Genomic DNA, 144,179 nt, shown 5'->3' with positions numbered 1-144,179 from the left:
TTCAATGACGATAAATGTAAGGTCATGCACATGGGAAAGAAAAACAGCAGTCACCCATACATATTAAATGGGAAACCGTTGGGGAAATCTGACATGGAGAAGGACCTGGGCGTCTTGGTTAACAGCAAATTAAATTGGAGTGCCCAGTGTCAGGCAGCAGCTGCGGAGGCAAATAGAGTCATGGCATGCATCAGAAGAGGAATAGGGGCATATGATGAGAACATTGTTCTTCCTCTGTATAAAGCGCTGGTAAGGCCGCACTTAGAATATTGTGCACAGTTCTGTGCTCAGGAAAGACATATTGGAGCTAGAGAGGGTACAAAGGAGGGCGACTAAGGTAATAAAGGGAATGGAGGGACTAGAATACCCAGAGAGGTTGTCAAAATTAGGCCTATTTACGTTGGAAAAGAGAAGGCTTAGGGGAGACCTCATAAACATGTATAAATACATCAGGGGGCAGTACAGAGATCTCTCCCATGACCTGTTTATACCAAGGATGGTGACAAAGACGAGGGGGCACACTATGCGTCTGGAGGAAAGGAGGTTCCTGCACCAGCATAGAAGGGGATTCTTTACGGTCAGAGCCGTGAGACTCTGGAACTCTCTGGGAGAGGAAGTAGTGATGTCCAACTCACTTAATGAGTTCAAGAGAGGCCTGGACGCCTTTCTTGAGAACAATAAAATTACATCTTATGCTTAGTGATAGTTAACTAATCCAGATTGGAGTCGGGAAGTGAATTTTCCTCAGTGATGTAAATTGGCCTATACCGCATGGGTTTTTTTTGCCTTCCCCTTGATCAACGCTGCGGAATAGCTGCAGTGCACAAGAAATAGGCTGAACTGGATGGACGCTTGTCTTTTTTCGGCCTTATAAACTATGGAACTATGTATCTTCAATGTAAAGAACAAGGAGTCCTGGAAATGATCTGGTCCCACCCAGTGGAGTAACTAGAGTCTGATAGGCCCCCACCTGCATGATGGTCAGATGTATGGGCCCTTGTAGCGTTCTGGATCCTATAAAGATACAGTATATGTGTTCTCTCCCTATGTAGCAATGTCCCCCATCCTGGCTCCTTCTTGTAATAATCTCCCACATGCTGGGCCTTATGTTATAACATTTTCCCCCACCTGTGCCCCTGTCTTGTAATGTCCCCATTCTGGCATCATTTCCTTCATTCTTGTTTAATGTCCCCATCCTGGTATAGTGTCCCCATTCTGATATAATGTCCCCATTTTGGTATAATGTCTCTAACCTGGTATAATATCCCCCATGCTGGTGTAATGCTCCCAATTCTGCTATAATGTCCCCAAAGCTGGTATAATGCCCCACATCCTGGTATAGTATCTCCAGTTCTGGCATAATGTCCCCCATGCTTCTATAATATCCCCCATACTGATATAATATCATCATTGTGATATAATGTCCCCCATCCTGGTATAACATCATCATTGTGATATAATGTCCCCATTCTGATATAGTGTCACCCATCCCGGGTATGGTGTACCCCATTCTGGTATAGTGTCCCTTATTCTGGTATAATATCCCCAATTCTGGTATAATTTCCCTATTCTGATATAATGTCCCCATTCTGATTTAATGTCCCCCTTCCTGGTATATTGTCCCCATTCTGATATATTGTCCCCATTCTGATATAGTGTCCTTCATCTTGGTAAAATGTCCCCATACTAGTATAGTGTCCCCATTCTGGTATATTGTCCCCATCCTGGTATAATGCCCCCCATCCTGGTTTAATAACCATCATACTGGTTTAATGTCCCTCGCCCTGGTTTAATGTCCCCCATCCTGGTACAATGCACTCCATTCTGTTACCATGTCTCACATTCTGGCATAATGACCTAATTCTGATATAATGTCCCCATTCTGGTATAATGTACCCATTCTGGCATAATGTCTCCCATCCTGGTATGGTATCTACTGAGCTGCCATCCTGGGGATAGGTTATAAATATCAGATCGGTGGGCTCCGACACGCGGCACTGGCTCTACCCATCAGTTGTTTGCAACGCTCAGATGTAAATAGTTTGAAGATCTGAACATCACTGCTCCATTCACTGTACTGTGTGTCCTGCAAGTCAGCTAATATTCATGTAATAGGAGCTGATCTGCAGCACCAGGTAGCAGCCACTACACAGTGACCAGAGCTGTGATGTTCAGCTCCTCAACAATGTTTATGACTCGCCCCCTGGGCCATGTGGCACCCGGAACTGGGCTTTAGTGCGATGATGGGGGTAGTAGTGGCAACCCGATCCCGTGGCTCAGGGTGGTCAGACCAAATGCTGTGGCAGTCTATTTATAGATTTGAATGTCCGACTACGCCACCCGTGGATTGCGGTCAGGGATAACCGCCGCTGCAAGGCAGACCGCTGAGGCTGGTGTTGGTGTGCAGCAGAGGGATAGGACAACTCCCCACGGGAAGAGTATAGCCTCAGGGCAGTGTAAGAGGATGCTGGGGGTGATGGTGCAGGCGCAGCATAAATAACACAGAGTCCAATGATGCAGTCCAGGGTTTTACTCACAGTTGTTATCCATGCCATTTATGTCAGCAGTGACTGCCCAAGCCGTGCTGCGTCTACCAGGTGAGGGGCTCGGTCAACCCCCAGACAATTCAGGAGTATGGCACAGGACCCCCTTCTGTCTTTTCTCTGGCCTCTCGTGCCCCACCAGTGACCAAACTTCTGTCCAGCTGCCGCGGATCTTTGCGGGCAAACGTTGGCCCCCGTTTCCCGCTATCCTATATGGCGCCTTCCTAGCAGGTTTGGTGGAGGGTCGCACCAATAGATGATCACGACCCCTGTCTGAGGGATAATTTACCTCCACCAACTTGGGAATCCGGTACCCTTCCACGACCTGACCCTTCACCCGATATAACGCGGGTTTGCAACGGTTGCTGTCCGTTCTGCTCTATCTTAGGGTCCCTTCTGCCTCCTTGTTTCTGGAGCCTTTCTACTCCTCTGTCTCTCCTCTTTCCTTCCTTCTCCTTCTTCTCTTCTCCTCTCTGGCTCCGGCCTTCACCCCAGGCCTGCCTTCTGAGCAGAGCTCCTACAGAGCCTCTGCTCCCTGTCACCTCTCCACTGTACTGAACTGACCCGACTCCTCAACTAAGATGGCTCCCACCTTTTATCTGCCTCTGTGTATGAGCTCAGGTGACCAGCACCCAATGAGCTCCTTCCTATGCTCCAGAAACCGTCCCCTTCTGCTCCTACATCACGGGGTTCTCTCCCCCCTCCCCACTCCAGCCAGGGACATGGTCAGTTGTATGCAGCTACTGAGCCCTGGTCCGCACTCCATCCTTACCTGGGAGTGGAATATCAGACCTCTGGTTGAGGTGCAATACCCCTGTAGCAACCGAACCCTCGGGGCGCTACATTCCCCCCTGGTAAACCACAGCACGTCCTCGGGCTGGAAAAGAGCAAAAACATTTTATTTACAAGACATGCAAAACTTTTTCAAAACTTTTTACATTAGAAAACGGCCGGCATTATTCAACTTCCCTTCATGGGAAACACTTTCTTTTTACCAGACATTTTACTGCATTTTTAATATTACCCGAACTCTTTTGTCATATATCATATAAAACATTTTCAATACTATGTGACTCTTTTAGCAGCATATAAAACTTTTCATATAAGTAAACTCTCTTCTTCACTGGCCACTTTGCAACTTGTGACCAGGTGTCCATTTTTCTATTAAGTGCAAAACTTCAGCAACTTTCAAACATGAGGGACGCTTTGTCCAGAGGTAGACGTTGCCGTACTTTTATAAAAACAATAGGGGGCGCTTTAAGAAGCGCAACTATTTACAGGGATTGGCCGCTCCCAGTCCTCGGCCGGATGGGGAAGGGAAATGGCTGCTCTCAGTCCTCAGCCAGGTGGGGAAGAGGGATGGCTGCTCTCAGTCCTCAGCCAGGTGACTTGAGGGTTCATTTTGAACGGGCTACAGTCCCAAAGGGGGAAACAAAAACAGTTCCTTGTACACATTTGCTCATCAGTAACGGTATCCTCCTGATGCTCCTCCTTCTTCCTCGTACTGATCTTCAGACCCATCCGGGTCATCTTGATATTCGGGTTCTGGTTCAGGGTGCTGCTCCTCTCTTACCCTCTGGACATGAAGGGCATACCATCCCTTTAGGCCTCGGTGTCGAGTGTAGGACACCAAGTCTCCTGGAAACAGATCCCGTTCCGGGTGGCCTTCTGGCAGGTGGCTCTCCACATCTCTCCGGGTAAAGAAACACATCCGTGTCCGTGGTTGAGTCTCGGATGAAACCCCATCCCTGCTCCTGCTGGAACTTTACTACGGTCCCGATGATTCTGGGACCTCACGCAGCCTGGGGGTCCCGCCGGACGCGCATCTTCTGCTCCGCGCTTCGGGCCTGCAGCTGTTCCTGTCTCTGTCGTCGTGTACGCCTCTCCTGCTCGAACTGCGCCACCTGGCGGCGACAGAACTCCCGTCTGCGGGCTGCGGCCGCCCGCATCTCCTGCAAGAACCCCATGAGGTCTTCTCCTGTCGGGTCCCACTCATATTGGACCACCTCGACCGGGAGCTGGGGAACTTCAACAGGCCGTGGGTCAGGCGGGAGTGAAAGCAGAGGAGCTCCGGCCTCCGCGGGCAGGCTTTCCCAAAGACTAGGGTGGATCCACCCAGGTGGTGGAGGGACTGGCTCTCCATCCGGACCGGACAGTTGGGCATACAGGTCCGCGCCCAGGGGTGGTGGTTTCGAGACCGGGGGTGTACGCGGTTGGTAGGCGCCTAGGGTGGTCAGGCCTTGCGACCGGGCCTGGAGCGGGCCGCTTCCTACCACGTCCGGGGTCAGAGGGCACGACGGGGGGCGTGGTTCAGCGGCGGTCCTCGCGGCTTGCGGTCCAGGTGTTTGCGGCGGGAGCGTGGAAGCTGCAGCAGCTCCCGGGACTTCTGGCTCTGCGGCGGGATCCAGAGGTAAGGCTACGGTGTCATGACCCGGGGCCGGGGCGTCCGCTTTACTTGCCTCCTCTGCAGCATCGGCCTCCAGTCTCCTCTCTCCGTCCTCGGGGGCAGGCGCGCTGCCGAGTGCTGACAGTGCCTCTTGCTGCCGGGCCGCTACTCGCCAGGCCACTTCCTCTCTCCACCCAGCGACGACGTCCCTCTGCGCTCGGACCATCCTCCGGTCTAGCTCCTCCAGTGCAGTCCGCAGGAACTCAGGGTCTTCTGCAGGGAGCTGAGCCATCAGCTCCATGAGGCTGTAAGGGGACGCCTCGGCCTGCAGCAGGCCGCTTGCCAGGGTTCTGGAGTTGACGCTCCTCTCCATCTCCGGTTGTGGTCTGGCGAGACTGATCCAAACCACACCCTGCCCCTCGGTTTTCTTCTCTTTCTGCCCCTGTTGGGGGTGGTCCTGGGGCAATCTGCTGACAATCACTCTCAGGGGCAGCCCCCCCACCTTGATGGACATCTCTACAGCCGCACTCATGGCTGTTGGGGGTGGGCTTCTTCTTTGGCGCTATTCTGGGACCTGGTCCACGATGGGAGGTGACTTCCTGTTGTCTTTTGGCGCGCACATTATGGCGTCCGTTCTTCTGGGGCGGGCGCCATTTTTAATACAGTGAAACAGTCTCTTTTCAGGCACGCAATACCCGCTGGTGGCGGGTTGGTCACGATCCTGCTGACTACGCCAAAAGCTCACTCGCCCCCTGGGCCGTGGGGCACCCGGAACCGGGCTTTAGTGCGATGATGGGGGTAGTAGTGGCAACCCGATCCCGTGGCTCAGGGTGGTCAGACCAAATGCTGTGGCAGTCTATTTATAGATTTGAATGTCCGACTACGCCACCCGTGGATTGCGGTCAGGGATAACCGCCGCTGCAAGGCAGACCACTGAGGCTGGTGTTGGTGTGCAGCAGAGGGATAGGACAACTCCCCACGGGAAGAGTATAGCCTCAGGGCAGTGTAAGAGGATGCTGGGGGTGATGGTGCAGGCGCAGCATAAATAACACAAAGTCCAATAATGCAGTCCAGGGTTTTACTCGCAGTTGTTATCCATGTCATTTCTGTCAGCAGTGACTGCCCAAGCCGTGCTGCGTCCACCAGGTGAGGGGCTCGGTCAACCCCCAGACAATTCAGGAGTATGGCACAGGACCCCCTTCTGTCCTTTCTCTGGCCTCTCGTGCCCCACCAGTGACCAAACTTTTGTCCAGCTGCTGCGGATCTTTGCGGGCAAACGTTGGCCCCCGTTTCCCGCTATCCTATATGGTGCCTTCCTAGCAGGTTTGGCGGGGGGTCGCACCAATAGATGATCACGACCCCCGGTTTTTGTCTGAGGGATAATTTACCTCCACCAACTTGGGAATCCGGTACCCTTCCACGACCTGACCCTTCACCCGATATAACGCGTGTTTGCAACGGTTGCTGTCCGTTCTGCTCTCTCTAAGGGTCCCTTCTGCCTCCTTGTTTCTGGAGCCTTTCTACTCCTCTGTCTCTCCTCTTTCCTTCCTTCTCCTTCTTCTCTTCTCCTCTCTGGCTCCGGCCTTCACCCCAGGCCTGCCTTCTGAGCAGAGCTCCTACAGAGCCTCTGCTCCCTGTCACCTCTCCACTGTACTGAACTGATTCGACTCCTCAACTATGATGGCTCCCACCTTTTATCTGCCTCTGTGTATGAGCTCAGGTGACCATCACCCAATGAGCTTCTTCCTATGCTCCAGAAACCGTCCCCTTCTGCTCCTACATCACTGGGTTCTCTCCCCCCTCCCCACTCCTGCCAGGGACATGGTCAGTTGTGCCTGCAATTATATGGGAGCACCGTCGAACTGTCCCCCGGAATTGGGGTGAGTGTGTGTATGCAGATACTGGGCCCTGGTCCATACTCCATCCTTACCTGGGAGTGGAATATCACACCTCTGGTTGAGGTGCAATACCCCTGTAGCAACCGAACCCTCGGGGCGCTACATTTACATCTGACCTCTGCCAGAGTTTCAAACAACTGAGTAGTGGAGGTGCCACATGCCGGACCCCCACAAATCAGATATTAATGAGCTAACCAGGGGATAGGCCATCAATATGTTTGTCCTGGAAATTCCCTTTAAGGCCCACCTGCACATACTATGTATATAATATATATATATGGCAAAGAGTGGGAAGGGGTTAATCACAGGCTCATAAAACGGACAAACAACACAAATATTGGTTCTATCTTTTACACATTTGGGGTAGCCCTTAAGAGGGCGGTTGGGTCAAAGAGAGAGAGAGAGAAGAGAGAGGGGAGGGAGAGATACCAAGAGAGAGAAAAAAAGAGAGACCCATCAAGTGCAAGGCTAAGCCTGGCAGGCGGCAGCGGCTATTTATACCCACTGCTGATCTCTTATTGGTGGAAAATCTGGGCGTGGCTGCTCTCTGATTGGTGGAAAATCTGGGTGTGGCTGCTCTGTGATTGGTCAGCATTATGACCTCACAGTGGCGATGACTCATACCTCCTGGGTGGTTCTTCTGGGCGGTTCTGTTTTCTGACTGGTGGAAATTCTAATCAGCATTATGACCTCACAGTGGCCGTGACTCATGTTTCATGGACTGTTCTATCTGGGTGACCTGAAACATGCTGATCTCTGATTGGTGGAAATTCAAGTCATCTTCATGACATCACAATCAGCATGTTATTACTGCTGAGATGTTCAGTTTTTTCCTAAATTTCCTATGTTTTGTCCTAATTTATTAGCACATATATACCACTCATTCCTACAATCAAAGGATCAGGAAACCCCTCTGAAATCAATATCCTACAATTTACCCCAACAGCAAAAAAACAACTATACACAAAATACCAAAAGATATATCAGATTATTAATGAGCAAATAAAAGACACAATAACATAAAAATAATTTTTAGAAAGGTGTAGAAAAAATGCTGTAAAGTAAGAACACTTCAAAAATAGAAATGTTAATGATTTATTTAATCAATTAACAAAATACAAGTGAATGAACAAACGAAAAATCTAGATCCAATCAATATTTGGTGTGACCAACTGTTCACTTTAAAACAGCATCAAGTCTTCTAGGTGCACCTGCGCAAAGTCAGGGATTTTGTAATAATACAGTCAGGTGTCTGGTCATACACCATGGTAAGACTGAGCAAGAATACACAAGGAAGTTATACTACATCAGCAAGGTCTCTAAGGCACAAATTTCAAAGCAGATTGAGGGTTCAAGATGTGTCATTCAAGCACTTATGAAGAAGCACAAGAAAATGTGCAACGTTGAGGTTAGTAGATGCAGTGGTCGGCCAAGGAAACTTAGTGCAGCAGATGTATGACACATTATGGTTACTTTCCTTCAAAAGCAGAAGATGTCCAGCAGTGCCATCAGCTCCGAACTGGCAGCAACCTGTGGCACTCAGCTTCACTCATCTACTGTTCAGAGAAGACTGGCCAGAAGTTCTCTTCATAGCAGAATTGTGGCGAGAAAGCCATATCTTCCACATCAAAACAAGGCCAAGTGACTCAACTATGCATTAAAACAGAGGAACCAGGGTGTAGAAAATTGGCAGGATGTGCTCTGGACGGTTGAGTCAAAATATGAAAAATGTTGTTATTACAGAAGAGATTTTGTTCACTGAAGGGCTGGAGAGCAGTACAATAATGAGTGTCTGTGGGCAATAGTGATGCATAAGCACGGTGGAGGGTCCTGTAAGATTGGGGCTGCATTTCAGCAAATGGAGGTGGAAATTGGGTCAGAATTATTGGTTCCCTCAATGCTGAGATATAGAGGCAGATACTTATCCATCATGCAATATCATCAGGGAGGTGTCTGATTGGATCCAAATGTTTTCTTCAGCAGAACAACAACCCAAAACGTACAGCCAATGTCATTAAGAATTATCTTCAATGTAAAGAACAAGGAGTCCTGGAAATGATCTGGTCCCACCCAGTGGAGTAACTAGAGTCTGATAGGCCCCCACCTGCATGTTGGTCAGATGTACAGTACAGACCAAAAGTTTGGACACACCTTCTCATTTAAAGATTGTTCTGTATTTTCATGACTTTGAAAATTGTACATTCACACTGAAGGCATCAAAACTATGAATTAACACATGTGGAATTATATACTTAACAAAAAAGTGTGAAACAACTGAAAATATGTCTTATATTCTAGGTTCTTCAATGTAGCCAACTTTTGCTTTGATGACTGCTTTGCACACTCTTGGCATTCTCTTGATGAGCTTCAAGAGGTAGTCACTGAAATGGTTTTCACTTCACAGGTGTGCCCTGTCAGGTTTAATAAGTGGGATTTCTTGCCTTATAAATGGGGTTGGGACCATCAGTTGTGTTGTGCAGAAGTCGGGCGGATACACAGCTGATAGTCCTACTGAATAGACTGTTAGAATTTGTATTATGGCAAGAAAAAAGCAGCTAAGTAAAGAAAAACGAGTGGCCATCATTACTTTAAGAAATGAAGGTCAGTCAGTCCGAAAAATTGGGCAAACTTTGAAAGTGTCCCCAAGTGCAGTTGCAAAAACCATCAAGCGCTAAAAAGAAACTGGCTCACATGAGGACCGCCCCAGGAAAGGAAGAACAAGAGTCACCTCTGCTTCTGAGGATAAGTTTATCCGAGTCACCAGCCTCAGAAATCGCAGGTTAACAGCAGCTCAGATTAGAGACCAGGTCAATGCCACACAGAGTTCTAGCAGCTGACACATCTCTACAACAACTGTTAAGAGAAGACTTTGTGCAGCAGGCCTTCATGGTAAAATAGCTGCTGGGAAACCACTGCTAAGGACAGGCAACAAGCAGAAGAGACTTATTTGGGCTAAAGAACACAAGAAATGGACATTAGACCAGTGGAAATCTGTGCTTTGGTCTGATGAGTCCAAATTTGAGATCGTTGGTTCCAACCAAGCAGTCATCAAAGCAAAAGTTGGCTACTTTGAAGAACCTAGAATATAAGACATATTTTCAGTGGTTTCACACTTTTTTGTTTTCCACATGTGTTAATTCATAGTTTTGATGCCTTCAGTGTGAATGTACAATTTTCATAGTCCTGAAAATACAGAAAAATCTTTAAATGAGAAGTTGTGTCCAAACTTTTGGTCTGTACTGTATATGCAAGCTTTCAGAGCACAGAGGCTCCTTCTTCAGGCAATATTACAAATGAATTGATAACATTTGTAATCCTGCCTGAAGAAGGAGCCTGTGTGCTCTGTAAGTTTGCATATATATATATATTTTCTGGTTAGCCAATAGAGGTATCACTCCAAGAATACTTTTGCCATTTTTGGGCATAAAAGTATTTACATCAATTTGTACTGTACATCACAATTAGGGGATAATAATTGCGTATGGACATAATGGCCAACGATAGATAAGTTCCTGTCAGGGTGAGGGGCAGCATCCTATCACAACATATAGTTGCCCTGAGACATCTGAATGCATCGGCTTTCCTTTATGCCATTCATCAAACATGTCGTATATTTTGTGTATAGCGAGTCACAAGCCTCGCACTGCTCTGCGTCTTATCATTTGGTTCTATGAGCTGCAGTAAAACGTGACGTATATCAGGGGCGGACACAGACTGTAGTGGGCCCCTGTGCAAGAAATTTTGGGGGGCCCCCCCTGCCCTTCATAAGGCAACAAAGTTATGTAAACATAACCCCCCATGTGCATCTCTCACCCCCCCATGTGCAGCTCTCATCTCACCCATGTGCAGCTCTCATCCCACCCATGTGCATCTCTCATCCCCCCCATGTGCATCTCTCATCCCCCCTATGTGCATCTCCCATCCCCCCCATGTGCATCTCCCATCCCCCCCATGTGCATCTCTCATCTCCCCCATGTGCATCTCTCATCCCCCCCATGTGCATCTCTCATCCCCCCCATGTGCATCTCTCATCCCCCCCCATGTGCATCTCTCATCCCCCCCATGTGCATCTCTCATCCCCCCCATGTGCATCTCTCATCCCCCCCATGTGCATCTCTCACCCCCCCATGTGCATCTCTCACCCCCACCATGTGCATCTCTCATCCCCCCCGTGCATCTCTGATTCCCCCCACTCCTAGTTAATTAATTGTATTTAAAAAAAATAAAACTTGTTATACTTACCCCCATGCAATCCCTGCAGAATCCTGGCGCTCGTCCACATCGCTGCCACCAGGTTCTCCTGACGTTCGGCCATGTGACGGCGCCACATACATAGCCATCAGCTTTTGTTTTGGCCAAAAGATTTTTAAAGCCGCCACCACGATAAGGTAGACTCTTCTGGGCGGGCCCTACTCTAACCTATTAAAATTTTCTTAAAATATCCAATACTCTTTTTAGATATATTTTTATTTAGTTTTCTTTAAGGGAATGTGTCATATACATTTTTTTTTAAATGACCAATAATACCACATACAGGGAATACCGCCACACCATGACCAGACCACATATTACCACAACATAGTGACCGAATAATACCACACAGAAGGGAGAAAAACTGCCACACCATGGCCAGACCACATATTACCACTACATTACTAATATTACCACCACATTACTAATATTACCATAAGTGTCATTATACACGGGAGCTCTATACATGGTATGTATAACGTAAGTGTCCAGGTAATCTAGTGATCACCAGTGAAATTATACACAGGAGCTCTGTATATAGTGTCAGTGTACAGGTAATACAGTGATCACCAGTGACATTATACACAGGAGCTCTGTATATAGTGTACAGGTAATACAGTGATCATCAGTGACATTATACACAGGAGCTCTGTATATAGTGTCAGTGTACAGGTAATACAGGGATCACCAGTGACATTATACACAGGAGCTCTGTATATAGTGTCAGTGTACAGGTAATACAGTGATCACCAGTGAAATTATACACAGGAGCTCTGTATATAGTGTCAGTGTACAGGTAATACAGTGATCACCAGTGACATTATACACAGTGTATATGTAATAGACTGACTCACCGGTGACGTCTCTAGGTGAAGTCCTTCATCTTCGCTTTTCTCCTTCATCCAGCACAGACCGCCATCACGTCTTCCAGCCAGGACTCGTCTCTGCATAAAATAACACAGTTATCTAGAGCACATTCCCCAACTTCTACATTACGCAGCTGAATACAGACGTGCATCCACCATCAATATATGGTTAGTTATTATGCAACCTACCATTCCAAATATAAATTGTAATCCACCACTGTGCCCCCATTAACTGTAAATAGGCACTTAATATATAATTTAATTAGAACCTCTACTCTTTCCGCCAATTTGTTACCAGTCACACTCCTGCATCCGCAACGCCCCCTACTCTATACTTCCTGCTCCCCGCATTCAATATTTACATGCACCCCCTGCCCCAATTCATTATATCATGTCCGTGCTCTCCCCACCCCATCATCATTTATCATTTACTCTCCCCCACCCCACATTCGTTATGTGCAGCTCATTATCCCCCTACTCCCAATTCCCCCATGTGCAGCTCTCAAACCCCCCCATGTGCAGCTCTCATCCCCCCCATGTGCACATCTCTCACCCCCTCCCCCACATGTGCCCCTCTCTCATCCCCTCCCCCACATGTGCCCCTCTCTCATCCCCCTCCCCCACATGTGCCCCTCTCGTCCCCCTCCCCCACATGTGCCCCTCTCTCATCCCCCTCCCCCACATGTGCCCCTCTCTCATCCCCCTCCACCACATGTGCACCTCTCTCATCCCCCTCCACCACATGTGCACCTCTCTCACCCCCCCCCACATGTGCATCTCCCATCTCCCCCCCCACACATGTGCATCTCCCATCTCCCCCCCACCACATGTGCATCTCCCACCCCCCCCCACACACATGTGCATCTCCCACCCCCCCCCACACACATGTGCATCTCCCATCTCCCCCCACACACATGTGCATCTCCCATCTCCCCCCCCACACACACACACATACACACACACACACACACACACACACATGTTCATCTCCCATCTCTCCACTCCTAGTTAATTGTATTTTAAAAAAAATAAAACTTGTTATACTTACCCCCATGCGATCCCTGCAGAATCCTGGCGCTCGTCCAAATCGCTGACAGCAGGTTCTCCTGACTTCCGGCCATGTGACGGCGCCGTCACATGACCGGAAGTCAGGGGAATCATGAAGGTGCTGCCGCAGCAGCGCAGCGCTGAAATGTCCCGGACCCGGCGCATAGCATGGGGCCGGGGGCCCCAGGAGGAGAGAGACGCACAAGAGGGGGGCCCCCGAGGGGGCCCCTACCGGCCGGGCCCCATACTGGAGTCAGGGCAGTCATGCCCTGATGGCGGCCCTGCTGGAGGCTGGAGGGGCCCCCTCTCCCTCGGGGCCCCCGTTCAATGAACCGGCTGCACGGGCGGTAGTTCCGCCCCTGACGTATATTCCAGGTGCTGACGATAACAATGCCGGTGCAGCCAGCATAGTGGTGGGCTCAGAAGATCAGCTTTGGAAAATGTTCCTCTTTACTCTGTCGCCTCATTGGGGGACACAGGACCATGGGTGTTATGCTGCTGTCCACTAGGAGGCGACACTAGGTTTAATCTGAAAAAGATTAACGGTGGCTCCTCCTCTGCAGTATACACCCCTGGACAGCGTCAGTCATCTTCAGTTTTTGCTTAGTGTCGCAAGGAGGCACACCTAAAGATTTTTACTCCATTTTTTTCCGATTTTTTTTCTTTTTTCAACGGAATTACAGATGGAGATAAGTGGGTCTCCGGAGAGACTCCCGGCATGGCTCCTTCCTCTGCCCCCTTCTAGGGGTGCACAGTTGAAGTCGAGACGTCTCCCTACCATGTCGCTCCTTCCCAATCCCTCAGGTGTTGGTTCGAAGTCGAGAACCCCCTCCTTCCCCAGTTCCTTTTGGTCTCTAGGTTGAGGTCGAGGCGAGAATTACAGCCCCCTGACGGTGACGACAGCCCCCTGACGGTGACGGCAGCACCCTCCTGTAACATACCTGGCGGCGTCCTTGCATGGTGGTCCATCTCCCACTGTGCAAGAGGGCGCACTTGATCTCCTGTCCAGAATGTCTCTCTGGCTTCCCTCCATGCTGTCTGTTTGTGTCTGTTTCTGCTGCTTAAGGGCGGCGCCCGATCACTTCCTGCCTTTTGTACCTGCTGTGGGTCACACCCCTTGTGCGTCCTCAGCCTATTGCTGTCTGTCACTTGGTATATAGCTCAGCAGCTCCCTTCTATCCCTGCCTGAGCATATTGTTTCCTTCAGTGTGTGCTTGCACTCTGAAGGTGCCAGGTCCCGTCTCTTGTCTCCTGCTTTTTGTATCAGTTCCCGTGTCTGTACTGAGTCCTGTATGTCTCCTGCTTTGCGGTATCAGCTCCCGTGTCTGAACTGAGTCCTTTCTGTGTTCTCTTGTCTATCCTGTCTGAACACGCTCCTAGCCTGTTCCTCCTGCCTTCTAGGGGCCGTTTACCTAGACCCGTTCCTGTATCTTGTCTGCCCTGTCTGAACTCGCTCCTAGCCTGTTCCTCTCGCCTTCTAGTGGCCGATTTCCTAGACCCGCTCCTGTGTCTGGTCTGTCCTGTCTGAACACGCTCCTTGCCTGTTCGTTCCGCCTTTTAGTGGCCGATTTCCTAGACCCGCTCCTGTGTCTGGTCTGTCCTGTCTGAACACGCTCCTTGCCTGTTCGTTCCGCCTCTCTGGGGGCCGTATTCCCAGACCCGCTCCTGTATCCCTCTGCAGTGTCGGTCTCCTCCGTACACTCAGTTCCAGTCTGAACTCTCTCCTGTCTTTTACCTGTTTTGCCTCTATGTCCGTTCCCTTCCTTTTTCTGCAGAGTCTGAACTCGTACCTAACTCCTGCTTGTTGTCTCTGCAAGTACTGTGTGAGTATCTGGCTCTGTCTTTCCCTTCCTGTCTGTTCTGTGTGAACAGAGCCCTGTCCTCCCTGCTCAGCCTTGTCTGCACTCTAGCTGTGCTTGCCTGTAACCCTCTGCCTGTATTGTTCCTGAGTCCCGGTGTGTACTGGGTCCTATCCCGCCTGTGTTCCTACCTGCTAGTGCCTCCCTGTCTGCACTCTAGCTGTGCTTGCCTTTACCCCCCTGCCTGCATACCCGCCTGCCTGCATACCAGTCGTGCCTGCCTATACCCTCCAGTCTGTGTGCCAGCCTACCAGCCTGTTCCTGTATTTCCCTGTGTGGGTCAACAGCCGTGTCCGGGGTCTGTCCTGGAGTAGCACCTGGTCCCTCTGCTCGGTTCCTCCTTGGTGCACTGGCGTCGTATGCCGTCGTGCGACCCTGGTCGGATCGGGTGAATACTTAGTCACGCCCCTCCAGGCATTCACTCTCCGGCACGGTCCAGTGGAATCACTACCAATCACACGCACACGCCGCTTAGCCCGGGCGTGTGCATAACACCTCCCTAATCCCCCTCTGGGGTTATTAGGTTGAGACACCGCTGGTAGGGTCTGTGCAGGCAGCAATATACAGCTCCCAGTAGCTGATGCTCTGCAACACCTTCCTGGAATCACAGCTCTGCTGCAGACTCCTGCTGGGGCCGGGGGACAGTGCAGGCAGATAGGCATCAGAGACACAGGCTACTCTTAGCTCTGTCTCTCTGCTGGCACCAGCACTCTGGTGCCTCAGGGGGACCCTTTAAGGGCCCCCCTTAAGCTAATACCCCCACCGCCTTCACTGCCATTAAAACCGGGTTCAGATCCGGCACCCCCCCAGACTACTGCGCCGGCCTGGAGCCCTTTTGGGCATAGATTATAAATTTAGACCGCGGCTCCGGCCTAGCCGAAGCTGCCGCCCCCCGGGCCGGAGGACCAATATGACACTACACAGTGTCATAGAAGGGGCGGAGATGAACTGAAAGGGCGTGCTTTCCAGCATACTGCCGCCCCTTTCAGCGCTCCACCCACCTTCTTCTCCGCACTCTGGCGGCCATTATCTACTGAAGGAGCGTTAACCCTTCAGTTACCGGTCGGCAGCTAGTCTCCGGGGGGCACAGGATCGCGGATGTAAGCGGCGCTGGACTTCAAGAGGCACACTGGTGGGGTAAGATCACAGCTGGAGTCTCTCACTCGGCTGTGAATTCTATAAGCTTCTCTGCATTGCTGGCCCCCTCTGCATAGCCACCCCTGTATACTATACCGGGCTCAAAGTCCAAGAGAACCAGGCAGGATTGCTATTATGCACTCTGTACAGCATGCAGTAATACTCTCCCTAGTGGCAGCACGTATCCACATTGCCAGGACTGCAGGCAGACTGCTGCGCCAGAGCCCCATGAAGCACTTGCCAATACTTCGGTGCCTAATACCACACCGGAATGGGTCACTCAGATGTCGCAATCTATGATGCAGTCTATAGATAACCTCACATCCACATTGCTTCAGGCTTTGCAGACTCATGCCTCGGCTATGAACATTACTCAGCAAAGGGAGAGTTCCAATCGGGGACTTGATGGCACGGTCACATCCACGTCTAGATCAGGACACAAGCGAACTCACAGGTTACGTTCATTTGCTTCATCCCATACCCACACGATCGTCCCCTTCCAGTGAGAGACACCGTACTCCCAGCTCATCTAGACTGTCCCCTGACAGGGACAGGCAACGTAGATCCAAACAGCCATCCCTGACCAGAGAAGGCCTCTGCTCAGGTTCTCCCAGCAGGAGACCCCTTAGTGATACTCAGGATTCGGAAGATATCTGTGATTCCGACTCAGACAAGGAAACCGAAGGGTCCCTAATTCCTATTCCCCCTGGCAATACAGTGCTAGTTGATGATTTAATCTCATCCATGCATCGGGTGCTGGACAACTCCGATCCACCCCTGGAGACACCAGGACATAAGATTTCCTTTGAAGGAGTCCTGAAACCGCCTAAGGTCTTCTTTGACCACCCAGAGTTTAATACGATCCTTAAAAAGCAGTTCTCACAACCTGAGAAAAAGTTTACTAATCGCAAATATCTGGAGGCGCGGTACCCCTTTCCACAGGAGGTCACCAAACAGTGGACAGCTCCACCTGAAGTGGATCCCCCAGTCTCCAGACTAGCAGCACAGACACTCCTTTCACTGCCAGATAGCTCAACCCTCAGGGATACAGCCGACCGGCAGGTGGAACGCATGGCTCGTTCAATTTTCGAGGCCGCAGGGGCCTCCCTGGCTCCCGCGTTCGCCTCAGTTTGGGCTGCCAAGGCAATCTTGGCCTGGGCCTCCAAAATGTACAAACTGGCCTACAAGCATCTACCCCTGAACTGTCGGACCAAGCGGCTCAAATAGCAGTTGTGGAAGATTGCATGCTCCATGCAGCTCTGGATTCTGCAAGGGGTGCAGCCGGGATAGCATCAAACGCCATCACGATTCGGCGTATCCTCTGGCTGCAGGAATGGAAAGCTGATGCAGCTTCAAAGAAGTCCCTCACACACCTCCCATACCTCAGTGGTCGGCTTTTCGGTGAACAGTTGAACACAATGATATCCAACGCCACCGGGGGTAAGAGTACCTCTCTCCCCCAACTAAAGCCCAAACATACACTTACAAAAAGCGCAATCAAGCACGATACCGATCCTTTCGGAACTCTTCCGGCTGGTCCGTCTCGCGACCAGCACAGAATAACAACCGTGCTCCACGCAGGGACAACTCGAGGTCGACGCAAAAGTCGGACAAGACCTGGCAATCAAGGGCAAGCCAGTCAATATTTAAAGGAGGAAAATCTCTTATTTCCTCCTCATCATGACTCACGAACTCTGGAAGACACCCCACCTGTAGGCGGCCGTCTTTTGCTCTTTCACCAAGTCTGGCTGCCTATTACAGAGTACAGGTGGGTCAAGGAACTAGTGTCTTCAGGATACAAAATAGAGTTCACTTCCAACCCGCCAAACAGATTCTTTCTGTCTGTTCCCCCAACACCCCCAGCCAAGGCTCGTGCCTTCCACCATGCGGTTTCCTCGCTTCTTCAAGCAGGTGTCATAGTATCGGTCCCCACGGCCGAACGCTTCCAAGGGTTCTACTCAAATTTATTCGTAATCCCCAAAAAAGGAGGCAGCGTACGGCCCATATTGGACCTAAAACAGCTCAACAAATATGTACGGGTACATCATTTTCGCATGGAGTCCCTTCGGTCCATCATTGCGTCCATGGAGAAGGGAGAATTTCTAGCCTCCAAGATGCATACCTACATATACCAATTACGCTCGCTCATCAGAGATTTCTGAGGTTCGCAATCAACCAGGAACACTAGCAGTTCGTGGCTCTCCAGTTCGGACTCGCCACGGCTCCCAGAGTGTTTACCAAGGTCATGGCAGTCACCATGGACATCCTGCACTCCAGAGGCATAATAGTCGTTCCATCTCTGGACGATCTCCTCATCAAGGCTCCCACCTTCAAGGACTGCGAAATCAGCGTCTCAATCACAATCGACATTCTGAGTCGTTTGGGCTGGTTAGTCAACTTAAAAAAGTCATCACCAACCCCGAGTCAATCTCTGACCTTCTTGGGAATGTTATTCAACACCCTCAAGGGTCTGGTACCCCTACCCAAGGAAAAAGCACTGCCTCTCCGTATAGGAGTCCGCACCCTACTTCGCAAACCCCCTTGGTCTCTCCGGTTTGCCATGAGAGTCCTTGGCAGGATGGTGGCGGCAATAGAAGCGGTCCCATTTGCCCAGCTTCACCTCAGGCCTCTCCAACTAGCCATCCTCAAGTCATGGGACAGGAATCCTTTTTCTCTCGACAGGGAGTTTCAGTTGACATCGTCAACCAGGAGATCCCTGCACTGGTGGCTCAAGCCAACCTCACTAACAAAAGGAAAATCCTTTCTCACGGGTCAATGGAAAGTTCTGACCACCGACACGAGCCTGATGGGTTGGGGTACGGTACACCTACACCACAGAGCACAGGGCAAGTGGTCCCCAACAGAAGCGACCATGCCCATCAACATCTTGGAAATTCGTGCCATTCTCCTGGAGTTGAGAGCCTTCTATCATTTATTGGCAGCCTCTCACATCAGAGTACTGTCGGACAATGCCATAGCTGTGGCATATGTAAATCACCAAGGGGGGACCCGCAGTGCCCAGGTGATGCGAGAAGTGACACACATTCTCCACTGGGCGGAAGACACAGGTTCTGTTCTCTCTGCGGTCCACATTCCGGGTGTGGACAACTGGGAAGCAGACTTCCTCAGCCGGCAAGGAATGGACTCGGGAGAGTGGTCTCTCCATCCAGAAGTTTTTCACCAGATCTGCCATCGCTGGGGGACTCCGGACGTGGACCTAATGGCATCCCACTTCAATGCCAAAGTCTCCAACTTCATGACCAGAACACACGACCCGCGGTCGCTGGGAGCGGACGCCCTGGTTCAGGACTGGATTCAGTTCCAGCTCCTGTACATCTTTCCACCTCTTCCCCTGATATCCAGAATGGTGAGGAAGATCAACCAAGAAGGAGTTCCAACCATTCTCATCGCACCAGACTGGCCCAGACGTACGTGGTACGCTGACATCGTGCAGCTTACAGCAGACGTCCCCTGGCGTCTCCCCAACTGCCCGGATCTTCTGTCACAAGGCCCGTTCTACCACCAGAACTCAGGGGCCCTCAATTTGACGGTATGGCCATTGAGACCTGGGTTTTAACCCAGTCAGGGTTCTCGCCTGACGTCATCAAAACCATGATCAGAGCACGAAAGCCAAACTCTGCAAAGATTTATTACCGTACCTGGAAAGCTTTCTTTACCTGGTGCGATTCTCGTGACCAGACCCCATTCCCTTATTCCCTCCCCAGGGTACTTGGGCTTCTCCAATCGGGTCTGGAGGCCAATCTGTCTCTGGGCTCTCTTAAGAGCCAGGTGTCAGCTCTCTCTGTGCTCTTTCAGACGCGCATTGCTAACAAGCCGCAAGTAAATAAATTTCTTCAGGGGGTTTCCCGATTGGTTCCTCCCTACAGACGGCCACTATAAACGTTGGATCTCAACCTGGTGCTGACAGCATTGCAGGAAACACCTTTTGAACCCCTTAGGGAAGTCTCATTCCGCCTTCTATCCCAGAAAGTGGTTTTCCTAGTGGCAATCACCTCGCTACGTAGGGTGTCTGAACTCACAGCACTCTCCTGCAGACAACCCTTCCTGGCTTTTTACCAGGACAAGGTAGTTCTCCATACGGTTCCATCCTTCCTTCCGAAGGTTGTGTCCAACTTCCACCTCAATGAGTAAATTTCACTGCCATCCCTCTGTCTGGCCCCGGTTCATAGAGTGGAAAAGGCTCTGCATACACTTGACCTTGTCAGGGCATTACGTATCTATGTGTCTAGGACTGCTCTGATTCTCTTTTCCTTCTTCTGGAAGGCGGCCGCAAGGGTCTACCAGCTTCCACAGCTACCCTTGCCAGGTGGATCAAATCCACCATACAAGAGGCGTACCGCCTCAAAAATTCTCCTCTTCCAGCAGGTATTACGGCACACTCTACTCGTGCGGTAGGGGCCTCCTGGGCCATTCGGCACCAGGCTTCGGCGCAACAAGTGTGTAAGGCAGCCACCTGGACTAGTCTACACACGTTTACCAAGCACTACAGGGTTCATACCCAATCCTCGGCAGACGCGAGCCTGGGTAGACCTATCCTGCAGGCGGCAGTGCCCCAATTATAGGGGCCTGTCTACACAATATTCGTCCATTGCTTCCCACCCAGGGACTGCTTTGGGACGTCCCATGGTCCTGTGTCCCCCAATGAGGCGACAGAGTAAAGGAGATTTTTGTGTACTCACCGTAAAATCTCTTTCTCTTAGCCTCTAATTGGGGAACACAGCTCCCACCCTGTTGCCCGTCTCGGGCCGTTGTTACGTTGAGTTCTCATATTGGTGTTTTTCTTGAGCTCGTTCATAGTTGCCTTCTTATAGGCATGGTTATGTTATCCATGTTACGTTCCTCCTACTGCTTTTGCACAAAACTGAAGATGGCTGACGCCGTCCAGGGGTGTATACTGCAAAGGAAGAGCCACCATTAATCTTTTTCAGATTAAGCATAGTGTCGCCTCCTAGTGGACAGCAGCATAACACCCATGGTCCTGTGTCCCCCAATTAGAGGCTAATAGAAAGAGATTTTACGGTGAGTACACAAAAATCTCCTTATATAGATCCAGTGGATCCTACTTACATTCGCTGCTGTTTACATTGTATGGTTACAAGTCTATTTACACTTCAATATGACTCCAGAATAAATTTTTGTCTTTCTTATACTTGCCGTATATTTTTCCCAAGGAGGGGGTTTAGGTATTGTGCTTTTTTTTTTTCTTTTTTATTTCTACTGTAATATTTCATAATATCTGTGAATAAGTCTTGAAAATAATTTGCATTGAAAAGGTTGAGATCCTCTGAATCTACAGGGATTTTTAGGAATTAAAAATCTACAGCAGTAAATCTGCAGCAGAATTTACATTTTGCACCATGTCTGGATTTAGTAGCAGCTGCCCCTTTAAATGGAATATGTCAGCAGGTTTTTGCTACCCCATTTGAGAGCAGCATAATCCGAGGCCCTGATTCCAACGATGTATCACTTACTGGGCTGCTTGGTGTTATTTTGATAAAATTGCAGGTTTTTTTTCTCATGCAGATCTCTGAATGCTGAGCTCTGTATAATAACCCCACCCACACCACTGATTGGTCGCTTTCTGTGTACACTGTATATAAACTGCCAATCAGTGGTGGGGGGCGTGGTTGGACTACCTGGCTGCAGGTTTACTAGTCCTCTAGTGATAATCTTCTGCTAATAAAAGTGTGATTGTTATCAAAACTACAACCAGCAGCCCTGTAAGTGAGACGTCCCTAGAATCAGGGTCTTTGTCTCTACATCATGCTGCTCTCAACAACAACCAATATATAGTACATCCGACAAGGGGTCAATGTGTTAAAAAAGACCTTTATTATAACAATTTGGGTACATGGCGGCAAAGAAAAGAGCGCACACACATATATATAGTAATACCATATAATAGTGAGGAGGTATAATGTAAATATTTGAATTGCAGAGACACCAGGGCTAAATAGTAGTAGCTCCAATTGTGCTAATGCATACTGATAGTATATCCTAGGTCACATAGTAAAAGGATATAATCCTAAATAATAAAAGCCAATATAGGCATTCCCAAGATAATGACCTTTTGGTATATATATATCAAGGGATGTATTATATCCAAGTAGGTTAATTCCCAAGTAACAATAATGTTGTATTGGATTCATTCATACCTGGTATATATTGTCTGCACGTCTTGCAATAGCTCTGGGCTCGGTGGTCCTACTCCTAGTGTGGCGCTCACCCCATCATGCTGCTCTCAGAATAGCCAAGAAAAACCTGCTGACAGATTCCCTTTACAAATAGCTGAAATGGCTCCTAGATACCAGAGAAGGAAAACGTTATTAAAACGGTTTTGTTTCCTAAATAGAAAAGCAAATTAAACACCACTGGATAATGTGGTGTGTGAAACCGTCCATTGGATTGCTGTTTCGGGTGGGCTCAGGAGCAGAGCCCCCATCCTACACAGCTGACATCTTGCTGTAACAGCAGCGGCCAGAGCGGAGCGTCAATCACTGCTGTTTAACCATTTATATGCCGTCAATCACTGATGGCAAGTTAAATAGCGCAATCACCGGTACGCTATGCAATGTTACTAGAATTTTTTTTTTTACTTTTCCATTTCCTTGAATTACTTGTTGTGATTTGCGGATCCATTGACTGGCCAAGTGGAAGGGCTGCAGCCGATCATTCATGACCGTAGCAGATACACATTTACATGTGTAAATAGGCCCTTATGGAAATCAATCAATAGAACGTATACCTGGATATCCAGGTTTATCCTTTGCATACATTTAAAGAGGTATAAGTCATGGCATATTACTAGGATGTCATTCTTGGGGGTCTGACAGCCTAATTTAGAAAGAAGTGGATGCATTATTTTTTTCACGCTCCCAATTTAACAATTTGTGTACAGTTGGATCTATTGTTTTTTTTATTTTTTTGCACTATGGGTGGGTGGTTGGGAGCACAGCTGTGCAGGAAAAAAAAAGCTTACAGGTTCTCAGTTCCTTCATTCTTGGGATCGGTGGCGGAACCACAGGTCGGACCATCGCCAATCAAGATATTATATCCCTTCACACTCATCATTGCTCCCAATTAACAATTTGAGTACGTGCATTTTTTAGGGTATTTTTTTTAGGGTATTTTTGCGCAATGGGTGGGAGCACAACTGTGCAGGAAAAAAAGCTAATAGGTTCCCCATTTCTTCATTCTCAGAATCAGTGGATGGAACATCGCCAATCACAATATTATATCCTTCACACTAATCGTTGCTCCCAATTATCAATTTGAGTACGGTTATACCTATTGTTTTTTTAGGGGTTTTTTTTGCACTGTGGGCGGTTGGGAGCACAGCTGTGCAGGAAAAAAAAAGCTGATAGGTTCCCCATTCCTTCATTCTCAGGATCAGTGGTGGAACCAGAGGGTGGATCATCTCCAATCAAAATATTATATTATTCACAATAATCATTGCTCCTAGTTAACAATTTGAGTACGGTTGAACCCATTGTGTTTTTTTAGGGTTTTTTTTTTTTTTTGCACTATGGGTGCAAGTTATAGTAATATGTGTCACCTTAAAAAAAAAACTAATAGTGTCTCCTGATTGTTCAGACACAAATATATCTGTTGAAAATAGTCTGGTATTCACCAGTAAATTATAACTGTGGTTTTGCTGTTCCACAGTAGAAAATCTCTATTATCCTGCTTTTGGCATTTTTTGCCGCAAAGAAAAACAGTAGTAGTGTCTCCTGATTGTTCAGACACAAATATATCTGTTGAAAATAGTCTGGTATACACCACTAAATTATAACTGTGGTTTTGCTGTTCCACGGTAAAAATCTCTATTATCCTGATCTTGGCATTTTTTGCCGTAAAAAAAAACTAATAGTGTCTCCCTGATTTTTCAGACACAAATATATCTGTTGAAAATAGTCTGGTGTGGGCCCGAGAAATACAAGTGTGGTTTTGCAGTTCCACGGGTCAAATCTTTGTATTATCCACTTTTGGGCCATTTTTACCTAAAAATAAACAGTTTGAGTGTGTCGCTCAGTGTTCAGCCGCAAATATATCTATTCAAAATTTTCTGGTATACCCCAGTAAACAATAACTGTGGTTTTGCCATTCCACGGTAAAAATCTCTATTATTCACCTTTTGGTATTTTTTCCGTAAAGAAAAACAGTAATAGTTTCTCCCTGATTGTTCAGATTGTTTAAAAGAGTCGGGTGTAGGCCAGAGAAATAGAACTGTGATTTTCCTCTTCCACGGTTCTAATCTACTTTATTACCCTTTTTCCATTGATAGTGCGAGTGTAAGCTATTTTACTTACTTTACAATGGGCAAGGCGCGTGGCAAAGGACATGGAAGTGGACGTTCTGGTGATGGTACATGCAGAGGACGGGGCCGTGGCCAAGGTGAAAATGTGCCACAACCAACAGCCATATCTTCTCGCTCCCACTTCTTGACCGAATTACTAGGGAAGCACAGAACAACACCAGTATTGCGAACTGATCAGTGTGAACAGGTTATTAATTGGATAGCAGACCACCACTTCCGGTCTGTCTTCCACACGGTCAACTCTTAGTAGCCGTGAGTCTCGACCGCATACTCCTCCTCACCCTGATGCTCCTTCCTCCCACCATGCCGAGTATCGTCAGACAGCAACTGATCCCACACTTGGACACTCTGAAGAGCTGTTCACTGGTCCATTTCCAGATTTGTGCCCCTCGCCTGCTCCGCTTGAAGTGGTGGAAGAGGAGATCCCATGTAGAGATGCCCAAATATTTGAACAGCCACGGCCACAGGAAGTCAACGCTGGCAATTTGTCACAAGAGGTTGACGATGACGAAACACAATTGCCAAGAAGTGAGGAGGAGGATCGTGGTGCGCAAGTGGAAGAGGAGGAGGTGGTGGATGATCTAGTAACTGACCCAACGTGGCAGGAGGACATGCAGAGCAAGGCCAGCAGCAGACCGGGTGAGGGAGACAGAGTACCCCAACAGGCAGGAAGAAGCAGTGTGGTGGCCGCACACAGAAGGCCGGCAACAGTTCCCCGTAACACCAACACGAGGGACGTTGCCAGTACAACCTGTGGGTCTTCCAGAGTCTGGAATTTTTTTAAAGACTCTGCTGATAACCCCAAAAAGGCCATTTGTACCACCTGCCATGCCAGCATCAGCAGGGGTGACAAAACTACCAGCCTGACCACCACCAGCATGATCAGGCACATGGCAGTAAAGCACCCGACTTTGTGGGGCGAACCCCAGGGTCCACGACCAGTGTCAGCAGGTGTCACCTGTTGTGTGTGCATGGCAATCCCCTGTCCATACTGCATGCAAAGATGCCCCCTCCTCTCAGTCTTTATGGCAGACTCTCAAGTGTGTGCAAAGCAGTCATCAAAGCAAAAGGTGGCTACTTTGAAGAATCTAGAATATAAGACATATTTTCAGTTGTTTCACACTTTTTTGTTAAGTATATAATTCCACATGTGTTAATTCATAGTTTTGATGCCTTCAGTGTGAATGTACAATTTTCATAGTCATGAAAATACAGAAAAATCTTTAAATGAGAAGGTGTGTCCAAACTTTTGGTCTGTACTGTATGTACCATCTTGACCAACTTTGAGGAGTCCACCAAGATGGTGAGTGGCGATGACTCCATCATTAGCGTCAGCATTCCACTTGTCTGTCTTTTGCAATGCTCTCTGCAGAGAATTAAAGAGGAGGCATTGCAGCCAGAGTATGATGAGATGGATCAAGAAGCCGTAGCGGTCTATTACACACAGCCCAGCCTCATCTCATCCCAACGTGCATTGGGGGACAATGAGGGAGAGGAGGAGGAGGAAGAACAGGAGCTTGTATCATGCGCTGTAGGCGGTAGTACCTGTACAACTGTCATACCGTCGGTTCAGCGTGGGTGGCCTGAGGACAGGGGGGAGGAGGAGGAGGAGAGCATGGTCATTCGTCATCTTGGTGTGGACACGGAAGTCTTGCCCGTTACCAGTCTCGCGCGCATGGCTGACTTTGTTACTCTGCCTTAACCGTGACCCTCGCGTTGTCAAAATGTTGGGTGACAGTCATTACTGGTTGGTGACACTTTTAGACCCCCGCTACAAGGAGAACGTTCACTCTCTTATTCCTGAGGTGGAGAGGTCTACAAAAATGGGGCAGTACCAGAAGGCCCTTGCTGCAGAACTGTTAAAAAAAAATTCCATCTGAAGACACTAGCGGCAGAGGTCACAGTTCGTTGACCAACCAAGGCGTACAAGCGAGAGAGAGGCAACTCCAATCCAGCAGAGGCAGGGGAACACTGTCAACATTCTGGGACAGTTTTCTGAGACCTGCCCAGCTTACAGGCCCTGAGGCGCGGGGTACTCTCACAAGGAGTGGAAAGTTTCAAAAGATGGTGAGGGAGTACCTTGCCGACCGTACCAGCGTCCTCCGTGATTCCTCTGTGCCTTTTAATTATTGGGTATCCAAGCTGGACACTTGGAATGAAATCGCTCTGTACACCTTGGAGGTCCTGGCCTGCCCTGCCGCTAGCGTGTTATCGGAGCGTGTTTTTAGTGCTGCTGGGGTAATTATAACTGATAAGCGCACTCGCCTGTCAACTGACAATGCTGACAAGCTGACCCTTATCAAAATGAACAAGAGCTGGATTGGGCCAGACTTCTCATCACCACCAAATGACAGCAGAGTAACATAAAGTCAAATCCACTGTGTTATTTCGGGAGGTGTATTCAAATGCACCACTTCACACCCACACATGGGTATACGCTTCCTCATTTCGGCTGTTTTATGTTCTTCTCCTTATCCTCAGCCTCCACCACCACTATACCACCAGGGTGACCGTGGTCCGTGTTGCCATTATTGAAAGTTCCTCAGTCCTTATTTTTGTCAGCTTTTGCTTGGAAGGCATAAGCAAAGACTGTGGGAGACCCACTCCCCAATAATGGGAATAATATATTTAAAATGCTGTACTGTATGGCTCTTGTAAGGGGCATTAAAAGCGTCTTGTTAAGCTACTGCGACCTCCACCACTATTCCGAGGAGCATGAAAAGCGTCTTGTTAAGCTACTGTGACCTCCACCACTTTTCCGAGGGCCATTAAAAGCGTCTTGTTAAGCTACTGGGACGTCCACCACTTTTCCGAGGAGCATTAAAACCGTCTTGTTAATCTACTGGGACTTCCACGTCTCTTCCAAGGGGCATTCAAACCGTCTTGTTAAGCTACTGCGATCTCCACCACTTTTCCGAGGGGCATTAAAAACGTCTTGTTAAGCTAGTTGGACCTCCACGTCTCTTCCAAGGGGAATTCAAACTGTCTTGTTAAGCTACTGGGACATCCACGTCTCTTCCAAGGGGCATTCAAACCGTCTTGGTAAGCTACTGCGACCTCCACCTCTTTTTCGAGGGGCATTAAAAGCGTCTTATTAAGCTACTGGGACCTCCACCACTTTTCCGAGAAGCATTAAAACCGTCTTTCTAAGCTACTGGGACCTCCACGTCTCTTCCAAGGGGCATTAAAAGCGTCTTGTTAAGCTACTGGGACCTCCACCACTTTTCCGAGGGGCATTAAAACCGTCTTTTTAAGGTACTGGTACCTCCACGTCTCTTCCAAGGGGCATTCAAACCGTCTTGTTAAGCTACTGGGACCTTCACCACTTTTCCAAGGGGCATTCAAACAGTCTTGTTAAGCTACTGCGAACTCCACCACTTTTCCAAGGGGCATTAAAACCGTCTTGTTAAGCTACTGGGACCTCCACCACTTTTCCGAGGGGCATTAAAAGCATCTTGTTAAGCTATTGGGACCTCCACCACTTTTCTGAGGAGCATTAAAACCGTCTTGTTAAGCTACTGGGACCTCCACGTCTCTTCCAAGGGGCATTCAAACAGTCTTGTTAAGCTACTTAGACCTCCACGTCTCTTCTGAGGACATTAATAGCGTCTTGTTAAGCTACTGTGACCTCCACCACTTTTCCGAGGGGCATTCAAACTGTCTTGTTAAGCTACTGGGACCTACACGTCTCTTCCAAGGGGCATTCAAACAGTCTTGTTAAGCTACTGGGACCTCCACGTCTCTTCCAAGGGGCATTCAAAGCGTCATGTTAAGCTACTGGGACCTCCACCACTTTTCCGAGGGGCATTAAAAGCATCTTGTTAAGCTACTGGGACCTCCACCACTTTTCCGAGGAGCATTAAAACCATCTTGTTAAGCTACTGGGACCTCCACCACTTTTTCGAGGAGCATTAAAACCATCTTGTTAAGCTACTGTGACCTCCACGTCTCTTCCAAGGAGCATTCTGACCGTCTTGCTAAGCTACTGCGACCTCCACCACTTTGGCGAGGGGCATTAAAACCGTCTTGTTAAGCTACTGGGACCTCCACCACTTTTCCGAGGGACATTAAAACAGTCTTGTTAAGCTACTGGGACCCCCACGTCTCTTCCAAGGGGCATTCAAACCGTCTTGTTAAGCTACTGGGACCTCCACTTCTCTTCTGAGGGGCATTAAAAGCGACGTGTTAAGCAACTGTGACCTCCACCACTTTTCCGAGGGGCATTAAAACAGTCTTGTTAAGCTACTGGGACCTCAACGTCTCTTCCAAGGGGCATTCAAACCGTCTTGTTCTACTGGGACCTCCATGTCTCTACCAAGGGGCATTCAAACCGTCTTGTTAAGCTACTGCGACCTCCACCACTTTTTCGAGGGGCAGTAAAAGCGTCTTATTAAGCTACTGGGTCCTCCACCACTTTTCCGAGAAGCATTAAAACCGTCTTGTTAATCTACTGGGACCTCCACGTCTCTTCCAAGGGGCATTCAAACCGTCTTGTTAAGCTCCTGGGACCTCCACGTCTCTTCCAAGGGGCATTCAAACAGTCTTGTTAAGCTACTTAGACCTCCACAACTCTTCTGAGGACATTAATAGCGTCTTGTTAAGCTACTGTGACCTCCACCACTTTTCCGAGGGGCATTCAAACCGTCTTGTTAAGCTACTGGGACCTCCACGTCTCTTCCAAGGGGCATTCAAACAGTCTTGTTAAGCTACTGGGACCTCCACGTCTCTTCCAAGGGGCATTCAAAGCGTCATGTTAAGCTACTGGGACCTCCACCACTTTTCCGAGGGGCATTAAAAGCATCTTGTTAAGCTACTGGGACCTCCACCACTTTTCCGAGGAGCATTAAAACCATCTTGTTAAGCTACTGGGACCTCCACCACTTTTCCGAGGAGCATTAAAACCATCTTGTTAAGCTACTGTGACCTCCACGTCTCTTCCAAGGGGCATTCTGACCGTCTTGCTAAGCTACTGCGACCTCCACCACTTTGGCGAGGGGCATTAAAACCGACTTGTTAAGCTACTGGGACCTCCACGTCTCTTCAAAGGGGCATTCAAACCGTCTTGTTAAGCTACTGGGACCTAAACGTCTCTTCCAAGGGGCATTCAAACTGTCTTGTTAAGCTACTGCGACCTCCACCACTTTTCAAAGGGGCATTAAAACCGTCTTCTTAAGCTACTGGGACCTCCACCACTTTTCCGAGGGGCATTAAAACAGTCTTGTTAAGCTACTGGGACCTCCACGTCTCTTCCAAGGGGCATTCAAACCGTCTTGTTAAGCTACTGGGACCTCCACTTCTCTTCTGAGGGGCATTAAAAGCGACGTGTTAAGCTACTGTGACCTCCACCACTTTTGCGAGGGGCATTAAAACCGTCTTTTTAAGCTACTGGGACCTCAACGTCTCTTCCAAGGGGCATTCAAACCGTCTTGTTAAGCTACTGGGACCTCCACGTCTCTACCAAGGGGCATTCAAACCGTCTTGTTAAGCTACTGCGACCTCCACCACTTTTTCAAGGGGCAGTAAAAGCATCTTATTAAGCTACTGGGTCCTCCACCACTTTTCCGAGAAGCATTAAAACCGTCTTGTTAAGCTACTGGGACCTCCACGTCTCTTCCAAGGGGCATTCAAGCCGTCTTGTTAAGCTCCTGGGACCTCCACGTCTCTTCCAAGGGGCATTCAAACCATCTTGTTAAGCTACTGGGACCTCCACGTCTCTTCTGAGAGGCATTAAAAGCGTCTTTTTAAGCTACTGTGACCTCCACCACTTTTCCGAGGGGCATTAAAACCGTCTTGTTAAGCTACTGGGACCTCCATGTCTCTTCCAAGGGGCATTGAAACCGTCTTGTTAAGCTACTGGGACCTCCACCACTTATCTGCGGGGCATTAAAAGCGTCTTGTTAAGCTACTGTGACCTCCACCACTTTTTCGAGGGGCATTAAAACCGTCTTGTTAAGCTACTGGGACCTCCACGTCTCTTCCGAGGGGCATTCAAACCGTCTTGTTAAGCTACTGGGACCTCCACGTCTCTTCCAAGGGGCATTCAAACCATCTTGTTAAGCTACTGCAACCTCCACCACTTTTCCAAGGGGCATTAAAACCGTCTTGTTAAGCTACTGGGACCTCCACCACTTTTCCGAGGGGCATTGAAAGCATCTTGTTAAGCTACTGGGACCTCCACCACTTTTCTGAGGAGCATTTAAACCATCTTGTTAAGCTACTGGGACCTCCACGTCTCTTCCAAGGGGCATTCAAACCGTCTTGTTAAGCTACTGGGACCTCCACGTCTCTTCTGAGGGGCATTAAAAGCGTCTTGTTAAGCTACTGTGACCTCCACCACTTTTCCGAGGGGCATTAAAACCGTCTTGTTAAGATACTGGGACCTCCACGTCTCTTCCGAGGGGCATTCAAACCGTCTTGTTAAGCTACTTGGACCTCCACGTCTCTTCCGAGGGGCATTAAAAGCGTCTTGTTAAGCTACTGTGACCTCCACCACTTTTCCGAGGGGCATTAAAACCGTCTTGTTAAGCTACTGGGACCTCCACCACTTTTCTGAGGAGCATTAAAACCGTCTTGTTAAGCTACTGGGACCTCCACGTCTCTTCCAAGGGGCATTCAAACCGTCTTGTTAAGCTACTGGGACCTCCACGTCTCTTCTGAGGGGCATTAATAGCGTCTTGTTGAGATACTGTGACCGCCACCACTTTTCCAAGGGGCATTAAAACCGTCTTGTTAAGCTACTGGGATCTCCACTTTTCTTCTGAGGGGCATTAAAAGCTTTTTCTTAAGCTACTGTGACCTCCACCACTTTTCCGAGGGGCATTAAAACCGTCTTGTTAAGCTACTGGGACCTCCACCACTTTACCAAGGGGTATTAACACCGTCTTGTTAAGCTACTGGGACCTCCACATCTCTTTTGAGGGGCATTAAAAGTGTCTTGTTAAACCACTCTGAACTCCACAGCTCTTCCAAGGGGCATTGATATGTTGTTTTTAATTAACTCTAACCTCCATGACTCTTCGAACGGGCATTGCATTTCCTCTTAATATAATGTTTGTAATATGCTGTACTGCATGGCTCTTGTAAGGGGCACTGCAAGTTCCTCCGTCCTAATTTTTGGCATCTTTTGCTTGGAAGGCATAAGCAAAGACTATGGGAGACCCACTCCCCAATAATGGGAATAATGTTTGTAATATGCTGTACTGCATGGCTCTTGTAAGGGGCATTGCAAGTTCCTCCGTCCTAATTTTTGGCAGCTTTTGCTTGGAAGGCATAAGGAAAGACTATGGGAGACACATTCCCAATAATGGGAATAATGTTTGTAATATGCTGTACTGCATGGCTCGTGTAATGGGCATTGCTAGTTCCTCCGTCCTAATTTTTGGCAGCTTTTGCTTGGAAGGCATAAGCAAATACTATGGGAGACCCACTCCCCAATAATGGGAATAATGTTTGTACTATGCTGTACTGTATGGCTCTTGGAAGGGGCATTCAAATCGTCTGGTTAAGCTACTGGGACCTCCACGTCTTTTCCGAGGGGCATTAAAACCATCTTGTTAAGCTACTATGACCTCCACGTCTGTTCAAAGGGACATCAAAAGTCTTCTTAAGCCACTCTGAACTCCACAGCTCTTCCTAGGGGCATTGAAATGTTGTTTTTAATTACCTCTAACCTCCACGACTCTTCCCACGGACATTGCATTTTCTCCTAATTTTAGTCAGCTTTTGCTTTTCAATGCAAAGGCGAAAACTAAGGGAGACCCACTCCCCAATAGTGGGTAGAAGGTTTTTAGTACGCTGTAATCCATGTCTGTTTCAAGGGGCATTGCAGTTCCTCATAATTTTTGGAAAGCCTTCCATTCACTGCTTAGGCCAACAGTGTACAGGAGACCCAGTTGCTATAAATGGAAAAAAACGGTTTAGTTAAGGCCCTCTGACCTCCATGTCATTTCCAAGGTACATTGGAGTGCCTCGAAATTTTTGGTAGGCATTGCACTCACTGTATGCCCTATAACTGTGTAGCCAAACTGCTCCTTTTGTTACAGAAACATATACTACAAGACATATGTGGTTGACTGGCCTGATATTGATGTGAATGGTCCCTGTTCCTCCTGCTCTTTCTCCTTTGCCACCACCTCATCCATCATTCATCACCTGAAGCTTTGTTTTAACGGGAGTCATAGAACTGGGATAGTAGCAGGAAAACATCCAGCAATCCTCGGAGGAGGTAGGATATGCGCGAAAACGCTGACCACCTCAGGCCTAGCCGCTACTACATACATGCGCTTGCATTCCAACAAAACAAAGCAGATGCTAACTTGTATCATTATCATCATGGTCCTCACCTTGTCACTCTCAACTCCCCTGATGGAGAAGCCAGGGCCCACCGGAGGAGTCTGGTTCTCTGGTGGGCTCGTCCAATGCTGCCCTAAAGCAGGCCAGGCTAAGAAAAGTGTGTGGGGGGATGTTCCAAGGAGAAATAGGGGCGACTGGGGACCGTTTATGGACACCCGGCTGCCCCCACGCGGCTGGGGACCGTGTGTGAACACCCGGCCGCGGGGCGGCTGGGGACCGAGTATGGACTCCCGGCCGCCCCCTGGCGGCTAGGGACCGAGTGTGGACACCTGGCAGCCGGGCGGCTGGGGACTGAGTATGGATTACAGGCCGCCAATGCTGCCTTGACGCGGTGGTCAGATTCCGCCTCCACGTGCCTAAAAAGGTCCAATTTCAAGTGCAAGCAAGCAAGCAGTATGGTATTGCAGCCTGGCGGTGGGTGGGTGGATGGCAGGCTGCACACTTTGCTTGCATTCCAAGAAAACAAAGCAGATGCTAACTTGTATCATCATCATCATGGTCCTCACCTTGTCACTCTCAACTCCCCTGATGGAGAAGCCAGGGCCCACCGGAGGAGTCTGGTTCTCTGGTGGGCTCGTCCAATGCTGCCCTAAAGCAGGCCGGGCTAAGAAAAGTGTGTGGGGGGATGTTTCAAGGAGAAATAGGGGCGGCTGGGGGCCGTTTATGGACACCCGGCTGCCCCCAGGCGGCTGGGGACCGAGTATGGACACCCGGCCGCCCCCTGGCGGTTGGGGACCGAGTGTGGACACCCCGCCGCCGGGCGGCTGGGGACTGAGTATGGATACCAGGCCGCCAACGCTGCCATGACATGGTGGCCAGATTCCGCCTCCACATGCCTAAAAGGCCCAATTTCAAGTGCAAGCAAGCAGTATGGTATTGCAGCCTGGGGGTGGGTGGGTGGTTGGCTGCATATTTGCGCTTGCATTGCAAGGAATGGGAGAGGTACAATTGAACCCTGCCCTGGGACAAGAACTTGCACGGGGATAATTGCAAGTCTGCATCTTCTGATGCTTCAAGGATGACTTCTGATGGGCACACTTTTAGGCAGTGACCGGGGAGTCAGAGATGCTTCCAGGGGTCTTCCCCATGCTGTCCCCATGTCTTTTCAGCACTGTATGCATGTGTCACACAGCACATGGCCAGATAAGGTTGTAAAATCTTAAAATGACATTTCCCGGTGAATGCATTTGTCACGGTTGAAGCAATACAAAAGTGCAAAAACGCATAAAAAATGCAACTTGTGAACATAGCCCAAGGTGTGGAGGAGTATTTTTTTTTTTGTTATTTATTTTACCTTATACACAAGTCTTTACCCTGGAAAGGAACTTCCTTAACTGAAAGCAGTTTCAGTTTCGTTTTTGAACGTTTTATTGTGAGCCCTTAAAAGTGGCTTAATACCTCTGACCACGTTGTTGACAGCAGTGACCTGGGGTTCAGAAATGCTTCCTGGGACGATCCCCATGCTGTCCCCATGTCATTTTAGCACTGTCACTATCGTTTTGGGCACTTGTTAGGCTTTTAACAGACAGCCGGGGATGCCGCCGCGAAAATTCTCGGGTCTCCCATTGACTAACATTGGGCTCGTGGCTCAGGTCGAGCAACCGAGTATCATGGCGAGCTCGGCCCGAGCTTCGAGCCCCCGAGCATTTTAGTGCTCGCTCTTCACTACTAAATACCCTTCATTATTTATTATTTTTGCACTTTGCGATTTACCCATTCACTTCCGGTTACTTGGGTATTTTGCTTGTCTTTGGTTTTTCTTTGTCTAGTGGCCTTGTGTGAACATACATTTACATTTTGCATGCACATCAATTTATGTTTCAGTTCAGACTTCTAGGTTTTTTCTTTGTAGTTCAGTGTGCTTTAGTACATATAAGGGTGTGGCCGCCCTTTGTCTGAGCTGAAATGTTTATTCTGCCTCAGGTCTATGCTTCTACTAGGGGGTAAGTCTCTCTGCCCTTATCCATATGTACGTCACTTGACAAATGGTAAGGTTTTAATATTAGAGTTAGGACTGTCCCATAAGGGTTGCCGTGATGTGGCGGTATAGCTTTTGCATTATTTTTATCAAAATTATGTTAACTAAATACCCTTCATTATTTATTATTTTTGCACTTTGCGATTTACCCATTCACTTCCGGTTACTTGGGTATTTTGCTTGTCTTTGGTTTTTCTTTGTCTAGTGGCCTTGTGTGAACATGCATTTACATTTTGCATGCACATCAATTTATGTTTCAGTTCAGACTTCTAGGTTTTTTCTTTATATGCTATATATGCTGTATGTGCGGGAAGGGAGCTTGTATGTACACTGCTTGCTATGTATGGGGGAGGGAAGCTGTCGGACAAAGAGGGGTCCTGCAAACATCCAACTAATGGCCCCCCATATATATTACAGGAAGGTAGGTCAAACCCAAGGATTTTTGCTGGAGCAGCCGACCATGTGCTGTGTATGGGGCCATCTCCCCCACACATATAACCACATTCATGTATATGGAGGAGTCGGGATGTGTTGTGTGGACAAGCGTCCGGTCTAAAGCTAACTAGTGTATGGGCACCTGAGACTAAGGCAAGTTATCATCCAGAAAGTCTTTCTCCAGCCTGCTGAAAAAATGCTGGATAGAGAAAGGCTTTTATCACCTAAGCCAGATCTCACTGGAGGGGAAGCAAGAAGAAAAAAGGAGAAATGTAAAATAAGACACAAGTCCAGACAGTTGTCATCCAAAACTTTATCTGGTATCGACCAAGAAAATTACAATCAGTAAAAGTATAATCCACATTTAGGAAAAACACAGATGAGCTGCGGGACCATCGCTTCTTCTTCTGGGACTTTTTGGCGGACAAGTTGCTCTGCTGTCGGAGGCCTTTCTTGTGCTTGGACTTCTCCTTCATGTGGATTCTGAAGACTAGGAGGCTCCTGAGGGTCCATCTCTCCTGCCGGCAGCTTAGAGTGATTTGGAGATATGTTTCCTTCAGTCCAGGAAAGCAAGAGAGGAAAAAGATGAATGTGATGTAATAACAAGACAAAGCTAAAAAAAAACATGTATAAAAAATCATGTAACTGCAAACTGCACAAAAATGACCCCAATAACGTAAGTGCTGTAGTATTAAAGAACCTGCAAAACGAGTGGTGTGAAAAGACCTGGGACTTGTCAGGAATATGTAATGTTTTGTCTAAAATGACAAAAAAAAAAGAAAAGATTCAAGGGATCAGCAGCATTTTATAACAGGTAAAAAATATACAAATTTGTGACAAGTGATCGGTATTAAGTATTGTGGATGATAACCAGATGTTTATTTCAAATGAAGAGTTTAATGAACGTCTTGTATTCGGCCAATTGGAACCTTCCCGGAAATGTCTGCGCCGGTGATAAAATCTACTTACTAATAGAGCTCCCGACTGGACACAAAGAACTGCAGCTCATGGAGGAATGAAGCTTCTTTCCTTCTCAGCCAAGAACTTCTTATACCAGTCCCGTACGGCCTCTATCATGTCCTGATATCTAGCAGAAAGAGAAAAAATCAATTATAAACTAAATAAAATTTATTAAAGAAAAAAAAACCTCCTGCAAACATGAAGCATTTGTAGCAAAGCACAGCCATTATTTACAGAGCACAATTGTTTTACTTTATTCTATATTAGTGGCCGCTCTGTGCAAAAACTTGTGGGAAATTACTGCAGCACTAATATTGTCCGTCCAGAGAGCACCCAAGTATTCCCCAATTTCTGACTCCACCGCCCGATTGCCCCCACAAGCACAATGCTGCACCGCTGTCACCTGCCTGGTACAGGCTCCTTTATAGGGTCCTTTCAGCTGTTGTTCACCAAGATGTGAAGTAATCCGAGTACAGGGTTTCCCATGTCTAAGTGCAGGGGTGGAGAGCAGAGAGGATCAGACAGGGACAGGCCCATACACAGACTGCTGGTATATAGAGGACAAATCTCACTGAACAGCAGCTACAAGAAGCTTCTGGATGGGGGCAGTGGGGGTGAGACAGCACTTCAGCAACGTGTATGGGAGAGAAGGAAGAAAATAAGCAAATGAAGAATATTTATAAAGTTCACAAGTCTGCAATGTGAGGAGGATAATTACATGAAGAAAACCCTCTAGGTGCAGCGTCGGCAACCGGAAAACCGCCCCAAGGGCCACCTGTGTCATCAGCGCCCCCCTGCTGGACCCCTAATCAGTTGTACTGCAGACTCTGATGATTGATAGTGACACTAGGTCAGCTCTTTCCCTATGGCGGCACTAGCTGACCATCCTGTGGATAGGACAGGTGCCGGATCATTCAGTCCTATCCCTCTTCCCCAACGTGAAGCAAACATCCCTCTGACCAGACAAACATCCCCCTGACCAGACAAACATCCCCCTGACCAGACAAACATCCCCCTGACCAGGCAAACATCCCCCTGACCAGGCAAACATCCCCCTGACCAGACAAACATCCCCCTGACCAGACAAACATCCCCCTGACCAGACAAACATCCCTCTGACCAGGCAAACATCCCCCTGACCAGGCAAACATCCCCCTGACCAGACAAACATCCCCCTGACCAGACAAACATCCCCCTGACCAGGCAAACATCCTGTTAGAACCTTGCTGTTAGGTTTTTTTTCCTTTGCTGGTCACATGACCTTGTTGGCCTATTTAATCCTGCTCCGCCCTTCTGGCTTTGCTGGACTTCATTGTATATCTACTTTCTAGCTAGCCTGTGCTCTGTGTCTTGCTCTGTTAGTTTGCTTGGTCTACGGACCTCTATGTTCTTTATATTTTGTTTGTTCGTCTGTCTGCTACTATTTCTGTTAGGAGGTTTCCCATATTCCTCCCAGTCCTTAGTACTTGTAGGGATTCCTCCCCCACATCTATAGGTCTTCGTACAGACTAGCTTAGGACTTTAGCAGGTCTGATCGCAGGATCAGGTTCCCTGTTACATCGTAGGGATTCAGCTGAGTCTTATAGTAGGGACAGATCTCCTCTCTTTCCTTAGCTTTGGTAGCAGAACATAACAGTAAGTCCAGCCAGCAAATTCTCTAAGGAAAGATTTTTTTTTGTTCCATCATGGTGTCGGTTCAGGATTTGGCTAAACACCTGCAGGGACTCTCTCTGGAAGTGGCCGAGCTCCGTCAGCACGTGAGTAACTGTTCTGGAGCACATTTCTTGGAGCCTAAGGTATGTTTGCCGGATTTATTTTTTGGTGAACATCGAGAATTTTTTTCATTTAAGAATGCTTGCTTATTGTATTTTCGTTTGAGACCCAAGTCCTCTGGGGATGAATCCCAGCGCGTAGGGTTCATAATGTCACTTTTGCGCAAAGAGCCTCAGGAGTGGGCCTTTTCTTTGCAACCTAGTGATACATGCTTCAGATCAGTGGATAGTTTTTTTTCTGCTTTAGGACTATTATATGATGATCCTGACCGTGTCGCATCAGCTGAGACTGAGTTGAGACGTTTAAAACAAGGATCAGGTAATGTCGAAAAATATTGTACACATTTTCGTCGTTGGTCCACTCAAACAGGGTGGAACGATTCTGCTCTGAAAAGTCTATTTCTTGCTGGGCTCAGTGAAAGGGTTAAAGACCTGCTAATTGCTTATCCTACACCTGAGGATTTGCAACAGGCTATGCAATTAGCTATACGGGTGGATAGAAGACTGCGTGCTAGGGTTAATGAGAGCAAATCCTCTGCTATGTCAGTTTCTGGTTATGAGAATGTGTGTACTAACAGTGGTGAACCGATGGAGATTGGATCGGTGGCACCTCGCTCTCAAGAAAAAGACCGTCGTTTTTCGAAAGGCTTGTGTTTCTATTGCGGAAAATCTGGTCATTTGATTAAAGGCTGTGAGCTTCGTATGAAGAAAGAAAAAAAAATGGTCAGTCACGCCCGTATTGCCTGTTTAAATTCCAAGGGTATATTTTTAGCTGCTTCCACGATTGCTCAGGAAAAATTAATGGAATTTCGGGTGTTTGTTGATTGCGGGTCTACACTGAATGTAATTGATGGGGGATTCGTGGAAAAACTCAATTTAAAACCTGAACCTTTATCATCCCCCATTGCTGTGGTTTCTGTGGATGGTTCCCCTTTGAAGAATATTACTCTCAAGGTCTGTGAATTTCCTCTCACTATTAATGGTGTTCACCATGAGAAATTGGATTTGGTAGTGTTGAATAACTTGCCTTCTCCAGTAATATTGGGTTTGCCCTGGTTAAAATTTCACAATCCTGTACTGGATTGGTCTACCAGTGAAATTAAATCCTGGAGCCATAAATGTTATGACAAGTGTTGTAACGGGCGTATTGCAGCTTTGGATAGGGGAGAATTACCTGTTCCTATTCAGGATTTTTGGAGAGTTTTTTCTGAGAAAGATTCGCAGGTTTTGCCTCCCCATAGAGACTATGATTGTTCTATTGAATTTGTCCCTGGAGCGACTCTTCCTAAAAGTCGTTTATTTAACCTTACTATTCCTGAGAGGAAGGCTTTGGAGGAATACATACAGACAAGTTTGGCCGCCGGTCACATTAGGCCCTCTAAGTCTCCTGTGGCGGTTGGATTTTTTTTTGTAAAAAAAAAGGACGGCGGTTTACGTCCTTGTCTGGATTTTCGTGAGATTAACAAAATTACGGTACGCAATCCTTACCCACTGCCATTGATTCCTGATCTGTTTAACCAGTTATTGGGGGCCAAGTGGTTCTCTAAAATTGACCTTAAGGGGGCATACAATCTGTTGCGCATGAAGGAGGGTGATGAATGGAAGACTGCTTTTAACACTCCTGTGGGTCATTTTGAGAATCTGGTGATGCCTTTTGGTCTTACTAATGCTCCTGCATTTTTTCAGAATCTGATTAATGACATCCTTAGACCTTTGATCGGTAAAAATGTGGTTGTGTATTTGGATGACATTTTGATTTATTCGCCAGATCTGGAGTCTCATTGGCGGAGCGTGCGTGAGGTATTACAGTTATTAATGGACAATTCGCTTTTTGCTAAGCTGGAGAAATGTGAGTTCGCTGTACAGAGAATTAGTTTTTTGGGCTACATTATCTCCAGCAAAGGTTTTGAGATGGATCCGGTTAAGGTTCAGGCTGTGCAGGAATGGCCTAGGCCTATTGGTTTGAAATCGATACAGAGGTTTTTGGGTTTCGCCAATTACTATAGAAAATTCATAAAAATTTTTTCTAGTATTGTCAAACCTCTGACTGATCTCACCAGGAAAGGTGCTGATGCGGTTCAGTGGTCTTCTGAGGCCATTGAAGCTTTTGTGTATCTCAAGGAGAGGTTCACCTCTGCTCCCATCCTTATGCAGCCTGATGTTACTAGGCCGTTTTTGGTTGAGGTTGATGCTTCCTCTGTGGGGGTTGGCGCAGTATTGTCTCAGGATAACGGGGATGGATTACATCCCTGTGCCTTTTTTTCAAAAAATTTTTCGGAGACTGAATTGAATTACGATATTGGTAATCGGGAATTATTGGCTATTAAACTCGCATTTGAACACTGGCGCCACTTCTTGGAAGGTGCGGAATTTCCCGTTCAGGTTCTTACGGATCATAAAAATCTGATATATCTTGACGCTGCCAAGCGCCTGAATGCCCGTCAGGCTAGGTGGGCACTGTTTTTCTCGCGGTTTAATTTCTCCGTTACTTACATCCCTGGTACTAAGAATGTTAAGGCGGATGCCTTGTCTCGCAGTTTTTCTCCCATAGTCGGTGCTGAGAAAGAGGAAAACATTTTACAAGAAGGTGTTGTGATAGCTGCTTTAGACTCCGTTTTGGAAGATGAGATTCTTAAAGCTCAGGAGAATGCCCCATCTAACACTCCTCATGGGATGTTGTTTGTGCCTGGGACCTTTAGGAGAGATTTGTTTGCTGAGTGTCACGAATCTCGGTTGGCAGGTCATCCCGGAATCTCTGAGACCAAGAGACTGGTGGGTCGCAGTTTTTGGTGGCCTGGATGGCAGAAGGAAGTCATTAAGTGGGTACGCCAATGTACTGTATGTGCTAGATCTAAGTCCTCACATACTCCTGCTGCGGGGTTGCTTTGTCCTTTGGAGGTCCCCAGTGCTCCTTGGACACATTTGGCTATGGACTTTATAACTGACCTTCCCCCCTCTGAGGGTTTTACTGTCATCTGGGTGGTCGTGGACCGTTTTAGCAAGATGTGTCACTTGGTTCCCTTCATCAAACTGCCCTGCGCTAAAACTCTCGCTAAGGCCTTTGTCAAGGAAATTGTCAGACTTCATGGCGTTCCTACTGACATTGTTTCTGATAGGGGTCCTCAGTTCGTGGCTCGTTTTTGGCGTGCCTTTTGTGACAGGTTGGGAATTCATTTGTCGTTTTCGTCCGGATATCATCCTGAATCTAATGGCCAGACAGAAAGGAAAAACCAGGATGTTGAGCAGTTCTTGCGTTGTTTTGTGGCAGACAATCAAGAGGGGTGGTCTGAGTTTCTGCCACTTGCCGAATTTGCTCTGAACAATCATACATCTTCTTCTGCTGGTTGTTCGCCTTTTTTTGTGTTGTTCTGGGAGACATCCGTCGTTTGGGTCGTTCTCCAAGTTGGGATCTGCCGTGCCTGAGGAGGAGAATTTTTCCGGTGATTTGGAAAGAGTTTGGACGGATGTGCGTGGTAATCTTCAGGAGGCCAACAGAAAATCTAAAGACTACTTTGATAGGAAACGACAGGAGGTTTTGTTCGCTGTTGGTGACATGGTTTGGTTGTCCTCTAGGAATCTGCGGTTGAGGATTCCTTCTAAGAAATTGGGTCCCAAGTTTGTAGGGCCCTTTAAGGTGCTTCAGGTTGTCAACCAATCTGCTGTTAGGTTGGAGGTTCCTACCTCCTGGAGAATTAATCCGGTCTTTCATGTCTCTCTGTTAAAAAAAGCTGTTGTGTCGGATGGTGACGCCTCTGCCTCTGTTCCTCCGGTGGTGGAGGACGGGGAATATGAAATTTCTCGCATCCTTGACTCTAGACGGTATAGAGGTAGTTTGCAGTATCTTGTGGCCTGGAAAGGTTTCGGACCCGAGGATAACTCTTGGGTGAGGTCAGATGATGTTTCCGCGTCCAGACTTATCAGAGCGTTTCACAGGAGATTTCCTGATAAGCCTGGTCCTAGAGGATCCGGAGGATCCTCTTAGAAGGGGGGGTACTGTTAGAACCTTGCTGTTAGGTTTTTTTTCCTTTGCTGGTCACATGACCTTGTTGGCCTATTTAATCCTGCTCCGCCCTTCTGGCTTTGCTGGACTTCATTGTATATCTACTTTCTAGCTAGCCTGTGCTCTGTGTCTTGCTCTGTTAGTTTGCTTGGTCTACGGACCTCTATGTTCTTTATATTTTGTTTGTTCGTCTGTCTGCTACTATTTCTGTTAGGAGGTGTCCCATATTCCTCCCAGTCCTTAGTACTTGTAGGGATTCCTCCCCCACATCTATAGGTCTTCGTACAGACTAGCTTAGGACTTTAGCAGGTCTGATCGCAGGATCAGGTTCCCTGTTACATCGTAGGGATTCAGCTGAGTCTTATAGTAGGGACAGATCTCCTCTCTTTCCTTAGCTTTGGTAGCAGAACATAACACATCCCCCTGACCAGGCAAACATCCCTCTGACCAGGCAAACATCCCTCTGACCAGGCAAACATACAACCCCTTATTTTCTTTCCCATTTTACTTCCTTTATTAATTTCTCCTCCAACATTACTGACAACTCCAAGTTCAATAGTTTGATAGTCTCATCTCCTGCCTTTGTATGTGGAGGAGACAATAAACAGCCGTATACATCCTAAACCTGTCACAAGGACTTTCTCTGCAACTCCCTACTCTCAGCTTTCCCCCTGTAACAATCCACCTTTTTCTCTTTCTCGCTCATACATTTCAGACACTTTATTAACATGTTAATCATATTTCTAAACTTACTGCATTCCACTTCATCTGATCATACATCACCGTTTAAAAGAATCACACTCACTTACTTGTCTGCTGCTGTAATTCTTGGATTGTTTTCTTGCTGTTACTTGGTCTTATTTTGCTGTTTGCTGTCCTTAAACCACCATCTGCCGCACAGTGTCCACATCTTGTTCCACCGGGTCGCTCTTTTGATCCCTGCAACAACAGACACTATGCGAGTATGACTTCACATGTGACATTTCCAAGTCCCTTTACCATTGTGGTGCCAATGGAGTACCCCTTTTCTCATTATCATGCCCCCGAAGCACACTATTTCCCGCTAGCATGCCACCGTAGCACACCTTTTCCCGTTAGTATGCCACCGGGCACACCTATTCCCGTTAGCATGACATCGCAGCACACCTATTCCCGTTAGCATGCCACCGGAGCACACCTTTACCATTAGCATGTCACGTCTCCACGTCTCTTCCAAGGGGCATTCAAACCGTCTTGTTAAGCTACTGGGACCTCCACCACTTAACTGAGGGGCATTAAAAGCTTCTTGTTAAGCTGCTGTGACCTCCACCACTTTTTCGAGGGGCAATAAAACCGTCTTGTTAAGCTACTGGGACCTCCACGTCTCTTCCGAGGGGCATTCAAACTGTCTTGTTAAGCTACTGGGACCTCCACGTCTCTTCCAAGGGGCATTCAAACCGTTTTGTTAAGCTACTGCGACCTCCACGTCTCTACCAAGGGGCATTCAAACCGTCTTGTTAAGCTACTGCGACCTCCGCCACTTTTTCGAGGGGCAGTAAAAGCGTCTTATTAAGCTACTGGGACCTCCACCACTTTTCTGAGAAGCATTAAAACCGTCTTGTTAAGCTACTGGGACCTCCACGTCTCTTCCAAGGGGCATTCAAACCGTCTTGTTAAGCTACTGGGACCCCCACGTCTCCACCAAGGGGCATTCAAACCGTCTTGTTAAGCTACTGCGACCACCACTTTTTCGAGGGGCAGTAAAAGCGTCTTATTAAGCTACTGGGACCTCCACCACTTTTCCGAGAAGCATTAAAACCATCTTGTTAAGCTACTGGGACCTCCACGTCTCTTCCAAGGGGCATTCAAACCGTCTTGTTAAGCTACTGGGACCTCCACGTCTCTTCCAAGGGGCATTCAAACCATCTTGTTAAGCTACTGGGACCTCCACGTCTCTTCTGATAGGCATTAAAAGCATCTTGTTAAGCTACTGTGACCTCCACAACTTTTCCGAGGGGCATTAAAACCATCTTGTTAAGCTATTGGGACCTCCACGTCTCTTCCAAGGGGCATTCAAACCGTCTTGTTAAGCTACTGGGACCTCCACCACTTATCTGAGGGGCACTAAAAGTGTCTTGTTATGCTGCTGTGACCTCCACCACTTTTTCAAGGGGCAATAAAACCGTCTTGTTAAGCTACTGGGACCTCCACGTCTCTTCCGAGGGGCATTCAAACCGTCTTGTTAAGCTACTGGGACCTCCACGTCTCTTCCAAGGGGCATTCAAACCGTCTTGTTAAGCTACTGCGACCTCCACCACTTTTCCAAGGGGCATTAAAACCGTCTTGTTAAGCTTCTGGGACCTCCACCACTTTTCCGATGGGCATTAAAAGCATCTTGTTAAGCTACTGGGACCTCCACCACTTTTCTGAGGAGCATGAAAACCTTCTTGTTAAGCTACTGGGACCTCCACGTCTCTTCCAAGGGGCATTCAAACCGTCTTGTTAAGCTACTGGGACCTCCACGTCTCTTCTGAGGGACATTAAAAGCGTCTTGTTAAGCTACTGTGACCTCCACCACTTTTTCGAGGGGCATTAAAACCACCTTGCTAAGATACTGGGACCTCCACGTCTCTTCCAAGGGGCATTCAAACCGTCTTGTTAAGCAACTGGGACCTCCACGTCTCTTCCAAGGGGCATTCAAACCGTCTTGTTAAGCTACTTGGACCTCCACGTCTCTTCCGAGGGGCATTAAAAGCGTCTTGTTAAGCTACTGTGACCTCCACCACTTTTCCGAGGAGCATTAAAACCGTCTTGTTAAGCTACTGGGACCTCCTCGTCTCTTCCAAGGGGCATTCAAACTGTCTTGTTAAGCTACTGGGACCTCCACTTCTCTTCTGAGGGGCATTAATAGTGTCTTGTTAAGCTACTGTGACCTCCACCACTTTTCCGAGGGGCATTTAAACCGGCCAGTTAAGCTACTGGGACCTCCACGTCTCTTCCAAGGAGCATTCAAACAGTCTTGTTAAGCTACTGGGACCTCTACCACGTTTCTGAGGGGCATTAAAATCATCTTGTTAAGCTACTGGGACCTCCACCACTTTTCTGAGGAGCATTAAAACCGTCTTGTTAAGCTGCTGGGACCTCCACGTCTCTTCTGAGGGGCATTAATAGCGTCTTGTTAAGCTACTGCGACCTCCACGTCTCTTCCAAGGGGCATTCAAACCGTCTTGTTAAGGTACTGTGACCTCCACGTCTCTTCCAAGGATCATTCAAACCGTCTTGTTAAGCTACTGCGACCTCCACCACTTTTCCAAGGGGCATTAAAACCATCTTGTTAAGCTACTAGGATCTCCACGTTTCTTCTGAGGGGCATTAAAAGAGTCTTCTTAAGCTACTGTGACCTCCACCACTTTTCTGAGGGGCATTAAAACCGTCTTGTTAAGCTACTGGGACCTCCACATCTCTTTTGAGGGGCATTAAAAGTGTCTTGTTAAACCACTCTGAACTCCACAACTCTTCCAAGGGGCATTGATATGTTGTTTTTAATTAACTCTAACCTCCACGACTCTTCGAACGGGCATTTCATTTCCTCTTAATTTTTGGCTGCTTTTTCTTGGAAGGCATAAGCAAATACTATGGGAGACCCACTCCCCATTAATGGGAATAATGTTTGTAATATGCTGTACTGCATGGCTCTTGTAAGGGGCACTGCAAGTTCCTCCGTCCTAATTTTTGGCAGCTTTTGCTTGGAAGGCATAAGCAAAGACTATGGGAGACCAACTCCCCAATAATGGGAATAATGTTTGTAATATGCTGTACTGCATAGCTCTTGTAAGGGGCATTGCAAGCTCCTTCGTCCTAATTTTTGGCAGCTTTTGCTTGGAAGGCATAAGCAAAGACTATGGGAGACCCACTCCCCAATAATGGGAATAATGTTTGGAATATGCTGTACTGCATGGCTCTTGTAAGGGGCACTGCAAGTTTCTCCATCCTAATTTTTGGCAGCTTTTGCTTGGAAGGCATAAGCTATGACTATGGGATACACACTCCCCAATAATGGGAATAATGTTTGTACTATGCTGTACTGTATGGCTCTTGGAAGGGGCATTAAAAGCCCCTTTTCCGAGGGGCATTCAAAACGTCTGGTTAAGCTACTGGGACCTCCACGTCTTTTCCGAGGGGCATTAAAACCATCTTGTTAAGCTACTGTGACCTCCACGTCTGTTCAAAGGGACATCAAAAGTCTTCTTAAGCCACTCTGAACTCCACAGCTCTTCCTAGGGGCATTGAAATGTTGTTCTTAATTACCTCTAACCTCCACGACTCTTCCAACGGACATTGCATTTCCTCCTAATTTTAGTCAGCTTTTGCTTTTCAATGCAAAGGCGAAAACTAAGGGAGACCCACTCCCCAATAGTGGGTAGAAGGTTTTTAGTACGCTGTAATCCACGTCTGTTTCAAGGGGCATTGCAGTTCCTCATAATTTTTGGAAAGCCTTCCATTCACTGTTTAGGCCAACAGTGTACAGGAGACCCAGTTGATATAAATGGAAAAAACGGTTTAGTTAAGGCCCTCTGACCTCCATGTCATTTCCAAGGTACATTCGAGTGCCTCAAAATTTTTGGTAGGCATTGCACTCACTGTATGCCCTATAACTGTGTAGCCAAACCGCTCCTTTTGTTACAGAAACATATCCTACAAGACATATGTGGTTGACTGGCCTGATATTGATGTGAATGGTCCCTGTTCCTCCTGCTCTTTCTCCTTTGCCACCACCTCATCCATCATTCATCACCTGAAGCTTTGTTTTAATGGGAGTCATAGAACTGGGATAGTAGCAGGAAAACATCCAGCAATCCTCGGAGGAGGTAGGATATGCGCCAAAACGCTGACCACCTCAGGCCTAGTCGCTACTACATACATGCGCTTGCATTCCAAGAAAACAAAGCAGATGCTAACTTGTATCATCATCATCATGGTCCTCACCTTGGCACTCTCAACTCCCCTGATGGAGAAGCCAGGGCCCACCGGAGGAGTCTGGTTCTCTGGTGGGCTCGTCCAATGCTGCCCTAAAGCAGGCCAGGCTAAGAAAAGTGTGTGGGGGGATGTTCCAAGGAGAAATAGGGGCCCCTGGGGACCGTTTATGGACACCCGGCTGCCCCCAGGGGGCTGGGGACCGTGTGTGAAAACCCGGCCGCGGGGCGGCTGGGGACCGAGTACGGACACCCGGCCGCCCCCTGGCGGCTGGGGACCGAGTGTGAACACCTGGCAGCCGGGCGGCTGGGGACTGAGTATGGATTCCAGGCCGCCAATGCTGCCATGACTCGGTGGTCAGATTCCGCCTCCACGTGCCTAAAAAGGCCCAATTTCAAGTGCAAGCAAGCAAGCAGTATGGTAATGCAGCCTGGCGGTGGGTGGGTGGGTGGCAGGGTGCACACTTACGCTTGCATTCCAAGAAAACAAAGCAGATGCTAACTTGTATCATCATCATCATGGTCCTCACCTTGTCACTCTCAACTCCCCTGATGGAGAAGCCAGGGCCCACCGGAGGAGTCTGGTTCTCTGGTGGGCTCGTCCAATGCTGCCTTAAAGCAGGCCGGGCTAAGAAAAGTGTGTGAGGGGATGTTCCAAGGAGAAATAGGGGCGACTGGGGACCGTTTATGGACACCCGGCTGCCCCCAGGCGGCTGGGGACTGAGTATGGACACCCGGCCGCCACCTGGCGGTTGGGGACCGAGTGTGGACACCCCGCCGCCGGGCGGCTGGGGACTGAGTATGGATACCAGGCTGCCAACGCTGCCATGACATGGTGGCCAGATTCCGCCTCCACATGCCTAAAAGGCCCAAGTTCAAGTGCAAGCAAGCAGTATGGTATTGCAGCCTGGGGGTGGGTGGGTGGTTGGCTGCATATTTGCGCTTGCATTGCAAGGAATGGGAGAGGTACAATTGAACCCTGCCCTGGGACAAGAACTTGCACGGGGATAGTTGCAAGTCTGCATCTTCTGATGCGGCAAGGATGACTTCTGATGGGCACACTTTTAGGCAGTGACTGGGGAGTCAGAGATGCTTCCAGGGGTCTTTCCCATGCTGTCCCCATGTCTTTTCAGCACTGTATGCATGTGTCATACAGCACATGGCCAGATAAGGTTGTAAAATGTTAAAATTACATTTCCCAGTGAATGCATTTGTCACGATTGAAGCAATACAAAAGTGCAAAAACGCATTAAAAATGCTACTTGTGAACATAGCCCAAGGTGTGGAGGAGTATTTTTTTTTTTGGTTATTTATTTTACCTTATACACAAGTCTTTACCCTGGAAAGGAACTTCCTTAACATATTTCACAGGAAAGCAGTTTCAGTTTAGTTTTTGAACGTTTTATTGTGAGCCCTTAAAAGTGGCTTAATACCTCTGACCACATTGTTGACAGCAGTGACCTGGGGGTCAGAAATGCTTCCTGGGGCGATCCCCATGCTGTCCCCATGTCATTTGAGCACTGTCACTATCGTTTTGGGCACTTGTTAGGCTTTTAAAAGACATCCGGGGATGCCGCCGCGAGAATGCTGGGGTCTCCCATAGACTAACATTGGGCTCGTGGCTCAGGTCGAGCACCCGAGTATCATGGCGAGCTCGGCCCGAACTTCGAGCACCCGAGCATTTTAGTGCTCGCTCTTCACTACTAAATACCCTTCATTATTTATTATTTTTGCACTTTGCGATTTACCCATTTACTTCCGGTTACTTGGGTATTTTGCTTGCCTATGGTTTTTCTTTGTCTAGTGGCCTTATGTGAACATGCATTTACATTTTGCCTGCAATTTATGTTTCAGTTCAGACTTCTAGGTTTTTTCTTTGTAGTTCAGTGTGCTTTAGTGCATATTAGGGTGTGGCCACCCTTTGTCTGAGCTGAAATGTTTATTCTGCCTCAGGTCTATGCTTCTACTAGGGGGTCAGTCTCTCTGCCCTTATCCATATGTACGTCACTTGACAAATGGTAAGGTTTTAATATTAGAGTTAGGACTGTCCCATAAGGGTTGCCGTGATGTGGCGGGATAGCTTTTGCATTATTTTTATCAAAATTATGTTAACTAAATACCCTTCATTATTTATTATTTTTGCACTTTGCGATTTACCCATTCACTTCCGGTTACTTGGGTATTTTGCTTGTCTTTGGTTTTTCTTTGTCTAGTGGCCTTGTGTGAACATGCATTTACATTTTGCATGCACATCAATTTATGTTTCAGTTCAGACTTCTAGGTTTTTTCTTTATATGCTATATATACTGTATGTGCGGGAAGGGAGCTTGTATGTACACTGCTTGCTATGTGTGGGGGAGGGAAGCTGTCGGACAAAGAGGGGTCCTGCAAACATCCAACTAATGGCCCCCCATATATATTACAGGAAGGTAGGTCAAACCCAAGGATTTTTGCTGGAGCAGCCGACCATGTGCTGTGTATGGGGCCATCTCCCCCACACATATAACCACATTCATGTATATGGGGGAGTCGGGATGTGTTGTGTGGACAAGCGTCCGGTGTAAAGCTAACTAGTGTATGGGCACCTGAGACTAAGGCAAGTTATCATCCAGAAAGTAATTCTCCAGCCTGCTGCAAAAATGCTGGATAGAGAAAGGCTTTTATCACCTAAGCCAGATCTCACTGGAGGGGAAGCAAGAAGAAAAAAGGAGAAATGTAAAATAAGACACAAGTCCAGACAGTTGTCATCCAAAACTTTATCTGGTATCGACCAAGAAAATTACAATCAGTAAAAGTATAAACCACATTTAGGAAAAACACAGATGAGCTGCGGGACCATCGCTTCTTCTTCTGGGACTTTTTGGCGGACAGGTTGCTCTGCTGTCGGAGGCCTTTCTTGTTCTTGGACTTCTCCTTCATGTGGATTCTGAAGACTAGGAGGCTCCTGAGGGTCCATCTCTCCTGCCGGCAGCTCAGAGTGACTTGGAGATATGTTTCCTTCAGTCCAGGAAAGCAAGAGAGGAAAAAGATGAATGTGATGTAATAACAAGACAAAGCTAAAAAAAAACATGTATAAAAAATCATGTAACTGCAAACTGCGCAAAAATGACCCCAATAACGTAAGTGCTGTAGTATTAAAGAACCTGCAAAACGAGTGGTGTGAAAAGACCTGGGACTTGTCAGGAATATGTAATGTTTTGTCTAAAATGACAAAAAAAAAAGAAAAGATTCAAGGGATCAGCAGCATTTTATAACAGGTAAAAAATATACAAATTTGTGACAAGTGATCGGTATTAAGTATTGTGGATGATAACCAGACGTTTATTTGTAATGAAGAGTTTAATGAACGTCTTGTATTTGGCCAATTGGAACCTTCCCGGAAATGTCTGCGCCGGTGATAAAATCTACTTACTAATAGAGCTCCCGACTGGACACAAAGAACTGCAGCTCATGGAGGAATGAAGCTTCTTTCCTTCTCAGCCAAGAACTTCTTATACCAGTCCCGTACGGCCTCTATCATGTGCTGATATCTAGCAGAAAGAGAAAAAATCAATTATAAACTAAATAAAATTTATTAAAGAAAAAAAAACCTCCTGCAAACATGAAGCATTTGTAGCAAAGCACAGCCATTATTTACAGAGCACAATTGTTTTACTTTATTCTATATTAGTGGCCGCTCTGTGCAAAAACTTGTGGGAAATTACTGCAGCACTAATATTGTCCACCCAGAGAGCACCCAAGTATTCCCCAATTTCTGACTCCACCGCCCGATTGCCCCCACAAGCACAATGCTGCACCGCTGTCACCTGCCTGGTACAGGCTCCTTTATAGGGTCCTTTCAGCTGTTGTTCACCAAGATGTGAAGTAATCCGAGTACAGGGTTTCCCATGTCTGAGTGCAGGGGTGGAGAGCAGAGAGGATCAGACAGGGACAGGCCCATACACAGACTGCTGGTATATAGAGGACAAATCTCACTGAACAGCAGCCACAAGAAGCTTCTGGATGGGGGCAGTGGGGGTGAGACAGCACTTCAGCAACGTGTTTGGGAGAGAAGGAAGAAAATAAGCAAATGAAGAAAATTTATAAAGTTCACAAGTCTGCAATGTGAGGAGGATAATTACATGAAGAAAACCCTCTAGGTGCAGCGTCCGCAACCGGAAAACCGCCCCAAGGTCCACCTGTGTCATCAGCGCCCCCCTGCTGGACCCCTAATCAGTTGTACTGCAGACTCTGATGATTGATAGTGACACTAGGTCAGCTCTTTCCCTATGGCGGCACTAGCTGACCATCCTGTGGATAGTACAGGTGCCGGATCATTCAGTCTTTTCCCTCTTCCCCAACGTGAAGCAAACATCCCTCTGACCAGACAAACATCACTCTGACCAGACAAACATCCCTCTGACCAGACAAACATCCACCTGACCAGACAAACATCCTCCTGACCAGGCAACCATCCCCCTGACCAGGCAAACATCCCCCTGACCAGGCAAACATCCCTCTGACCAGGCAAACATCCCCCTGACCAGACAAACATCCCCATGACCAGGCAAACATCCTCCTGACCAGGCAACCATCCCCCTGACCAGGCAAACATCCCCCTGACCAGGCAAACATCCCCCTGACCAGGCAAACATCCCCCTGACCAGACAAACATCCCCCTGACCAGGCAAAAATCCCTCTGACCAGGCAAACATACAACCCCTTTTTTTCTTTCCCATTTTACTTGCTTTATTAATTTCACCTCCAACATTACTGACAACTCCAAGTTCAATAGTTTGATAGTCTCATCTCCTGCCTTTGTATGTGGAGGAGGCAATAAACCGCCGTATACATCCTAAACCTGTCACAAGGACTTTCTCTGCAACTCCCTACTCTCAGCTGTCCCCCTGTAACAATCCACCTTTTTCTCTTTCTCGCTCATACATTTCAGACACTTTATTAACATGTTAATCATATTTCCAAACTTACTGCATTCCACTTCATCTGATCATACATCACCGTTTAAAAGAATCACAATCACTTACTTGTCTGCTGCGGTAATTCTTGGATTGTTTTCTTGCTGTTGCTTGGTCTTATTTTGCTGTTTGCTGTCCTTAAACCACCATCTGTCGCACAGTGTCCACATCTTGTTCCACCGGGTCGCTCTTTTGATCCCTGCAACAACAGACACTATGCGAGTATGACTTCACATGTGACATTTCCAAGTCCCTTGACCATTGTGGTGCCAATGGAGTACCCCATTTCTCGTTATCATGCCACCGAAGCACACCATTTCCCGCTAGCATGCCACCGTAGCACACCTTTTCCTGTTAGTATGCCACCAGGCACACCTATTCCCGTTAGCATGCCATCGGAGCACACCTATTCCCGTTAGCATGCCACCGGAGCACACCTTTACCATTAGCATGTGACCGCAGCACACCTTTACCGTTAGAATGCCACTGGAGCACACCTTTACCATTAGCATGCCACCGGAGCACACCTTTTCCCGTTGGCTTGCCACCGGAGCACGCCACTTTCCCGTTGGCTTGCCACCGGAGCACGCAACTTTCCCGTTGGCTTGCCACCGGAGCACGCCACTTTCCCGTTGGCTTGCCATCGGAGCACGCCACTTTCCCGTTGGCTTGCCACCGAAGCACGCCACTTTCCCGTTGGCTTGCCACCGGAGCACGCCACTTTCCCGTTGGCTTGCCACCGGAGCACGCCACTTTCCCGTTGGCTTGCCACCGGAGCACGCCACTTTCCCGTTGGCTTGCCACCGGAGCACGCCACTTTTCCGTTGGCTTGCCACCGGAGCACGCCACTTTCCCGTTGGCTTGCCACCGGAGCACGCCACTTTCCCGTTGGCTTGCCACCGGAGCACGCCACTTTCCCGTTGGCTTGCCACCGGAGCACGCCACTTTCCCGTTAGCTTGCCACCGGAGCACGCCACTTTCCCGTTGGCTTGCCACCGGAGCACGCCACTTTCCCGTTGGCTTGCCACCGGAGCACGCCACTTTCCCGTTGGCTTGCCACCGGAGCACGCCACTTTCCCGTTGGCTTGCCACCGGAGCACGCCACTGTCCCGTTGGCTTGCCACCGGAGCACGCCACAGTCCCGTTGGCTTGCCACCGGAGCACGCCACAGTCCCGTTGGCTTGCCACCGGAGCACGCCACAGTCCCGTTGGCTTGCCACCGGAGCACGCCACTTTCCCGTTGGCTTGCCACCGGAGCACGCCACTTTTCCGTTGGCTTGCCACCGGAGCACGCCACTTTCCCGTTGGCTTGCCACCGGAGCACGCCACTGTCCCGTTGGCTTGCCACCGGAGCACGCCACTGTCCCGTTGGCTTGCCACCGGAGCACGCCACTGTCCCGTTGGCTTGCCACCGGAGCACGCCACTGTCCCGTTGGCATGCCACCGGAGCACGCCACTGTCCCGTTGGCTTGCCACCGGAGCACGCCACTTTCCCGTTGGCTTGCCACCAGATCACGCCACTTTCCCGTTGGCTTGCCACCGGAGCACTCCACTTTCCCGTTGGCTTGTCACCGGAGCACGCCACTTTCCCGTTGGCTTGCCACCGGAGCACGCCACTTTCCCGTTGGCTTGCCACCGGAGCACGCCACTTTCCCGTTGGCTTGCCACCGGAGCACGCCACAGTCCCGTTGGCTTGCCACCGGAGCACGCCACTTTCCCGTTGGCTTGCCACCGGAGCACGCCACTTTCCATTTGGCTTGCCACAGGAGCACGCCACTTTCCCGTTGGCTTGCCACCGGAGCACGCCACTTTCCCCTTGGCTTGCCACCGGAGCACGCCACTTTCCCGTTGGCTTGCCACCGGAGCACGCCACTTTCCCGTTGGCTTGCCACCGGAGCACGCCACTTTTCCGTTGGCTTGCCACCGGAGCACGCCACTTTCCCGTTGGCTTGCCACCGGAGCACGCCACTTTCCCGTTGGCTTGCCACCGGAGCACGCCACTGTCCCGTTGGCTTGCCACCGGAGCACGCCACTGTCCCGTTGGCTTGCCACCGGAGCACGCCACTTTCCCGTTGGCTTGCCACCGGAGCACGCCACTTTCCCGTTGGCTTGCCACCGGAGCACGCCACTTTCCCGTTGGCTTGCCACCGGAGCACGCCACTTTCCCGTTGGCTTGCCACCGGAGCACGCCACTTTCCCGTTGGCTTGCCACCGGAGCACGCCACTTTCCCGTTGGCTTGCCACCGGAGCACGCCACAGTCCCGTTGGCTTGCCACCGGAGCACGCCACTTTCCCGTTGGCTTGCCACCGGAGCACGCCACTTTCCCGTTGGCTTGCCACCGGAGCACGCCACTTTACCGTTGGCTTGCCACCGGAGCACGCCACTTTGCCGTTGGCTTGCCACCGGAGCACGCCACTTTCCCGTTGGCTTGCCACCGGAGCACGCCACTTTCCCGTTGGCTTGCCACCGGAGCACGCCACTTTCCCGTTGGCTTGCCACCGGAGCACGCCACTTTCCCGTTGGCTTGCCACCGGAGCACGCCACAGTCCCGTTGGCTTGCCACCGGAGCACGCCACTTTCCCATTGGCTTGCCACCGGAGCACGCCACTTTGCCGTTGGCTTGCCACCGGAGCACGCCACTTTCCCGTTGGCTTGCCACCGGAGCACGCCACTTTCCCGTTGGCTTGCCACCGGAGCACGCCACTTTCCCGTTGGCTTGCCACCGGAGCACGCCACTTTCCCGTTGGCTTGCCACCGGAGCACGCCACAGTCCCGTTGGCTTGCCACCGGAGCACGCCACTTTCCCGTTGGCTTGCCACCGGAGCACGCCACTTTCCCGTTGGCTTGCCACCGGAGCACGCCACTTTCCCGTTGGCTTGCCACCGGAGCACGCCACTTTCCCGTTGGCTTGCCACCGGAGCACGCCACTTTCCCGTTGGCTTGCCACCGGAGCACGCCACTTTCCCATTGGCTTGCCACCGGAGCACGCCACTGTCCCGTTGGCTTGCCACCGGAGCACGCCACTGTCCCGTTGGCTTGCCACCGGAGCACGCCACTTTCCCGTTGGCTTGCCGCCGGAGCACGCCACTTTCCCGTTGGCTTGCCGCCGGAGCACGCCACTTTCCCGTTGGCTTGCCGCCGGAGCACGTCACTTTCCCGTTGGCTTGCCACCGGAGCACGCCACTTTCCCGTTGGCTTGCCACCGGAGCACGCCACAGTCCCGTTGGCTTGCCACCGGAGCACGCCACTTTCCCGTTGGCTTGCCACCGGAGCACGCCACTTTCCCGTTGGCTTGCCACCGGAGCACGCCACTTTCCCGTTGGCTTGCCACCGGAGCACGCCACTTTCCCGTTGGCTTGCCACCGGAGCAAGCCACTTTCCCGCTGACTTGCCACCGGAGCACGCCACTGTCCCGTTGGCTTGCCACCGGAGCACGCCACTGTCCCGCTGGCTTACCACCGGAGCACGCCACTTTCCCGCTGGCTTGCCACCGGAGCACGCCACTTTCCCGCTGGCTTGCCACCGGAGCACGCCACTTTCCCGCTGGCTTGCCACCGGAGCACGCCACTTTCCCGCTGGCTTGCCACCGCAGCACGCCACTTTCCCGCTGGCTTGCCACCGGAGCACGCCACTTTCCCGCTGGCTTGCCACCGGAGCACGCCACTTTCCCGCTGGCTTGCCACCGGAGCACGCCACTGTCCCGCTGGCTTGCCACCGGAAGCACGCCACTTTCCCGCTGGCTTGCCAAGGGAGCACGCCATCATCCATTTAATAAAATGGGCCACACTTAGCTTTTTCTTTTATATAATGGGCCCATATAGTTTTTCATTGAATATATTGGGCCCTACATAACCTTACATTTAATATATATAATCGTCTTATCATGTCTGTCTGTCTGTCCTTCTGTCCAGGAAGTCCTGCGTCGCTGATTGGTCCGACCGTGGTCAATCAGCGACGTGGGATTTCAGAAAAAGATGGCGGCCATTAGCAGCTCATCTGCTGCACGGAGGTCAGCGGCGATGTAACCGGGAGATGACCGGCGCTAGCCGGTCAACTCCCGGTTGCTCGCAGCAGAAGTACCCCGACCAGCGGCGCCGCTGACCTCCATGCGGCTACCGTCGGGAGATCAGCGGTTAGGGCCGCTAATCTTCCGACGGAAAGTGTGAAGGGAGGACCGGGGAGCGGCGCCACCGGTCCGGATACTTCTGCTGCGAGCAGCCGGTCATTTCCCGGCTGCTCGCATTGGAAGTACCCGCACAGGCAGCGCCGCTCCCCTGTCCTCACTAATACGATTCGGCGGCCACGACCAATCAGCGATATTGGCTCCAAATTTAAACACCGCTCTGCACAGAGGTCAGTGGCGATGCAGCCGGTCATCTCCCGGCTGCTTGCAGCAGAAGTACCCTGACCTGCGGCGCCGCTGACCTCCATGCGGCTACCGTCGCTAGATCAGCGGCTAGGGCCGCTGATCTCCCGACGGCAAGTGTGAAGGGAGGACCGGGGAGCGGCGCCGCCGGTTGGGATACTTCTGCTGCGAGCAGCCGGTCATCTCCCGGCTGCTCACAGTGGAAGTACCCGCTCCCCGGTTCTCACTAATACGATTCGCTGATTGGTCGCGGCCGCCAGCCGTGACCAATCACCGGTTTTGGCGCCAAATTTAAACATGCTCTCCGGTCCTCACTAACACGGTTCGCTGATTGGTCGCGGCCGGCCGCATACATATTCTAGAATACCCGATGAGTTAGAATCGGGCCACCATCTAGTTTAATATAATGGGCCACAAATTGCCTTCTAGTTATTACAAGAGGTCCTGCATAGTCTTCCATTTATTTTAATAGGCCCCATATAACCTTTCAGCATCTGAAACAACGGATACTGAAAGCCTGTGCTAGCATTTCTTCTGCGGTGTTGGTATCAGTGTGTCAAGAGTGGGAGAAGAGGGTTGCATTGACAATCCAACACAATGGGCAGCACTTTAAACACATTTTATAAGTGGTCATAAACTTGTAAAAAATTCATGAAAGAATAAAGTTATGTTAAAACCAAGCACACCATTGTATTTTCTTATGAAATTCTCAATGAGTTTGATGTGTCACATCACCCTCTTACCATTGAAAAAAATAAAGTTAGATCCAAAATGGCCGACTTCAAAATGGCCGCCATAGTCACCACCCATCTGGAAAAGTTTCCCCCTCCCATATACTAATGTGCCATAAACAGGAAGTTGACATCACCAACCATTCCCATTTAATTTAGGTGTATCCATATAAATAGCCCACCCTGTATTATTACCATTTTTATTATTGCTGTACATACTGTAGCTTTTCATTTAATTTATTGGGCCCCATATAGGCTTCCATTTAATATAATGGGCCCCACATAGCCTTCCATTTAATTTAATGGGGTCCACATAGCCTTCCATTTAATTTAATGGGGTCCACATAGCCTTCCATTTTATTTAATGGGACCCACATATGTTTTTATTTAATATAAAGAGCCCCACATAAGCCCCTAATTAATATAATGGGCCCCACCTTGCTTTCCATATAAAATAATGGGTCCCACATAGCCCTCCCTTTTGTTATGATGAGCCTTACATATCACACCATTTCCCGATGATCTGCCACCGAAGTACACCATTGGCTGCTGGGGTGCCACTGGAACACACTCTTTACAGTTGGGGTGCTAACAGAGCACACCTTTCACCATTAGCATGCCACCGGAGTACACTTTTTGCCACTGGCATGCCACTGAAGCACACCCTTTACCATTGGAGTACCATCGGGCACACCCTTTACCGTTGGTGTGCCATCGGAGAACTCTATTTCCCGTAGGCCTACCAGAGGGGCCCAATATGTGACCTTTTTTGCTTACCACCGGGGCACCCATCTTGGGCTTTTTAGCTTCCACCGGGGTGCACTCTTTGGCCTTTTAGCTTACCACCGGGGCACCCAACTTGGGCTTTTTAACTGCGACCGGGGTACACTCTGACCATTTTGCTTACCACCGGGGCACTCATTTTAGGCTTTTTTAGCCTGCCACCGGGGTGCACTTTTTGGCCTTATTGCTTACCACTGGGGCGCACTCTAGGGCTTTTTAGACTACCACCAGGGTACATTCTTTGGCCTTATTGCTTATCACTGGGGCGCACTCTAGGGCTGCTCAGTCTGCCACCAGAGTCTACTCTTTGGCCTTTTTGCCATTGGTGTGCCACCAGAGCACACCCTATGACGTTGGAGTGCCACCGGAGCACACCCTTTACCTTTGGAGTGCCACCGGAACACACAATTTGCCATTGGCAAAAGTATAATGGACCCCCACATAGAATTCTATAAAGTATAATGGCCCCCACATAGCCCTCTATATAGTATAATGAGCCGCACATTGCCTTCCATGTACTATAATTTAATTTATTGGGCTCCACATAGCTTTTCATTTAATTTATTGAACCCCACATAACCGTCAATTTAATATAATAGGCCGCACTGGACTCCATTTAATATATTGGACCTGACATAGCCTTCCATTTAATAAAATGGGGCCAAAATATCCCTCTATTTAATATAATGGGCACCAAAAAGCCTTCCATGTTTTATATTGGGCACCACATAGCCCTCTATTTAATACAATTGGCCCCACTTAACCTTCCATTTAAAATATTGGGCCCCACATAGCTTTACATTTAATTTACTGGGCTCCATATAGGCTTCCATTTAATATAATGGGCCCCACATAACCCTCCATTTAATATAATGGTCCCCACATTGCCTTCCATTTATTATAATGGAGCCAAGATACATCTCTATTTAATATAATGGACAAAACACAGGCTTCCATTTAATATAATTGGCGCTACATGGCCCTTTATTTGATAAATGCGCCTCACATAGCCCTCCATATAATATTATGGGCCCCGCAACGCTTTCCATTTAATTTAATAGGCCTCACATAGCCCTCAATTTAATACAGAGGGCCCCACAAAACCTTCCAGATAACATAGTGGGCCCCAATATAGCTTTCTTTTTAATGTATTGGTCCCCACATAGCTCTCTATTTAATATAATGGGCCTCACATAGCCTTCCATTAAATATCATGGGCCCCATATAGAATTTATCATATACGTAGATGTCCCTTTAAGATAACGGGCCCCACATAGCTTTCCCTTTAATATAATGGGCCCCACATAGATTTTATTATTATATAATGGGCCCCACATAGCTTTCCCTTTAATATAATGGGCCCCACATAGCTTTCTCTTTAATATAATGGGCCCCACATAGCTTTCCCTTTAATATAATGGGCCCCACATAGCTTTCGCTTTAATATAATGGGCCCCACATAGCTTTCTCTTTAATATAATGGGCCCCACATAGCTTTCTCTTTAATATAATGGGCCCCACATAGCCATCCATTTAATATAATGGGCCCTACGTAGATGTCCCTTTAAGATAACGGGCCCCACATAGCTTTCCCTTTAATATAATGGGCCCCACATAGCTTTCCCTTTAATTTAATGGGCCCCACATAGCTTTCTCTTTAATATAATGGGCCCCACATAGCTTTCCCTTTAATATAATGGGCCCCACATAGCTTTCCCTTTAATATAATGGGCCCCACATAGCTTTCCCTTTAATATAATGGGCCCCACATAGCTTTTTCTTTAATATAATGGGCCCCACATAGCTTTTTCTTTAATATAATGGGCCCCACATAGCTTTCCCTTTAATATAATGGGCCCCACATAGCTTTCTCTTTAATATAATGGGCCCCACATAGCTTTCTCTTTAATAAAATGGGCCCCACATAGCTTTCTCTTTAATATAATGGGCCGCACATAGCTTTCCCTTTAATATAATGGGCCCCACATAGCTTTCCCTTTAATGTAATGGGCCCCACATAGCTTTCCCTTTAATATAATGGGCCCCACATAGCTTTTTCTTTAATATAATGGGCCCCACATAGCTTTTTCTTTAATATAATGGGCCCCACATAGCTTTCTCTTTAATATAATGGGCTCCACATAGCTTTCTCTTTAATATAATGGGCCGCACATAGCTTTCTCTTTAATATAATGGGCCCCACATAGCTTTCTCTTTAATATAATGGGCCCCACATAGCTTTCTCTTTAATATAATGGGCCCCACATAGCTTTCTCTTTAACATAATGGGCCCCACATAGCTTTCTCTTTAATATAATGGGCCCCACATAGCTTTCCCTTTAATATAATGGGCCCCACATAGCTTTCTCTTTAATATAATGGGCCCCACATAGCTTTCCCTTTAATATAACGGGCCCCACATAGCTTTCCCCTTAATATAATTGGCCCCCCATAGCTTTCCCTTTAATATAATTGGCCCCACATAGCTTTCCCTTTAATATAATTGGCCCCACATAGCTTTCCCTTTAATATAATGGGCACCACATAGATTTATTATAATATAATGGGCCCCACATATCCGTCCCTTTAATATTATGGACCCCACATAGATTTATTATAATATAATGGGCCCCACATAGATTTATTATAATATAATGGGCCCCACCTAACCCTCCAGTTTATACACTGCAGTCGCTCTCTTTCTTTTCTTTACCTAGTCCAGTCTTTCGTGACGACTTCCCGCCATGATTTCGTCTTTGCAGTTTGCTGTCCAGGTTTCGGCTGTTCTGCACTTTTCAGCAGATCACCGCACTCCTGAAAAACAAAAATGTTACAAATATAAGCGACTTAAATAAATAATGCCACCCACTGTGCCACCAAATGCAAATATGTGCCACACTGTGCCCATGAGTATATCATTCACCGCAATGAAGTCTGCTCCACTGAGAATATAAATCAGTCACTAGCTTGTGCCCCCGTTATAAATAGTGTTGAGCGAGCACTAAAATGCTCGGGTGCTCGAAGCTCGGCCCGAGCTCGCCGTGATACTCGGGTGCTCGACCTGAGCAACGAGCCCATGTTAGTCTATGGGAGACCCGAGTATTTTTGCGGAGGCACCCCCGGCAGTCTGTAGAAAGCCTAAAAAGTGCCCAAAATGATAGTGACAGTGCTCAGATGACATGGGGACAGCATGGGGATCGCCCCAGGAAGCATTTCTGACCCCCAGGTCACTGTTGTCAACAACGTGGTCAGAGGTATTAAGCCACTTTTACAGGCTCATAAGAAAATGTTTAAAAACGAAAGTGAAACTTTTTTCCTGTGAAATATGTTAAGGAATTTCTTTTCCAGGGTAAAGACTTGTGTATAAGGTAAAATAAATAACCAAAAACAAAAATACTCCTCCACACCTTGGGCTATGTTCACAAGTAGCATTTTTTATGCGTTTTTGCACTTTTGTATTGATTTCAACTGTGACAAATGCATTCACCGGGAAATGTCATTTTAACATTTTACAACCTTATCTGGCCATGTGCTGTGTGACACATGCATACAGTGCTGAAAAGACATGGGAACAGCATGGGGAAGACCCCTGGAAGGATCTCTGACTCCCAGGTCACTGCCTAAAAGTGTGCCCATCAGAAGTGATCCTTGCCGCATCAGAAGATGCGACTTGCAACTATCCCCGTGCAAGTCCTTGTCCCAGGGCAGTGTTCAATTGTACCTCCCCCATTCCTTGCAATGCAAGCGCAAATATGCAGCCAACCACCCACCCACCCCCAGGCTGCAATACCATACTGCTAGCTTGCACTTGAAATTGGGCCTTTTAGTTTTGAGGAGGCCGAAGCTGGCCACTACCTCATGGCTGCTTCGGCAGCGAGGCATCCATACTCAGTCCCCAGCCGCCCGGCGGCCGGGTGTCCACACCTGGTCCCCAGCCGCCTGGGGGCGGCGGGGTGTCCATAGACGGTCCCCAGCCACCCCGATTTCTCCGCGGAACATCCCCACACACTTTTCTTAGACTGGCCTGCTTTAGGGCAGCATTGGACGAGCCCACTAGAGAACCCGACTCCATCAGGGGAGGTGAGAATGCCAAGGTGAGGAGCATGATGATGATAGAAGTTAGCATCTGCTTTGTTTTGTTGGAATGCAAGCATAAGTGTGCAACCTGCCACCAACCCACCCCGAGGCTGCAATACCATACTGCTAGCATGCGTGCACTTGAAATTGGGCCTTTTAGGCATGTGGAGGCCAGAGCTGGCCACTACCTCATGGCTGCTTCGGCAGCGAGGTATCGATACTCAGTCCCCAGCCGCCCGGCGGCCGGGTGTCCATGCTCGGTCCCCAGCCGCCAGGGGGCGACCGGGTGTCCACACTCGGTCCCCAGCCGCCCCGCGGCCAGGTGTCCATAAACGGTTCCAAGCCGCCCCGATTTCTCCGCGGAACATCCCCACACACTTTTCTTAGACTGGCCTGCTTTAGGGCAGCATTGGACGAGCCCACCAAAGAACCCGACTTCTCCGGTGGGCCCTGGCTTCTCTATCAGGGGAGTTGAGAGTGCCAAGGTGAGGAGCATGATGAGGATGATAGAAGTTAGCATCTGCTTTGTTTTCAAGGAATGCAAGCGCATGTATGTAGTAGTGGCTAGGCCTGAGGTGGTCAGCGTTTTGGCGCATATCCTACCTCCTCCGAGGATTGCTGGATGTTTTCCTGCTACTATCCAAGTTCTATGACTCTCGTTAAAACAAAGCTTCAAGTGATAAATGATGGATGAGGTAGTGGCAAAGGAGAAAGAGCAGGAGGAACAGGGACCATTCACATCAATATCAGGCCAGTCAACCACATATGTCTTGTAGGATATGTTTCTGTAACAAAAGGAGCGGTTTGGCTACACAGTTATAGGGCATACAGTGAGTGCAATGCCTACCAAAACTTTTGAGGCACTCCAATGCCCCTTGGAAATGACATGGAGGTCAGAGGGCCTTAACTAAACCTTTTTTTCCATTTATGGCAACTGGGTCTCCTGTGCACTGTTGGCCTAAGCAGTGAATGGAAGGCTTTCCAAAAATTATAAGGAACTGCAATGCCCCTGGAAACAGACGTGGATTACAGCGTACTAAAAACCTTCTACCCATTATTGGCGAGTGTGTCTCCCTTAGTTTTCACCTTTGCATTGAAAAGCAAAAGCTGACTAAAATTAGGAGGAAATGCAATGCACGTTGGAAGAGTCGTGGAGATTAGAGGTAAGGTAATTAAAAACAACATTTCAATGCCCCTTGGAAGAGCTGTGGAGTTCAGAGTGGCTTAAGAAGACGCTTTTAATGCCCCTTTGAAGAGACGTGGAGGTCACAGTAGCTTAACAAGACGGTTTTAATGCCCCTTACAAGAGCCATACAGTACAGCATCTTAAAAACATTATTCCCATTATTGGGGAGTGGGTCTCCCATAGTATTTGCTTATGCCTTCCAAGCAAAAGCTTCCAAAAATTATGAGGAAATGCAATGCCCGTTCGAAGAGTCGTGGAGGTCCCAGTAGCTTAACAAGACGCTTTTAATGCCCCTCAGAAGAGACGTGGAGGTCAGAGTGGCATAACAAGACGGTTTTAATGCCCCTTACAAGACACGTGGAGGTCAGAGTGGTATAACAAGACGGTTTTAATGCCCCTCAGAAGAGACGTGGAGGTCAGAGTGGTATAACAAGACGGTTTTAATGCCCCTTACAAGAGACGTGGAGGTCAGAGTGGTATAACAAGATGGTTTTAATGCCCCTCAGAAGAGACGTGGAGGTCAGAGTGGTATAACAAGACGGTTTTAATGCCCCTCTGAAGAGACGTGGAGGTCAGAGTGGTATAACAAGACGGTTTTAATGCCCCTTACAAGACACGTGGAGGTCAGAGTGGTATAACAAGACAGTTTTAATGCCCCTTACAAGACACGTGGAGGTCAGAGTGGTATAACAAGACTCTTTTAATGCCCCTTACAAGAGACGCTCATTATTCTGGCATTCGGCAAATATTAAAAATGATGGTAATCCTAATTGACCTAAAATGGGAAAGGTTTATTCTGATTTCATGTCAGATATTGAGAAAAACATGCAGATGTGTCTATTTATACAGTGTATGGAAACTTCTGATTTCAACTGTGTATGTATATATATATATATATATATATATATATATGTGTATAATATATACACGGCGAAGCTCACACAACACAACACCCACAGCAGAGGAACTGGCTGCACACACACCTGCTCCTGTCAGTGCTGTGAGCGCTCCTCATATAGCTGCTGGCTCCGCCCCTCATATCGCTGCTGGCTCCGCCCCTCACATCGCTGCTGGCTCCGCCTCTCATATCGCTGCTGGCTCTGCCCCTCACATCGCTGCTGGCTCCGCCCATCAGCCGCTCACAGTCCTCAGCAATATGGAGACATCCGCACTGATCAGAATCCTCGGGGGCGTGGCCTGTCACTGTAGTCACACAAGGGTTGTCATGGAGATCTCAAGGGAAGGCAGGAGGGCGGGGCTTAGAGCAGGAAGTAGAAGCCGTGCAGTGTGATTGGCTCCTTACCTTCTGCCAGTAATGGAGCAGATATATGGCTCCTATATAATGGAGGGGGCTCAGGAGGGGTTCCCCACCCTAAAGGTCAGGGGATAAATAATACTGGACATGAGCGAGGGCAGGAGGACATTATTCTATATTGTAAGAAATCTGATTTCTTCTTTCCTCACAGTTTTTCCTGTGCAAGGCCACATGTATTGTGCGATAATCTGTGAATATGGGGGGATCTGCTCCTCACATCCACATCAATCCCCCCACGTCTGAGCTCTCCCTTACAGGGGTCTTCTGCTCTGCACATTGATGCCGTATCCATGGAGATGACATCATGGCCGGTACATGCGGATCTCCCCGATGGGACCCTCATGTATCTGGAGGACGAGGCGCTGCTGCTCCTCGGGGAGAGGGGGCACAATTCCTGTACACATGATACAGGGGCTTCTGCCATCTCTGGGCTGAGAATAATGCTGGCAGCGCGCAGTCTACATGATGTGAGGATTACAAGTCTGCAGTCACAGAGAGTCACACAGATGACTGCAGCCTTCAGCTTCACACCGGACAATCCCTTTAAATACATGTATATTGCTCTAAAAATACTTATTACTATTTTGCTTCATGTAACATTTGCTCTGTTCGGCCTTTACCAGCTTTTTGTTTCCCAGCAGCACATTGTGGCTGCAGAATGAGTTAACTTGAGATTCAGTCAGTGAGCTCCTTATGATGTGGAGTTTCCAGCGCTTTTATTTCTGCGATGATTTATGACTGCATCAGAGATCAGCCCAACTTTCATGCTGGTCTGTGAACATAATCAGCACAGAGAAGGTCAGAATGAGCTCACTGATAAATTCTCAGTGAGCTCATTCTGCAACTAGCAATGCAAAGGCAATAAAAAAGCCAAATTGTTTATGAAACGTTATTGAAAAAAATATTTGTATGTATATATTTAGCCCAAAATGTCTGAGTGTCCATATCCTTAGTACCAGCACAGCTGAGGATTTGGTATAATCAGGGGCGTACATAGGACGCAGAAGTTCTAATTGGGCCCCCCCCCCAGCAACAAAAATGTAAATAATTGTCGGGGTCGCAGAAGATCAGATCTCACAACCTTCCAGCCTTTACATAGTAATTTTCCTCCTGCTGAAGTCCTAGATCCCTTTTTCATTGCCCATAAAGTGTGGTGCCAACAAAAGTGCCCCCCAAACACGGTATGATACCCTCATGGTGAATTCCTCCATATGCGCAGTATAATGACCCTACTGTACCCGACCTCAACTCCCAGGGTAAAGTATGATCCCCCAACTGCCCCACACCTCTCCACACTCCAAAGAGTATAATGCACTCAGTATAAGACTCTCGCCATGGTTCTCCACACAGTACAAGGCACTCGCCATGGTCCTCCACGCAGTAAAATGCACTCCCTCGTGGTCCTCCACGCAGTATAATGCACTCCCACGTGGTCCTCCACACAGTACAATGCACTCCCCGTGGTCCTCCACACAGTATAATGCACTCCCCCATGGTCCTCTACACAGTACAATGCACTCCCCCATGGTCCTCCACACAGTACAATGCACTCCCCCATGGTCCTCCACACTGTACAATGTACTCCCCCATGGTCCTCCACACAGTATAAAGCCCCCGTCTCACATAGCGAGATCGCTGCTGTGTCACGGTTTTGGTGACTCACCAGCGACCTCACCAGCGATGTCGCTATGTGTGACACTTTGTAGCGATCAGGCCCCTGCTGTGAGGTCGCTGATCGCTGCAAAGTGTCCTGGACCATTTTTTGGTCGTTGGCCTCCCGCTGGCCAGCATACATCGCTGTGTGTGACCAGCAGGACCAACGATCTGGCTGGTAACCATGGTAAACATCGGGTTACTAGGGGCACGCGCGCACTTAGTAACCCACTGTTTACCATGGATACCACTCTGCTACGGTGCGCGGAGGCTACCGTTCACCTTAGCAGAGTGGTATCCATGATAAACAGCGGGTTACTAGGGGCACACGTGCACTTAGTAACCCGATGTTTACCATAGTTACCAGCCTGCTCCTGCTTAAGCAGCAGGCTGGTAACAGGAGCAGGACATCGTGGAACGATTCTTTCCACGATGTCGCTGCTCCCCTGATCGCTGGTGAGCCTGCCTGTTTGACAGCTCACCAGCGATGTATTAGCGATGCAGCAACGATCCCTGACAGGTCGTATCGTTGTCGGGATCGCTGCTGCATCGCTTAGTGTGACTGGGCCTTAAGACACTCGCCATGGTTCTCCACTCAGTATAATGCATTCCCCCATGGTCCTGTACGCAGTATAATGCAGCCCCCCATAGGGTAAAATGCAGCCCCCCCCACCCGTAGGGTAAAATGCAGCCCTAGTCCTCCAGTATTATCAGTACACACTGATTTATAAATAAATACATACTTACCGCTCCTCGTTCCCTGCTGCTTCAGTCTCTGCAGCTGATCACCTCAGCAGCTGCCAGCTCCACTGTCTGACACAGCGTGGCGCGTCATCATGCCGCTGCGTCAGACGCAGAGGAGGAATGATGGGAGAGGGAGTGTCACATGATGCTCCCTCCTCCAGGTTTTCGTGGGCCCCGGGCGAAAGAGTCTCAGTGGCCCCTTTAACACATCCAACCATTCATGATGCACAGATACAGCAGAGAAATTATAGATATAGATATAGTACAATGCCAAACATTTCACTGACTTCTTACATTTCATGAGTGATATCTATTGTAAATTCTACAATAGCTCAGAAACCGGTGAATCCTCACAGCGCACAGTGCAGACCGGACAGTATAGTCCTCCATACAGTGTTATGGCACCACTAAGTCCTCCATACAATATTATGGGCACCACATAGTCCTCCATACAGTATTATGAGCCCTATATAATGCTCCATACAAAATACTGGATCCCATATAATTCACCATAGAGAATACTGCCTGGTCCCCATGTAATGCCATATGCAGGCTGGACCCCATACAGAGGCCCCACAAGCCCGCTGCATCCTCCCCGGGGCCCCCACAAGCCGACTGCATCCCCCCAGGGCCCCCCTTAAGCCTGCATCACCCCCCCCAGAGCCCCCACATGCCTGCAGCATCCCCCCATAGACCCCACAAGCCTGCAGCATCCCCCCCAGAGCACCCACAAGCCCACAGCATCCCCTCCAGGGCCCCACAAGCCCGCAGAATCCCCCCCAGGGCCCCACAAGCCCGCAGCATCCCCTTAGGGCCCCCACAAGCCCGCAGCATCCCCCCGGGGCCCCCACAAGCCCTGGACCGTACCTGCATCACCACCAGTAAAGGTATTGAAGTTTACCCTTGTGTGTGTGCCTGTACTTCCTCTGGGACCGTCCTGCCGTCTCCCTCCTGCTTCCACCATCTTTCTACACCTCTACACTGCCCTGAGGCCTGCTCTACCTGTGGGGAGCCGTCCCATCATAGCTGCCCCTAACATCAGCCTCAGTGGACTGTCGCAGCGCTGGTAACCTCTTACCAGAATCCACAGGTGGCGTCACGACAATTTCCCCTATAAGCATCCCCCCCCCCTTTGAGTGACCGCCCTGGGCCACGGACTGGGCCAGCCACCGTGATATCCCCCGGCAACCAGAGGCCCGGCTGCCGAGTGCCCCACGGCCCTGGGGGCGAGTCACTATGCACAGTGGTTCATGAATTAATATTCACAGTGACCCTCCATCCTGTGATTAAAAGGGTCCGTACATTTGACACCTCCGTCTGACTCCCACAGTCTCCTCCGCACAGATCGATATTAAGATGGCCACCGCAATGGCATGGGGAGTGCAGCGGTGAGTCCAGAGCGCAGCTCCTCGCTCTAAAATGCCCATCAGAAAGAAGAGGTCAGACATTTATTTTCTATGAGCGCTCTATTATCCTATTTATCAAACATCAGCACTACAAGAATCCGTCCTGAGCCGTGCTGGGATCTTTGAACGTGGGCCCCCGGGAGGATCGGGCCCCTCATGGTGGAGCAGATCACACTCATTATAATCCATCACTGATAGAAGATACATAAACAACAACACGGGATGATTGTAAAACAGTGAGGTAATATTTTATTGAGCCACCAAACACACAATAAACATATCGAACAGTCCCAGCAAATACCTAATATGGTGCAAATTACAGAGTCTCACCCTTCCGCTGACTCGCTGGGATTAAAGCAGCTGCCAATCCGAGGGGCTTCTGGGGCTGACTACCCCCACCAATGGCACCCCCACCAAAGAGCACCCACAAAGAGGAGGTAACAACAAGCTTAGAAAGCTGACAGTCCATTGAGGTACGTGGCCAGGAGACCAGAAAGTTCCAACCTGGCTTTTCCAAACATATCCATGGAACTAGGTGACTGGAAGGTCCCGACTTGGCTTTTTCCGAGCATATTCACGAGTTCCAGGTGGCCGGAGTGTCCCAACCTGGCTACTCCAAACATCTCCATGGGACCAGGTGACTGGTGGGTCCCAACCTGGTTTTCCCAGATGTATCCATGGGTTCTATAGTAGTCAATGGAGCAGATCTGTATTCCTCCAGCCAGGGCTGTGGTCCCTTAAGCTGGCATCCTGTAGAAACCAAATCTGTGTCCCTCTTAATGGATTCATGGTGTTCTGTAGAGCTGTCCCATAGAGTGTTCCTGGCAGTGGTTTTGTAAAAAGACTCCTTTATGTAGCTCACAACTGTCCTTCTTCATGACTTCATCCACAGGTCAAGAGAAAGGGGTGGTGTTACTAATTCCCATTACTGGAGCATCCACAGTTCATCCCCCAATGTTGACTTGCAAACATTGCAAACATTGAAGGATAAACTATAAATTCAGAAACAATGCAAGTCAACAAATTGCATGGACTTATAAAATGGTAATCAACATATTTAGCAAACATCCATTGTTCAAAGAGCCTGCGTCCCTGTATTGCAAATATAACAGTACAATAAACCAGAAGAGTTGATATAAGAGGTAAATAACCATTTATCAATGAACAAATATCACCTCAACCTACAAGATGAGTCAACATTCAGACTCATGACAAAAGATCATGTGCGTTGACCAACCGAAGAAAGAAACACATAAATTCAATAGTTAATAATTCAGGCAATAGTCTATCATTCTGGGCCTATGGAATTTACATCTGGATAATTACGATTAAATGCTGTGTCGTCACAGGCCCCTTTAGTTTTAGGGACTGGCAGGGGTCCTTTACAGTTGCTCTCCCACTAGTTCATCCTTCTTTCCTTTACTCCGTTTCAATAAAATATTTGGAAATATACAAAGTAAAAACTCAAATATAATTTTTTTTCTTACATTAAAACTTGATTTTATTAAAATAAACCCCCAAAAAACAAGAACAAAAAAACTAAACCTGATTAACATCGCAAAGAACAACAACCCAAACTGTACAACGATCACATGATTTATCCGGCACGAAAAACAGCATCAAGAATAAAATAGTAATAATTAATGGCAAAATTGTAGCTTTTGTTCATTTTGTCTCTATACTGCACGATAAACGCTGGAAAGAAAAAATATCAGAACCATTCCTGGGGTTTTGCCATTGAATGCTGGAAAAAATAAAAAAGCATCAGCAGAATTGTTTTTTATTAATCTCACGCAAAAGAAAAATGGAATAAAAATTATAAAAACTTTGTCTGTTCCCCAAAATGTTACCAGTGAATCCTATAGCTGCTCCGCATGGACCCAAACTGGTAAACTAAAAACTCCTGCATGCCCCGTGTGTGTGTGTATGTGTGTGTATGTATATATATATATACATACACATATATATATATATATACTCCTCTGTACTATATACACGGCAGAGCTCACACACCACAACACGCTCCGCTGCGGCGCCACAAAAAGAGCGGACCTGGCTGCACACACACCTGCTCCTGTCACCTGTATACACAGTTGAAACCAGAAATTTACATACACTATATAAATGTTAGAACCCTCCTGTTTGTTTTTTCCATCTTGTGCTTTGCGGTCATGTGACCATCTGCCTTTATATTCCAGCTCCGCCCTTTTGGCTGTGTTGAACTTCGGTGTTGTTTGACTGCTTTGCTAGCCAGGTGCTTCTGTGCCTTTCTCTGTCAGTTCGCTTGGTCCTTCTGGGACCTCTAGTACCTTTTTGTCAGTTTATCTTTTTGTGTTCTGTAACAACTTCTCTGTTTAGGAGATTTCCCATTTTTGTTCCAGTCCTTAGTTCTTTTAAGGCCCCGTCACACTTAGCGACGCTGCAACGATCCCGACAACGATACGACCTGCCAGGGATCGTTGCTGCGTCGCTATGTGGTCGCTGGTGAGCTGTCAAACAGGCAGGCTCATCAATGATCAGGGGAGCAGCGACATCGTGGAAAGAATCTTTCCACGATGTTCTGCTCCTGGTTATCAGCCTGCTGAAGCAGGAGCAGGCTGGTAACCATGATAAACATCGGGTTACTAGGGGCACACGCGCACCTAGTAACCCGTTGTTTATCATGGTTACGAGCCTGCTAAAGTGAGCGGTAACCTCCCGCTCACTGTAGCAGAGTGGTGGAGGAGCGGGGTATATGCTGTAGCCTCTGCTGCAGCTACCACCTGTGCCCGCTGCTAAAGGGACATGAATATTCCCTCTGAGGCCTCTCCCATGGGCGTGGAGAAGACGGAATATTCATTCTCTTTAGTAGCGGGCACGGAGGAGCGCTGACCCCGGCTCCTGCTGTCAGTGCCCGCTGCTAAAGAGAAAGCATATTCACGCTTCTCCACGCCCATAGTCCCGGCGTGGAGAGGAGTGAATGTGCCGGCAGCAGCTCACCTGGGCTTCTGAGAGCGCGCGCAGCTCAGATGCCGACATGAGCTGCTGCAGACAGGACGCAGCGCTGGAGCAGAGGTGAGGAAGGAAGGTGAGTATTAGTGTTTATTGTTTTAAGTGTGCAGTGATTGGGGGGATGAGGAAGCCACACATACCAGGATACTTGGATTGAGTAAGCCACACATACCAGGAATGGGGGATTGAGGAGGCCCCACATACCAGGAATGGGGGATTGAGGAGGCCACACAAACCAGGAATGGGGGATTGAGGAGGCCACACTTACCAGGATTTGGGGATTGAGGAGGCCACACATAGCAGGGATTAGGGGATTGAGGAGGCCACACATACCAGGATACTTGGATTGAGGAGGCCACACATACCAGGAATGGGGGATTGAGGAGGCCACACATACCAGGAATGGGGGATTGAGGAGGCCACACATACCAGGATTTGGGGATTGAGGAGGCCACACATACCAGGATTTGGGGATTGAGGAGGCCACACATACCAGGAATGGGGGATTGAGGAGGCCACACATACCAGGAATGGGGGATTGAGGAGGCCACACATACCAGGATTGGGGGGTTGAGGAGGCCACACATACCAGGAATGGGGGATTGAGGAGGCCACACATACCAGGATTGGGGGGTTGAGGAGGCCACACATACCAGGATTGGGGGATTGAGGCCACACATACCAGGATTGAGGGGTTGAGGAGGCCACACATACCAGGATTGGGGGATTGAGGAGGCCACACATACCAGGATTGGGGGATTGAGGAGGCCACACATACCAGGATTTGGGGATTGAGTAGGCCACACATACCAGGATTTGGGGATTGAAAAGGCCACACATACCAGGATTGGGGGGTTGAGGAGGCCACACATACCAGGATTGGGGGATTGAGGGGGCCACACATACCAGGATTGAGAGGTTGAGGAGGCCACACAGACCAGGATTGAGGGGTTGAGGAGGCCACACATACCAGGATTGGGGGATTGAGGAGGCCACACATACCCGGATTGGGGGATTGAGGAGGCCACACATACCAGGATTGGGGGATTGAGGAGGCCACACATACCAGGATTTGGGGATTGAGGAGGCCACACATACCAGGATTGAGGGGTTGAGGAGGCCACACATACCAGGATTGGGGGATTGAGGAGGCCACACATACCAGAATTGGGGGATTAAGGAGGCCACACATACCAGGATTGGAGGATTGAGGAGGCCATACATATCAGGATTGGGGGATTGAGGAGGCCACACATACCAGGATTGAGGGGTTGAGGAGGCCACACATACCAGGATTGGGGGATTGAGGAGGCCACACATACCAGGATTGGGGGATTGAGGAGGCCACACATACCAGGATTTGGGGATTGAGGAGGCCACACATACCAGGATTGGGGGATTGAGGGGGCCACACATACCAGGATTGAGAGGTTGAGGAGGCCACACAGACCAGGATTGAGGGGTTGAGGAGGCCACACATACCAGGATTGGGGGATTGAGGAGGCCACACATACCCAGATTGGGGGATTGAGGAGGCCACACATACCAGGATTGGGGGATTGAGGAGGCCACACATACCAGGATTTGGGGATTGAGGAGGCCACACATACCAGGATTGAGGGGTTGAGGAGGCCACACATACCAGGATTGGGGGATTGAGGAGGCCACACATACCAGGATTGGGGGATTAAGGAGGCCACACATACCAGGATTGGAGGATTGAGGAGGCCATACATACCAGGATTGGGGGATTGAGGAGGTCACACTTACCAGGATTGGGGGATTTAGGAGGCCACACTTACCAGGATTGGGGGATTGAGGAGGCCTCACATACCAGGGATTGTGGGATTGAGGGGGCCACACATACCAGGGATTGTGGGATTGAGGGGGCCACGCATACCAGGGATTGTGGGATTTGAGGGGGCCACACATACCAGGGATTGTGGGATTGAGGGGGCCACACATACCAGGGATTGGGGGATTGAGGAGGCTACACATACCAGGGATTGTGGGGGCCGCACATACCAGGGATTGTGGGATTGAGGGGGCCACGCATACGAGGATGGGGAAATTTACCAGTAGCTGCTGCATTTCCCACCCTAGGCTTATACTCAAGTTAATAGGTTTTCCCATTTTTATGTGGTAAAATTAGGGGCCTCGGCTTATATTTGGGTCGGCTTATTTAAAATATACGGTATTTTAAAATCAGTGAGTACGTGGTGCCCATAATACTGCAGGACTGTGGCGTGCATTATACTATATGGGGGCTGCATTTTACCCTATTGGGTGTGTAATATACTGTATGGAGGACTATGGGGAGTGCATTATATTCTATGGAGGACCATGGGAAGTTCATTATACTAGTTGGAGGATTATGGGGGGCGCATTATACTATATGGAGGTTTATGGGGGGAGCATTATACTATATGGAGGATTATGGGGGCGCATTATACTATATGGAAGATTATTGGTGGTGCATTATACTATATGGAAGGCTATGTGGGGCCATTATAATATTTTGAGAGCTATGTGAGGGGCCATTATACTGTATGAAAGCAATTATACAGTGTGAATGTTTGTGTGGGGTCATTATACTGTTTGGAGGGCTGTGTGGGGGCCATTATACTGTTTGGAGGGCTGTGTGGGGCCATGAGAGTGTATGGAGGGCTCTGTGGGGTTCACAGTTGGGGGATTATACTGTGTTAGGGTCACCATACTTTGCCGTGGGAGTTGAAGTGGGGTACAATAGGGTCATTATACTGTGCATGTGGAGGAATGCACCATAGGGGTATCATACTGTTTGGGGGGCACTTTTGTTGGCATCATACTTTATGGGGGCAATGAAGGAGGAATCTACGACTTCAGAAGGAGGTAAATTTCTATGTAAAGGCTGGAAAGTTATGAGATCTGCTCTTCTGTGACACAGTCAAATATTTATTTTTTGTAGGGGGGGGCCCAATTAGAGCTTCTGCTATGGGGCCCCATGACTTCTATGTACGCCCTTGGGTAAGAGGAGGTGTATGGCGTCGGAGATCGCGGTATGCGTAGGCACTGAACGCACTCTGCGATCTCCGGCGCCATGCTTACATATTTACCTGACCGGGAAGAGCGTTGCCGCGGCACCTCTCTTCAGCGGAGACCGGGGTGGAGTGAGACGTCGGATCGGCGCGTGCGCATAGAGCTATCCGGTGCCATTTTACTGAAGACACATTTACAGTGTGTCTTCAGCAAAATGGCGCCGGACAGCGCGGTGCTCTGGCGCCAGACAGCGCGGTGCTCTGTCGCCGCACTCCTCCTCCGGCCTCCGGCAGAAAAGGACGCTGCAGCGCTGGAGTACAGAGAAGAAAGGTGAGTATAACTGTTTATTTTTTGGGGATGTGTGTATAGTGGGGGGGTGAGGGGTGCCACACATACCGGGATTAGGGGAGCCATGCATACCAGAATAGGGATGAGGGGAGCCATGCATACCAGAATAGGGATGAGGGGTGACACGCATACCAGGATTGGGGATGAGGGGTGCCATGCATACCAGGATTGGGGATGAGGGGTGCGATGCATACCAGAATAGGGATGAGGGGTGCCACACATACCGGGATTGGGGATGAGGGGTGCCATGCATACCAGGATTGGGGATGAGGGGTGCGATGCATACCAGAATAGGGATGAGGGGTGCCACGCATACCAAAATAGGGATGAGGGGTGACACGCATACCGGGATTGGGGATGAGGGGTGACACGCATACCGGGATTGGGGATGAGGGGTGACACGCATACCGGGATTGGGGATGAGGGGTGACACGCATACCGGGATTGGGGATGAGGGGTGCCACGCATACCGGGATTGGGGATGAGGGGTGCCACGCATAATGGGATTGGGGATGAGGGGAGCCACGCATATCGGGATTGGGGATGAGGGGAGCCACGCATATCATGATTGGGGATGAGGGGTTCCACGCATAGCAGAATAGGTATGAGGGGTGCCACGCATACCAGAATAGGGATGAGGGGTGCCACGCATACCAGGATTGGGGATGAGGGGTGCCACGCATACCAGGATTGGGGATGAGGGGTGACACGCATACCAGGATTGGGGATGAGGGGTGACACGCATACCAGGATTGGGGATGAGGGGTGACACGCATACCATGATTGGGGATGAGGGGTGCCAAGCATAATGGCATTGGGGATGAGGGGAGCCACGCATACCGGGATTGGGGATGAGGGGTGCCACGCATAATGGCATTTGGGATGAGGGGAGCCACGCATACCAGGATTGGGGATGAAAGGTGCCACACATACCAGAATAGGGATGAGGGGTGCCACGCATACCAGGATTGGGGGTGAGGGGTACCACGCATACCAGAATTGGGGGGTGAGGGGTGCCACGCATACCGGGATTGGGGGTGAGGGGGGCCAGGCATACTGGGATTAGGGATGAGGGGTGCCACGCATACCGGGATTGGGGATGAGGGGTGCCACGCATACCAGGATTGGGGATGAAAGGTGCCACGCATACCAGAATAGGGATGAGGGGTGCCACGCATACCGGGATTGGGGATGAGGGGTGCCAAGCATACCAGGATTGAGGATGAGGGGTGCCACGCATACCAGGATTGGGGATGAAAGGTGCCACACATACCAGAATAGGGATGAGGGGTGCCACGCATACCGGGATTGGGGATGAGGGGTGCCACGGATATCGGGATTGGGGATGAGGGGTGCCACGCATACCGGGATTGGGGGGTGAGGGGTGCCACGCATGCCAGGATTTGGGGGGTGAGGGGTGCCACGCATACCGGGATTGGGGGTGAGGGGTACCACGTATACCGGGATTGGGAGTGAGGGATAGGGTGCCATGCATACTAGGATGAGGGATACCATACACACCAGGATAGGGATGAGGGGTGCCATGTATACCAGGATTGGGGATGAGGGGAGCCACGCATACCGGGATTGGGGATGAGGGGAGCCACGCATACCGAAAATGGGGATGAGGGGAGCCACGCATACCGGAAATGGGGATGAGGGGAGCCACGCATACCGGAAATGGGGATTAGGGGTGCCACGCATACCGGGATTGGGGATGAGGGGTGCCACACATACCAGGATTGGGGATGAGGGGTGCCACGCATACCGGGATTGGGGATGAGGGGTGCCACGCATACCAGGATTGGGGGGTGAGGGGTACCACGCATATCAGGATTGGATGGTGGGGACAGGATGGGGGCAGCACATACCAGCATGGGAGACCATATACCAATAAAAATGCTCACCACCCGGGCATAGAACGGGTTCAATAGCTAGTATATATATATATATATGTGTGTATTATATACACGGCGAAGCTCACACACCACAACACCCACAGCAGAGGAACTGGCTGCACACACACCTGCTCCTGTCAGTGCTGTGAGCGCCCCTCATATCGCTGCTGGCTCCGCCCCTCATGTCGCTGCTGGCTCCGCCCCTCATATCACTGCTGGCTCCGCCCCTCACATCGCTGCTGGCTCCGCCCCTCATGTCGCTGCTGGCTCCGCCCCTCATATCGCTGCTGGCTCCGCCCCTCATGTCGCTGCTGGCTCCGCCCCTCATATCGCTGCTGGCTCCGCCCCTCACATCGCTGCTGGCTCCGCCCATCAGCCGCTCACAGTCCTCAGCAATATGGAGACATCCGCACTGATCAGAATCCTCGGGGGCGTGGCCTGTCACTGTAGTCACACAAGGGTTGTCATGGAGATCTCAAGGGAAGGCAGGTGGGCGGGGCTTAGAGCAGGAAGTAGAAGCCGTGCAGTGTGATTGGCTCCTTACCTTCTGCCAGTAATGGAGCAGATATATGGCTGCTATATAATGGAGGGGGCTCAGGAGGGGTTCCCCACCCAAAAGGTCAGGGGATAAATAATACTGGACATGAGCGAGGGCAGGAGGACATTATTCTATATTGTAAGAAATCTGATTTCTTCCTTCCTCACAGTTTTTCCTGTGCAAGGCCACATGTATTGTGCGATAATCTGTGAATATGGGGGGATCTGCTCCTCACATCCACATCAATCCCCCCACGTCTGAGCTCTCCCTTACAGGGGTCTTCTGCTCTGCACATTGATGCCGTATCCATGGAGATGACATCATGGCCGGTACATGCGGATCTCCCCGATGGGACCCTCATGTATCTGGAGGACGAGGCGCTGCTGCTCCTCGGGGAGAGGGGGCACAATTCCTGTACACATGATACAGGGGCTTCTGCCATCTCTGGGCTGAGAATAATGCTGGCAGCGCGCAGTCTACATGATGTGAGGATTACAAGTCTGCAGTCACAGAGAGTCACACAGATGACTGCAGCCTTCAGCTTCACACCGGACAATCCCTTTAAATACATGTATATTGCTCTAAAAATACTTATTACTATTTTGCTTCATGTAACATTTGCTCTGTTCGGCCTTTACCAGCTTTTTATTTCCCAGCTGCACATTGATGGCTGCAGAATGAGTTAACTTGAGATTCAGTCAGTGAGCTCCTTATGATGTGGAGTTTCCAGCTCTTTTATTTCTGCGATGATTTATGACTGCATCAGAGATCAGCCCAACTTTCATGCTGGTCTGTGAACATAATCAGCACAGAGAAGGTCAGAATGAGCTCACTGATAAATTCTCAGTGAGCTCATTCTGCAACTAGCAATGCAAAGGAAATAAAAAAGCCAAATTGTTTATGAAACGTTATTGAAAAAATATTTGTATGTATATATTTAGTGTCCATATCCTTAGTACCAGCACAGCTGAGGGTTTGGTACAATCAGGGACGTACATAGGAATCATGGGGCCCCATAGCAGAAGTTCTAATTGGGCCCTCCCCAACAAAAAAATGTAAATAATTGTCGGGGTCACAGAAGAGCAGATCTCACAACCTTCCAGTCTTTACATAGTAATTTTCCTCCTGCTGAAGTCCTAGATCCCTTTTTCATTGCCCATAAAGTGTGGTGCCAACAAAAGTGCCCCCCAAACACGGTATGATACCCCCATGGTGAATTCCTCCATATGCGCAGTATAATGACCCTACTGTACCCCACCTCAACTCCCAGGGTAAAGTATGATCCCCCAACTGCCCCACACCTCTCCACACTCCATAGAGTATAATGCACTCGCCATGGTCCTCCACACAGTATAAGACTTTCGCCATGGTCCTCCACACAGTATAAGGCACTCGCCATGGTCCTCCACGCAGTATAATACACTCCCCATGGTCCTCCATGCAGTATAATGCACTCCCTCGTGGTCCTCCACGCAGTATAATGCACTCCCTCGTGGTCCTCCACGCAGTATAATGCACTCCCACGTGGTCCTCCACACAGTATAATGCACTCCCACGTGGTCCTCCACACAGTACAATGCACTCTCCGTGGTCCTCCACACAGTATAATGCACTCCCCCATGGTCCTCCACACAGTACAATGCACTCCCCCATGGTCCTCCACACAGTACAATGTACTCCCCCATGGTCCTCCACACAGTATAAGACACTCGCCATGGTCCTCCACACAGTATAATGCACTCCCCCATGGTCCTCCACACAGCACAATGCACTCCCCCATGGTCCTCCACACAGTACAATGCACTCCCCCATGGTCCTCCACACAGTACAATGTACTCCCCCATGGTCCTCCACACAGTACAATGTACTCCCCCATGGTCCTCCACACAGTATAAGACACTCGCCATGGTTCTCCACTCAGTATAATGCACTCCCCCATGGTCCTCCACACAGTATAATGCACTCCCCCATGGTCCTCCACACAGTACAATGCACTTCCCCATGGTCCTCCACACAGTACAATGTACTCCCCCATGGTCCTCCACACAGTATAAGACACTCGCCATGGTCCTCCACACAGTATAATGCACTCCCCCATGGTCCTCCACACAGCACAATGCACTCCCCCATGGTCCTCCACACAGTACAATGCACTCCCCCATGGTCCTCCACACAGTACATTACACTCCCCCATGGTCCTCCACACAGTATAAGACACTCGCCATGGTTCTCCACTCAGTATAATGCACTCCCCCATGGTCCTCCACACAGTATAATGCACTCCCCCATGGTCCTCCACACAGTACAATGCACTTCCCCATGGTCCTCCACACAGTACAATGTACTCCCCCATGGTCCTCCACACAGTATAAGACACTCGCCATGGTCCTCCACACAGTATAATGCACTCCCCCATGGTCCTCCACACAGCACAATGCACTCCCCCATGGTCCTCCACACAGTACAATGCACTCCCCCATGGTCCTCCACACAGTACATTACACTCCCCCATGGTCCTCCACACAGTACAATGTACTCCCCCATGGTCCTCCACACAGTATAAGACACTCGCCATGGTTCTCCACTCAGTATAATGCATTCCCCCATGGTCCTGTACGCAGTATAATGCAGCCCCCCATAGGGTAAAATGCAGCCCCCCCCCCACCCGTAGGGTAAAATGCAGCCCCAGTCCTCCAGTATTATCAGTACACACTGATTTATAAATAAATACATACTTACCGCTCCTCGTTCCCCGCTGCTTCAGTCTCTGCAGCTGATCACCTCAGCAGCTGCCAGCTCCACTGTCTGACACAGCGTGGCGCGTCATCATGCCGCTGCATCAGACGCAGAGGAGGAATGATGGGAGAGGGAGTGTCACATGATGCTCCCTCCTCCAGGTTTTCGTGGGCCCTGGGCGAAAGAGTCTCAGTGGCCCCTTTAACACATCCAACCATTCATGATGCACAGATACAGCAGAGAAATTATAGATATAGATATAGTACAATGCCAAACATTTCACTGACTTCTTACATTTCATGAGTGATATCTATTGTAAATTCTACAATAGCTCAGAAACCGGTGAATCCTCACAGCGCACAGTGCAGACCGGACAGTATAGTCCTCCATACAGTGTTATGGCACCACTAAGTCCTCCATACAATATTATGGGCACCACATAGTCCTCCATACAGTATTATGAGCCCCATATAATGCTCCATACAAAATACTGGATCCCATATAATTCACCATAGAGAATACTGCCTGGTCCCCATGTAATGCCATATGCAGGCTGGACCCCATACAGAGGCCCCACAAGCCCCCCACAAGCCTGCAGCATCCCCCCCAGAGCCCCCACAAGCCCGCAGCATCCCACCCCAGAGCACCCACAAGCCGGCAGCATCCCCCCCAGAGCACCCACAAGCCCGCTGCATCCCCCCAGGGCCCCCACAAGCCTGCTGCATCCCCCCGGGGCCCCCACAAGCCTGCAGCACACCCTCCAGAGCCCCCACAAGCCTGCAGTATCCCCTCAAGGGCCCCCACAAGCCCACAGCATCCCCCCAGGGCCCCCAAAAGCCCACAGCATCCCCCCCCAGAGCCCCCAGAAGCTCACAGCATCCCCCCAGTGCCCCCACAAGCTCACAGCATCCCCCCCAGAGCCTCCACAAGCCCGCAGCATCCCCCCAGAGCACCCACAAGCCCGCAGCATCCCCCCCCAGAGCACCCACAAGCCCACAGCATCCCCCCAGGGACCCACAAGCCCGCAGCATCCCCCCCAGAGCACCCACAAGCCCACAGCATCCCCCCAGGGCCCCACAAGCCCACAGCATCCCCCCAGGGCCCCACAAGCCCGCAGCATCCCCCCCAGGGCCCCACAAGCCCACAGCATTCCCGCCCCAGAGCCCCCACAAGCCCACAGCATCCCCCACAGGGCCCCACAAGCCTGCAGCATCCCCCCAGAGCACCCACAAGCCCACAGCAACCCCCCAGGGCCCCACAAGCCCGCAGCATCCCCCCCAGGGCCCCACAAACCCACAGCATTCCCCCCCCCAGAGCCCCCACAAGCTCGCAGCATCCCCCCCCAGAGCCCCCACAAGACCGCAGAATCCCCCTTAGGGCCCCCCTAAGCCCGCAGCATCCCCCCCCAGAGCCCTCACAACCCCGTAGCATCCCCTTAGGGCCCCCACAAGCACGCATTATCCCTGCATTATTCCCCACAGCCCCCTAAGATCTCCACAAGCATTAATTAACCCCACCAGACTGCCCTCCAGCATTAACCCCCCCAAATCCCTCACTCACAAGTATTAAGCCCCCTCACCCGAAAAAAAACAAGAAGAAAAGACATCAGACCAGCAATTAATAGAACAATCTCCTGTTTCTCAGCTTAGGATACTGACCTCCTCCTGCAGCTTCACCGGCAGCTCTGTCTCTGCATGAGACTCTGGCTTCTGGTGCTGAACTAGAACACGCCCCCGGAAATGACATCATACCTGGAAAGATCCCATACATTCTAGCGTCTAGGGCACGGGAAGAGGTAAGTATTGTGCCGGCTGGGGCCCTGAGCAGGCGGGGGGGCCCATAGTGCGCCGGGATGCCCGATGGTGAGTAAGCCCCCCGCCTGCTCAGGGCCCCGCCGCTTGTCTGGGTGCAGGAGGGGGACTCGATGCAGGGGTACACAGTGCAGGCGACTGCTATGGGGCCCCCCCAGCTAACGGGCCCCATAGCAGTCGCGTGGCCTGCCGCCATTGGCGGGACGCCACTGGGTACAATGGTGTGTGGCCTGGACAATCCTCTGTAAGGGAAACCAAGTCCAAACTGATAGATTTTCCCTGCATTGATACATTGTAGAAAACGGTCAGGACAGGAGGGGGATCGTCTAGACTGAATACCATTGTAATAAATGCTCCGCTGCTGTCAGGATTAGATTTTTTTCAGGTTCTGGTTATTAACAAGAATGTTTTTATTCTCAGACAACAAGCAGAGATCTTACAAATGGCAGAAAAGTTGAATAATCCTTCATTGCAGAGAGGAGAACTTTCCTCCTGTATCCGGCGGATCGTCCTGTGGCTGAGAACAGTCTTTGCGGAGCGATTCCTCCCTATGAGGGGAACGTCGGCGCGGTGGAGCTGCTGTATCAGCCACGGAGGGGAATGAAGAGCAAGAAAGATTTATCCCTCATCCTGGAGGATCCGGAGCTGAAGACTGCGGAGATCAAAGCTGAAGGTGAAGCCACATGTGATCTGTATACATCGGCAGAGGGGTCGTCACATGAGGAAATCCCCCCATATCTATGGAGATGGCGATCTGTGGGGGCCGGACACAGAATGGGTGTGTGGCGTAACCAAAGAGAACACTAAGTCAGCACAGGAGCTGTGTACACAAAACGGAAGCATTCTGCAAAGTTACTTTATTCTCTTTATCCCCTTCCCGACATCCGCAGAATTTAAGTGTCGCAATTCCAATGAGTTGTGGATTTTTGATTCAAGTTGCCCAACGGGACCAAAAAATAATGTGATAGAAAAGGATTAAAATTGAAATTTATATATATAAAAAAATCCTTTGAAATTTCCTACCTCCATTTGTCAATACAAAGCAAGACTAAAAGATTATATATATATATTTATTTATTTAGTATTGACACACTGCCAAAAAGTCCGATCTATCACATCATAAATATATTAACCCCTACAGCAAATGCCCAACAGCAAAGATAATCTAAACACCCAATTTTTTTTTCTTTTTGGGTAATTTTACCTCCCAAAAAATGTATCAAAAAGAGATGAAAAGTTTGTAGACAGCAGAGAATGGCATCAATAACCCCCGCAGGTCGGCGAGCAGAAAGCGAACCTCGCCCAGATTCATCAGCAGAAACATGGAACAAATGCCGGGTCTCACAAAATGGTGACACAATACCGGGTTATTTATTACTGTTTGGTGACACCATAATACGGCAATTCTGGCTTCTTCATTTATTTTTCCGCTATTTAACGTGCGGTTTAAATAATTTGGGCTTTGATAGGTTGGACTTTTACAGACACGACAATATAAAATGTTTCTTTTTTAATTTCTTTTTTTTTACCTCGGAAAATAGGGGTGATTTAACATTTTTGTTTATTTTTTTTCCTTTATAAAACTTTTTCTTTTTTTTCCATTTTTACTTTCTTTTTTTATGTCCCCTTAGGGCACTTTAACCTGCAATCTCTTGACTGCTTATTCTATATACAGTAATCCTCTAGTAATGCAGTGTACAGTTTATAAGATTAAGTCCAGACTGTGGATGAACTTCACAGGAGTACCAAGATGGCAGCCATGCAGGCCTTCACCATTCCCCTGACTGCCATTGTCATCCATTTCCTGGCGATAGCGCAATATAAATGCCGCTGTTGGCTCAGGTGGCCACAGTCTACTCAAGTCGCTGCTGTCGGCTCAGGTCACCGCTGTTCTGCGCTGGCTGGCAAATTGCACACAGTAGCAACCCATCCTTATTGAGTTTTATCTATGGCTGATTCATAAAGTGAGTAAAGGTTACAAAGCTTTAAAAAGATAAAGCCGGTGTTATGATGTAATAGTTGAGGTCAAATGCCGACTAGATTCTCATCAACTTCTATCAGTGGGCTACTCAGAGAGGTGTCTGAGACTCTAGTCAGCATGTGACCAGGCTCGGACTGGCCTGCTGGGGAATTCCCCGGTGGGCCCCACTGCAGGGCCAGCACTGACAAGAGAAGGAAGGCTCCTCCCACTCCTACCCTAGCACAGCTATGCACTTGTCTATACATCGTATGCTGTGTGTGTGGGGGTGTGTGGTTTGACTTGTCTATATACCGTATGCTGTGTGTGGGGGACTTGTCTATATACTGTATGCTGTGTGGGGGACTTGTCTATATACCGTATGCTGTGTGTGGGGGACTTGTCTATATACTGTATGCTGTGTGTGGGGGGGGGACTTGTCTATATACCGTATGCTGTGTGTGGGGGACTTGTCTATATACCGTATGCTGTGTGTGGGGGACTTGTCTATATACCGTATGCTGTGTGTGGGGGACTTATCTATATACTGTATGCTGTGTGTGGGGGACTTGTCTATATACCGTATGCTGTGTGTGGGGGACTTGTCTATATACCGTATGCTGTGTGTGGGGGACTTGTCTATATACCGTATGCTGTGTGTGGGGGACTTGTCTATATACCGTATGGTGTGTGTGGGGGACTTGTCTATATACCGTATGCTGTGTGTGGGGGACTTGTCTATATACTGTATGCTGTGTGTGGGGGACTTGTCTATATACCGTATGCTGTGTGTGGGGGACTTGTCTATATACTGTATGCTGTGTGTGGGGGACTTGTCTATATACCGTATGCTGTGTGGGGGACTTGTCTATATACTGTATGCTGTGTGTGGGGGACTTGTCTATATACAGTATGCTGCGTGTGGGGGACTTGTCTATATACTGTATGCTGTGTGTGGGGTACTTGTCTATATACTGTATGCTGTGTGTGGGGGACTCGTCTATATACTGTATGCTGCGTGTGGGGGACTTGTCTATATACTGTATGCTGTGTGTGGGAGACTTGTCTATATACCGTATGCTGTGTGGGGGAACTTGTCTATATACTGTATGCTGTGTGTGGGGGACTTGTCTATATACCGTATGCTGTGTGGGGGGACTTGTCTATATACTGTATGCTGTGTGTGGGGAACTTGTCTATATACCGTATGCTGTGTGTGGGGAACTTGTCTTTATACCGTATGCTGTGTGTGGGGAACTTGTCTATATACCGTATGCTGTGTGTGGGGGACTTGTCTATATACCGTATGCTGTGTGTGGGGGACTTGTCTATATACCGTATGCTGTGTGGGGGGGACTTGTCTATATACTGTATGCTGTGTGGGGGGGGGACTTGTCTATATACCGTATGCTGTGTGTGTGGGGGACTTGTCTATATACCGTATGCTGTGTGTGGGGGACTTGTCTATATACCGTATGCTGTGTGGGGGACTTGTCTATATACTGTATGCTGCGTGTGGGGGACTTGTCTATATACTGTATGCTGTGTGTGGGGTACTTGTCTATATACTGTATGCTGTGCATGGGGGACTCGTCTATATACTGTATGCTGCGTGTGGGGGACTTGTCTATATACTGTATGCTGTGTGTGGGGGACTTGTCTATATACCGTATGCTGTGTGTGGGGGACTTGTCTATATACCGTATACTGTGTGTGGGGGACTTGTCTATATACCGTATGCTGTGTGAGGGGGACTTGTCTATATACCGTATGCTGTGTGTGGGGGACTTGTCTATATACCGTATGCTGTGTGTGGGGGACTTGTCTATATACCGTATGCTGCGTGTGGGGAACTTGTCTATATACCGTATGCTGTGTGTGGGGAACTTGTCTTTATACCGTATGCTGTGTGTGGGGAACTTGTCTATATACTGTATGCTGTGTGTGGGGGGACTTGTCTATATACTGTATGCTGTGTGGGGGGGACTTGTCTATATACCGTATGCTGTGTGTGGGGGACTTGTCTATATACTGTATGCTGTGTGTGGGGACTTGTCTATATACCGTATGCTGTGTGTGGGGGACTTGTCTATATACCGTATGCTGTGTGTGGGGGACTTGTCTATATACCGTATGCTGTGTGTGGGGGACTTGTCTATATACCGTATGGTGTGTGTGGGGGACTTGTCTATATACCGTATGCTGTGTGTGGGGGACTTGTCTATATACTGTATGCTGTGTGTGGGGGACTTGTCTATATACCGTATGCTGTGTGTGGGGGACTTGTCTATATACTGTATGCTGTGTGTGGGGGACTTGTCTATATACCGTATGCTGTGTGGGGGACTTGTCTATATACTGTATGCTGTGTGTGGGGGACTTGTCTATATACAGTATGCTGCGTGTGGGGGACTTGTCTATATACTGTATGCTGTGTGTGGGGTACTTGTCTATATACTGTATGCTGTGTGTGGGGGACTCGTCTATATACTGTATGCTGCGTGTGGGGGACTTGTCTATATACTGTATGCTGTGTGTGGGGGACTTGTCTATATACCGTATGCTGTGTGGGGGGACTTGTCTATATACTGTATGCTGTGTGTGGGGGACTTGTCTATATACCGTATGCTGTGTGGGGGGACTTGTCTATATACTGTATGCTGTGTGTGGGGAACTTGTCTATATACCGTATGCTGTGTGTGGGGAACTTGTCTTTATACCGTATGCTGTGTGTGGGGAACTTGTCTATATACCGTATGCTGTGTGTGGGGGACTTGTCTATATACCGTATGCTGTGTGTGGGGGACTTGTCTATATACCGTATGCTGTGTGGGGGGGACTTGTCTATATACTGTATGCTGTGTGGGGGGGGGGACTTGTCTATATACCGTATGCTGTGTGTGTGGGGGACTTGTCTATATACCGTATGCTGTGTGTGGGGGACTTGTCTATATACCGCATGCTGTGTGGGGGACTTGTCTATATACTGTATGCTGCGTGTGGGGGACTTGTCTATATACTGTATGCTGTGTGTGGGGTACTTGTCTATATACTGTATGCTGTGCATGGGGGACTCGTCTATATACTGTATGCTGCGTGTGGGGGACTTGTCTATATACTGTATGCTGTGTGTGGGGGACTTGTCTATATACCGTATGCTGTGTGGGGGGACTTGTCTATATACTGTATGCTGTGTGGGGGGACTTGTCTATATACTGTATGCTGTGTGTGGGGGACTTGTCTATATACCGTATACTGTGTGTGGGGGACTTGTCTATATACCGTATGCTGTGTGAGGGGGACTTGTCTATATACCGTATGCTGTGTGTGGGGGACTTGTCTATATACCGTATGCTGTGTGTGGGGGACTTGTCTATATACCGTATGCTGCGTGTGGGGAACTTGTCTATATACCGTATGCTGTGTGTGGGGAACTTGTCTATATACTGTATGCTGTGTGTGGGGACTTGTCTATATACTGTATGCTGTGTGTGGGGGGACTTGTCTCTATACTGTATGCTGTGTGGGGGGGACTTGTCTATATACCGTATGCTGTGTGTGGGGGACTTGTCTATATACTGTATGCTGTGTGTGGGGACTTGTCTATATACTGTATGCTGTGTGTGGGGACTTGTCTATATACCGTATGCTGTGTGTGGGGGGACTTGTCTATACACCGTATGTTGTGTGTGGGGGGACTTGTCTATATACCGTATGCTGTGTGTGGGGGACTTGTCTATATACCGTATGCTGTGTGTGGGGGACTTGTCTATATACTGTATGCTGTGTGTGGGGACTTGTCTATATACCGTATGCTGTGTGTGGGGGGACTTGTCTATATACCGTATGCTGTGTGTGGGGGACTTGTCTATATACTGTATGCTATGTGGGGGGGACTTGTCTATATACTGTATGCTGTGTGTGGGGACTTGTCTATATACTGTATGCTGTGTGTGGGGGACATGTCTATATACTGTATGCTGTGTGGGGGGGACTTGTCTATATACCGTATGCTGTGTGGGGGACTTGTCTATATACCGTATGCTGTGTGTGGGGGACTTGTCTATATACTGTATACTGTGTGTGGGGGGGACTTGTCTATATACCGTATGCTGTGTGGGGGGACTTGTCTATATACCATATGCTGTGTGTGGGGGACTTGTCTATATACTGTATGCTGTGTGGGGGGACTTGTCTATATACCGTATGCTGTGTGGGGGGGACTTGTCTATATACTGTATGCTGTGTGTGGGGGACTTGTCTATATACTGTATGCTGTGTGGGGGGGACTTGTCTATATACCGTATGCTGTGTGGGGGGACTTGTCTATATACCGTATGCTGTGTGTGGGGGACTGACATGTCTATATACCGTATGGGGGGGACTTGTCTATATACCGTATGCTGTGTGTGGGGGACTTGTCTATATACTGTATGCTGTGTGGGGGGGACTTGTCTATATACCGTAAGCTGTGTGGGGGGGACTTGTCTATATACTGTATGCTGTGTATGGGGGACTTGTCTATATACTGTATGCTGTGTATGGGGGACTTGTCTATATACCTTATGCTGTGTGTGGGGGGACTTGTCTATATACCGTATGCTGTGTGTGGGGGACTTGTCTATATACCGTATGCTGTGTGGGGGGGACTTGTCTATATACTGTATGCTGTGTGGGGGGACTTGTCTATATACCGTATGCTGTGTGTGGGGGACTTGTCTATATACCGTATGCTGTGTGTGGGGGACTTGTCTATATACCGTATGCTGTGTATGGGGGACTTGTCTATATACCGTATGCTGTGTGTGGGGGGACTTGTCTATATACCGTAAGCTGTGTGTGGGGGACTTGTCTATATACTGTATGCTGTGTATGGGGGACTTGTCTATATACCGTATGCTGTGTATGGGGGACTTGTCTATATACCGTATGCTGTGTGTGGGGGGACTTGTCTATATACCGTATGCTGTGTGTGGGGGACTTGTCTATATACCGTATGCTGTGTGTGGGGGACTTGTCTATATACCGTATGCTGTGTGGGGGGGACTCGTCTATATACCGTATGCTGTGTGGGGGGGACTTGTCTATATACCGTATGCTGTGTGGGGGGGACTTGTCTATATACTGTATGCTGTGTGTGGGGGACTTGTCTATATACTGTATGCTGTGTGTGGGGGACTTGTCTATATACTGTATGCTGTGTGTGGGGGACTTGTCTATATACTGTATGCTGTGTGGGAGAACTTGTCTATATACTGTATTCTGTGTGTGGGGGACTTGTCTATATACTGTATGCTGTGTGGGGGGACTTGTCTATATACTGTATGCTGTGTATGGGGGACTTGTCTATATACTGTATGCTGTGTGTGGGACTTATCTATATACTGTATGGTGTGTGTGGGGGACTTGTCTATATACCGTATGCTGTGTATAGGGGACTTGTCTATATACTGTATGCTGTGTATAGGGGACTTGTCTATATACTGTATGCTGTGTGTGGGGGACTTGTCTATATACTGTATGCTGTGTGGGGGGGACTTGTCTATATACCGTATGCTGTGTGTGGGGGACTTGTCTATATACTGTATGCTGTGTGTGGGGGACTTGTCTATATACCGTATGCTGTGTATAGGGGACTTGTCTATATACTGTATGCTGTGTGTGGGGGACTTGTCTATATACTGTATGCTGTGTGTGGGGGACTTGTCTATATACTGTATGCTGTGTGTGGGGGACTTGTCTATATACTGTATGCTGTGTGTGGGGGGGACTTGTCTATATACCGTATGCTGTGTGGGGGACTTGTCTATATACTGTATGCTGTGTGTGGGGGGGGACTTGTCTATATACTGAATGCTGTGTGTGGGGGACTTGTCTATATACTGTATGCTGTGTGTGGGGGACTTGTCTATATACTGTATGCTGTGTGGGGGGGACTTGTCTATATACCGTATGCTGTGTGTGGGGGACTTGTCTATATACCGTATGCTGTGTGTGGTGGACTTGTCTATATACCGTATGCTGTGTGGGGGGGACTTGTCTATATACCGTATGCTGTGTGTGGGGGACTTGTCTATATACCGTATGCTGTGTATGGGGGACTTGTCTATATACCGTATGCTGTGTATGGGGGACTTGTCTATATACCGTATGCTGTGTGGGGGACTTGTCTATATACTGTATGCTGTGTGTGGGGGACTTGTCTATATACCGTATGCTGTGTGTGGGGGACTTGTCTATATACCGTATGCTGTGTGTGGGGGACTTGTCTATATACCGTATGCTGTGTATGGGGGACTTGTCTATATACCGTATGCTGTGTGTGGGGGACTTGTCTATATACCGTATGCTGTGTATGGGGGACTTGTCCATATACCGTATGCTGTGTATGGGGGACTTGTCTATATACTGTATGCTGTGTGTGGGGGACTTGTCTATATACCGTATGCTGTGTGTGGGGGACTTGTCTATATACTGTATGCTGTGTGTGGGGGACTTGTCTATATACCGTATGCTGTGTGTGGGGGACTTGTCTATATACTGTATGCTGTGTGTGGGGGACTTGTCTATATACCGTATGCTGTGTGTGGGGGCTTGTCTATATACTGTATTCTGTGTGTGGGGGACTTGCCTATATACCGTATGCTGTGTGGGGGGGACTTGTCTATATACTGTATGCTGTGTGTGGGGGGGACTTGTCTATATACCGTATGCTGTGTGTGGGGGACTTGTCTATATACCGTATGCTGTGTGTGGGGGACTTGTCTATATACCGTATGCTGTGTGGGGGGACGTGTCTATATACTGTATGCTGTGTGGGGGGGACTTGTCTATATACCGTATGCTGTGTGTGGGGGACTTGTCTATATACTGTATGCTGTGTGGGGGGACTTGTCTATATACTGTATGCTGTGTGGGGGGACTTGTCTATATACTGTATGCTGTGTGTGGGGGACTTGTCTATATACCGTACGCTGTATGGGGGGCTTGTCTATATACCGTATGCTGTGTGTGGGGGACTTGTCTATATACTGTATGCTGTGTGGGGGGACTTGTCTATATACTGTATGCTGTGTGGGGGGACTTGTCTATATACTGTATGCTGTGTGTGGGGGACTTGTCTATATACCGTACGCTGTATGGGGGGCTTGTCTATATACTGTATGCTGTGTGTGGGGGACTTGTCTATATACCGTACGCTGTATGGGGGGCTTGTCTATATACCGTATGCTGTGTGGGGGGACGTGTCTATATACTGTATGCTGTGTGGGGGGGACTTGTCTATATACCGTATGCTGTGTGTGGGGGACTTGTCTATATACTGTATGCTGTGTGGGGGGACTTGTCTATATACTGTATGCTGTGTGGGGGGGACTTGTCTATATACCGTATGCTGTGTGTGGGGGACTTGTCTATATACCGTACGCTGTATGGGGGGCTTGTCTATATACCGTATGCTGTGTGTGTGGGGGACTTGTCTATATACTGTATGCTGTGTGTGGGGGGGACTTGTCTATATACCGTATGCTGTGTGTGGGGGACTTGTCTATATACCGTATGCTGTGTGTGGGGGACTTGTCTATATACCGTATGCTGTGTGGGGGGACTTGTCTATATACTGTATGCTGTGTGGGGGGGACTTGTCTATATACCGTATGCTGTGTGTGGGGGACTTGTCTATATACTGTATGCTGTGTGGGGGGACTTGTCTATATACTGTATGCTGTGTGGGGGGACTTGTCTATATACTGTATGCTGTGTGGGGGGACTTGTCTATATACTGTATGCTGTGTGGGGGGGACTTGTCTATATACCGTATGCTGTGTGTGGGGGACTTGTCTATATACCGTACGCTGTGTGGGGGGCTTGTCTATATACCGTATGCTGTGTGTGGGGGACTTGTCTATATACTGTATGCTGTGTATGGGGGACTTGTCTATATACCGTATGCTGTGTGTGGGGGACTTGTCTATATACCATATGCTGTGTGTGGGGGACTTGTCTATATACTGTATGCTGTGTGTGGGGGACTTGTCTATATACTGTATGCTGTGTGTGGGGGACATGTCTATATACTGTATGCTGTGTGTGGGGACTTGTCTATATACCGTATGCTGTGTGTGGGGGACTTGTCTATATACCGTATGCTGTGTGTGGGGGACTTGTCTATATACCGTATGCTGTGTGTGGGGGTCTTGTCTATATACCGTATGCTGTGTGGGGGGGACTTGTCTATATACCGTATGCTGTGTGGTGGGGGAGGGGGTGCTGGACTTGGTTCTCTTTGCTATATGTGGGGGAGGGAGACCTGGATAAATATGCTATACATGGAGAAGGGGATCTTGGCTATATACTTTGTGTGGGGGAGCGGGGACCTGGCTATATACTTTGTGTGGGGGAGCGGGGACCTGGCTATATACTTTGTGTGGGGGAGCGGGGACCTGGCTATATACTTTGTGTGGGGTGCGGGGACCTGGCTATGTACTTTGTGTGGGGGAGCGGGGACCTGGCTATATACTTTGTGTGGGGGAGCGGGGACCTGGCTATATACTTTGTGTGGGGGAGTGGGGACCTGGCTATATACTTTGTGTGGGGGAGCGGGGACCTGGCTATATACTTTGTGTGGGGGAGCGGGGACCTGGCTATATACTTTGTGTGGGGGAGCGGGGACCTGGCTATATACTTTGTGTGGGGTGCGGGGACCTGGCTATATACTTTGTGTGGGGGAGCGGGGACCTGGCTATATACTTTGTGTGGGGGAGCGGGGACCTGGCTATATACTGTGTGTGGAGGAGCGGGGACCTGGCTATATACTGTGTGTGGGGGAGCGGGGACCTGGCTATATACTGTGTGTGGGGGAGCGGGGACCTGGCTATATACTGTGTGTGGGGGAGCGGGGGCCTGGCTATATACTGTGTGTGGGGGAGCGGGGACCTGGCTATATACTGTGTGTGGGGGAGCGGGGACCTGGCTATATACTGTGTGTGGGGGAGCGGGGACCTGGCTATATACTTTGTGTGGGGGAGCGGGGACCTGGCTATATACTGTGTGTGGGGGAGCGGGGACCTGGCTATATACTGTGTGTGGGGGAGCGGGGACCTGGATATATACTGTGTGTGGGGGAGCGGGGACCTGGCTATATACTGTGTGTGGGGGAGCGGGGACCTGGCTATATACTGTGTGTGGGGGAGCGGGGACCTGGCTATATACTGTGTGTGGGGGAGCGGGGACCTGGTATATACTGTGTGTGGGGGAGCGGGGACCTGGCTATATACTGTGTGTGGGGGAGCGGAGACCTGGCTATATACTTTGTGTGGGGGAGCGGGGACCTGGCTATATACTTTGTGTGGGGGAGCGGGGACCTGGCTATATACTGTGTGTGGGGGAGCGGGGACCTGGCTATATACTGTGTGTGGGGGAGCGGGGACCTGGCTATATACTGTGTGTGGGGGTGCGGGGACCTGGCTATATACTGTGTGTGGGGGAGCGGGGACCTGGCTATATACTTTGTGTGGGGGAGCGGGGACCTGGCTATATACTTTGTGTGGGGGAGCGGGGACCTGGCTATATACTGTGTGTGGGGGAGCGGGGACCTGGCTATATACTTTGTGTGGGGGAGCGGGGACCTGGCTATATACTTTGTGTGGGGGAGCGGGGACCTGGCTATATACTTTGTGTGGGGGAGCGGGGACCTTGGCTATATACTGTGTGTGGGGGAGCGGGGACCTGGCTATATACTGTGTGTGGGGGAGCGGGGACCTGGCTATATACTGTGTGTGGGGGAGCGGGGACCTGGCTATATGTGGTAGGTGTGGGCAGTTGATGTTACGGGGGCAGCTTTATTGTGAATGTATATGTAGTGGGTACAATGTGGAGGACTCTTTATAGATCACAGACATCATATGTGCTGATCAGGAGCCTTTCTGTGAATGCGATGTGTCAGGTCAGAGCTGCACTATTGCTAGATGATCTTGTGGGTGAACGTCTCATTCAGACGTCTGTTTTTTTACATCCATGTTATTGACAGACATAATACGCACCTTTATCATCTATGGGGCAGTTCACATATCCATATATATATATTTTTTTTTTATTTGCATATAGTAACAAACATTGATACAATTCGGATCGATCCCTTTGATGAAAATCAGTTTTGTTTTTTTTCCTTTTTTTTAATGTACCAGAAAACTACAGATGTCTGAATGAGGCCTGAAGATCTGTTCAAATGTGGCAGATTGTTCCTGGAGGATTTCCATAGAAAATCAGAGCAAATTAGCAAAAATCCGCAAGAAAATCCACAACAGCAAATTTGCACTTCATGATTTTGGTGCAGATCTTTCTGGTAATTCACTGTGGAAAACAGCAGCGTGTAAAATAAAAAGAAATAAACTTGCTGGGAGTTGTAGTCCCTCACCACATACTGCAGTGCTATTATGACGCAGTGATGGTGAACTGTGTATCTAATCCTATCCTGTGTGATACTGTTTGCTGAGCCATGTATCTAATCCCGCCCTGTGCGATACTGTCTGCTGAGCCGTGTATCTAATCCTCTCCTGGTGAAACTGTGTGCTGAGCTGTGTATCTAATCCTCTCCTGGTGAAACTGTCTGCTGAGCCGTGTATCTAATCCTCTCCTGTGTGATACTGTCTGCTGAGCTGTGTATCTAATCCTCTCCTGTGTGATACTGTCTGCTGAGCTGTGTATCTAATCCTCTAATGTGTGATACTGTCTGCTGAGCTGTGTATCTAATCGTCTCCTGTGTGATACTGTCTGATGAACTGTGTATCTAATCCTATCCTGTGTGATACTGTCTGCTGAGCCGTGTATCTAATCCTATCCTGTGTGATACTGTCTGCTGAGCCGTTTATCTCTAATCCTACCCTGTGTCACACTGTCTGCTGAGCCGTGTATCTAATCCTCTCCTGTGTGATACCGTCTGCTGAGCTGTGTATCTAATCCTCTCCTGTGTGATACTGTCTGCTGAGCCGTGTATCTAATCCTCTCCTGTGTGATACCGTCTGCTGAGCTGTGTATCTAATTCTCTCCTGTGTGATACCGTCTGCTGAGCTGTGTATCTAATACTCCCCTGTGTGATACTGTCTGCTGAGCAGTGTATCTAATACTATCCTGTGTGATACTGTCTGCTCAGCCGTGTATCTAATCCACTCCTGTGTGATACTGTCTGCTGAGCTGTGTATCTAATCCTATGCTGTGTGATACTTACTGTCTGCTGATCTGTGTATCTAATCCTCTCCTGTGTGATACTGTCTGCTGAGCTGTGTATCTAATCCTACGCTGTGTGATACTGTCTGCTGAGCTGTGTATCTAATCCTCTCCTGTGTGATACTGTCTGCTGAGCTGTGTATCTAATCCTGTCCTGTGTGATACTGTCTGCTGAGCCGTGTATCTAATCCTATGCTGTGTGATACTGTCTGCTGAGCTGTGTATCTAATCCTCTCCTGTGTGATACTGTCTGCTGAGCTGTGTATCTAATCCTGTCCTGTGTGATACTGTCTGCTGAGCCGTGTATCTAATCCTATGCTGTGCGATACTGTCTGCTGAGCTGTGTATCTAATCCTCTCCTGTGTGATACTGTCTGCTGAGCTGTGTATCTAATCCTATGCTGTGTGATACTGTCTGCTGAGCTGTGTATCTAATCCTATGCTGTGTGATACTGTCTCCTCAGCTGTGTATCTAATCCCCTCCTGTGTGATACTGTCTGCTGAGCCGTGTATCTAATCCTATGCTGTGTGATACTGTCTGCTGAGCCATGTATCTAATCCTCTCCTGTGAGATACTGTCTGCTGAGCTGCGTATCTAATCCTCTCCTGTGTGATACTGTCTGATGAACTGTGTATCTAATCCTGTCCTATGTGATACTGTCTGCTGAGCTGTGCATCTAATCCTCTCCTGTGTGATACTGTCTGATGAACTGTGTATCTAATCTTATCCTGTATGATACTGTCTGCTGAGCTGTGTATCTAATCTTATCCTGTGTGGTACTGTCTGCTGAGCTGTGTATCTAATCCCCTCCTGTGTGATACTGTCTGCTGAGCTGTGTATCTAATCCCCTCCTGTGTGATACTGTCTGTTGAGCCGTGTATCTAATCCTATGCTGTGTGATACTGCCTACTGAGCTGTGTATCTAAACCTATGCTGTGTATCTCATCCTCTCCTGTGTGATACTGTCTGCTGAGCTGTGTATCTAATTCTCTCCTGTGTGATACCGTCTGCTGAACTGTGTATCTAATACTCTCCTGTGTGATACTGTCTGCTGAGCAGTGTATCTAATACTCTCCTGTGTGATACTGTCTGCTGAGCTGTGTATCTAATCCTATGCTGTGTGATACTGTCTGCTGATCTGTGTATCTAATCCTCTCCTGTGTGATACTGTCTGCTGAGCTGTGTATCTAATCCTACGCTGTGTGATACTGTCTGCTGAGCTGTGTATCTAATCCTCTCCTGTGTGATACTGTCTGCTGAGCTGTGTATCTAATCCTGTCCTGTGTGATACTGTCTGCTGAGCCGTGTATCTAATCCTATGCTGTGTGATACTGTCTGCTGAGCTGTGTATCTAATCTTATACTGTGTGATACTGCCTGCTGAGCTGTGTATCTAATCCTATGCTATGTGATACTGTATGCTGAGCAGTGTATCTAATCCTCTCCTGTGTGATACTGTCTCCTCAGCTGTGTATCTAATCACCTCCTGTGTGATACTGTCTGCTGAGCCGTGTATCTAATCCTATGCTGTGTGATACTGTCTGCTGAGCCATGTATCTAATCCTCTCCTGTGAGATACTGTCTGCTGAGCTGTGTATCTAATCCCCTCCTGTGTGATACTGTCTGCTGAGCTGTGTATCTAAACCTATGCTGTGTATCTCATCCTCTCCTGTGTGATACTGTCTGCTGAGCTGTGTATCTAATCCTCTCCTGTGTGATACTGTCTGCTGAGCTATGTATCTAATCCTGTGTGATACTGTCTGCTGAGCTGTGCATCTAATCCTGTCCTGTGTGATACTATCCGCAGAGCAGTGTATCTAATCTTATCCTGTGTGATACTGTCTGCTGAGCTGTGTATCTAATCCCCTCCTGTGTGATACTGTCTGCTGAGCTGTGTATCTAATCCTCTCCTGTGTGATACTGTCTGCTGAGCTGTGTGTCTAATCCTATCCTGTGTGATACTGTCTGATGAGCTGTGTATCTAATCCTGTCCTGTGTGATAATGTCTGCTGAGCCGTGTATCTAATCCACTCCTGTGTGATACTGTCAGCTGAGCTGTGTATCTAATCCTCTCCTGTGTGATACTATCTGCTGAGCTGTGTATCTAATCCTCTCCTGTGTCATACTGTCTGATGAGCTGTGTATCTAATCCTCTCCTGTGTGATACTGCCTACTGAGCTGTGTATCTAATCCCGCCCTGTGCGATACTGTCTGCTGAGCCGTGTATCTAATCCACTCCTGTGTGATAATGTCTGCTGAGCCGTGTATCTAATCCTCTCCTGTGTGATACTGCCTACTGAGCTGTGCATCTAATCCTATCCTGTGTGATACCATCAGCTGAGCAGTGTATCTAATCCTATCCTGTGTGATACCATCTGCTGAGCTGTGTATCTAATCCTATCCTGTGTGATACTGTCTGCTGAGCCGTGTATCTAATCCTATCCTGTGTGATACTGTCTGCTGAGCTGTATATCTAATCCTATCCTGTGTGATACTATCTGCTGAGCTGTGTATCTAATCCTCTCCTGTGTGATACTGTCTGCTGAGCTGTGTATCTAATCCTCTCCTGTGTGATACTGTCAGCTGAGCTGTGTATCTAATCCTCTCCTGTGTGATACTGTCTGCTGAGCCGTGTATCTAATCCTGTCCTGTGTGATACTGTCTGATGAGCTATGTATCTAATCCTCTCCTGTGTGATACTGTCTGCTGAGCTGTGTATCTAATCCTGTCCTGTGTGATACTGTCTGATGAGCTATGTATCTAATCCTCTCCTGTGTGATACCATCTGCTGAGCCGTGTATCTAATCCTCTCCTGTGTGATACTGTCTGATGAGCCGTGTATCTAATCCTCTCCTGTGTGATACTGTCTGCTGAGCTGTGCATCTAATCATATCCTGTGTGATACTATCTGCTGAGCAGTGTATCTAATCCTCTCCTGTGTGATACTGTCTGCTGAGCCGTGTATCTAATCCTCTCCTGTGTGATACTGTCTGCTGAGCTGTGTATCTAATCCTCTCCTGTGTGATACTGTCTGCTGAGCCGTGTATCTAATCCTACCCTGTGTGATACTGTCTGCTGAACCGTGTATCTAATCCTGCCCTGTGTGATACTGTCTGCTGAGCAGTGTATCTAATCCTCTCCTGTGTGATACTGTCTGCTGAGCTGTGTATCAAATCCTCTCCTGTGTGATACTGTCTGCTGAGCCGTGTATCTAATCCTACCCTGTGTGATACTGTCTGCTGAACCGTGTATGTAATCCTGCCCTGTGTGATACTGTCTGCTGAGCAGTGTATCTAATCCTCTCCTGTGTGATACTGTCTGCTGAGCAGTGTATCGAATCCTCTCCTGTGTGATACTGTCTGCTGAGCCGTGTATCTAATCCTCTCCTGTGTGATACTGTCTGCTGAGCTGTGTATCTAATCCTCTCCTGTGTGATACTGTCTGCTGAGCAGTGTATCGAATCCTCTCCTGTGTGATACTGTCTGCTGAGCAGTGTATCGAATCCTCTCCTGTGTGATACTGTCTGCTGAGCCGTGTATCTAATCCTCTCCTGTGTGATACTGTCTGCTGAGCCGTGTATCTAATCCTCTCCTGTGTGATACTGTCTGCTGAGCCGTGTATCTAATCCTACCCTGTGTGATACTGTCTGCTGAATCGTGTATGTAATCCTGCCCTGTGTGATACTGTCTGCTGAGCAGTGTATCTAATCCTATCCTGTGTGATACCATCTGCTGAGCTGTGTATCTAATCCTCTCCTGTGTGATACTGTCTGCTGAGCTGTGTATCAAATCCTCTCCTGTGTGATACTGTCTGCTGAGCTGTGTATCTAATCCTCTCCTGTGTGATACTGTCTGCTGAGCCATGTAACTAATCCTCTCCTGTGTGATACTGTCTGCTGAGCCCTGTATCTAATCATATCCTGTGTGATACCATCTGCTGAGCAGTGTATCTAAACCTATCCTGTGTGATACCAGCTGCTGAGCCGTGTATCTAATCCTCTCCTGTGTGATACTGTCTGCTGAGCTGTGTATCTAATCCTATCCTTTGTGATACTGTCTGCTGAGCTGTGTATCTAATCCTTTCCTGTGTGATACCATCTGCTGAGCTGTGTATCTAATCCTCTCCTGTGTGATAATGTCTGCTGAGCCGTGTATCTAATCCTCTCCTGTGTGATACTGTCTGCTGAGCTGTGTATCTAATCCTGTCCTGTGTGATACAGTCCGCTGAGCTATGTATCTAATCCTCTCCTGTGCGATATTCTCTGCTGAGCTGTGTATCTAATCCTCTCCTGTGTGATACTGTCTGCTGAGCTGTGTATCTAATCCTCTCCTGTGTGATACTGTCTGCTGAACCGTGTATGTAATCCTGCCCTTTGTGATACTGTCTGCTGAGCAGTGTATCTAATCCTATCCTGTGTGATACCATCTGCTGAGCTGTGTACCTAATCCTCTCCTGTGTGATACTGTCTGCTGAGCCGTGTATCTAATCCTCTCCTGTGTGATACTGTCTGCTGAGCTGTGTATCTAGTCCTATCCTGTGTGATACTGTCTGCTGAGCTGTGTATCTAGTCCTATCCTGTGTGATACCATCTGCTGAGCCGTGTAACTAATCCTCTCCTGTGTGATACTGTCTGCTGAGCCCTGTATCTAATCATATCCTGTGTGATACCATCTGCTGAGCAGTGTATCTAAACCTATCCTGTGTGATACCAGCTGCTGAGCTGTGTATCTAATCCTATCCTTTGTGATACTGTCTGCTGAGCTGTGTATCTAATCCTTTCCTGTGTGATACCATCTGCTGAGCTGTGTATCTAATCCTCTCCTGTGTGATAATGTCTGCTGAGCCGTGTATCTAATCCTCTCCTGTGTGATACTGTCTGCTGAGCTGTGTATCTAATCCTGTCCTGTGTGATACAGTCCGCTGAGCTATGTATCTAATCCTCTCCTGTGCGATATTCTCTGCTGAGCTGTGTATCTAATCCCCTCCTGTGTGATACTGTCTGCTGAGCTGTGCATCTAATCCTATCCTGTGTGATACTATCTGCTGAGCAGTGTATCTAATCCTATCCTGTGTGATACTATCTGCTGAGCCGTGTATCTAATCCCGCCCTGTGCGATACTGTCTGCTGAGCCGTGTATCTAATCCTCTCCTGTGTGATACTGTCTGCTGAGCTGTGCATCTAATCCTATCCTGTGTGATACTATCTGCTGAGCAGTGTATCTAATCCTATCCTGTGTGATACTGTCTGCTGAGCCGTGTATCTAATCCCGCCCTGTGCGATACTGTCTGCTGAGCCGTGTATCTAATCCTCTCCTGTGTGATAATGTCTGCTGAGCCGTGTATCTAATCCTCTCCTGTGTGATACTGTCTGCTGAGCTGTGTATCTAATCCTGTCCTGTGTGATACAGTCCGCTGAGCTATGTATCTAATCCTCTCCTGTGCGATATTCTCTGCTGAGCTGTGTATCTAATCCCCTCTTCTGTGATACTGTCTGCTGAGCTGTGCATCTAATCCTATCCTGTGTGATACTATCTGCTGAGCAGTGTATCTAATCCACTCCTGTGTGATACTGTCTGCTGAGCTGTGTATCTAATCCCGCCCTGTGCGATACAGTCTGCTGAGCAGTGTACCTAATCCACTCCTGTGTGATACTGTCTGATGAACTGTGTATCTAATCCTATTCTGTGTGATACTGTCTGCTAAGCCGTGTATCTAATCCCGCCCTGTGCGATACTGTCTGCTGAGCCGTGTATCTAATCCACTCCTGTGTGATACTATCTGCTGAGCTTTGTATCTAATCCTGTGCTGTGTGATACTGTCAGCTGAGTTGTGTATCTAATCCTCTCCTGTGTGATAATGTCTGCTGAGCCGTGTATCTAATCCTCTCCTGTGTGATACCGTCTGCTGAGTTGTGTATCTAATCCTCTCCTGTGTGATACTGTCTGCTGAGCTGTGTATCTAATCCTCTCCTGTGTGATACCATCTGCTGAGCTGTGTATCTAATCCTTTCCTGTGTGATACTGTCTGCTGAGCTGTGTATCTAATCCTCTCCTGTGTGATACTGTCTGCTGAGCTATGTATCTAATCCTCTCCTGTGTGATACTGTCTGCTGAGCAATGTATCTAATCCTCTCCTGTGTAATACTGTCTGCTGAGCTGTGTATCTAATCCTTTCCTGTGTGATACTGCCTGCTGAGCTGTGTATCTAAGCCTATCCTGTGTGATTACTGTCTGCTGAGCCATGTATTTAATCCTATCCTGTGTGATATTGTCAGCTGAGCTGTGTATCTAATACTCTCCTGTGTGATACCATCTGCTGAGCCGTGTATCTAATCCTATCCTGTGCGATACTGTCTGCTGAGCTGTGTATCAAATCCTCTCCTGTGTGATACTGACTGCTGTGCTGTGTATCTAATCCTATGCTGTGTGATACTGTCTGCTGAGCTGTGTATCTAATCCTATGCTGTGTGATACTGTCTGCTGAGCTGTATCTCTAAACCTACCCTGTGTGATACTGTCTGCTCAACCGTGTATCTAATCCTATCCTGTGTGATACCGTCTGCTGAGCAGTGTATCTAATCCTCTCCTGTGTGATACCGGCTGCTGAGCTGTGTATCTAATCCTCTCCTGTGCGATACTGTCTGCTGAGCTGTGTATCTAATCCTCTCCTGTGTGATACTGTCAGCTGAGCTGTGTATCTAATCCTCTCCTGTGTGATACTGTCTGCTGAGCTGTGTATCTAATCCTGTCCTGTGTGATACTGTCTGATGAGCTATGTATCTACTCCTCTCCTGTGCGATACTGTCTGCTGAGCTGTGTATCTAATCCTCTCCTGTGTGATACTGTCAGCTGAGCTGTGTATCTAATCCTCTCCTGTGTGATACTGTCTGCTGAGCCGTGTATCTAATCCTGTCCTGTGTGATACTGTCTGATGAGCTATGTATCTAATCCTCTCCTGTGTGATACTGTCTGCTGAGCTGTGTATCTAATCCTGTCCTGTGTGATACTGTCTGATGAGCTATGTATCTAATCCTCTCCTGTGCGATACTGTCTGATGAGCCGTGTATCTAATCCTCTCCTGTGTGATACTGTCTGCTGAGCTGTGCATCTAGTCCTCTCCTGTGTGATACTATCTGCTGAGCAGTGTATCTAATCCTCTCCTGTGTGATACTGTCTGCTGAGCCGTGTATCTAATCCTCTCCTGTGTGATACTGTCTGCTGAGCTGTGTATCTAATCCTCTCCTGTGTGATACTGTCTGCTGAGCCGTGTATCTAATCCAACCCTGTGTGATACTGTCTGCTGAACCGTGCATCTAATCCTGCCCTGTGTGATACTGTCTGCTGAGCAGTGTATCTAATTCTATCCTGTGTGATACCATCTGCTGAGCTGTGTATCTAATCCTCTCCTGTGTGATACTGTCTGCTGAGCTGTGTATCAAATCCTCTCCTGTGTGATACTGTCTGCTGAGCCGTGTATCTAATCCTACCCTGTGTGATACTGTCTGCTGAGCAGTGTATCTAATCCTATCCTGTGTGATACCATCTGCTGAGCTGTGTATCTAATCCTCTCCTGTGTGATACTGTCTGCTGAGCTGTGTATCAAATCCTCTCCTGTGTGATACTGTCTGCTGAGCTGTGTATCTAATCCTATCCTGTGTGATACTGTCTGCTGAGCCGTGTATCTAATCCTACCCTGTGTGATACTGTCTGCTGAACCGTGTATCTAATCCTGCCCTGTGTGATACTGTCTGCTGAGCTGTGTATCTAATCCTATCCTGTGTGATACCATCTGCTGAGCCGTGTATCTAATCCTCTCCTGTGTGATACTGTCTGCTGAGCCCTGTATCTAATCATATCCTGTGTGATACATCTGCTGAGCAGTGTATCTAAACCTATCCTTTGTGATACTGTCTGCTGAGCTGTGTATCTAATCCTATCCTTTGTGATACTGTCTGCTGAGCTGTGTATCTAATCCTCTCCTGTGTGATACTATCTGCTGAGCAGTGTATCTAATCCTCTCCTGTGTGATACTGTCTGCAGAGCCGTGTATCTAATCCTCTCCTGTGTGATACCGTCTGCTGAGCTGTGTATCTAATCCTCTACTGTGTGATACTATCTGCTGAGCAGTGTATCTAATCCTATCTTGTGTGATACCATCTGCTGAGCTGTGTATCTAATCCTCTCCTGTGTGATAATGTCTGCTGAGCCGTGTATCTAATCCTCTCCTGTGCGATATTGTCTGCTGAGCTGTGTATCTAATCCTCTCCTGTGTGATACTATCTGCTGAGCAGTGTATCTAATCCTCTCCTGTGTGATACTGTCTGCTGAGCCGTGTATCTAATCCTCTCCTGTGTGATACTATCTGCTGAGCAGTGTATCTAATCCTATCCTGTGTGATACTGTCTGCTGAGCCGTGTATCTAATCCTGCCCTGTGTGATACTGTCTGCTGAGCAGTGTATCTAATCCTCTCCTGTGTGATACTGTCTGCTGAGCCGTGGATCTAATCCACTCCTGTGTGATACTGTCTGCTGAGCTGTGTATCTAATCCCGCCCTGTGCGATACTGTCTTCTGAGCCGTGTATCTAATCCACTCCTGTGTGATACTGTCTGATGAACTGTGTATCTAATCCTATCCTGTGTGATGCTGTCTGCTGAGTCGTGTATCTAATCCACTCCTGTGTGATACTATCTGCTGAGCTTTGTATCTAATCCTGTGCTGTGTGATACTGTCAGCTGAGTTGTGTATCTAATCCTATCCTGTGTGATACCATCTGCTGAGCTGTGTATCTAATCCTTTCCTGTGTGATACTGTCTGCTGAGCTGTGTATCTAATCCTCTCCTGTGTGATACCGTCTGCTGAGCCGTGTATCTAATCCTCTCCTGTGTGATACTGTCTGCTGAGCTATGTATCTAATCCTCTCCTGTGTGATACTGTTTGCTGAGCTGTGTATCTAATCCTTTCCTGTGTGATACTGCCTGCTGAGCTGTGTATCTAAGCCTATCCTGTGTGATACTGTCTGCTGAGCCATGTATATAATCCTCTACTGTGTGATACTGTCAGGTGAGCTGTGTATCTAATCCTGTCCTGTGTGATATTGTCAGCTGAGCTGTGTATCTAATCCTGTCCTGTGTGATACTGTCTGCTGAGCAGTGTATCTAATTCCATCCTGTTTGATACCATCTGCTGATCCGTGTATCTAATCCTCTCCTGTGTGATACCGGCTGCTGAGCTGTGTATCTAATCCTATGCTGTGTGATACTGTGTGCTGAGCTGTGTATCTAATCCTATGCTGTGTGATACTGTCTGCTGAGCTGTATCTCTAATCCTACCCTGTGTGATACTATCTGCTCAACCGTGTATCTAATCCTCTCCTGTGTGATACCGTCTGCTGAGCAGTGTATCTAATCCTCTCCTGTGTGATACCGGCTGCTGAGCTGTGTATCTAATCCTCTCCTGTGCGATACTCTCTGCTGAGCTGTGTATCTAATCCTTTCCTGTGTGATACTGTGTGCTGAGCTGTGTATGTGATCCTCTGTGTGATACTGTCTGATGAGCTGTGTATCTAATCCTCTCCTGTGTGATACTGTCTGCTGAGCTGTGTATCTAATCCTCTCCTGTGTGATACTGTCTGATGAACTGTGTATCTAATCCTATCCTGTGTGATACTGTCTGCTGAGCCGTGTATCTAATCCACCCGTGTGATACTGTCTGCTGAGCTGTGTATCTAATCCTCTCCTGTGTGATACTATCTGCTGAGCTGTGTATCTAATCCTCTCCTGTGTGATACTGTCTGCTGAGCTGTGTATCTAATCCTCTCCTGTGTGATACTGTCTGCTGAGCTGTGTATCTAATCCTCTCCTGTGTGATACTGTCAGCTGAGCTGTGTATCTAATCCTCTCCTGTGTGATACTGTCTGCTGAGCTGTGTATCTAATCCTCTCCTGTGTGATACTGTCTGCTGAGCTGTGTATCTAATCCTCTCCTGTGTAATACTATCTGCAGAGCTGTGTATCTAATTCTATCCGGTGTGATACTGTCTGCTGAGCTGTGTATCTAATCCTCTCCTGTGTAATACTATCTGCAGAGCTGTGTATCTAATCCTCTCCTGTGTGATACTGTCTGCTGAGCTGTGTATCTAATTCTATCTGGTGTGATACTGTCTGCTGAGCTGTGTATCTAATCCTCTCCTGTGTGATACTGTCTGATGAGCTGTGTATCTAATCCTCTCCTGTGTGACTCTGTCTGCTGAGCCGTGTATCTAATCCTCTCCTGTGTGATACTGTGTGCTGAGATGTGTATCTTATCCTATCCTGTGTGATACTGTCTGATGAACTGTGTATCTAATCCTATCTTGTGTGATACCATCTGCTGAGTCGTGTATCTAATCCCGCCCTGTGCGATACTGTCTGCTGAGCCGTGTATCTAATCCACTCCTGTGTGATACTGTCTGATGAACTGTGTATCTAATCCTCTCCTGTGTGATACTGTCTGCTGAGCTGTGTATCTAATCCTCTCCTGTGTGATACTGTCTGCTGAGCTGTTTATCTAATCCTCTCCTGTGTGATACTGTCTGCTGAGCTGTGTATCTAATCCTCTCCTGTGTGATACTGTCTGCTGAGCTGTGTATCTAATCCTCTCCTGTGTGATACTGTCTGCTGAGCCGTGTATCTAATCCACTCCTGTGTGATACTGTCTGCTGAGCCGTGTATCTAATCCTATCCTGTGTGATACTGTCTGCTGAGCTGTGAATCTAATCTTGTCCTGTGTGATACCGTCTGCTGAGCTATGCATCTAATCCTGTCCTGTGTGATACTGTCTGCTGAGCTGTGTATCTAATCTTATCCTGTGATACTGTCTGCTGAGCTGTGTATCTAATCCCCTCCTGTGTGATTCTGTCTGCTGAGAAGTGTATCTAATCCTATGCTGTGTGATACAGTCTGCTGAGCTGTATATCTAATCCTGTCCTGTGTAATACCATCTGCTGAGCCGTGTATCTAATCCTATCCTGTGTGATACTGTCAGCTGAGCTGTGTATCTAATCCTATCCTGTGTAATACCATCTGCTGAGCAGTGTATCTAATCCTATCCTGTGTGATACTGTCTGCTGAGCTGTGTATCTAATCCTCTCCTGTGTGATACTGTCTGCTGAGCCGTGTATCTAATCCTCTCCTGTGTGATACTGTGTGCTGAGCTGTGTATCTAATCCACTCCTGTGCGTTACTGTCTGCTGAGCTGTGTATCTAATCCTCTCCTGTGGGATACTGTCTGATGAACTGTGTATCTAATCCTGTCATATGTGATACCGTCTGCTGAGCTATGTATCTAATCCTGTCCTGTGTGATACCGTCTGCTGAGCTATGTATCTAATCCTTTCCTGTGTGATACTGTCTGCTGCGCTGTGTATCTAATCCTCTCCTGTGCGATACTGTCTGCTGAGCCGTGTATCTAATCCTCTCCTGTGCGATACCGTCTGCTGAGCTGTGTATCTAATCCTCTTCTGTGTGATACTGTCTGCTGAGCAGTGTATCTAATCTTATACTGTGTGATACTGTCTCCTGAGCTGTGTATCTAATCCCCTCCTGTGTGATACTGTCTGCTGAACTGTGTGTCTAATCCTATCCTGTGTGATACTGTCTGCTGAGCCGTGTATCTAATCCTCTCCTGTGTGATACTGTCTGCTAAGCCGTGTATCTAATCCTATGCTGTGTGATAGTCTGCTGAGCAGTGTATCTAATCTTATACTGTGTGATACTGTCTGCTGAGCCGTGTATCTAATCCTCTCCTGTGTGATACTGTCAGCTGAGCTGTGTATCTAATCCTCTCCTGTGTGATACTGTCTGCTGAGCTGTGTATCTAATCCTCTCCTGTGTGATACTGTCTGCTGAGCCGTGTATCTAATCCTATGCTGTGTGATAGTCTGCTGAGCAGTGTATCTAATCTTATACTGTGTGATACTGTCTGCTGAGCTGTGTATCTAATCCCCTCCTGTGTGATACTGTCTGCTGAGCCGTGTATCTAATCCTCTCCTGTGTGATACTGTCTGCTGAGCCGTGTATCTAATCCTATGCTGTGTGATAGTCTGCTGAGCAGTGTATCTAATCCTCTCCTGTGTGATACTGTCTGCTGAGCAGTGTATCTAATCTTATACTGTGTGGTACTGTCTGCTGAGCTGTGTATCTAATCCCCTACTGTGTGATACTCTCTGCTGAGCTGTATATCTAAACCTGTCCTGTGTGATACTGTCAGCTGAGCTGTGTATCTAATCCTCTCCTGTGTGATACTGTCTGCTGAGCTGTGTATCTAATCCTCTCCTGTGTGATACTGTCTGCTGAGCCGTGTATCTAATCCTATGCTGTGTGATAGTCTGCTGAGCAGTGTATCTAATCTTATACTGTGTGATACTGTCTGCTGAGCTGTGTATCTAATCCCCTCCTGTGTGATACTGTCTGCTGAGCCGTGTATCTAATCCTCTCCTGTGTGATACTGTCTGCTGAGCCGTGTATCTAATCCTATGCTGTGTGATAGTCTGCTGAGCCGTGTATCTAATCCTCTCCTGTGTGATACTGTCTGCTGAGCAGTGTATCTAATCTTATACTGTGTGGTACTGTCTGCTGAGCTGTGTATCTAATCCCCTACTGTGTGATACTCTCTGCTGAGCTGTATATCTAAACCTGTCCTGTGTGATACTGTCAGCTGAGCTGTGTATCTAATCCTCTCCTGTGTGATACTGTCTGCTGAGCTGTGTATCTAATCCTCTCCTGTGTGATACTGTCTGCTGAGCCGTGTATCTAATCCTATGCTGTGTGATAGTCTGCTGAGCAGTGTATCTAATCTTATACTGTGTGATACTGTCTGCTGAGCTGTGTATCTAATCCCCTCCTGTGTGATACTGTCTGCTGAGCCGTGTATCTAATCCTCTCCTGTGTGATACTGTCTGCTGAGCTGTGTATCTAATCCTATGCTGTGTGATAGTCTGCTGAGCAGTGTATCTAATCTTATACTGTGTGATACTGTCTGCTGAGCTGTGTATCTAATCCCCTCCTGTGTGATACTGTCTGCTAAGCCGTGTATCTAATCCTATGCTGTGTGATAGTCTGCTGAGCAGTGTATCTAATCTTATACTGTGTGATACTGTCTGCTGAGCTGTGTATCTAATCCCCTCCTGTGTGATACTGTCTGCTGAGCTGTGTATCTAATCCTATCCTGTGTGATACTATCTGCTGAGCAGTGTATCTAATCCTATCCTGTGTGATACTGTCTGCTGAGCCGTGTATCTAATCCACCCGTGTGATACTGTCTGCTGAGCTGTGTATCTAATCCTCTCCTGTGTGATACTATCTGCTGAGCTGTGTATCTAATCCTCTCCTGTGTGATACTGTCTGCTGAGCTGTGTATCTAATCCTCTCCTGTGTGATACTGTCTGCTGAGCTGTGTATCTAATCCTCTCCTGTGTGATACTGTCTGCTGAGCAGTGTATCTAATCTCGCCCTGTGCGATACCAAGTCCGAACTGATAGATTTTCCCTGCACTGATACATTGTAGCAAACGGTCAGGACAGGAGGGGGATCGTCTAGACTGAATACCATTGTAATAAATGCTCCGCTCCTGTCAGGATTAGATTTTTTTCAGGTTCTGGATATTAACAAGAATGTTTTTATTCTCAGACAACAAGCAGAGATCTTACAAATGGCAGAAAAGTGGAATAATCCTTCATTGCAGAGAGGAGAACTTTCCTCCAGTATCCGGCGGATCGTCCTGTGGCTGAGAACAGTCTTTGCGGAGCGATTCCTCCCTATGAGGGGAACGTCGGCGCGGTGGAGCTGCTGTATCAGCCACGGAGGGGAATGAAGAGCAAGAAAGATTTATCCCTCATCCTGGAGGATCCGGAACTGAAGACTGCGGAGATCAAAGCTGAAGGTGAAGCCACATGTGATCTGTATACATCGGCAGAGGGGTCGTCACATGAGGAAATCCCCCCATATCTATGGAGATGGCGATCTGTGGGGGCCGGACACAGAATGGGTGTGTGGCGTAACCAAAGAGAACACTAAGTCAGCACAGGAGCTGTGTACACAAAACGGAAGCATTCTGCAAAGTTACTTTATTCTCTTTATCCCCTTCCCGACATCCGCAGAATTTAAGTGTCGCAATTCCAATGAGTTGTGGATTTTTGATTCAAGTTGCCCAACGGGACCAAAAAATAATGTGATAGAAAAGGATTAAAATTGAAATTTATATATATAAAAAAAAAATCCTTTGAAATTTCCTACCTCCATTTGTCAATACAAAGCAAGAGTAAAAGATTATATATATATATTTATTTATTTAGTATTGACACACTGCCAAAAAGTCCGATCTATCACATCATAAATATATTAACCCCTACAGCAAATGCCCAACAGCAAAGATAATCTAAACACCCAATTTTTTTTTCTTTTTGGGTAATTTTACCTCCCAAAAAATGCATCAAAAAGAGATGAAAAGTTTGTAGACAGCAGAGAATGGCATCAATAACCCCCGCAGGTCGGCGAGCAGAAAGCGAACCTCGCCCAGATTCATCAGCAGAAACATGGAACAAATGCCGGGTCTCACAAAATGGTGACACAATACCGGGTTATTTATTACTGTTTGGTGACACCATAATACGGCAATTCTGGCTTCTTAATTTATTTTTCCGCTATTTAACGTGCGGTTTAAATAATTTGGGCTTTGATAGGTTGGACTTTTACAGACACGACAATATAAAATGTTTCTTTTTTAATTTCTTTTTTTTTACCTCGGAAAATAGGGGTGATTTAACATTTTTGTTTATTTTTTTTCCTTTGGAAAACTTTTTTCTTTTTTTTCCATTTTTACTTTCTTTTTTTATGTCCCCTTAGGGCACTTGAACCTGCAATCTCTTGACTGCTTATTCTATATACAGTAATCCTCTAGTAATGCAGTATACAGTTTATAAGATTAAGTCCAGACTGTGGATGAACTTCACAGGAGTACCAAGATGGCAGCCATGCAGGCCTTCACCATTCCCCTGACTGCCATTGTCATCCATTTCCTGGCGATAGCTCAATTTAAATGCCGCTGTTGGCTCAGGTGGCCACAGTCTACTCAAGTCGCTGCTGTCGGCTCAGGTCACCGCTGTTCTGCGCTGGCTGGCAAATTGCACACAGTAGCAACCCATCCTTACTGAGTTTTATCTATGGCTGATTCATAAAGTGAGTAAAGGTTACAAAGCTTTAAAAAGATAAAGCCGGTGTTATGATGTAATAGTTGAGGTCAAATGCCGACTAGATTCTCATCAACTTCTATCAGTGGGCTACTCAGAGAGGTGTCTGAGACTCTAGTCAGCATGTGACCAGGCTCGGACTGGCCTGCTGGGGAATTCCCCGGTGGGCCCCACTGCAGGGCCAGCACTGACAAGAGAAGGAAGGCTCCTCCCACTCCTACCCTAGCACAGCTATGCACTTGTCTATACATCGTATGCTGTGTGTGTGGGGGTGTGTGGTTTGACTTGTCTATATACCGTATGCTGTGTGTGGGGGGGACTTGTCTATATACTGTATGCTGTGTGTGGGGGGGGGACTTGTCTATATACCGTATGCTGTGTGTGGGGGACTTGTCTATATACCGTATGCTGTGTGTGGGGGACTTATCTATATACTGTATGCTGTGTGTGGGGGACTTGTCTATATACCGTATGCTGTGTGTGGGGGACTTGTCTATATACCGTATGCTGTGTGTGGGGGACTTGTCTATATACCGTATGCTGTGTGTGGGGGACTTGTCTATATACCGTATGCTGTGTGTGGGGGACTTGTCTATATACCGTATGCTGTGTGTGGGGGACTTGTCTATATACTGTATGCTGCGTGTGGGGGACTTGTCTATATACTGTATGCTGTGTGTGGGGGACTTGTCTATATACCGTATGCTGCGTGTGGGGAACTTGTCTATATACCATATGCTGTGTGTGGGGGACTTGTCTATATACCGTATGCTGTGTATCGGGGACTTGTCTATATACCGTATGCTGTGTGTGGGGAACTTGTCTTTATACCGTATGCTGTGTATGGGGGACTTGTCTATATACCGTATGCTGTGTGTGGGGGGACTTGTCTATATACCGTATGCTGTGTGTGGGGGACTTGTCTATATACCGTATGCTGTGTGTGGGGGACTTGTCTATATACTGTATGCTGTGTGTGGGGGACTTGTCTATATACCGTATGCTGTGTGGGGGACTTGTCTATATACTGTATGCTGTGTGTGGGGGACTTGTCTATATACCGTATGCTGTGTGTGGGGGACTTGTCTATATACCGTATGCTGTGTGGGGGACTTGTCTATATACTGTATGCTGTGTGTGGGGGACTTGTCTATATACAGTATGCTGCGTGTGGGGGACTTGTCTATATACTGTATGCTGTGTGTGGGGTACTTGTCTATATACTGTATGCTGTGTGTGGGGGACTCGTCTATATACTGTATGCTGCGTGTGGGGGACTTGTCTATATACTGTATGCTGTGTGTGGGGGACTTGTCTATATACCGTATGCTGTGTGGGGGGACTTGTCTATATACTGTATGCTGTGTGTGGGGGACTTGTCTATATACCGTATGCTGTGTGTGGGGGACTTGTCTATATACTGTATGCTGTGTGTGGGGGACTTGTCTATATACTGTATGCTGTGTGTGGGGGGCTTGTCTATATACCGTATGCTGTGTGTGGGGGACTTGTCTATATACCGTATGCTGTGTGTGGGGAACTTGTCTATATACCGTATGCTGTGTGTGGGGGACTTGTCTATATACCGTATGCTGTGTGTGGGGGACTTGTCTATATACCGTATGCTGTGTGGGGGGGACTTGTCTATATACTGTATGCTGTGTGGGGGGGGACTTGTCTATATACCGTATGCTGTGTGTGGGGGACTTGTCTATATACCGTATGCTGTGTGGGGGGGACTTGTCTATATACCGTATGCTGTGTGTGTGGGGGACTTGTCTATATACCGTATGCTGTGTGTGGGGGACTTGTCTATATACCGTATGCTGTGTGGGGGACTTGTCTATATACTGTATGCTGCGTGTGGGGGACTTGTCTATATACTGTATGCTGTGTGTGGGGTACTTGTCTATATACTGTATGCTGTGCATGGGGGACTCGTCTATATACTGTATGCTGCGTGTGGGGGACTTGTCTATATACTGTATGCTGTGTGTGGGGGACTTGTCTATATACCGTATGCTGTGTGGGGGGACTTGTCTATATACTGTATGCTGTGTGGGGGGACTTGTCTATATACTGTATGCTGTGTGTGGGGGACTTGTCTATATACCGTATACTGTGTGTGGGGGACTTGTCTATATACCGTATGCTGTGTGAGGGGGACTTGTCTATATACCGTATGCTGTGTGTGGGGGACTTGTCTATATACCGTATGCTGTGTGTGGGGGACTTGTCTATATACCGTATGCTGCGTGTGGGGAACTTGTCTATATACCATATGCTGTGTGTGGGGGACTTGTCTATATACCGTATGCTGTGTATCGGGGACTTGTCTATATACCGTATGCTGTGTGTGGGGAACTTGTCTTTATACCGTATGCTGTGTATGGGGGACTTGTCTATATACCGTATGCTGTGTGTGGGGGGACTTGTCTATATACCGTATGCTGTGTGTGGGGGACTTGTCTATATACCGTATGCTGTGTGGGGGGACTTGTCTATATACCGTATGCTGTGTGGGGGGGACTTGTCTATATACCGTATGCTGTGTGGGGGGGACTTGTCTATATACCGTATGCTGTGTGGGGGGGACTTGTCTATATACTGTATGCTGTGTGTGGGGGACTTGTCTATATACTGTATGCTGTGTGGGGGGACTTGTCTATATACTGTATTCTGTGTGTGGGGGACTTGTCTATATACCGTATGCTGTGTGTGGGGGACTTGTCTATATACTGTATGCTGTGTGGGGACTTGTCTATATACCGTATGCTGTGTGTGGGGACTTGTCTATATACCGTATGCTGTGTGTGGGGGACTTGTCTATATACCGTATGCTGTGTGTGGGGGACTTGTCTATATACTGTATGCTGTGTGGGGGGACTTGTCTATATACTGTATGCTGTGTATGGGGGACTTGTCTATATACTGTATGCTGTGTGTGGGGGACTTGTCTATATACCGTATGCTGTGTGTGGGGGACTTGTCTATATACCGTATGCTGTGTGTGGGACTTATCTATATACTGTATGGTGTGTGTGGGGGACTTGTCTATATACCGTATGCTGTGTATAGGGGACTTGTCTATATACTGTATGCTGTGTATAGGGGACTTGTCTATATACTGTATGCTGTGTGTGGGGGACTTGTCTATATACTGTATACTGTGTGTGGGGGACTTGTCTATATACTGTATGCTGTGTGGGGGGGACTTGTCTATATACCGTATGCTGTGTGTGGGGGACTTGTCTATATACTGTATGCTGTGTGTGGGGGACTTGTCTATATACCGTATGCTGTGTATAGGGGACTTGTCTATATACTGTATGCTGTGTGTGGGGGACTTGTCTATATACTGTATGCTGTGTGTGGGGGACTTATCTATATACTGTATGCTGTGTGTGGGGGGGACTTGTCTATATACCGTATGCTGTGTGGGGGACTTGTCTATATACTGTATGCTGTGTGTGGGGGGGGACTTGTCTATATACTGTATGCTGTGTGTGGGGGACTTGTCTATATACCGTATACTGTGTGGGGGACTTGTCTATATACCGTATGCTGTGTGTGGGGGACTTGTCTATATACTGTATGCTGTGTGTGGGGGACTTGTCTATATACCGTATACTGTGTGGGGGACTTGTCTATATACCGTATGCTGTGTGGGGGGGACTTGTCTATATACTGTATGCTGTGTGTAGGGGACTTGTCTATATACTGTATTCTGTGTGTGGGGGACTTGTCTATATACCGTATGCTGTGTGGGGGGGACTTGTCTATATACCGTATGCTGTGTGTGGGGGACTTGTCTATATACCGTATGCTGTGTGTGGTGGACTTGTCTATATACCGTATGCTGTGTGGGGGGGACTTGTCTATATACCGTATGCTGTGTGTGGGGGACTTGTCTATATACCGTATGCTGTGTATGGGGGACTTGTCTATATACCGTATGCTGTGTATGGGGGACTTGTCTATATACCGTATGCTGTGTGGGGGACTTGTCTATATACTGTATGCTGTGTGTGGGGGACTTGTCTATATACCGTATGCTGTGTGTGGGGGACTTGTCTATATACCGTATGCTGTGTGTGGGGGACTTGTCTATATACCGTATGCTGTGTATGGGGGACTTGTCTATATACTGTATGCTGTGTGTGGGGGACTTGTCTATATACCGTATGCTGTGTGTGGGGGACTTGTCTATATACCGTATACTGTGTGTGGGGGACTTGTCTATATACCGTATGCTGTGTATGGGGGACTTGTCCATATACCGTATGCTGTGTATGGGAGACTTGTCTATATACTGTATGCTGTGTGTGGGGGACTTGTCTATATACCGTATGCTGTGTGTGGGGGACTTGTCTATATACTGTATGCTGTGTGTGGGGGACTTGTCTATATACCGTATGCTGTGTGTGGGGGACTTGTCTATATACCGTATACTGTGTGTGGGGGACTTGTCTATATACCGTATGCTGTGTATGGGGGACTTGTCCATATACCGTATGCTGTGTATGGGGGACTTGTCTATATACTGTATGCTGTGTGTGGGGGACTTGTCTATATACCGTATGCTGTGTGTGGGGGACTTGTCTATATACTGTATGCTGTGTGTGGGGGACTTGTCTATATACTGTATGCTGTGTGTGGGGGACTTGTCTATATACCGTATGCTGTGTGTGGGGGCTTGTCTATATACTGTATTCTGTGTGTGGGGGACTTGTCTATATACCGTATGCTGTGTGGGGGACTTGTCTATATACCGTATGCTGTGTGGGGGGACTTGTCTATATACTGTATGCTGTGTGGGGGGGACTTGTCTATATACCGTATGCTGTGTGTGGGGGACTTGTCTATATACTGTATGCTGTGTGGGGGGACTTGTCTATATACTGTATGCTGTGTGGGGGGACTTGTCTATATACTGTATGCTGTGTGGGGGGGACTTGTCTATATACCGTATGCTGTGTGTGGGGGACTTGTCTATATACTGTATGCTGTGTGTGGGGACTTGTCTATATACTGTATGCTGTGTGTGGGGGACATGTCTATATACTGTATGCTGTGTGTGGGGACTTGTCTATATACCGTATGCTGTGTGTGGGGGACTTGTCTATATACCGTATGCTGTGTGTGGGGGACTTGTCTATATACCGTATGCTGTGTGGGGGGCTTGTCTATATACCGTATGCTGTGTGTGTGGGGGACTTGTCTATATACTGTATGCTGTGTGTGGGGGGACTTGTCTATATACCGTATGCTGTGTGTGGGGGACTTGTCTATATACTGTATGCTGTGTGTGGGGACTTGTCTATATACTGTATGCTGTGTGTGGGGGACATGTCTATATACTGTATGCTGTGTGTGGGGACTTGTCTATATACCGTATGCTGTGTGTGGGGGACTTGTCTATATACCGTATGCTGTGTGTGGGGGACTTGTCTATATACCGTATGCTGTGTGTGGGGGTCTTGTCTATATACCGTATGCTGTGTGGGGGGGACTTGTCTATATACCGTATGCTGTGTGGTGGGGGAGGGGGTGCTGGACTTGGTTCTCTTTGCTATATATGGGGGAGGGAGACCTGGATAAATATGCTACACATGGAGAAGGGGATCTTGGCTATATACTGTGTGTGGGGGAGCGGGGACCTGGCTATATACTTTGTGTGGGGGAGCGGGGACCTGGCTATATACTTTGTGTGGGGGAGCGGGGACCTGGCTATATACTTTGTGTGGGGTGCGGGGACCTGGTTATATACTTTGTGTGGGGGAGCGGGGACCTGGCTATATACTTTGTGTGGGGGAGCGGGGACCTGGCTATATACTTTGTGTGGGGGAGCGAGGACCTGGCTATATACTTTGTGTGGGGGAGCGGGGACCTGGCTATATACTTTGTGTGGGGGAGCGGGGACCTGGCTATATACTTTGTGTGGGGTGCGGGGACCTGGCTATATACTTTGTGTGGGGGAGCGGGGACCTGGCTATATACTTTGTGTGGGGGAGCGGGGACCTGGCTATATACTGTGTGTGGAGGAGCGGGGACCTGGCTATATACTGTGTGTGGGGGAGCGGGGACCTGGCTATATACTGTGTGTGGGGGAGCGGGGACCTGGCTATATACTGTGTGTGGGGGAGCGGGGGCCTGGCTATATACTGTGTGTGGGGGAGCGGGGGCCTGGCTATATACTGTGTGTGGGGGAGCGGGGATCTTGGCTATATACTGTGTGTGGGGGAGCGGGGACCTGGCTATATACTTTGTGTGGGGGAGCGGGGACCTGGCTATATACTTTGTGTGGGGGAGCGGGGACCTGGCTATATACTTTGTGTGGGGTGCGGGGACCTGGCTATATACTTTGTGTGGGGGAGCGGGGACCTGGCTATATACTTTGTGTCGGGGAGCGGGGACCTGGCTATATACTTTGTGTGGGGGAGCGGGGACCTGGCTATATACTTTGTGTGGGGGAGCGGGGACCTGGCTATATACTTTGTGTGGGGGAGCGGGGACCTGGCTATATACTTTGTGTGGGGTGCGGGGACCTGGCTATATACTTTGTGTGGGGGAGCGGGGACCTGGCTATATACTTTGTGTGGGGGAGCGGGGACCTGGCTATATACTGTGTGTGGAGGAGCGGGGACCTGGCTATATACTGTGTGTGGGGGAGCGGGGACCTGGCTATATACTGTGTGTGGGGGAGCGGGGACCTGGCTATATACTGTGTGTGGGGGAGCGGGGGCCTGGCTATATACTGTGTGTGTGGGAGCGAGGGCCTGGCTATATACTGTGTGTGGGGGAGCGGGGACCTGGCTATATACTGTGTGTGGGGTAGCGGGGACCTTGGCTCTATACTTTGTGTGGGGGAGCGGGGGCCTGGCTATATACTTTGTGTGGGGGAGCGGGGGCCTGGCTATATACTTTGTGTGGGGGAGCGGGGACCTGGCTATATACTGTGTGTGGGGGAGCGGGGACCTGGCTATATACTTTGTGTGGGGGAGCGGGGACCTGGCTATATACTTTGTGTGGGGGAGCGGGGACCTGGCTATATACTTTGTGTGGGGGAGCGGGGACCTGGCTATATACTGTGTGTGGGGGAGCGGGGACCTGGCTATATACTTTGTGTGGGGGAGCGGGGACCTGGCTATATACTTTGTGTGGGGGAGTGGGGACCTGGCTATATACTTTGTGTGGGGGAGCGGGGACCTTGGCTATATACTTTGTGTGGGGGAGCGGGGACCTTGGCTATATACTGTGTGTGGGGGAGCGGGGACCTGGCTATATACTTTGTGTGGGGGAGCGGGGACCTGGCTATATACTGTGTGTGGGGGAGCGGGGACCTGGCTATATACTTTGTGTGGGGGAGCGGGGGCCTGGCTATATACTGTGTGTGGGGGAGCGGGGATCTTAGCTATATACTTTGTGTGGGGGAGCGGGGACCTGGCTATATACTGTGTGTGGGGGAGCGGGGACCTGGCTATATAATGTGTGTGGGGGAGCGGGGACCTGGCTATATACTTTGTGTGGGGGAGCGGGGACCTGGCTATATACTTTGTGTGGGGGAGCGGGGACCTGGCTATATACTGTGTGTGGGGGAGCGGGGACCTGGCTATATACTGTGTGTGGGGGAGCGGGGACCTGGCTATATACTGTGTGTGGGGGAGCGGGGACCTGGCTATATACTTTGTGTGGGGGAGCGGGGACCTGGCTATATACTGTGTGTGGGGGAGCGGGGACCTGGCTATATACTGTGTGTGGGGGAGCGGGGACCTGGCTATATACTTTGTGTGGGGGAGCGGGGGCCTGGCTATATACTTTGTGTGGGGGAGCGGGGACCTGGCTATATACTGTGTGTGGGGGAGCGGGGACCTGGCTATATACTGTGTGTAGGGGAGCGGGGATCTTGGCTATATACTGTGTGTGGGGGAGCGGGGACCTGGCTATATGTGGTAGGTGTGGGGCAGTTGATGTTACGGGGGCAGCTTTATTGTGAATGTATATGTAGTGGGTACAATGTGGAGGACTCTTTATAGATCACAGACATCATATGTGCTGATCAGGAGCCTTTCTGTGAATGCGATGTGTCAGGTCAGAGCTGCACTATTGCTAGATGATCTTGTGGGGTGAACGTCTCCTTCAGACGTCTGTTTTTTTACATCCATGTTATTGACAGACATAATACGCACCTTTATCATCTATGGGGCAGTTCACATATCCATATATATATTTTTTTATTTGCATATAGTAACAAACATTGATACAATTCGGATCGATCCCTTTGATGAAAATCAGTTTTGTTTTTTTTGGCTTTTTTTTAATGTACCAGAAAACTACAGATGTCTGAATGAGGCCTGAAGATCTGTTCAAATGTGGCAGATTGTTCCTGGAGGATTTCCATAGAAAATCAGAGCAAATTAGCAAAAATCCGCAAGAAAATCCACAACAGCAAATTTGCACTTCATGATTTTGGTGCAGATCTTTCTGGTAATTCACTGTGGAAAACAGCAGCGTGTAAAATAAAAAGAAATAAACTTGCTGGGAGTTGTAGTCCCTCACCACATACTGCAGTGCTATTATGACGCAGTGATGGTGAACTGTGTATCTAATCCTATCCTGTGTGATACTGTTTGCTGAGCCATGTATCTAATCCCGCCCTGTGCGATACTGTCTGCTGAGCCGTGTATCTAATCCACTCCTGTGTGATACTGTCTGCTGAGCTGTGTTTCTAATCCTATGCTGTGTGATACTGTCTGCTGAGCAGTGTATCTAATCCTCTCCTGTGCGATACTGTCTGCTGAGCCGTGTATCTAATCCTCTCCTGGTGAAACTGTGTGCTGAGCTGTGTATCTAATGCCATCCTGTGTGATACTGTCTGCTGAGCTGTGTATCTAATCCTCTCCTGTGTGATACTGTCTGCTGAGCTGTGTATCTAATCCTCTAATGTGTGATACTGTCTGCTGAGCTGTGTATCTAATCGTCTCCTGTGTGATACTGTCTGATGAACTGTGTATCTAATCCTATCCTGTGTGATACTGTCTGCTGAGCCGTGTATCTAATCCCCTCCTGTGATACTGTCTGCTGAGCCGTGTATCTAATCCTATCCTGTGTGATACTGTCTGCTGAGCCGTTTATCTCTAATCCTACCCTGTGTGACACTGTCTGCTGAGCCGTGTATCTAATCCTCTCCTGTGTGATACCGTCTGCTGAGCTGTGTATCTAATTCTCTCCTGTGTGATACCGTCTGCTGAGCTGTGTATCTAATACTCCCCTGTGTGATACTGTCTGCTGAGCAGTGTATCTAATCCTCTCCTGTGTGATACTGTCTGCTCAGCCGTGTATCTAATCCACTCCTGTGTGATACTGTCTGCTGAGCTGTGTATTTAATCCTATGCTGTGTGATACTTACTGTCTGCTGATCTGTGTATCTAATCCTCTCCTGTGTGATACTGTCTGCTGAGCTGTGTATCTAATCCTACGCTGTGTGATACTGTCTGCTGAGCTGTGTATCTAATCCTCTCCTGTGTGATACTGTCTGCTGAGCTGTGTATCTAATCCCGCCCTGTGCGATACTGTCTGCTGAGCCGTGTATCTAATCCACTCCTGTGTGATACTGTCTGCTGAGCTGTGTATCTAATCCCCTCCTGTGATACTGTCTGCTGAGCCGTGTATCTAATCCTATCCTGTGTGATACTGTCTGCTGAGCCGTGTATCTAATCCCCTCCTGTGATACTGTCTGCTGAGCCGTGTATCTAATCCTATCCTGTGTGATACTGTCTGCTGAGCCGTTTATCTCTAATCCTACCCTGTGTGACACTGTCTGCTGAGCCGTGTATCTAATCCTCTCCTGTGTGATACCGTCTGCTGAGCTGTGTATCTAATTCTCTCCTGTGTGATACCGTCTGCTGAGCTGTGTATCTAATACTCCCCTGTGTGATACTGTCTGCTGAGCAGTGTATCTAATCCTCTCCTGTGTGATACTGTCTGCTCAGCCGTGTATCTAATCCACTCCTGTGTGATACTGTCTGCTGAGCTGTGTATTTAATCCTATGCTGTGTGATACTTACTGTCTGCTGATCTGTGTATCTAATCCTCTCCTGTGTGATACTGTCTACTGAGCTGTGTATCTAATCCTACGCTGTGTGATACTGTCTGCTGAGCTGTGTATCTAATCCTCTCCTGTGTGATACTGTCTGCTGAGCTGTGTATCTAATCCTGTCCTGTGTGATACTGTCTGCTGAGCCGTGTATCTAATCCTATGCTGTGTGATACTGTCTGCTGAGCTGTGTATCTAATCCTCTCCTGTGTGATACTGTCTGCTGAGCTGTGTATCTAATCCTGCCCTGTGTGATACTGTCTGCTGAGCCGTGTATCTAATCCTATGCTGTGCGATACTGTCTGCTGAGCTGTGTATCTAATCCTATGCTGTGTGATACTGTCTGCTGAGCTGTGTATCTAATCCTATGCTGTGTGATACTGTCTGCTGAGCTGTGTATCTAATCCTATGCTGTGTGATACTGTCTCCTCAGCTGTGTATCTAATCCCCTCCTGTGTGATACTGTCTGCTGAGCCGTGTATCTAATCCTATGCTGTGTGATACTGTCTGCTGAGCCATGTATCTAATCCTCTCCTGTGAGATACTGTCTGCTGAGCTGCGTATCTAATCCTCTCCTGTGTGATACTGTCTGATGAACTGTGTATCTAATCCTGTCCTATGTGATACTGTCTGCTGAGCTGTGCATCTAATCCTCTCCTGTGTGATACTGTCTGATGAACTGTGTATCTAATCTTATCCTGTGTGATACTGTCTGCTGAGCTGTGTATCTAATCTTATCCTGTGTGGTACTGTCTGCTGAGCTGTGTATCTAATCCCCTCCTGTGTGATACTGTCTGCTGAGCTAAGTATCTAATCCTCTCCTGTGTGATACTGTCTGCTGAGCTGTGTATCTAATCCTCTCCTGTGTGATACTGTCTGCTGAGCTGTGTATCTAATCCTACGCTGTGTGATACTGTCTGCTGAGCTGTGTATCTAATCCTCTCCTGTGTGATACTGTCTGCTGAGCTGTGTATCTAATCCTGTCCTGTGTGATACTGTCTGCTGAGCCGTGTATCTAATCCTATGCTGTGTGATACTGTCTGCTGAGCTGTGTATCTAATCTTATACTGTGTGATACTGCCTGCTGAGCTGTGTATCCAATCCTATGCTATGTGATACTGTATGCTGAGCAGTGTATCTAATCCTCTCCTGTGTGATACTGTCTCCTCAGCTGTGTATCTAATCCCCTCCTGTGTGATACTGTCTGCTGAGCCGTGTATCTAATCCTATGCTGTGTGATACTGTCTGCTGAGCCATGTATCTAATCCTTTCCTGTGAGATACTGTCTGCTGAGCTGCGTATCTAATCCTCTCCTGTGTGATACTGTCTGCTGAGCTGTGTATCTAATCCTATGCTGTGTGATACTGTCTGCTGAGCTGTGTATCTAATCTTATCCTGTGTGATACTGTCTGCTGAGCTGTGTATCTAATCCCCTCCTGTGTGATACTGTCTGTTGAGCAGTGTATCTAATCCTATGCTGTGTGATACTGTCTGCTGAGCTGTGTATCTAAACCTATGCTGTGTATCTCATCCTCTCCTGTGTGATACTGTCTGCTGAGCTGTGTGTCTAATCCTCTCCTGTGTGATACTGTCTGCTGAGCTATGTATCTAATCCTGTGTGATACTGTCTGCTGAGCTGTGCATCTAATCCTATCCTGTGTGATACTATCCGCAGAGCAGTGTATCTAATCTTATCCTGTGTGATACTGTCTGCTGAGCTGTGTATCTAATCCCCTCCTGTGTGATACTGTCTGCTGAGCTGTGTATCTAATCCTCTGCTGTGTGATACTGTCTGCTGAGCTGTGTATCTAATCCTCTTCTGTGTGATAATGTCTGCTGAGCCGTGTATCTAATCCACTCCTGTGTGATACTGTCAGCTGAGCTGTGTATCTAATCCTCTCCTGTGTGATACTATCTGCTGAGCTGTGTATCTAATCTTCTCCTGTGTCATACTGTCTGATGAGCTGTGTATCTAATCCTCTCCTGTGTGATACTGCCTACTGAGCTGTGTATCTAATCCCGCCCTGTGCGATACTGTCTGCTGAGCCGTGTATCTAATCCACTCCTGTGTGATAATGTCTGCTGAGCCGTGTATCTAATCCTCTCCTGTGTGATACTGCCTACTGAGCTGTGCATCTAATCCTATCCTGTGTGATACCATCAGCTGAGCAGTGTATCTAATCCTATCCTGTGTGATACCATCTGCTGAGCTGTGTATCTAATCCTATCCTGTGTGATACTGTCTGCTGAGCTGTGTATCTAATCCTATCCTGTGTGATACTATCTGCTGAGCTGTGTATCTAATTCTATCCTGTGTGATACTGTCTGCTGAGCTGTGTATCTAATCCTCTCCTGTGTGATACTGTCAGCTGAGCTGTGTATCTAATCCTCTCCTGTGTGATACTGTCAGCTGAGCTGTGTATCTAATCCTCTCCTGTGTGATACTGTCTGCTGAGCTGTATATCTAATCCTATCCTGTGTGATACTATCTGCTGAGCTGTGTATCTAATTCTCTCCTGTGTGATACTGTCTGCTGAGCTGTGTATCTAATCCTCTCCTGTGTGATACTGTCAGCTGAGCTGTGTATCTAATCCTCTCCTGTGTGATACTGTCTGCTGAGCCGTGTATCTAATGCTGTCCTGTGTGATACTGTCTGATGAGCTATGTATCTAATCCTCTCCTGTGTGATACTGTCTGCTGAGCTGTGTATCTAATCCTGTCCTGTGTGATACTGTCTGATGAGCTATGTATCTAATCCTCTCCTGTGTGATACCATCTGCTGAGCCGTGTATCTAATCCTCTCCTGTGTGATACTGTCTGATGAGCCGTGTATCTAATCCTCTCCTGTGTGATACTGTCTGCTGAGCTGTGCATCTAATCCTATCCTGTGTGATACTATCTGCTGAGCAGTGTATCTAATCCTCTCCTGTGTGATACTGTCTGCTGAGCCGTGTATCTAATCCTCTCCTGTGTGATACTGTCTGCTGAGCTGTGTATCTAATCCTCTCCTGTGTGATACTGTCTGCTGAGCCGTGTATCTAATCCTACCCTGTGTGATACTGTCTGCTGAACCGTGTATCTAATCCTGCCCTGTGTGATACTGTCTGCTGAGCAGTGTATCTAATTCTATCCTGTGTGATACCATCTGCTGAGCTGTGTATCTAATCCTATCCTGTGTGATACTGTCTGCTGAGCCGTGTATCTAATCCTACCCTGTGTGATACTGTCTGCTGAACCGTGTATGTAATCCTGCCCTGTGTGATACTGTCTGCTGAGCAGTGTATCTAATCCTCTCCTGTGTGATACTGTCTGCTGAGCCGTGTATCTAATCCTCTCCTGTGTGATACTGTCTGCTGAGCTGTGTATCAAATCCTCTCCTGTGTGATACTGTCTACTGAGCTGTGTATCAAATCCTCTCCTGTGTGATACTGTCTGCTGAGCTGTGTATCTAATCCTATCCTGTGTGATACCATCTGCTGAGCCATGTAACTAATCCTCTCCTGTGTGATACTGTCTGCTGAGCCCTGTATCTAATCATATCCTGTGTGATACCATCTGCTGAGCTGTGTATCTAATCCTCTCCTGTGTGATACTGTCTGCTGAGCTGTGTATCAAATCCTCTCCTGTGTGATACTGTCTGCCATGTAACTAATCCTCTCCTGTGTGATACTGTCTGCTGAGCCCTGTATCTAATCATATCCTGTGTGATACCATCTGCTGAGCAGTGTATCTAAACCTATCCTGTGTGATACCAGCTGCTGAGCCGTGTATCTAATCCTCTCCTGTGTGATACTGTCTGCTGAGCTGTGTATCTAATCCTATCCTTTGTGATACTGTCTGCTGAGCTGTGTATCTAATCCTTTCCTGTGTGATACCATCTGCTGAGCTGTGTATCTAATCCTCTCCTGTGTGATAATGTCTGCTGAGCCGTGTATCTAATCCTCTCCTGTGTGATACTGTCTGCTGAGCTGTGTATCTAATCCTGTCCTGTGTGATACAGTCCGCTGAGCTATGTATCTAATCCTCTCCTGTGCGATATTCTCTGCTGAGCTGTGTATCTAATCCTCTCCTGTGTGATACTGTCTGCTGAGCTGTGTATCTAATCCTCTCCTGTGTGATACTGTCTGCTGAGCCATGTATCTAATCCTATCCTGTGTGATACTGTCTGCTGAACCGTGTATGTAATCCTGCCCTGTGTGATACTGTCTGCTGAGCAGTGTATCTAATCCTATCCTGTGTGATACCATCTGCTGAGCTGTGTATCTAATCCTCTCCTGTGTGATACTGTCTGCTGAGCTGTGTATCTAGTCCTATCCTGTGTGATACTGTCTGCTGAGCTGTGTATCTAAACCTATCCTGTGTGATACCAGCTGCTGAGCTGTGTATCTAATCCTATCCTTTGTGATACTGTCTGCTGAGCTGTGTATCTAATCCTTTCCTGTGTGATACCATCTGCTGAGCTGTGTATCTAATCCTCTCCTGTGTGATAATGTCTGCTGAGCCATGTATCTAATCCTCTCCTGTGTGATACTGTCTGCTGAGCTGTGTATCTAATCCTGTCCTGTGTGATACAGTCCGCTGAGCTATGTATCTAATCCTCTCCTGTGCGATATTCTCTGCTGAGCTGTGTATCTAATCCCCTCCTGTGTGATACTGTCTGCTGAGCTGTGCATCTAATCCTATCCTCTGTGATACTATCTGCTGAGCAGTGTATCTAATCCTATCCTGTGTGATACTATCTGCTGAGCCGTGTATCTAATCCCGCCCTGTGCGATACTGTCTGCTGAGCCGTGTATCTAATCCTCTCCTGTGTGATACTGTCTGCTGAGCTGTGCATCTAATCCTATCCTGTGTGATACTATCTGCTGAGCAGTGTATCTAATCCTATCCTGTGTGATACTGTCTGCTGAGCCGTGTATCTAATCCCGCCCTGTGCGATACTGTCTGCTGAGCCGTGTATCTAATCCTCTCCTGTGTGATAATGTCTGCTGAGCCGTGTATCTAATCCTCTCCTGTGTGATACTGTCTGCTGAGCTGTGTATCGAATCCTGTCCTGTGTGATACAGTCCGCTGAGCTATGTATCTAATCCTCTCCTGTGCGATATTCTCTGCTGAGCTGTGTATCTAATCCCCTCCTCTGTGATACTGTCTGCTGAGCTGTGCATCTAATCCTATCCTGTGTGATACTATCTGCTGAGCAGTGTATCTAATCCACTCCTGTGTGATACTGTCTGCTGAGCTGTGTATCTAATCCCGCCCTGTGCGATACTGTCTGCTGAGCCGTGTATCTAATCCTATCCTGTATGATACTGTCTGCTGAGCCGTGTATCTAATCCCCTCCTCTGTGATACTGTCTGCTGAGCTGTGCATCTAATCCTATCCTGTGTGATACTATCTGCTGAGCAGTGTATCTAATCCACTCCTGTGTGATACTGTCTGCTGAGCTGTGTATCTAATCCCGCCCTGTGCGATACTGTCTGCTGAGCTGTGTATCTAATCCTATCCTGTATGATACTGTCTGCTGAGCCGTGTATCTAATCCACTCCTGTGTGATACTGTCTGATGAACTGTGTATCTAATCCTATTCTGTGTGATACTGTCTGCTAAGCTGTGTATCTAATCCCGCCCTGTGCGATACTGTCTGCTGAGCCGTGTATCTAATCCACTCCTGTGTGATACTATCTGCTGAGCTTTGTATCTAATCCTGTGCTGTGTGATACTGTCAGCTGAGTTGTGTATCTAATCCTCTCCTGTGTGATACTGTCTGCTGAGCCGTGTATCTAATCCACTCCTGTGTGATACTATCTGCTGAGCTTTGTATCTAATCCTGTGCTGTGTGATACTGTCAGCTGAGTTGTGTATCTAATCCTCTCCTGTGTGATACCATCTGCTGAGCTGTGTATCTAATCCTTTCCTGTGTGATACTGTCTGCTGAGCTGTGTATCTAATCCTCTCCTGTGTGATACTGTCTGCTGAGCTATGTATCTAATCCTCTCCTGTGTGATACTGTCTGCTGAGCAATGTATCTAATCCTCTCCTGTGTGATACTGTCTGCTGAGCTGTGTATCTAATCCTTTCCTGTGTGATACTGCCTGCTGAGCTGTGTATCTAAGCCTATCCTGTGTGATACTGTCTGCTGAGCCATGTATATAATCCTCTACTGTGTGATACTGTCAGGTGAGCTGTGTATCTAAGCCTATCCTGTGTGATACTGTCTGCTGAGCCATGTATTTAATCCTATCCTGTGTGATATTGTCAGCTGAGCTGTGTATCTAATACTCTCCTGTGTGATACCATCTGCTGAGCCGTGTATCTAATCCTATCCTGTGCGATACTGTCTGCTGAGCTGTGTATCAAATCCTCTCCTGTGTGATACTGACTGCTGTGCTGTGTATCTAATCCTATGCTGTGTGATTCTGTCTGCTGAGAAGTGTATCTAATCCTATGCTGTGTGATACTGTCTGCTGAGCTGTATATCTAATCCTATCCTGTGTAATACCATCTGCTGAGCCGTGTATCTAATCCTATCCTGTGTGATACTGTCAGCTGAGCTGTGTATCTAATCCTATCCTGTGTAATACCATCTGCTGAGCAGTGTATCTAATCCTATCCTGTGTGATACTGTCTGCTGAGCTGTGTATCTAATCCTCTCCTGTGTGATACTGTCTGCTGAGCCGTGTATCTAATCCTCTCCTGTGTGATACTGTGTGCTGAGCTGTGTATCTAATCCACTCCTGTGCGTTACTGTCTGCTGAGCTGTGTATCTAATCCTCTCCTGTGGGATACTGTCTGATGAACTGTGTATCTAATCCTGTCCTATGTGATACTGTCAGCTGAGCTGTGTATCTAATCCTCTCCTGTGTGATACTTTCTGCTGAGCTGTGTATCTAATCCTCTCCTGTGTGATACTGTCTGCTGTGTCATATATCTAATCCCGCCCTGTGCGATACTGTCTGCTGAGCCGTGTATCTAATCCACTCCTGTGTGATACTGTCTGATGAACAGTGTATCTAATCCTGTCCTATGTGATACCGTCTGCTGAGCTATGTATCTAATCCTGTCCTGTGTGATACCGTCTGCTGAGCTATGTATCTAATCCTTTCCTGTGTGATACTGTCTGCTGCGCTGTGTATCTAATCCTCTCCTGTGCGATACTGTCTGCTGAGCCGTGTATCTAATCCTCTCCTGTGCGATACCGTCTGCTGAGCAGTGTGTCTAATCCTTTCCTGTGCGATACTGTCTGCTGAGCTGTGTATCTAATCCTATGCTGTGTGATACTTACTGTCTGCTGATCTGTGTATCTAATCCTCTCCTGTGTGATACTGTCTGCTGAGCTGTGTATCTAATCCTACGCTGTGTGATACTGTCTGCTGAGCTGTGTATCTAATCCTCTCCTGTGTGATACTGTCTGCTGAGCTGTGTATCTAATCCCGCCCTGTGCGATACTGTCTGCTGAGCCGTGTATCTAATCCACTCCTGTGTGATACTGTCTGCTGAGCTGTGTATCTAATCCCCTCCTGTGATACTGTCTGCTGAGCCGTGTATCTAATCCTATCCTGTGTGATACTGTCTGCTGAGCCGTGTATCTAATCCCCTCCTGTGATACTGTCTGCTGAGCCGTGTATCTAATCCTATCCTGTGTGATACTGTCTGCTGAGCCGTTTATCTCTAATCCTACCCTGTGTGACACTGTCTGCTGAGCCGTGTATCTAATCCTCTCCTGTGTGATACCGTCTGCTGAGCTGTGTATCTAATTCTCTCCTGTGTGATACCGTCTGCTGAGCTGTGTATCTAATACTCCCCTGTGTGATACTGTCTGCTGAGCAGTGTATCTAATCCTCTCCTGTGTGATACTGTCTGCTCAGCCGTGTATCTAATCCACTCCTGTGTGATACTGTCTGCTGAGCTGTGTATTTAATCCTATGCTGTGTGATACTTACTGTCTGCTGATCTGTGTATCTAATCCTCTCCTGTGTGATACTGTCTACTGAGCTGTGTATCTAATCCTACGCTGTGTGATACTGTCTGCTGAGCTGTGTATCTAATCCTCTCCTGTGTGATACTGTCTGCTGAGCTGTGTATCTAATCCTGTCCTGTGTGATACTGTCTGCTGAGCCGTGTATCTAATCCTATGCTGTGTGATACTGTCTGCTGAGCTGTGTATCTAATCCTCTCCTGTGTGATACTGTCTGCTGAGCTGTGTATCTAATCCTGCCCTGTGTGATACTGTCTGCTGAGCCGTGTATCTAATCCTATGCTGTGCGATACTGTCTGCTGAGCTGTGTATCTAATCCTATGCTGTGTGATACTGTCTGCTGAGCTGTGTATCTAATCCTATGCTGTGTGATACTGTCTGCTGAGCTGTGTATCTAATCCTATGCTGTGTGATACTGTCTCCTCAGCTGTGTATCTAATCCCCTCCTGTGTGATACTGTCTGCTGAGCCGTGTATCTAATCCTATGCTGTGTGATACTGTCTGCTGAGCCATGTATCTAATCCTCTCCTGTGAGATACTGTCTGCTGAGCTGCGTATCTAATCCTCTCCTGTGTGATACTGTCTGATGAACTGTGTATCTAATCCTGTCCTATGTGATACTGTCTGCTGAGCTGTGCATCTAATCCTCTCCTGTGTGATACTGTCTGATGAACTGTGTATCTAATCTTATCCTGTGTGATACTGTCTGCTGAGCTGTGTATCTAATCTTATCCTGTGTGGTACTGTCTGCTGAGCTGTGTATCTAATCCCCTCCTGTGTGATACTGTCTGCTGAGCTATGTATCTAATCCTCTCCTGTGTGATACTGTCTGCTGAGCTGTGTATCTAATCCTCTCCTGTGTGATACTGTCTGCTGAGCTGTGTATCTAATCCTACGCTGTGTGATACTGTCTGCTGAGCTGTGTATCTAATCCTCTCCTGTGTGATACTGTCTGCTGAGCTGTGTATCTAATCCTGTCCTGTGTGATACTGTCTGCTGAGCCGTGTATCTAATCCTATGCTGTGTGATACTGTCTGATGAGCTGTGTATCTAATCTTATACTGTGTGATACTGCCTGCTGAGCTGTGTATCCAATCCTATGCTATGTGATACTGTATGCTGAGCAGTGTATCTAATCCTCTCCTGTGTGATACTGTCTCCTCAGCTGTGTATCTAATCCCCTCCTGTGTGATACTGTCTGCTGAGCCGTGTATCTAATCCTATGCTGTGTGATACTGTCTGCTGAGCCATGTATCTAATCCTTTCCTGTGAGATACTGTCTGCTGAGCTGCGTATCTAATCCTCTCCTGTGTGATACTGTCTGCTGAGCTGTGTATCTAATCCTATGCTGTGTGATACTGTCTGCTGAGCTGTGTATCTAATCTTATCCTGTGTGATACTGTCTGCTGAGCTGTGTATCTAATCCCCTCCTGTGTGATACTGTCTGTTGAGCAGTGTATCTAATCCTATGCTGTGTGATACTGTCTGCTGAGCTGTGTATCTAAACCTATGCTGTGTATCTCATCCTCTCCTGTGTGATACTGTCTGCTGAGCTATGTATCTAATCCTGTGTGATACTGTCTGCTGAGCTGTGCATCTAATCCTATCCTGTGTGATACTATCCGCAGAGCAGTGTATCTAATCTTATCCTGTGTGATACTGTCTGCTGAGCTGTGTATCTAATCCCCTCCTGTGTGATACTGTCTGCTGAGCTGTGTATCTAATCCTCTGCTGTGTGATACTGTCTGCTGAGCTGTGTATCTAATCCTCTTCTGTGTGATAATGTCTGCTGAGCCGTGTATCTAATCCACTCCTGTGTGATACTGTCAGCTGAGCTGTGTATCTAATCCTCTCCTGTGTGATACTATCTGCTGAGCTGTGTATCTAATCTTCTCCTGTGTCATACTGTCTGATGAGCTGTGTATCTAATCCTCTCCTGTGTGATACTGCCTACTGAGCTGTGTATCTAATCCCGCCCTGTGCGATACTGTCTGCTGAGCCGTGTATCTAATCCACTCCTGTGTGATAATGTCTGCTGAGCCGTGTATCTAATCCTCTCCTGTGTGATACTGCCTACTGAGCTGTGCATCTAATCCTATCCTGTGTGATACCATCAGCTGAGCAGTGTATCTAATCCTATCCTGTGTGATACCATCTGCTGAGCTGTGTATCTAATCCTATCCTGTGTGATACTGTCTGCTGAGCTGTGTATCTAATCCTATCCTGTGTGATACTATCTGCTGAGCTGTGTATCTAATTCTATCCTGTGTGATACTGTCTGCTGAGCTGTGTATCTAATCCTCTCCTGTGTGATACTGTCAGCTGAGCTGTGTATCTAATCCTCTCCTGTGTGATACTGTCAGCTGAGCTGTGTATCTAATCCTCTCCTGTGTGATACTGTCTGCTGAGCTGTATATCTAATCCTATCCTGTGTGATACTATCTGCTGAGCTGTGTATCTAATTCTCTCCTGTGTGATACTGTCTGCTGAGCTGTGTATCTAATCCTCTCCTGTGTGATACTGTCAGCTGAGCTGTGTATCTAATCCTCTCCTGTGTGATACTGTCTGCTGAGCCGTGTATCTAATGCTGTCCTGTGTGATACTGTCTGATGAGCTATGTATCTAATCCTCTCCTGTGTGATACTGTCTGCTGAGCTGTGTATCTAATCCTGTCCTGTGTGATACTGTCTGATGAGCTATGTATCTAATCCTCTCCTGTGTGATACCATCTGCTGAGCCGTGTATCTAATCCTCTCCTGTGTGATACTGTCTGATGAGCCGTGTATCTAATCCTCTCCTGTGTGATACTGTCTGCTGAGCTGTGCATCTAATCCTATCCTGTGTGATACTATCTGCTGAGCAGTGTATCTAATCCTCTCCTGTGTGATACTGTCTGCTGAGCCGTGTATCTAATCCTCTCCTGTGTGATACTGTCTGCTGAGCTGTGTATCTAATCCTCTCCTGTGTGATACTGTCTGCTGAGCCGTGTATCTAAGCCTACCCTGTGTGATACTGTCTGCTGAACCGTGTATCTAATCCTGCCCTGTGTGATACTGTCTGCTGAGCAGTGTATCTAATTCTATCCTGTGTGATACCATCTGCTGAGCTGTGTATCTAATCCTATCCTGTGTGATACTGTCTGCTGAGCCGTGTATCTAATCCTACCCTGTGTGATACTGTCTGCTGAACCGTGTATGTAATCCTGCCCTGTGTGATACTGTCTGCTGAGCAGTGTATCTAATCCTCTCCTGTGTGATACTGTCTGCTGAGCCGTGTATCTAATCCTCTCCTGTGTGATACTGTCTGCTGAGCTGTGTATCAAATCCTCTCCTGTGTGATACTGTCTGCTGAGCTGTGTATCTAATCCTCTCCTGTGTGATACTGTCTACTGAGCTGTGTATCAAATCCTCTCCTGTGTGATACTGTCTGCTGAGCCGTGTATCTAATCCTCTCCTGTGTGATACTGTCTGCTGAGCTGTGTATCTAATCCTATCCTGTGTGATACCATCTGCTGAGCCATGTAACTAATCCTCTCCTGTGTGATACTGTCTGCTGAGCCCTGTATCTAATCATATCCTGTGTGATACCATCTGCTGAGCTGTGTATCTAATCCTCTCCTGTGTGATACTGTCTGCTGAGCTGTGTATCAAATCCTCTCCTGTGTGATACTGTCTGCCATGTAACTAATCCTCTCCTGTGTGATACTGTCTGCTGAGCCCTGTATCTAATCATATCCTGTGTGATACCATCTGCTGAGCAGTGTATCTAAACCTATCCTGTGTGATACCAGCTGCTGAGCCGTGTATCTAATCCTCTCCTGTGTGATACTGTCTGCTGAGCTGTGTATCTAATCCTATCCTTTGTGATACTGTCTGCTGAGCTGTGTATCTAATCCTTTCCTGTGTGATACCATCTGCTGAGCTGTGTATCTAATCCTCTCCTGTGTGATAATGTCTGCTGAGCCGTGTATCTAATCCTCTCCTGTGTGATACTGTCTGCTGAGCTGTGTATCTAATCCTGTCCTGTGTGATACAGTCCGCTGAGCTATGTATCTAATCCTCTCCTGTGCGATATTCTCTGCTGAGCTGTGTATCTAATCCTCTCCTGTGTGATACTGTCTGCTGAGCTGTGTATCTAATCCTCTCCTGTGTGATACTGTCTGCTGAGCCATGTATCTAATCCTATCCTGTGTGATACTGTCTGCTGAACCGTGTATGTAATCCTGCCCTGTGTGATACTGTCTGCTGAGCAGTGTATCTAATCCTATCCTGTGTGATACCATCTGCTGAGCTGTGTATCTAATCCTCTCCTGTGTGATACTGTCTGCTGAGCTGTGTATCTAGTCCTATCCTGTGTGATACTGTCTGCTGAGCTGTGTATCTAAACCTATCCTGTGTGATACCAGCTGCTGAGCTGTGTATCTAATCCTATCCTTTGTGATACTGTCTGCTGAGCTGTGTATCTAATCCTTTCCTGTGTGATACCATCTGCTGAGCTGTGTATCTAATCCTCTCCTGTGTGATAATGTCTGCTGAGCCATGTATCTAATCCTCTCCTGTGTGATACTGTCTGCTGAGCTGTGTATCTAATCCTGTCCTGTGTGATACAGTCCGCTGAGCTATGTATCTAATCCTCTCCTGTGCGATATTCTCTGCTGAGCTGTGTATCTAATCCCCTCCTGTGTGATACTGTCTGCTGAGCTGTGCATCTAATCCTATCCTCTGTGATACTATCTGCTGAGCAGTGTATCTAATCCTATCCTGTGTGATACTATCTGCTGAGCCGTGTATCTAATCCCGCCCTGTGCGATACTGTCTGCTGAGCCGTGTATCTAATCCTCTCCTGTGTGATACTGTCTGCTGAGCTGTGCATCTAATCCTATCCTGTGTGATACTATCTGCTGAGCAGTGTATCTAATCCTATCCTGTGTGATACTGTCTGCTGAGCCGTGTATCTAATCCCGCCCTGTGCGATACTGTCTGCTGAGCCGTGTATCTAATCCTCTCCTGTGTGATAATGTCTGCTGAGCCGTGTATCTAATCCTCTCCTGTGTGATACTGTCTGCTGAGCTGTGTATCGAATCCTGTCCTGTGTGATACAGTCCGCTGAGCTATGTATCTAATCCTCTCCTGTGCGATATTCTCTGCTGAGCTGTGTATCTAATCCCCTCCTCTGTGATACTGTCTGCTGAGCTGTGCATCTAATCCTATCCTGTGTGATACTATCTGCTGAGCAGTGTATCTAATCCACTCCTGTGTGATACTGTCTGCTGAGCTGTGTATCTAATCCCGCCCTGTGCGATACTGTCTGCTGAGCCGTGTATCTAATCCTATCCTGTATGATACTGTCTGCTGAGCCGTGTATCTAATCCCCTCCTCTGTGATACTGTCTGCTGAGCTGTGCATCTAATCCTATCCTGTGTGATACTATCTGCTGAGCAGTGTATCTAATCCACTCCTGTGTGATACTGTCTGCTGAGCTGTGTATCTAATCCCGCCCTGTGCGATACTGTCTGCTGAGCTGTGTATCTAATCCTATCCTGTATGATACTGTCTGCTGAGCCGTGTATCTAATCCACTCCTGTGTGATACTGTCTGATGAACTGTGTATCTAATCCTATTCTGTGTGATACTGTCTGCTAAGCTGTGTATCTAATCCCGCCCTGTGCGATACTGTCTGCTGAGCCGTGTATCTAATCCACTCCTGTGTGATACTATCTGCTGAGCTTTGTATCTAATCCTGTGCTGTGTGATACTGTCAGCTGAGTTGTGTATCTAATCCTCTCCTGAGTGATACTGTCTGCTGAGCCGTGTATCTAATCCACTCCTGTGTGATACTATCTGCTGAGCTTTGTATCTAATCCTGTGCTGTGTGATACTGTCAGCTGAGTTGTGTATCTAATCCTCTCCTGTGTGATACCATCTGCTGAGCTGTGTATCTAATCCTTTCCTGTGTGATACTGTCTGCTGAGCTGTGTATCTAATCCTCTCCTGTGTGATACTGTCTGCTGAGCTATGTATCTAATCCTCTCCTGTGTGATACTGTCTGCTGAGCAATGTATCTAATCCTCTCCTGTGTGATACTGTCTGCTGAGCTGTGTATCTAATCCTTTCCTGTGTGATACTGCCTGCTGAGCTGTGTATCTAAGCCTATCCTGTGTGATACTGTCTGCTGAGCCATGTATATAATCCTCTACTGTGTGATACTGTCAGGTGAGCTGTGTATCTAAGCCTATCCTGTGTGATACTGTCTGCTGAGCCATGTATTTAATCCTATCCTGTGTGATATTGTCAGCTGAGCTGTGTATCTAATACTCTCCTGTGTGATACCATCTGCTGAGCCGTGTATCTAATCCTATCCTGTGCGATACTGTCTGCTGAGCTGTGTATCAAATCCTCTCCTGTGTGATACTGACTGCTGTGCTGTGTATCTAATCCTCTTCTGTGTGATACTGTCTGCTGAGCAGTGTATCTAATCTTATACTGTGTGATACTGTCTCCTGAGCTGTGTATCTAATCCCATCCTGTGTGATACTGTCTGCTGAGCCGTGTATCTAATCCTCTCCTGTGTGATACTGTCTGCTAAGCCGTGTATCTAATCCTATGCTGTGTGATAGTCTGCTGAGCAGTGTATCTAATCTTATACTGTGTGATACTGTCTGCTGAGCTGTGTATCTAATCCCCTCCTGTGTGATACTGTCTGCTGAGCTGTGTATCTAATCCTCTCCTGTGTGATACTGTCTGCTGAGCAGTGTATCTAATCTTATACTGTGTGGTACTGTCTGCTGAGCTGTGTATCTAATCCCCTACTGTGTGATACTCTCTGCTGAGCTGTATATCTAAACCTGTCCTGTGTGATACCGTCTGCTGAGCTATGTATCTAATCCTCTCCTGTGTGATACCGTCTGCTGAGCTATGTATCTAATCCTCTCCTGTGTGATACCGTCTGCTGAGCTATGTATCTAATCCTATCCTGTGTCATACTGTCTGCTGAGCTGTGTGTCTAATCCTATCCTGTGTGATACTGTCTGCTGAGCCGTGTATCTAATCCTCTCCTGTGTGATACTGTCTGCTAAGCCGTGTATCTAATCCTATCCTGTGTGATACTATCTGCAGAGCAGTGTATCTAATCCTATCCTGTGTGATACTGTCTGCTGAGCTGTATATCTAATCCTCTCCTGTGTGATACTGTCTGCTGAGCCGTGTATCTAATCCTCTCCTGTGTGATACTGTGTGCTGAGCTGTGTATCTAATCCTCTCCTGTGCGTTACTGTCTGCTGAGCTGTGTATCTAATCCTCTCCTGTGTGATACTGTCTGCTGAGCCGTGTATCTAATCCCATCCTGTGTGATACTGTCTGCTAAGCTGTGTATCTAATCATGTAATGTGTGATACTGTCTGCTGAGCTGTGTATCTAATCGTCTCCTGTGTGATACTGTCTGATGAACTGTGTATCTAATTCTATCTTTCGTGATACTGTCTGCTGAGCCGTGTATCTAATCCACTCCTGTGTGATACTGTCTGATGAACTGTGTATCTAATCCTGTCCTATGTGATACTGTAAGCTGAGCAGTGTATCTAATCCTCTCCTGTGTGATACTGTCTGCTGAGCTGTGCATCTAATCCTATCCTGTGTGATACTGTCTGCTGAGACGTGCATCTAATCCTTTCTTGTGTGATACCATCTGCTGAGCTATGTATCTAATCCTTTCCTGTGTGATACCATCTGCTGAGCTGTGTATCTAATCCTCTCCTGTGTGATACTGTCTGTGGAGCCGTGTATCTAATCCTCTCCTGTGCGATACCGTCTGCTGAGCTGTGTATCTAATCCTCTCCTGTGTGATACTGTCTGCTGAGCAGTGTATCTAATCTTATACTGTGTGATACTGTCTGCTGAGCTGTGTATCTAATCCTCTCCTGTGTGATACTGTCTGCTGAGCTGTGTATCTAATCCTCTCCTGTGTGATACTGTCTGCTGAGCGGTGTATCTAATCCTATGCTGTGATAATATGCTGAGCAGTGTATCTAATCTTATACTGTGTGATACTGTCTTCTGAGCTGTGTATCTAATCCTCTCCTGTGTGATACTGTCTGCTGAGCAGTGTATCTAATCTTATACTGTGTGGTACTGTCTGCTGAGCTGTGTATCTAATCCCCTCCTGTGTGATACTGTCTGCTGAGCCGTGTATCTAATCCTCTCCTGTGTGATAATGTCTGCTGAGCTGTGTATCTAATCCTGTCCTGTGTGATACTGTCTGCTGAGCTGTGTATCTAATCCTGTCCTGTGTGATACCGTCTGCTGAGCTATGTATCTAATCCTGTCCTGTGTGATACTGTCTGCTGAGCTGTGTATGTATCTAATCCCCTCCTGTGTGATAATGTCTGCTGAGCTGTGTATCTAATCCTCTCCTGTGTGATTATGTCTGCTGAGCTGTGTATCTAATCCTGTCCTGTGTGATACTGTCTGCTGAGCTGTGTATCTAATCCTATCCTGTGTGATACTATCTGCTGAGCCGTGTATCTAATCCTCTCCTGTGTGATACTGTCTGCTGAGTTGTGTATCTAATCCTACCCTGTATGATACTGTCTGCTGAGCCGTGTATCTAATCCTCTCCTGTGTCATACTGTCTGCTGAGCCGTGTATCTAATCCTCTCCTGTGTGATACTGTCTGCTGAGCTATGTATCTAATCCTCTCCTGTGTCATACTGTCTGCTGAGCCGTGTATCTAATCCTCTCCTGTGTGATACTGTCTGCTGAACTGTATCTCTAATCCTCTCCTGTGCGATACCATCTGCTGAGCCGTGTATCTAATCCTCTCCTGTGTGATACTGTCTGCTGAGCTGTGTATCTAATCCTCTCCTGTGTGATACTGTCTACTGAGCATTGTATCTAATCCTCTCCTGTGTGATACTGTCTGCTGAGCAGTGTTTCTAATCCTCTCCTGTGTGATACTGTCTGCTGAGCTGTGTATCTAATCTTCTCCTGTGTGATACTGTCTGCTGAGCTGTGTATCTAATCTTCTCCTGTGTGATACTGTCTGCTGAGCTGTGTATCTAATCCTATTCGGTGTGATACTGTCTGCTGAGCTGTGTATCTAATCCTATTCGGTGTGATACTGTCTGCTGAGCTGTGTATCTAATCCTATCCGGTGTGATACTGTCTGCTGAGCTGTGTATCTAATCCTATCCGGTGTGATACTATCTGCTGAGCCGTTTATCTAATCCACTCCTGTGTGATACTGTCTGCTGAGCTGTGTATCTAATCCTACCCTGTATGATACTGTCTGCTGAGCCGTGTATCTAATCCTCTCCTGTGTCATACTGTCTGCTGAGCCGTGTATCTAATCCTCTCCTGTGTCATACTGTCTGCTGAGCCGTGTATCTAATCCTCTCCTGTGTGATACTGTCTGCTGAACTGTGTATCTAATCCTCTCCTGTGTGATACTGTCTGCTGAGCCGTGTATCTAATCTTCTCCTGTGTGATACTGTCTGCTGAGCTGTGTATCTAATCCTATTCGGTGTGATACTGTCTGCTGAGCTGTGTATCTAATCCTATTCGGTGTGATACTGTCTGCTGAGCTGTGTATCTAATCCTATCCAGTGTGATACTGTCTGCTGAGCTGTGTATCTAATCCTATCCGGTGTGATACTGTCTGCTGAGCTGTGTATCTAATCCTACCCTGTATGATACTGTCTGCTGAGCCGTGTATCTAATCCTCTCCTGTGCGATACCGTCTGCTGAGCAGTGTGTCTAATCCTTTCCTGTGCGATACTGTCTGCTGAGCTGTGTATCTAATCCTCTCCTGTGTAATACTGTCTGCTGAGCAGTGTATCTAATCTTATACTGTGTGATACTGTCTCCTGAGCTGTGTATCTAATCCCCTCCTGTGTGATACTGTCTGCTGAGCTGTGTGTCTAATCCTCTCCTGTGTGATACTTTCTGCTGAGCCGTGTATCTAATCCACTCCTGTGTGATACTGTCTGATGAACTGTGTATCTAATCCTGTCCTATGTGATACCGTCTGCTGAGCTATGTATCTAATCCTGTCCTGTGTGATACCGTCTGCTGAGCTATGTATCTAATCCTTTCCTGTGTGATACTGTCTGCTGCGCTGTGTATCTAATCCTCTCCTGTGCGATACTGTCTGCTGAGCCGTGTATCTAATCCTCTCCTGTGCGATACCGTCTGCTGAGCAGTGTGTCTAATCCTTTCCTGTGCGATACTGTCTGCTGAGCTGTGTATCTAATCCTCTTCTGTGTGATACTGTCTGCTGAGCAGTGTATCTAATCTTATACTGTGTGATACTGTCTCCTGAGCTGTGTATCTAATCCCATCCTGTGTGATACTGTCTGCTGAGCCGTGTATCTAATCCTCTCCTGTGTGATACTGTCTGCTAAGCCGTGTATCTAATCCTATGCTGTGTGATAGTCTGCTGAGCAGTGTATCTAATCTTATACTGTGTGATACTGTCTGCTGAGCTGTGTATCTAATCCCCTCCTGTGTGATACTGTCTGCTGAGCTGTGTATCTAATCCTCTCCTGTGTGATACTGTCTGCTGAGCAGTGTATCTAATCTTATACTGTGTGGTACTGTCTGCTGAGCTGTGTATCTAATCCCCTACTGTGTGATACTCTCTGCTGAGCTGTATATCTAAACCTGTCCTGTGTGATACCGTCTGCTGAGCTATGTATCTAATCCTCTCCTGTGTGATACTGTCTGCTGAGCTGTGTGTCTAATCCTATCCTGTGTGATACTGTCTGCTGAGCCGTGTATCTAATCCTCTCCTGTGTGATACTGTCTGCTAAGCCGTGTATCTAATCCTATCCTGTGTGATACTATCTGCAGAGCAGTGTATCTAATCCTATCCTGTGTGATACTGTCTGCTGAGCTGTATATCTAATCCTCTCCTGTGTGATACTGTCTGCTGAGCCGTGTATCTAATCCTCTCCTGTGTGATACTGTGTGCTGAGCTGTGTATCTAATCCTCTCCTGTGCGTTACTGTCTGCTGAGCTGTGTATCTAATCCTCTCCTGTGTGATACTGTCTGCTGAGCCGTGTATCTAATCCCATCCTGTGTGATACTGTCTGCTAAGCTGTGTATCTAATCATGTAATGTGTGATACTGTCTGCTGAGCTGTGTATCTAATCGTCTCCTGTGTGATACTGTCTGATGAACTGTGTATCTAATCCTATCTTTCGTGATACTGTCTGCTGAGCCGTGTATCTAATCCACTCCTGTGTGATACTGTCTGATGAACTGTGTATCTAATCCTGTCCTATGTGATACTGTAAGCTGAGCAGTGTATCTAATCCTCTCCTGTGTGATACTGTCTGCTGAGCTGTGCATCTAATCCTATCCTGTGTGATACTGTCTGCTGAGACGTGTATCTAATCCTTTCTTGTGTGATACCATCTGCTGAGCTATGTATCTAATCCTTTCCTGTGTGATACCATCTGCTGAGCTGTGTATCTAATCCTCTCCTGTGTGATACTGTCTGTGGAGCCGTGTATCTAATCCTCTCCTGTGCGATACCGTCTGCTGAGCTGTGTATCTAATCCTCTCCTGTGCGATACTGTCTGCTGAGCTGTGTATCTAATCCTCTCCTGTGTGATACTGTCTGCTGAGCAGTGTATCTAATCTTATACTGTGTGATACTGTCTGCTGAGCTGTGTATCTAATCCTCTCCTGTGTGATACTGTCTGCTGAGCTGTGTATCTAATCCTCTCCTGTGTGATACTGTCTGCTGAGCGGTGTATCTAATCCTATGCTGTGATAATATGCTGAGCAGTGTATCTAATCTTATACTGTGTGATACTGTCTTCTGAGCTGTGTATCTAATCCTCTCCTGTGTGATACTGTCTGCTGAGCAGTGTATCTAATCTTATACTGTGTGGTACTGTCTGCTGAGCTGTGTATCTAATCCCCTCCTGTGTGATACTGTCTGCTGAGCCGTGTATCTAATCCTCTCCTGTGTGATAATGTCTGCTGAGCTGTGTATCTAATCCTGTCCTGTGTGATACTGTCTGCTGAGCTGTGTATCTAATCCTGTCCTGTGTGATACCGTCTGCTGAGCTATGTATCTAATCCTGTCCTGTGTGATACTGTCTGCTGAGCTGTGTATGTATCTAATCCCCTCCTGTGTGATAATGTCTGCTGAGCTGTGTATCTAATCCTCTCCTGTGTGATTATGTCTGCTGAGCTGTGTATCTAATCCTGTCCTGTGTGATACTGTCTGCTGAGCTGTGTATCTAATCCTATCCTGTGTGATACTATCTGCTGAGCCGTGTATCTAATCCTCTCCTGTGTGATACTGTCTGCTGAGTTGTGTATCTAATCCTACCCTGTATGATACTGTCTGCTGAGCCGTGTATCTAATCCTCTCCTGTGTCATACTGTCTGCTGAGCCGTGTATCTAATCCTCTCCTGTGTGATACTGTCTGCTGAGCTATGTATCTAATCCTCTCCTGTGTCATACTGTCTGCTGAGCCGTGTATCTAATCCTCTCCTGTGTGATACTGTCTGCTGAGCTGTATCTCTAATCCTCTCCTGTGCGATACCATCTGCTGAGCCGTGTATCTAATCCTCTCCTGTGTGATACTGTCTGCTGAGCTGTGTATCTAATCCTCTCCTGTGTGATACTGTCTACTGAGCATTGTATCTAATCCTCTCCTGTGTGATACTGTCTGCTGAGCAGTGTTTCTAATCCTCTCCTGTGTGATACTGTGTGCTGAGCCGTGTATCTAATCCTCTCCTGTGTGATACTGTCTGCTGAGCTGTGTATCTAATCTTCTCCTGTGTGATACTGTCTGCTGAGCTGTGTATCTAATCTTCTCCTGTGTGATACTGTCTGCTGAGCTGTGTATCTAATCCTATTCGGTGTGATACTGTCTGCTGAGCTGTGTATCTAATCCTATTCGGTGTGATACTGTCTGCTGAGCTGTGTATCTAATCCTATCCGGTGTGATACTGTCTGCTGAGCTGTGTATCTAATCCTATCCGGTGTGATACTATCTGCTGAGCCGTTTATCTAATCCACTCCTGTGTGATACTGTCTGCTGAGCTGTGTATCTAATCCTACCCTGTATGATACTGTCTGCTGAGCCGTGTATCTAATCCTCTCCTGTGTCATACTGTCTGCTGAGCCGTGTATCTAATCCTCTCCTGTGTGATACTGTCTGCTGAACTGTGTATCTAATCCTCTCCTGTGTGATACTGTCTGCTGAGCCGTGTATCTAATCTTCTCCTGTGTGATACTGTCTGCTGAGCTGTGTATCTAATCCTATTCGGTGTGATACTGTCTGCTGAGCTGTGTATCTAATCCTATTCGGTGTGATACTGTCTGCTGAGCTGTGTATCTAATCCTATCCAGTGTGATACTGTCTGCTGAGCTGTGTATCTAATCCTATCCGGTGTGATACTGTCTGCTGAGCTGTGTATCTAATCCTACCCTGTATGATACTGTCTGCTGAGCCGTGTATCTAATCCTCTCCTGTGCGATACCGTCTGCTGAGCAGTGTGTCTAATCCTTTCCTGTGCGATACTGTCTGCTGAGCTGTGTATCTAATCCTCTCCTGTGTGATACTGTCTGCTGAGCAGTGTATCTAATCTTATACTGTGTGATACTGTCTCCTGAGCTGTGTATCTAATCCCCTCCTGTGTGATACTGTCTGCTGAGCTGTGTGTCTAATCCTATCCTGTGTGATACTGTCTGCTGAACCGTGTATCTAATCCTCTCCTGTGTGATACTGTCTGCTAAGCCGTGTATCTAATCCTATGCTGTGTGATAGTCTGCTGAGCAGTGTATCTAATCTTATACTGTGTGATACTGTCTGCTGAGCTGTGTATCTAATCCCCTCCTGTGTGATACTGTCTGCTGAGCTGTGTATCTAATCCTCTCCTGTGTGATACTGTCTGCTGAGCAGTGTATCTAATCTTATACTGTGTGGTACTGTCTGCTGAGCTGTGTATCTAATCCCCTACTGTGTGATACTGTCTGCTGAGCTGTATATCTAAACCTGTCCTGTGTGATACTGTCTGCTGAGCTATGTATCTAATCCTATCCTGTGTGATACCGTCTGCTGAGCTATGTATCTAATCCTCTCCTGTGTGATACTGTCTGCTGAGCTGTGTGTCTAATCCTATCCTGTGTGATACTGTCTGCTGAGCCGTGTATCTAATCCTCTCCTGTGTGATACTGTCTGCTAAGCCGTGTATCTAATCCTATCCTGTGTGATACTATCTGCAGATCAGTGTATCTAATCCTATCCTGTGTGATACTGTCTGCTGAGCTGTGTATCTAATCCTCTCCTGTGTGATACTGTCTGCTGAGCCGTGTATCTAATCCTCTCCTGTGTGATACTGTGTGCTGAGCTGTGTATCTAATCCTCTCCTGTGCGTTACTGTCTGCTGAGCTGTGTATCTAATCCTCTCCTGTGTGATACTGTCTGCTGAGCCGTGTATCTAATCCCATCCTGTGTGATACTGTCTGCTGAGCTGTGTATCTAATCATGTAATGTGTGATACTGTCTGCTGAGCTGTGTATCTAATCGTCTCCTGTGTGATACTGTCTGATGAACTGTGTATCTAATCCTATCTTTCGTGATACTGTCTGCTGAGCCGTGTATCTAATCCACTACTGTGTGATACTGTCTGATGAACTGTGTATCTAATCCTGTCCTATGTGATACTGTAAGCTGAGCTGTGTATCTAATCCTCTCCTGTGTGATACTGTCTGCTGAGCTGTGCATCTAATCCTATCCTGTGTGATACTGTCTGCTGAGACGTGTATCTAATCCTTTCTTGTGTGATACCATCTGCTGAGCTATGTATCTAATCCTTTCCTGTGTGATACCATCTGCTGAGCTGTGTATCTAATCCTCTCCTGTGCGATACCTTCTGCTGAGCTGTGTATCTAATCCTCTCCTGTGTGATACTGTCTGCTGAGCTGTGTATCTAATCCTCTCCTGTGTGATACTGTCTGCTGAGCAGTGTATCTAATCTTATACTGTGTGATACTGTCTGCTGAGCTGTGTATCTAATCCTCTCCTGTGTGATACTGTCTGCTGAGCTGTGTATCTAATCCTCTCCTGTGTGATACTGTCTGCTGAGCCGTGTATCTAATCCTATGCTGTGATAATCTGCTGAGCAGTGTATCTAATCTTATACTGTGTGATACTGTCTTCTGAGCCGTGTATCTAATCCTCTCCTGTGTGATAATGTCTGCTGAGCTGTGTATCTAATCCTGTCCTGTGTGATACTGTTTGCTGAGCTGTGTATGTATCTAATCCCCTCCTGTGTGATAATGTCTGCTGAGCTGTGTATCTAATCCTCTCCTGTGTGATAATGTCTGCTGAGCTGTGTATCTAATCCTACCCTGTATGATACTGTCTGCTGAGCCGTGTATCTAATCCTCTCCTGTGTCATACTGTCTGCTGAGCCGTGTATCTAATCCTCTCCTGTGTGATACTGTCTGCTGAGCTATGTATCTAATCCTCTCCTGTGTGATACTGTCTGCTGAGCCGTGTATCTAATCCTCTCCTGTGTCATACTGTCTGCTGAGCCGTGTATCTAATCCTCTCCTGTGTGATACTGTCTGCTGAGCTGTATCTCTAATCCTCTCCTGTGCGATACCATCTGCTGAGCCGTGTATCTAATCCTCTCCTGTGTGATACTGTCTGCTGAGCCGTGTATCTAATCCTCTCCTGTGTGATACTGTCTACTGAGCCGTGTATCTAATCCTCTCCTGTGTGATACTGTCTACTGAGCAGTGTATCTAATCCTCTCCTGTGTGATACTGTCTGCTGAGCAGTGTTTCTAATCCTCTCCTGTGTGATACTGTGTGCTGAGCCGTGTATCTAATCCTCTCCTGTGTGATACTGTCTGCTGAGCTGTGTATCTAATCTTCTCCTGTGTGATACTGTCTGCTGAGCTGTGTATCTAATCCTATTCGGTGTGATACTGTCTGCTGAGCTGTGTATCTAATCCTATTCGGTGTGATACTGTCTGCTGAGCTGTGTATCTAATCCTATCCGGTGTGATACTGTCTGCTGAGCTGTGTATCTAATCCTATCCGGTGTGATACTATCTGCTGAGCCGTTTATCTAATCCACTCCTGTGTGATACTGTCTGCTGAGCTGTGTATCTAATCCTACCCTGTATGATACTGTCTGCTGAGCCGTGTATCTAATCCTCTCCTTTGTCATACTGTCTGCTGAGCCGTGTATCTAATCCTCTCCTGTGTGATACTGTCTGCTGAACTGTGTATCTAATCCTCTCCTGTGTGATACTGTCTGCTGAGCCGTGTATCTAATCTTCTCCTGTGTGATACTGTTTGCTGAGCTGTGTATCTAATCCTATTCGGTGTGATGCTGTCTGC

The sequence above is a fragment of the Phyllobates terribilis genome, unplaced genomic scaffold, assembly GCF_046119375.1.
Source record: "Phyllobates terribilis strain yellow unplaced genomic scaffold, ASM4611937v1 Scaffold_157__1_contigs__length_4398786, whole genome shotgun sequence".
NCBI lineage: Eukaryota > Metazoa > Chordata > Amphibia > Anura > Dendrobatidae > Phyllobates > Phyllobates terribilis.
Note: the sequence above shows the minus strand (reverse complement) of the source record.